General features: G+C 46.0%; 1 protein-coding gene across 6 annotated transcripts; it reads left to right on the plus strand.

The window, feature by feature from the left end:
* Positions 1-14,508: 14,508 nt before the first annotated feature.
* KIAA0232 (KIAA0232 ortholog) lies at positions 14,509-103,424 on the plus strand. 6 transcript variants are annotated; one of them, XM_068543470.1, is made up of 11 exons: positions 14,509-14,667; positions 47,760-48,258; positions 69,044-69,181; positions 80,851-80,917; positions 82,069-82,150; positions 84,225-87,507; positions 89,636-89,782; positions 93,943-94,051; positions 98,492-98,589; positions 100,689-100,809; positions 101,031-103,423. In XM_068543470.1, exons 2-11 carry the CDS (start codon positions 48,028-48,030, stop codon positions 101,093-101,095), a joined length of 4,341 nt encoding a protein of 1,446 aa, XP_068399571.1. In that variant the 5' UTR covers positions 14,509-14,667; positions 47,760-48,027; the 3' UTR covers positions 101,096-103,423. The 6 variants fall into 6 exon arrangements, 5 of the variants coding, with proteins under 5 accessions (XP_068399571.1, XP_068399573.1, XP_068399572.1 ...); XR_011073969.1 differs by lacking the exon at positions 98,492-98,589 and having other exon boundaries at positions 101,031-103,424; XM_068543472.1 differs by lacking the exon at positions 89,636-89,782 and having other exon boundaries at positions 101,031-103,421.
* The last annotated feature ends 18,472 nt before the right edge of the window (positions 103,425-121,896 follow it).

Below are 121,896 nucleotides of genomic sequence, written 5' to 3' on the forward strand. Positions count from 1 at the left end.
CCTTTTGTTCAAAAGAGATGGATGAAATAGGAATCTCCACATGATTCCTGAGTGGGTTTCGTTGTTGTTTTGTTTTTCAAAAGCTGGGTTGAAGGAACATCTACTTTGCAGGAACAGCTGGGTAACTTTCTGCCAACTAGATTGTCTGCAGAGACTTCTAGTGTTTTTCTCCATCTTCTTCCCCAGGGCAACCAGGACCGACCCCCTCGGTGGCTTACTTCCTGCCACCAGGAATGCTTGGGACAAGCCAGGGACTCAGCAGCAGGGTTGGGGGGGGTCATAGGAACGGTCACCAGGGAATCTGTGAACACACTGCCCCCAGCACCATGGATGGGAGAAGCCCAGTCACGTGGGAAAATACGTGACCGAGGGAGACCAGGCTTTGGAGCCACTGAGTCCCGTCCCAGCTCAGCCACTTCCCGGCTGTTCGACCGTGGGCAAGGTTGCTACTTCTCTCTGCTTCCGTAAAATGGGATAGCAACGGCACCTGCCTCGCAGGATTGTGCGGATTTGACGCGTCAACACATGTAAAGTCCAGAAGGGCACCCAGCACTCAGAGAGTACTCAGCAAATACCAGGCCTGCTTACGAGGCCTCCGTGGCTAGTTAAGCAAATGGCAGGGAAATTAATTCATCTAAAATATCAGGACAGGGACACCGTTTTGCAAATGAGGAATGAGGCTTAAAAAGAAATGCACCATGGCAGCACTATTCACAGTAGCCAAAAGGTGGAAGCAACCCAAGTGTCCATCGATAAACAAAGTGGATCCATACAATGGAATGCTATTGAGCCTTAAAAAGGAGGGAAATTCTGACACTTTCTACGTGGATGGACCTTGAGGACATTATGCTAAGTGAAATAATCCAGTCCCCCAAAGACAAACCCTGTATGATTTCACTTAACAAGGTCCCTAGAGTAATCAAAAACTCATAGAAACAGAAAGCGGAATGGTTGCCAAGGGCTGGGGGTGGGCAGCGGGCGTGGGGAATGGAAGGTATTGTTTAATGTGCACAGTTTCAGTTTTGCAAGATGAAGATTATGGAGATGGATGGTGGTGAAGGTTGCACAACACTGTGAATGTATTTAATACCACTGAACTGTACCACTGAACTGTACCGCTGAACTGTATACTTAGAAATGGTTAAGATAGTATATTTTATGTTACATTATTTTATGGCAATTAAAAATTTTTCAAAAGGAAAAAGAAATGACCCAACTTGCCCAGGTCCTTCTGCTGGGAAGCGTGAGAGGCAGGATTCAGACTCAGGACAAAGTGACACCCCTCCCAGCCAGTGGTTCCCCAACACAAACCTCCCTGCCATATGTCTGTTCAATGGGTACAATTCAGGGGAAGAGCGTGGCGCTCAGAAAGAGAGCTGAATACTTTACTGAGGGAAAACACGAAAGGTGACCCAGGAGAGAGGAGCAATCAGTGGGCAGGAAGTCAGGAGGATGGGGTGTCAGGCAACTTCTGCTGTGTGAGCTTGGGCACACCACTCACCCTCTCTGGCCTGCTATATGAGGGTTAGGTCAGGAGGACATCCAGATCCTTCCAGCTCTAAGGTCTAGGGAGGGCCGAGATGAGATGCCCAGATACATGCTGACAGCTCCAACAGGCCTGAGTGCCCTCTGCCACCTGAAGATCCTTGCTGGGTGCTGGGAACTGCCTTCTCACTTGGGTACCTACCGTGTACCAAGCTCTATTCTGGGCCAGGTCCCCGCCCTGGGGCTGATGTCCTACTGGGGAGGACAGGCAATAGACAAGAAAATAAACAGAAATAGAGCCTATGAAGAAAGAAACATGAATAATATGGTAGGGTTTTTTCATTGGCGGGGCCAATGTTCCCGGGGAGGGAAGGCAGCCCTCTGGTTGGGGCCCAGGAAGGCACCCTGGAGAAGGTGGCATTTGGGTCCCCGACCTTTGTCCCAGCCAACCAGAGGTACGAGAGGTAAAGAACTTGAGGGTCCAGTCTTGTGGGGAAGACAGACACGGCAACAAACACACCGCATATAACTACGGGACAGGGGAGAGCGGGGCGGCAGACCACCTCACAGGAGATTTTCCTGGACAGAAGGGCACACGAGCAGGACTTTGGAGGCTGAATATGTTAATCAGAGCTGAGAAGTGCACCCAGGCTTTGGGTCAGGACAGGCAGGGCAGGCGGACGTTCCTGCCACCGAGGTCTCCCAGTCTGAGCTGAAGGGGCTTTAGGGATCCGCCACCAGTCTCACTTTTCCATGTGGGAAACAGAGGCTCTGAGAAGTAAACCACCTGCCCCTGGCGGCTTGCTCTGTGGCACGCTCTGTGCCATGAGCTTTACCTGACGTGTCTTCTCGCCTAAGGTCACCTCTTCCTGGAAGATGTCAGCTTCCTGTTAAGGATACTTAAGCACTGTCATCAGACTGTGACGTAATTATGGCACATAAACACACATATAAAATCCATTTTAATAGGCATCCATTATATCTACTCCCCCCTGTAAGCACCACAGTATCATGAGCTGTTAGTAACAATCCTGTCTCTTAGGAATGATCCAAATCGGACTGTAAATCTTTGGCATTCTCTGATCTTTATTTATTCATTCAACCAGTATTTATTTTGAGCACCTGCTGTGTGTGAGGTCCTGCGCTAGGGGCTGGGAATGCAGCAGTGCTCAAAGTAGACAGAGCCCTAGGGACTTCCCTGGAGGTCCAGTGGTTAGGGCTCCGTGCTTCCACTGCAGGCGGCACTGGTTTGATCCCTGGTCAGGGAACTAAGATCCCCACAGGCCATGCGGTGCGGCCACAAAATTAAAAAAAAAAAAAAAAAAGGTAGACAGAGCCCTGCCTGCCCTCCTGAAGCTTACAGTTAGAGCAGAGAGAAGTGCCAGAGACAAATACATATGCAAGAAAGCACGTGATGATTAGTGCTGTGAAGAACAAAACCAGATAACACAGCTGGAAGGACAAGTGGTTGTGCTATTTTGTGACCATAGAAGATTTTTAGGGCCATAATGTAGTGGGTTGAATGGTGCACTCCCCCAAAAATATGTCCACCCAGAACCTGTAAATGTGACCGTATTTGGAAAAAGGGTTTTTGCCAGTGTAATTAAATTACAGGTCTCGAGATGGGTTCATCCTGGATTATCCCGGCGGGCCCTAAAGCTAATGACAAGTGTCCCTATGAGAAGAAGAGAAGACAGAGATACACAGAGAAGGTCACGTGAAGGCCCAATGTGACCACAGAGGCAGAGACTGGAATGATGTGGCCACAAGTCATGGAATGCCTGGAAACATCAGAAGCTGGAAGAGACAAGGGATTCTCCCTGAGAGCCCTGAGAGGGAGCATGGCCCTTGATGACACCTTGATTTTGGACTTCTGGCTTCTGGAACTGTGAGAAAATCGATTTCTGTTGTTTTAAGCCACCCAGTTGGCGGCCATCTGTTACAGCAGACACAGGAAACGCATACACATAATTTCTGACTGAAGCTTGAACACGGTGAGGAAGTAATCACGCAGGTGTGTGGGAGCAAAACATTACAGGTCAAGGGAATAGCAAGTGCAAAGGCGCTGAGGCTGACTGTGCAGAATTAGGGAATAGCAAAAAGCCAATATGGCTACAGCCGGGTGGGTGGGGGGATGTGAGAGCAGGTCAGAAGCAGCCTGGTAGGTGAGGACCTTGTGGGGAAAGAACTTTGACATTTACTCTGAATGATGTGGGAAACCACTGGGGGTGTTGGGATAGGAGGGTAACATGACCTGATGTGATTTATAATCAGACCACTCTGGCAGCTGAGATGAGAGTAGACTGAGGGGTGGGGGTGGAAGCCCACTTGACATGACCCCCGAGTCAAATCCAATTCCAAAAGCATCATTAAGGTCTCATGTTTTAGTGAAGGTTCGATGGGAAAATAGAAGGGTCAGTTGCATGGCACAGCACCCAGCAAATGCTACCCTCTGTTCCCTTTAAACATCTCAGTTCCCTTCTGAACGCATTTCCCATAGAAGCTACTGGTTCTCTCTGTCTCCAGGCAAAGTCTCTTATAGCCAAACAAAGCCTCCTGAAAACCTCGGGAAATGATTCCAGACTTTCCGATTATCATTGTCAATGTTATCTGCTTATGGTTCAGATTTGGTGCCAGACAGTGAGCAAGCATGTTACATAGATTATCTGTCTCCCTCTAAACTCACAACAACCTAGGAGATGGACACGATTATCCTCATACCCATTTTACAGATAAGAAAGCTAAGGCCCAGGAGGGGCAGGGACTGGGCCCAAGGCTATGCAACTGACAAGTGGAGGAGTCAGTCCCTTGAACTTGGGCGTTAAAGTCAATGTAACTTCAATTGGACTGAGGTTGGGGAAGTGTCAATATGTATTTGCATGGGTGTGAACTGGCAAAGGTATCCACCAGCCACCCTTTTCACTGGGTTTTCACAGTGGCCTTGGAAGTGACCAAGTGCAGCCAGGAGACTCAACAGTGGCCTATCTGGTACCAGGAGTTTCCAGGCCTCTGGGTATATCCCAGCTGATCGGGACTCAGGCCTCCAGACTCCAGCTGTAACCACCACCCTCCCTGCTTCCTCCTCAGGTTGTGGCTTAATAGATGCTCTCTTGGGACTTCCCTGGTGGTGCAGTGGTTAAGAATCTGCCTGCCAATGCAGGGGACACAGATTCGAGCCCTGGTCCAGGAAGATCCCACATGCCGCGGAGCAACTAAGCCCGTGAGCCACGACTACTGAGCCCATGTGCCACAACTACTGAACCCACGTGCCACAACTACTGAAGCCCATGAGCCTGGAGTCCATGCTCTGCAACAAGAGAAGCCACCGCAATGAGAAGCCTGCGCACCACAACAAAGAGCAGCCCCCGTTCGCCACAACTAGAGAAAGCCTGTGCATACCAACGAAGACCCAATGTAGCAAAAAAAAAATAAATAAATTTATATATATATAAAAAAACGCATTTGTGAAAAAAAAATTAAAATAGGTGCTCTCTTTAGCCAGCCTTCAATGCTATTGTCCCAAACTTGCAGGGTTGGAGAGGTCCTTGGAGCTCAGCCTGTCTAGACCGTAGTAAGTGCTTCAATATCTCTTGCAAGATCTCAGCTAAGTGATCAGGCCACACACACATACTCCATTTACAAGTTTCTCACCACTCCTGAGAAGGTCAGTCCCATCTTGGGACACCCATGGCTGTTTAAAGTGGACAGAGCACCAGAAGGGAGAGTTGGTTTCCAATGCTGGGTCCAGTCACCTGGACAAGTCACTTCAGCCCTCTGAGCCTCAGCGTCCTCACCTGTTAAATGGGGACTCGTGGGGCAGTGGATGAGGTTGAAAGGAAATAGTATAGGTGAGAGTTCTTTGCACAGAGTATGTACATAGTAGGTGCTCAGTAAAAGCATCCATTGCTCACAGTCCAAATATGTACAACCTTCCTGCAGGCAATTCCAGGTACAGGAAGAGTTCTGAATGCTCATTCCCTGCACCAGGTATGTTTTTTAAAAAATTATTTATTTATTTATTTGGCTGCGTCAGCTCTTAGCTGTGGCACGTGGGATCTTCGTTGCAGCGCGTGGGCTTCTCTCTAGTTGTGGCGTTCGGGCTCCAGAGCGTGTGGGCTTAGTTACACTGTGGCATGTGGGATCTTAGTTCCCTGACCAGGGATCGAACCCACGTCCCCTGCATTGGAAGGTGGATTCTTAACCACTGGACCACCAGGGAAGTCCCCCAGGTATGTATTATTAACCCTCTCTCACAGATAAGGAAACTGAGGCTCAGTGGTCACCCAAAGTCAGACAGCTTTGGCCACAGTCTGGCTCTTGGCACTATACAAACTTGCCACTTCCCATGAGTCTGAGATATGGTTAGAAGTCAAGGGCAGAGGGTCACCAAGAGGAACTTCCTTTTTCTCACTCCTTCGCAGGCGCACACATGGCACTGACAACTTTGCAAGGGAGGAAGCAGGAGCCCTAAGAAAGGACATAACTTGCCCAGGATCACCAGCAAGTGAGAGCCGAAGCCTGGCTCCTTCTTCCGGCACACGGCTCCTGAATGGTGGCCTTGCCTTGGGGACATTTTTGAACTGAGATTTGATCTGGCACCCGGGAGACCTGAGACTCCCCGCCCCATGCAAACACCTCCAGAACATGAAGCGTATCATAAGTGCTCAATCCAAATGTGTTGAATAGGTAAATGAATTATTCCATAGCACTCACCATAGATTCACGGCTCCCACCTACACTATGAATAAGTTCCAAACTCCTTGCCATAGCCTACAAGGCCAGGCTTGATCTGCACTCTGTTCACACACACACACACACACACACACACACACACACATCCCACCTCTCCAATGTCACCTGGAATCCTCCAGCCATGCCAAACTGCTTTCATTTTCTCAGTGCACTATGACCTCCCCTGCCTCAGGACCTTTGTATGTGCTATTCCTCTGCCTGGAATACTCCCTTCAACCCTTCAACCTACCTTCCGGTACTGATCACAAAGACCTGGGTCCTTTTCATTTTCCAAACCTCAAGCTGAATATCACTTCCTCAGAGAAGCCTCTTGCTGATAAAAGTCTAAGTAGATAATTAAGTAGATTCCCCCTGTTTGTTTCTTCTTAGAGCATTTAACAGGTTAGTAATGACATATTTCTATTTTTTTTATAGTTGGTTTCCATACTTAGATTGTAAGTTCCACGGAGCCATGTTCGCTTTACTTACCAATGTGTACCAGGAGTCTAGCACAGTGTCTGCCAAATTTGTTGAATCAATGGACAGAAAGATGGGAGGGAAGAAAACAGATTTGGGATTGACAGGGACCTGGCTGTTTCCCAGTCCTGAATCTGTGAACCAGCTGAACTGTAAACTTGTGAAAATTACTTCAATTCCCTGAGCCTCAGTTTCCCCCTCTGTAAAACAAAGATAATAATAGTCCCTCCCTTCTTGTGAGAATTAAATGAGATAGTGTGTGTAATACACAAGACCAAGAACATAGAAGGTGTTATGGGTTGAACTGTGTTCCCCCCAAAAGATATGTTGAAATCCTAATCCCCAGTACCTCAGTGACCTTATTTGGAAATAGTCTTTGCAGATGTAATTAGTAAAGATGAGGTCATATTGAGTAGGGTGGGCCCCTGCTCCAATATGATTGGCATCCTCATAAGAAGCGAGAGAGACAGAGGAAAGATGGCCATGTGACAACCAAAGCAGAGATTGGAGTAATGCATCTACAAGCCATGGAATGCCAAGGATGGCTGGAAAACAACAGAAGCTAGGGACTTCCCTGGTGGCGCAGTGGTTAAGAATCCACCTGCCAATGCAGGGCACACGGGTTTGAGCCCTGGTCTGGGGAGATCCCACATGCTGCGGAGCAACTAAGCCTGTGTGCCACAACTACTGATCCTGTGCTCTAGAGCCCACGAGCCACAACTACTGAGCCTGCATGCCACAACTACTGAAGCCCGCACGCCTAAGATAAGCCACTGCAATGAGAAGCCGGTGCACTGCAACGAAGAGTAGACCCCACTCACTGCAACTAGAGAAAGCCTGCGTGCAGCAGTGAAGACCCAACGCAGCCAAAACAAAACAAAACAAAACAAAAAACAGAATCTAGAAGAGACAAGAAAGAATTCTTCCCTAGAGCCTTCAGAGGGACATAGCCCTGCTGACGCCTTGATTTCAGACTTCCAGCTTCTATTGCTATGAGACAACAAATTTCTGTTGCACTTTTTACAGCAGCACTAGGAAATGGATACAGTAGGCACTGAACAAATGTCAGGTGAGTGTGCCTTCCTTCATTTTTGCTCTATCACGTTCTGTTATGTACATGTAGTCCCTGGGGAGACGGTGCAGTCCTCAAAGTGTCCACGTCTGATCCACATAGCACAGACCTGGTCTGAGAGTGCAGGAGGTGGGAGTCAAGCACATCAGTGCCCTCGTAAGGGCCCTGTGCCCTTAGCGCTTGGAAGACAAGGGCCGATTTCCTGTCGTCCTTGCCTGGCTGGGAACTGCCCCACGCTGTGCACTGACAAGAATGGTGCGAGAACTGGTCTGGCCCAAGATGTGGAGGTAAATGGAGAGGATCTCGGTCTGCCCAGGCTTCCCAGTGGTGGGACCTGCTTTCCTGAAAGGCATTCCCTCTTATGCCTTCCCGGCCCCTCCTCCTATGGCAGCAGGGGAGCCCCTTCTGATGGAGGAGAGGGGATGACTACCTTCCGGCTCACCTGCTCTGGGCTTTTAGATATCACCTGGATGGATCACCCTCTTGTATAGAAGGCCTGGTGTCTGACAAGCTGCCGGTAGGCTATGCTCACAGTTTAATACCTTGATTAAAAATCACCTCCAAGCCCTTTGCATGTCAGTCGCCCAGATGCAGGGTCCTCTTGGGCGTAGAAGGGCAAACCAGTGCAGAGGAAGCCTCTGTTACTAATAATAACAAACCATCAGTGCTGAGGCCAGGAGGTCGGGAGGTGTGGTCAATGTCTAGCCTTCAGGCTCCAGCAGAGGGACGTCAGCCTTGCTTCCCACCCAGACTCACAAGGGGGAGGCGGTTTCCCCAATCGCAGGAAGGGGCTTCATATCCTGGGCAATCAAGAGACTGGTGTTTGCTCCTGGAGGGTGCTCTGGTTGTTTCTATTTTCGAGGTTTGGAAGCCAGCTCAGAGAGAGGAAGTAACTTGCTCAAGGTTGCACAGCTGCCGAGCGGCAGCATTGGACTCCCACCCTGGTCGGCCGGACCTCAGAGCCCGAATGCAAGGTCATTTCTGGAGCAAATTTCATAGGGCAGAGCATGAGGGCTTTAGCTCAGCGGCTGGGGAGAGGGCACTGATTATTTGGGGAAGGCAATGAGTTAGCTGCGGACATGCTGCAGTGCGGGTCCCCACCAGCAAGGTGACAAGTGCAGGAGGCAAGTCTGGGGCCTCAGAGAAAGGTCAGGGTGAGGAGAGAGATATACGTGTCCCTCATCTCCATGTTAGTTCAAGCTGTGGAGCAGATGAAACTTCCCCAGGAGGCTGCTGAGTGATGGGGTGAAGCGGTGGAGTGAAGGGGGACAGAGGAAGAAGGGACCGGAGCTGGGGCTGGCGTTTACGGAGTGTTTCCTGTGCACCGGGCACTATTCTGACCCTCTACATGGATTCACGTATCCCCCTCACAACAACCCTCTCAGGTGGATACTATTATTATTATTTTTTAATTAATTAATTAATTAATTAATTAATTTTTATTTATTTATTTTGGCTGCACCGGGTCTTAGTTGCAGCGTGCGTGCGGGATCTAGTTCCCTGACCAGGGATCTAACCCAGGCCACCTGCATTGGGAGCTTGGAGTCTTATCCACTGGAACACCAGGGAAGTCCCAGGTGGATACTATTATTATTACAGCATTTTGCAGATGAGGAAACTGAGAGGCTAAATAGCTTACCCACGTCAGCAAGCTAATAAGTGGTGGAGCTCTGCTTCAACCCAGTGGGCTTAACCACCATACTTACCCGACCTCTAGATTGGCCCGTCGCTGGCGCCACTGTTGAGTTCTCCGTGGATTGGGGTGAAGGGGTAGGAATGAGGAAAAAGCCAGCAGCCATCGGAACAAATTTGGAAGAATAATGGCAAGACCGCGCCTCTGATTTTGTTTGGCCTTGAACACAGCTAACAGCCAAGCAGGGCAGGCCTATTACCCCTCCGTCTTCTCATGGAAATGGAAGCCCTGTGAAGGTCAGTGGGCTCCTCAAGGTCATACTGTGAGGCTGTGTCAGAGGCTTGACCTCAACTCTCCAGATGCTGGAAGGGTATCTGGCACCCCCAAGAGGAATGCAGCGCCGCTGAGAGGAGGGGTGGTCGGTCAGGAGGGGCTGTAGGTCCAGCTGGCCGCCTTGAGTGACAACGTTCAAGCTGAGGTGAACGTTAGAATCCTAAAGGAGGGGATGGGTCCCAAGGGGAGTCAATGGGGAGCTTCTCTGGTCGGGGGATCATTCACTGAAAAGCTGGCTCGGGATGGACTCTCAGGGCACCGCGGGGCACAGGGCTACAGTCAAATCCCGGTGCTTGCCACACAGTAGCAGCACGGCCTGGGCAGCCCACCTAACCCCTCCAGAGCCCTCGGCGTCTCTAACTGCCCATAAGGGTAACCTCCCCACTGCTGGCTGATGTGCGGGATCAGTATGGCGCGAGTAAAGCAGCGGGCACACAGCTGGGGGCTCAGTAAATGGGCTGCTATTGTCAGTGTTGGACACAACTGAGGTTTGTACACATTCTTTGATTTTTAAGATCAGGCTTTATTTTCTAGAGCAACTTAAGCTTCATAGCAAAATGGAGCAGAAAGGACAGAAATTTCCCATATGCCTCCTACCCCTCCCTCCCTAGCCTCCCACTTGTATTAAAGTGTAGCTTCATTGAAATTTTGTTTCCAACGTTCACAGGAAAAAGAAAAAAAACAAAAAGGAGACTTTTGAAACCTTCCTGCCTAAGTCCCTTGCTGCGTAGAAGGGGAAACTGAGGCCCAGAGAGGGAGATTACATACCCAAGGTCACAGAGCCAAGGAGGCCTGACCCCTGCTTTCTATCAGTCAGTGTGGGTTGCACAGCATCACCAAGCATCCTGGACTCAGCCTCGTCCTGCTGTTCACCACGCATACATGGGGTTACAAAACTACTGCCCCAGCTGGCATCCACCGAAATCCTTGCTGGAATCCAGAACATCAAAGTCAGAGGGCACTGGAAGTTGTCACATTCCCCCTCTCATTGCCTTGTCCTCGTGCAGGGGTTAAAGAGCCGAGACAGGTGGTTCTCAGACTGGAGAAATGAACGATCACAGACATACACAGAGGCCAAGATGGTTTCTCTTTACAAAATCCTGAAGTGGGGCTCCAGAGCGCAGGCTCAGTAGTTGTGGTGCACGGGCTTAGTTGCTCCGCGGCATGTGGGATCTTCCCGGACCAGGGCTCCAACCCGTGTCCCCTGCATTGGCAGGCGGATTCTCAACCACTGCGCCACCAGGGAAGTCTGAACCCACACTCTTTAGTGTACCACCCTGCCTTTGACATTCCTTAAAGTTTTGGAAGCCCGTGGCTCTCTCTGGAGCCCGTGAGCCGCAACTACTGAGCCCGCATGCCACAACTACTGAAGCCCTTGCACCTAGAGCCCGTGCTCCGCAACAAGAGAAGCCACCTCAGTGAGAAGCCCACGCACCACAACGAAGAGTAGCCCCTGCTCGCCGCAACTAGAGAAAGCCCGCGCGCAGCAATGAAGACCCAATGCAGCCAAAAATAAAGTATAAATAAATTAATTAATTAAAGAAAAAGAGTGTGGGTTCATGCTTGAGAACCCAGTTCCCGACGGCTCCCATGAACACAGGGTTGTTTTCTCACGTGTATCTACTTGGACTACATTACAGATGACCTTTCAGTCATTCATCTACAAACTCGCAGGCCCTGTGGTGGGTCGGTGAACACCATGGACAAGATGACTGCTCTCCTGGGATTCAGGTCCCCGGTGCAAGGGAGGCTGAGCTTAAAGAGTAAACAAACATACAACCAAGATAATTTCAGATACTGGTAAGAGCTATGGATAAAAACCAAAACTAAACGGGATGGGGGCATCATGACTGGGAAGGCTGGCTACTTTAAAGTGGGGATCACGGAAGGTGTCTCTTAGCAGGTGACGTTGTAGCTGAGCCTTGAACAAGGAGGAGCCAGCTACGCAAACATCTGGGGAGAGAAGGTTCTGTGAAGAGAAATCAGCAAGTGCAAAAGCCCTGAGGCTGGAGTCAGCCAAGCCTTCTAGGACTTTCATCAAAACAAATAATCTGGGAGTTTCCTGGTGTCGCAGTGGTTAAGAATCCACCTGCCAATGCAGGGGACACGGGTTCGAGCCCTGGTCCAGGAAGATCCCACATGCCGCGGAGCAACTAAGCCTGTGCGCCACAACTGCTGAGCCTGCGCTCTAGAGCCCGTGAGCCACGACTACTGAGCCCGTGCGCCGCAACTACTGAAGCCCGTGTGCCTAGAGCCCGTGCTCTGCAACAAGAGAAGCCAGCGCAATAAGAAACCCGCGCACCGCAGCCAGCGAAGAGTAGCCTCCGCTCAACGCAATTAGAGAAAGCCCACACGCAGCAACAAAGACCCAACGCAGCCATAAACAAATAAATAAATAAATAAATAAGTAAATGGGAAAAAACCAAAAAACCAAATAATCTGAAGGCAAAGGGGCTGGATTTTTTGTTTGTTTGCTTTTGTTTTGTTTTGGCCGCACCACAGGGATTGAACTTGGGCCCTCAGCAGTGAGAGCACAGAGTCCTAACCATTGGAGGGCCAGGGAATTCCCAAGGGGGCTGTTTTGTTAAGGAAACAAAGTAAACAAGATATTTTCATTTTCTAACCTGTAATCTTCCCCCACCACCTCAAAATCATACTAATACTAGTTAATTCCTACTCAGTTTAAATACTTCTTCCTCCAAGAAGCCTTCTGGTCCCACTAGTTCGTGGTTTATAAAAACTGGTCTGTGGCAAAATGAGAAAAATGTCAGAAAACCCGTGTGTGTGTGTGTGTGTGTGTGTGTGTGTGTGTGTGGCTAAAAAGTTGCCAACCGTGTTACCTTTCTCTGAGAATATCTGAGATATATTGTTACTACAATCATCCCTCCGTTCAGCCGGGATTGGTTTCAGGACCCTTTCGCTACCAAAATTGGAGGATACTCAAGTCCCTTACATAAAATGGCACAGTATTTGCATATAACCTATGCACATTCCCCTCCTTCATACTTTAAATCATCTCTAGATTATTTATAACACCTAATGCAATGTAAATAGTTATAAATACAATGTAAATGTTATGTAAATAGTTGTGGCGAAGTCAAAATTTGCTTTTTGGAACTTCCCAGAATTTTTTTCTCAAGTATTTTTGATCCATGGTTGTTTGAGTCCACAGATGCAGACCCATGGGTACAGAGGGCTGACTGTATTTTTATTTTTTACTGTTAATAAGTCCTTTTCACTAAATGATGAGTGTAGATGACGACAAAGTTAACGCGGCAAAAATTAAAAGTTGACCACTCTTTGCAAATCCCCTATATGGGGGGGGGGGGTTGGTCTGTGAATCCCAGGTCTGAGGGCACCTGGGAACTACACTCCGAAGCTCCATTACTTGCCCCTTCTTTGCACCCAGGTCACTCTGGATTTCCCACACCCTTTCATCCTCTCCCTCTTTTCAGAGTTTGATCTCCAAGAGGGCAGGGCCACCCCTGCCTGGCGTCCAGCAAGGCCCAGAACAGGTGCTCAGAAGACATTGATTGAATGCACTGTGATTCATGATGAGACACATTCAGCTGAGATGAACCTCACAGAGTAAAATTGGGAGCAAACTGATGAAGGCAGAGAGCTGTGTAAAGGAGAAGACCCCAGACCTCATAGCCAGGAGCCTGGGTTCAAATCCTGCAAGGGGCAGTGTGGTCTGGGGAAGTCAGAAGACCTCACCTCTTCCGGAGCAGGAAAGCTTAGGTGAAATTATTTACTTTCTCTGAGCCTCGGGTTTCTCTCCTGTGAGATGGGGGTGATAATGCCTTGACCCTGGATTCTTCTTAAGAACAAAACACAGGTGTACAGAAAAGCACTTTGTGGATAGTGTGCAAACAGTTCGTGGCCCATCCCTCCAGCACCCACCCAGGCCGTAGTGTCCAGTTTGCCCCTTCCCAGCCTGTACGTCAGCTTCTCCTGCGCCGGGGAGCTGGTGCGGGAACCTTGCTTCGCAAGTTCTGAAAGGAAAGCTCAGTGCCTGGCACGTAGTAGGTACTCAACAAATAAATCAATGAAGAATGACCCCCAGGCAGGTCACGCTCCCTCTTAAGTAAATAGGCAATCTCCAAGGCTCCTTTCTCTCTGGTGCCTGTGATACTTATTTGCCTTTTTAAGGACAGACCTACGAATCACATTTAGGAAAAGTGGGTGGGTGTGAAGAGACTTTGATTAAAAGGTTAGTGCACATTTTTGGTTCCCACTTCCGAATCTTCCAGAATTTATTTTTGCCTACTTAATAAAAAGAGCCATGTCACATTTCTTTAGCTTGTCTTCTGGGTTAAAACAAAAAATTTCTTTTAAGCCTGTATTTTAAACCGCCCACTCCAGCCATCCCAGGACGCGGCGAGGAGGGGGCCGCAGACAGGTGGAGCGTGTGCCGGGAAGGCGGGGACCGAGGCGGCCCGGAGGCGGGTAGGGGCGGCGGCGGAGTTCAGGAGCCCCACTCGCCCCTCCGCAAGGGGCGTCTCCGCTCCTACGCCCCGCACACAGGGTGGGCTCCCGCCTCTAGTCCTCCAACCTCCCGGCGACTCCCAGAACCCACCGACAGCGGCAGGCCACCTCCAGGCTCCACGCCCCTCCGCTCGCCCGCCCGCGTCGAGAAGCCCAGCGCCGGCCGTAGGGGCGGGGCCGGGGCGGGGCGGTGACGCTGATGTAATCCCGGCTCCTGGGCGGAAGGATATGGAGCGCGCCCGGTTGGCTGGGCGCTGAGGCCAGTTGCCGGGTAACGGAGCGGAGCGGCCGCGGTGCGCCGCCTCCTGCCCTCCGCCGAGTGGCGCCGGAGCCGCCGCCGCTTTACGTAAGGCGCAGGCCAGGGCTGCCCGGCACTCGGCAGCCGCTCGGAGCCCTCGGAGCGAGGAGGCGCCCCCGCCAGCCGCCGCGACGCCCGGCCGCTCGGCAGGTACCGCGGGTGGGCTGGGTGGGCTGGGCGGGCCGCGGCCCCTCGGGCGGCTGGGGCGGGCCGCCACCGCGGCCGAGGGTCTCCAGGACCGGGCTGAGGGAGGCCGGGCCGCCCCGCCGGGCCGCGGGCTCCGCGAGGACCCCGGCCGGGCCCCGGGCGTGCGGTGGGCTACCGGCCCGGGGACCCCGGGCCTGGGGAGCCGGGCGCCGGCGCACGGGGCGGACGATGAGTCCGCACAATGGGCGGGTGTCGCCGCGCTGGGAGCGGTTCTCTGGGGGGAGGCGCGGCGAGGCGGGGAGCGAACGTGCGGCCGGGGTGCGGCGCCCAGAGTGCGGCGGCCGCGGGACACCCGGAGCGGCCGGCCGGCCGGCGGGTGGGCGCTCGCGGCGCTGCCCTCGCCCAGCTGCGTTCCTCCGCCCCCTCCCCTCCTGCATTGTCCTTTAGGGGCCCGGGAAGGGAAGCCGCTGGCGGGGGAGGGGCGGGGGCGGGGCGGGGCGGCGCGGACGGACGGGCGCGCGGGCCTGTGGCGCTGCGCGCGCGGGGCGGGCCCTGCCGGCGGGGCGGGCCCTGAGGCGCAAGGTTCGGCGAAGGTTACGGCCGCCCGCGGGAGGGACGGGCCCGCAAAGTCACCCGCGGCCGCAGCGCTGGAGGGCCTCAGCCGGCTCGGGCCGGCTCCAAGCACACGCGTTCCCGGCAGCCCCTCGGAGCTCTCCGCCCCTCCGCGTCCGAGGAACTGCTGGTCGCGAGGGAAATGCCTGCAGCCCCAGGATTTAGCGGGCGGTGCGCAGTTGAACGGGCCTGCCCAGCTGCTGGTGGCGGATCCCCCCAAATCCTGGCAGAAGCGGTTTTGATTTCACTTTCGCCACCTTTCACTTTTTGCCCTCCATAGACAAGCAATGGAGACCTCACCTAGTACAAAGTGCAGGAGATTAAGCGGGTAGGGGGACATGTGGTTCTTTGGAATGGTTTAACTAAATGTGGTTTCTGCTAATAAATACCTGGGTTGGATTCTTGGATATCTAGGTCGGCTACTTCGGCCAGGTTCCTAAGATTGAGCTTTACATGTCTGGGTCTTTGCTTGTTTAAAAAAAACAGTGGTAGGAGATTGGTGAAGAGGTCGGGGCAAGCAGTTTTGATAATAGGTGATGCCGTGGATAAAACTAACTATACAATCAAATCCCTAATCCCTAAGGTAGGTTTCTCCTGTGCAGTAAGACTGGGGCCAGAGCACCTTGACCATTTCATAGACTTCGAATCCGACGTGGCGGTGGTCGGGGGAGTTGGGGGGGGGGGCAGATCTGTCACTTTGCAGCCTGAAGGTCAGATATTCTCTCATCGGTTATTTCGGATTGATCCACTCATAAATGGTTCCCAGGATCTTTATGACATTTCTTTGTGACAAAAATTTCTGAAATCGTGCCTTTGCATATCTGTAGGTAACCGTCTTGCAATGTTCTATATTCAGTTGCTGTACTTGATAAATAATGAATTTTTAATAATTCAAAAAATATTTACTGCTTCAGTTTGGGCACACATATTACGGTTTTTACATAAGCCTGTGTCATCAATGAAATGCCAGTCAGTTTGGCCACTGAAACATTGAAGGAAGGAGAGACTATGACTCTTAAATATTTAATTTTGTAGAAAGTAGAATTAGAGGTACAAATGTTTTGTTTTTAAAGAAAAGTACCAGTCTTTACCATGGCATCAATATAAGGCAAATCTGTAACTGTTTTAAGGGTCATTAGCTTATTTGTTACATGTTGCAAACATTTAAGAAAATTAAATGGAGTTTTAGCACTTCTTTAATGATACCATAGATCACTCTGTGCTTTATTTTATAGTAGCACTTTTCAAAAGCAGTAGGGTTGTTTTTATTTTGCATTGTGTGGAAAGTACTGAGCCTGGGTGGTTCTCCCTGTTTCAGCAGCGTTTGACTTGGAGCAGTTCATGGCCTCTGGGCCAGTTTTCTCGTCTCTAAAATGGGAAGAGTGATGGTAACTGTCTCGTGGGATGGTTGGAATGATCAAGTGAGGGGAGATGTGAAATTGTTACGCCAACATTCAGTCCCTTTGAAAATATTAGGTAGTGCTAGTGTGTCAAAGCTTCAGATTCCTCTCTTGGCTTAAAGCTTTTTTAGGCTCCTCCCCATCCCTTCCTATCTGCACTTTGCCTGGCTGTCAGGTCATCTTTCCTAATCCAGATTGGATCCTGTCAGTCTCTGGCTCAGAAGGCTTCTAAGGACTGACCGACCGCCTGTTGTTTGGAGGCCAGAATGCAGACTCAGCAGCATCACATTCAAGGCCCCTCACAGTCTGGCCCTGGTCATCTCTGAACTGTACCTGTCTTCTTGGTTCCCTTTCCACACTGTCCCGCCAAATGAGACTACTCTTGGTTCTCTGAACAGGCCAGGCTGCTTCATCCCTTCTTCCCTTATATCTTCTTCTCTGGCTGGAATACCCGATCTCACTTCCACCCACTCCACTTTTTAAAAGTCCACATCTGATTTTATGTCCTCTCTGGAGCCCTTTGGAAATCCTGTCAAAGTGAATTATTCATTTCTGCAGTCATAATCTTCTATTTTTACTTTCGTTATTGCCTATATCACGTGTTGTGTATGTAATACTCTGGCTGTGGTGACCATGTGATTATTTTATCCCCAACACCTTGCTCAAGGGTTTAACCATGAAAATGTTCAGATGTTTGCTAAATAAAGTCAAAGTCTGTAATCCACCTTACGGAGGACATTATTATTATTATAAACGGTTTTAATAACAGTACCAACCACAGCACTGGGAATGAGGTTTTATTATATTGAAGATGGGTAATACTTAGCATATTTCTTTTCAATTATTTTTAATCTCTCACAAAATACCAAGTGATATTTTTACACAAAATACAAACAACCACCTCTCCCATGTGTGTGGAAACTTTCAGGGTCCATGAACCAGCAATGCTGACTGAAGTCACTGCACCCTGTCTCTTGGGAGAGGGGATCAGAGCATACGTTTTAAAATATTCCTTACCTTTAAAATGTAATTGCACTCTCAGCAGATTACACGCTTTTTGTTTGAAACTTTTTTGGAGATTTATTATACTCAAAAAGTAAACTGCTTTTGAGGGCGCTTATTTTAAGTGCATTAGACCTGGATTCGAGAGACTCAGGTTTGTGTGTTGGCTCATCTCCTCACCCCTGGGTCACCATGGGCAAGTCGGTGAAATCTCTCTGGAACTTCAGATTCTTTATTTTGTGAAATGAGAACAGTCTTGTCTGTACTATTTTTGCTTTGCGGTGTCACTTAGAGTGGCTATTCTTTGTGTACTGCATGCCCTTGTTCAGATAAAGGTAATAAGATGATACTACTTCACAGCACATTCGTCTTCCTTGTCACTCAGGCTGGAAACTTTTTGAGGCTTCCTTTTCTTGACCAGATTTTTACCAGGTCTGCCTCCATGTGTCTTTTCAGTCAACCTTTTTGTTTTTCTCCACAGTTCCCCTGCCCCTGCCCTCCCTGGCTCTTGTCGGTTCTTATGGGGGTTGTTCCGGTAGGCCTGCTGACTGGCCTCCCTGTATCTAGTCTCTCTAGTCCTCCTGTGTTCTGTTCCCAGAATTATTCAATATGTAAATCAAATCGTATCATGCCCTGCCCCCCAGGTATGTACCAGCGGTTCTTGACATTTCCCCCTATTCCGTCATGCCTGGGGTTATGACCTAGTGCTGTCCGTAGGCTTACTCCTACAAAGATTCTCACCTCGGCGGCATCACCCCCTGGCCGGTTGAGAATTAGTGTTAAGGGGTTAGGAAATCATTCTAAGACCTGTGCCATCTGGCCTCATTCTGACTTTTAGCTTCATATTTTACTGCATCTCTCTTGTTACCTGGTATTTCAGCACTAGACCTCTGGCCACGTTCATGGTTGTTGGTCTGACTTCTTTACTCTTGAATGTCCTTTCTGCCTTTTTCTTCTTATCAAAATCCTTAATACTGAATGAAGGCTTGGCTTAAATGCTTCTACTTCTATGAAAGAAGCTTCCCCTGATTTTCAGAATTAACTCTTCATTATTCTCCTACACGGGGCTTGATGATACTTCCACTCAGCTATTTTTTCTTTTTGACTTTTTAGTTTATTCTTTACATGGATTACAGACTCGTTAAGGGAAGAGAGGAAAATCTTATCCATTGCTGATTCCCTCTAGTGTGTAATGTAGTCTTTCACGTAGTACTTGTTGATTTAAATCCTTGATTGAGTTAACTCAATCACTCTACATTCTCTGAATTTAGCAGAGGGGGAGTGGGGTTGGAATGGCTTTATGTGAGAGCTTCATGAATCCACACGACATACTCAGAACAGGGCCCAGTACGTAATAAGTGCCCAGTAAGTGGCAGCTTTTAGCTGTTAGTTGGAGCAGGTGTAGTGGTTGGGTATGTTGATTTTTTTTTTTTAAACATCTTTATGGAGTATAATTGCTTTACAATGGTGTGTTCGTTTCTGCTTTATAACAAAGTGAATCAGCTATACATACATTCTCATATTTCCTCCCTCTTGCGTTTCCCTCCCACCCTCCCTATCCCACCCCTCTAGGTGGTCACAAAGCATTGAGCTGATCTCCCTGTGCTATGCGGCTGCTTCCCACTAGCTATCTGTTTTACATTTGATAGTGTATATATGTCCATGCCACTCTCACTTCGTCCCAGCTTACCCTTCCCCCTCCCCATGTCCTCAAGTTCATTCTCTACATCTGCGTGTTTATTCCTGTCCTGCCCCTAGGTTCTTCAGAACCTTTTTTTTTTTTTTTTTAGATTCCATATATATGTGTTAGCAGGGTATGTTGATTGATTGTATATGCTGGTTACTGTAACAGTGTTCACAGATTTATTTCTGGCTTCTGTGTAAAGGAAAAAAAATCATCTGGTCTCTCCATCTTCACTCTTTCGTTAGTTTTGGGAATTAGCAGAAAAGGGAGTATTTGGTTGGAGGGAGCTTTTGCATAAGCAGATTCATGATGGTGGTCCTAAATTATTCTGAAGAAGGGAAACCTTTCTGTAAGTGAGCCAGGTTTTTTGCAGTGGCTTAAGAAAGTGGAAAATGGATTGTCAGTTGTTATACTATACGTTATTTTTCTGTAAAGCACATGCTTTCGTTTTAATCTTACATCTTGTAATTATATATTAAGCAGTAGAATCTTCTTATTTAGTGTTTGGAATGACTGTTGAAATTTTGTTTTTGAAGTCATCTCCAAAGCTTTTTCTTGCCACTAGGCTTTCTCCGTAGTTCTCTATCTTTTCCTTTGTCTGCTCAGCAGTCTTGCCCTATGGCTAGACAGGGAGAAGCTAGGGGAGGAAAACAGCTATCATTTTGAAACTTTTAATTAAATATTTAGGTACTGTTTTTAAGTTTATATGTGTTACTGATGGACAGGTTGTATCCAGGAACCTTAAAAAGTGGTATCTCTGGTTGTAACATAATATGGAATTCGCTACTTGCAGCAACATAAGAATATGTATTAATTGCTGTTTAACTTACGTTGACTATATTGATGATTATGAGCTTTTAAAAAATCATTGGAAATATTATATTCCTATTATTAGGAATTATTATATTCCTAATAAATCTCTCTTATAACCTGCCCCAAAGAATTGGGGATGATAGGCCTATCCCAGTGGATGAAATAGTATCAATTAGAAATAAAAGCAGTAGGACAGTTAGAAGATTAATGATTGCAAAATTGCTTGAGAATGTGTTGCTTTGTGTGTGTGTTCCTAGCTAGAGTGGTGAAGGAATGTGAGTTCTGTGAATGCAGGTTGTGTGTGTGTGTACACGTCTGTACATGTATGTGGTTCTCTGGTGACGGGAAGCGAGCCTAGGCACCGTGTGTCTATAGTCTTTATGGTGCCTGGCGCAGGGAGTGGTCACTCAGCACACACTGATGTCAAATGAGTCAGTCACACATGGAGATAAATAAGTGTAAAGAAATGGGCCTCAGCACGTTTTCAAATTTCTTTTTTGGTAATGTGGTTGTTACCTCAATAACAGGAGGAGGTAGAAAGTGGGGAGGGATTTATTTTCCCTTTCAGCCAGGAGTTTGTTTCTAGCTCAATTACGTTTTCCAGAGTACCTGTGGAATCTTAATAGCCAGTACATAACTATTTCAAAATTGTTTACCCAGTTTGGGGATTTATTCGAGCTCTTTACTTCTTTTCTTCAGTAACTAGCTTTTTCTTGGGTGTCTGATTAACATCTAGCTCCTTGTTAGCAGCTTCCCTGAAGATTTTATTGGTGAGAAAGTTGAAAAAAATTTTTTTATTAAAGTATAATTGACTTACAATATTATATGAGTTTTGCTACACAACATAGTGATTCAGTTATTTTTATGCATTACAAAATGATCACCACGAAAAAGCTGAAATTGAATAGACACATTTTTGGTCCTTTTTTTGGTTGTTGTTTTTGCCACTGCTTCCTTTGATTACCACCATAGATAATTATTACTGATTGTATTGTTAATAGTTTTTTGATGGTGCCATCGAAGCAGTTTCTTGTTTTTATAAGATGTAAAGCTTAATTTAAAACTATCAAAATATATTTTGTATGATTTACCAAAACATTGTTTTGAATATAAGTAACTTTTATAAAGTCTATTTATTTTTTAAAAAGTCCATGTTAAATCTAAAAAAGCAGTAAGTTATAAGATGAATATTAAGTCTTCTCTTTCACTCCCCTTCCCATCCTGTACTCATTTTGAAAAATCACTGATAAGCTTCTCGGATGTCATAGAAAAAAAATTATGCCTGTACTTCTAAAAAACGGAGTCATGGTAGAGAGTGTTCTTCGTTTAAACAAACACTAAACTTTGTATCTTGGAGCGCTTTCCATATCAGCATGTATAGACCTACCTCGTGTACAGATCTACTTCACTGTGTTTTTTTTTTAATTTGCCCAGTATTCTGTGGTATGAATGCACTAGAATTTATTTGATTAGTTGATGGAGTGGGTGTCCATGTTGTTATTGTAACAAAGTAAACATTTTTTTTAAAATTTTATTTATTTATTTATTTATGGCTGTGTTGGATCTTCGTTTCTGTGCGAGGGCCCTCTCCAGTTGTGGCAAGCGGGGGCCTCTCATTATCGCGGCCTCTCTTGTCGCGGAGCACAGGCTCCAGACGCGCAGGCTCAGTAATTGTGGCTCACGGGCCCAGTCGCTCCGCGGCATGTCGGATCCTCCCAGACCAGGGCTCGAACCCGTGTCCCCTGCATTGGCGGGCAGACTCTCAACCACTGCGCCACCAGGGAAGCCCAACATTTTTATACATAATGTTTTGGTGAACTTTTGTGAGAAACCTCCTTAACCTAGGCAGCCTAAAACAAAACAAAACAAAAACTGATGAACAGGTTTCTAACTTCTCTAAATTATCATCGATCATATGGAAAATTTTCTTGGCAGCTTTATTAGTTTTTATAATTTTAGACATTAGGCTGGGTATTTTCTTTTCTGAAGTAGTCCTGCGGGTATTTGGGGTTATTTGGGGCGTTATTTAGTTTAAAAGTGGTCAGTTTGTGGTGAAGGGGAAAGGTAAGGGGTTCTTAGAAGTAGCTATTAGAACACGGGTAACGAGGAGAAGGAGCTCACACTTGTTAAAGCACTTCCTACATGTGAGGCCTTTTGTTAGGGACCTTAGGTAAACTGTTTCCTTTAATCCTTCTGACAGCTCTTGAGAGAGGAGGTATTATCTCCATTTTACAGATGATGAAGCTGCAGCTCAGAGGTCTCAAGAAACTTCCCTAAGGTTACACGTAATACATGGCAGAGCAGGAGCCCCAACTTCTATCTTTGCAACTTCCACTGCCCGGCTCTTCCTGGAGATTCATTGGTTCACACGGCGCTTGTCTGCTCACAGTGTCCTATGCCTAGATGCCAAGATGGTTAGGCATGCCGGAGACTTACACGGGGAGGGAGGGAGCAGGAGTGCTGGGAAGAGCCATCGGCTTCCCTTCCGTGCAGGTGTGATCCTGTGGGAGGAGAGATGGGGGAGGGCAGGCCAGAGCAGCCTCAGGCCAGGGCAGTTTGGAGACAGTCTTGACCAGGCTGCCGGCTGCTCGGCAGGTCAGATCTATACCCCCTGCTGGTCAGCATTGCTGGGAGCACCCTGAGGGACACGTGGCCTGATGTCTTTGCCGTGGTGACCGTGTAGCAACTGGAGGCTCTCAGTCAGCTGGGCTCCCCACGGCAGGCTGTCTCGAGGGGCTGCCTGTGGCCACCACACCATTCAGTGCTGGGGCGGGTGGGGGGGAAGCAAGCAGATGGGTACACGGATCAAGTGCAAATGCGTGCTAAGAGGGAAAATGAAGTAGGCCAGAGGGATGTTGTGTGTTTAGGGTGGGCAGGAAAGGGCTCTCTGGTAAGACGATACTTGAGCTGAGACCTGAACGGAATAGGGAGAAAGGTGTGGGGCTGTCTGAGGAGCAGAGCATTATTCAGGGCGAGGGCAGAGCAAGTGGAAGACCCCGATCGTGCATCGTTATGAAGGTGGAACGGAGAGGATTCGCTGAAGGGTTGGATACGGAATGTGAGAGAAACAGGAGGAGTCAAGGATGGTGCCAGAGCTTTTGACTTGAGCAGTGGAAGCACAGAGTTGCCCTTGACTGACACTGGGAAGGTCATGGCAAGGATGGTGGTGGTAAGAATTTGTGGGTTTTCGTTTGTGTTTTTTAAGAGATGTTGTAAGTTGAGATGCCACTCAGACACCGTCTAGTAGCTTGATGGCTCTGTAAGTTTTGGGTTCATGAGAGAGAAACGGAGGTGAGAGAAAGTTTGGACTAATCTCTACGCAGATGTAGAGATTACAATCATGGGAGTGGAGATCAGCTAGGCCTGTGCTGTTAGGTAAGGTAGCCATGAGCCACGTGCGGCTTCTGAGCATGTGAGATGAGGCTAGTTTGACTCGAGATGTTCTGTAAGTGTCACATACACACCAGATTTCAAAGACTTAGTATGGGAAAAAAGAATGTAAAATAGCTCATTAATGATCTTTTACCTTGATTATATTTGGAGTGATAATATTTTGGGTCTATTGAGTTAAAGTATATTATGAAAATTAATTTCATCTGTTTTTCGTTTTTAACATGGCTGCTAGAAACTTTTAAATTACATTGGCGTGACTCAGGTTTTGCTATTGGATGGTTTCAAAGGAGGAAGTGAATGTAAACAGAGAAGTGTGAGGCCTGGGCGGAGAGCTGGGGAAGAGGAGGAGGGCCCCACAGAGGAAGGGCCGAGAGGGCGGCGCAGTGAGGGTGGTAACAGTTGTGGTCTCTAGAGCTTGAGCGAAAGAAAAGTACCAGAGAGCAACTAGGCCTGCCACCAGAGAGCAACTAGGCCTGCCACCGTGTGACCGACGGCCGTGGCTTTAGGAGTCAACAAGTCTTGGAGGTGGTCTGTAGAGTGGGATCTTTCCCTATACTGTTTTGTTTTTGTTTTTTAAGTGAGTCTCATCAGGACAAGAATGCAGCCTTTTCAACCAGAGTTATAATGTAGCCTCTCTGTGGATGCAGCCACACAGTAGGAAGAAGCACACATTTAGAAGATTGGACGCAGTTAATGCAGGCAAGTGGCTGTGACCTTCAAAGCCTCGCTCTCAGGGCTTTCTTTCATCTTGCAACCTTCCCTAGATGAAACGACTGTGAGAATTTCTTACCTTCCTTTTTCCCAGTTCTAAGCCGGGGAGTGGACCTAGCCACTGGAGTGGCCGTCCATTATCTAGACCTGTAATTGGGTTTTCTGGTTGACACGCAGCTTGTTCTGTTGTGGTAGTCACATGATTTGGCACGCGTCCCCTCCCTGCCCGCCCCCGGCCCCAGTCCACTTCTGGCCTGATCAGCGCACAGGGCTCCAGAGCTGAGGAACAGGCTTGGCCCTTCACTGGCAACAGGCCGTCTGAGGACCTTCCGGTGCCGCTCAGGGGCTTCTTTTTACTGTGTTGGTATGTGTGTCAGGCACATGTTTTTGCCCTTAGATCTTATACTTTTTCCCCCTGCATTTCATTCTCCTGTTTCCAAAAACACACTTGCACATCTAAGAACAGCGTTTCCAAGTTTTTTCACTAGCCATGCGATAGAAGCTGTCATGGAACCCGCAGCTCCTCTGAGTGGAACTTACTTGGGCCTTGCCAGGGCAGGCTGGCGATCACCTTGAAAAGGCTCAGGTAGTGCCCTGCAGTCTGCACTGGCTACGGTGGGGCAGGGCTGGTCTCCCTCTCTCTCTGGCTCGGGAGTCAGGTCTGTCAGCTTTTCAAGATGCCTCCGGGCCTGTGGGGACAGCGAGCAGTAATGGCCAAGCCAGGAGCTGATTAAAAGGATCTGCTAAGTGCAAAGCAAAAAGGCGTGGCTTTGATTCTGTACAATTATATGATGGCAAGGCTGCAGGTTAGATGAGGGGCGGATGGTGTGATGGAAAGGGCACCAGTTTCGGACCTTGGCCCACAGTGGCCCTGGGCTTGACTCACCTGGGACCCCGAATACATGTTTAAGTTTCTTAATCCGTAAGATGAGGAGGTTTGGTTTAGCTCAGTGTTTGTTCATGCTGTGAAAGCAGTGTCTGCACAAAGTAGGTGCTCAAAGATTTATTGAATGAACGGATGAATAAAAGAATTCTAGAGAGCCCACGTACTTAGGGCATGAGGCAGAGGGTGGGGCGACGGGGAGGCGTGTTTGGCCAGGCCCCCCCTCCCCTCCCCTGTGCCCCTTCAGCCTGTCTCAGATATGGTACTGGGTTCTGCTACTTTGAGAAATGTTTGCACAACACTAGATTAGCAGACCTGTCTCTGAACGTGAAGATGGCATGCTTCCGATGCGCTCCACTGTCACATCCCTATATACTTTTTACCAAGATAAAAGTTGTGGGAGAATAGGGCTTCCCTGGTGGCGCAGTGGTTGAGAGTCTGCCTGCCCATGCGGGGGACGTGGGTTCGGGCCCTGGTCTGGGAGGATCCCGCATGCTGCGGAGCGGCTGGGCCCGTGAGCCACAATTGCTGAGCCTGCATGTCCACCTGTGCTCCGCAACGGGAGGGGCCGGGATGGTGGGAGGCCTGCGCACCGCGATGAGGGGTGGCCCCCGCTCACCACAACTAGAGAGGGCCCTCGCACAGAAACGGGGACCCAACACAGCCATAAATAAAATAAATAAATAAATTTAAAAAAAAAAGTTGTGGGAGAATAAATGCAGTTTCAATCATAGGTAGGGTAGGAAGTGCTGCAGAGGTGCTGTATTGTTTCCTAGCGCAGCTGTAATAAAGTGCCACAAACTAGGTGGCTTAGAACAACAGACATTCTTTCTCAGTTCTGGAGGCTAGAAGTCTGCAGTCCAGATGTTGTCAGCAAGGTTGGTTCCTTCTGGAGGTTCTGAGGGGGGACCTGCTCTGTGTCCGTCTCCTAACTTCTGGTGGTTACTGGCGGTCTTTGGCATTTCTTGGTTTGTAGGCACAGCAGTCCAGTCTTTGCCTTTGTTTTCGTGTGACATTCTCTGTGTGTCTTTGTCCACATTTTCTTTTCATAACGACATCAGTCATTGGATTAGGGCCTGAACAGAGGTAGATTGAAAATGAATAGTGCTTGTAAGAGAGTGAAGAAGAGTTACTAATTGAAAGTGATTACGTTGCCTAGAGCTTTGATAAGCATATTCATGTTCTTAAACACAAAACATAGAGTTTCCATAGAGTGGAATGCTGGATTCTGGTTTTTCTGCAGAGCAAACGATGTGTGAGTATGATCATTTCGTGCATGTGCTGAAATCACATTCTCTTAGCTTTAAAATTACTAGACAACACGCCACCATTACCTTCCAGGTTAAGCTGCCTTGTGTCCCCCACTGTGTCTTGAACAAAGTAAACATACACCAAATGGTGGTTGTTTCTGATATTTAACTATGATTAAGGGGGTCGTGAATCTGATGGGGCAGTTGGTTCCTTTATGAGTTCTTTGGTAGGTGGGTTCTCTGAAAAGCAGCTGCAGACAGTTTAGCATGCAGAATGTTGATTAGGAAGTACCCCTGGGAGGGACTTCCCTGGTGGTCCAGTGGCTAAGGTTCTGTGCTGCCAACGCAGGGGGCCTGGGTTTGATCCCTGGTCAGGGAACTAGATCCCACATGCCGCAACTAAATGATCCCGCACGCCGCAACTAAAGAACCCAAATGCCGCAATGAAGGTCGAAGATCCCGTGTGCTGCAACTAAGACCCGGCGCAGCCAAATAAATAAGTAGATATTAAAAAAAGAAAAAAAAGAGAAGTACGCCTGGGGGCCACACCTGCAGAACCTGTAGAAGGAAGGGAGAAGCTGGGCTGCTTTGCAGGCCCAGTCACAGCCTTGGCGCCCCCCATGGGGAGCTGTGGAGGTAGAACAGCCCTTCAGAGTTGCTCCAGGTTGGACCTGTGTACTCTTGACAGTCAGTCATCAGATGTGGGGCAGTCCTGGGAAGGGTCAGGACGCTGGAAGGGACAGCTCCCTGCCGCTGAGGCAGTCCCTGAGGAGCTGGCACAGCACTCCCAGCAGCTGGCAACGTGTCCTTCAGTTGCGGGTCTGGCTGGTACGTCACAGTGTCTGCCACAGTTGGACAGTATTTTTCTTAGAAAATTTTTGATTGATTTGATTTGATTCATTGGTTAGGCTTCTGGAGAAATACGGGATAAGTCTGTGCCCTGTGTCTGTGACTCCCCTAACCCCCCCACTGTGTGTGTAATATGTATGTATGTGTGGCAGGGGTGGGCTCACGCGGTGAACGGGGTCACAGTGCACAGTAAGCTTTCCTGTCCCAGGTTAGACACACTGGTTTCCTTAAACTTACATTATTTCACGTGGTATCGATGCTAACCTGCTATTTTCTTGGTGTGGTTGAGACTTCCTTGGTTTTCTTTAGCCATCTGTCTGCCTGTTTTCAAGTATTTATCAGTGACATTGAGGTCCTCAGAGCAATAGCTCATTCTCAAAAATGTGAAACCTATTTAATGTGAATTTAAATTCTCATCTCATTTTATGCTACTGCTCTCTTTCCCCTGTTGATTTGTCCTGCTTTGATGATTTGAAGGACCCTTTACAGAATCCGTGGTCGTATTGGACTCCATTAGAGCAAAGTGTAATTCCTGGAAAGCCAGAGTTAGATGAGACCATTGCTGCTAAAGTCATCCCCTTTGGGGCCAGAAGGATCCTTCTGAGTTGTTGCTAGTTGTTATCAGATGGTCTGTGGTGGTGAAGAGCTTGACCCTGGCGTTAGCTCAGTCTGCTTTCAAATCCGAACTCTTCCTCTTTTCTTGCTGTTTGGGGAAATTAATTTCCTAAGTTTCAGTTTCATCATCTGTAAAAAGGGAACACGTAGATAGTAAGGATTCAGTAAACGTAAGCTGCTTCTGCTGTTGCTGGAAGAAAACCACGCTTATAAGGAAGAAAGTGTCTTTGTTCACTAATTCTAGATATAGGTGACTGAGCTGTATTTGTGATCTTAGCAAATGTCAAGTAGAAGGAAATGTTCTTAACTAATAAAGAATGTCTACAGAAAACTTAGAGAGACATCCGTCTTAGTGAGGAAGTGTGGAAACATTTCCTGTATAATCTCATAGAAGACAAAGGATGCCCCACTGATACTTCTTCTCTTCATCGTGCTCCTGAGCACCAGCCCACACACAGAGAGAACAGCGTTAATGGGATTGGAATGCTGGGAACACAAAGCTGTCGTCATAGGCAGACAGTGATTGTGTAGAACACCTAAGAGAATCTGTAACCTAGTATCTGGGAATAAATCTAATAGCCACGGTCTGCGTGTTGAAAATTAAAACTTATTTGAAGGACATAAAAGGAGATCCAGTTCAATGGAGAAATGGGCCTTGCTCAGTACTGTAAAGCAGTCAGTTCTCCTCAGATTGACCTGTATATGTAATGCATTTCCAATTAAAATCCCAGTAGGGTTTCTCATAGAATGTGATGGCTGATTCTAAAATTATAAGAAAGAGCGAAGGGCCAAGATTGGGAAGACACCTCTGGAGAAAAATCTCGCAACTTCATGGAAAGGTCTAGTGATGAAGACAGCATGGTGTTGGCGTGGGATGAGTATACTGAGCACAAGACCTGTGATTATGTGGAACTTTGATCCGGGAGAGAAGCGGTGCTGCAGATTGGGGTGGAGGGCTGATCCGTAAGTGATGCTGGGTAGTTGCTTTTCCTTGTAGAAAAAATGAAATTAGATGCCTTCTTCACAATTTCACTTCACTAATTCTAGATATAGGTAACTTGTGGATGGGTTAAGGACTTGAATATTCTATTAGATTTTACAAGGTTGTACTTTGATGACCAAAACCCCAAATCTCAGTGACTTAAACATCAAACATTTCTTCCTGGTTCACATCACATACTGGCTGCTGTGAATTGGCTGCTGTGGCTCTGTATTAGGTGTCTTCTCATTCTGGGGCCCATGCTGTTCTGTGATACCAGAAGAGGCCAGGCTGAATCCCATGATCACTTTTAAAGCATCTTTTTGGACCTGGTGTATGTTATGTCTGACCAGTCACAGGGAGCGGTGCAGGGGCATGTACTGAGGCTTCAGGGAGGTACTGCCGGTCTGTCCCGTGGTGACAGTAGAGACCTGCTGGGTAAAGGGATGGATAAGGGAAGGAAAAGGATAGTTGGGAACAATAGTATTGCAGTCTGCCACAAATGTGAGAAGAGAAACTTGAATACTTCAGAAGAAAATGCAGACAAGTATCTTTCCGATCTTGAGGTAAGGAAGGATATCTGAAGACAGTGTTTTTAAACTTTAAAGTATATGTGTTATCTGGGGGACGTGGTAAAATGCAGATTCTGATGCAGTGGATCTGGAGTGACGTCTTGGAGTCTGCATTTCTTTTTTTTAATCTTTTTCTTTCTTTATTTGGTTGCACCGGGTCTTAGTTGAGGCAGATGGGCTCCTTAGTCGTGGCAGGTGGGCTCCTTAGTCGTGGCATGTGAACTCTTAGTTGCGGCATGCACGTGGGATCTAGTTCCCTGACCAGGGATTGAACCCGGGCCCCCTGCATTGGGAGCGCAGTCCACTGCGCCATCAGGGAAGTCCCAGAGTCTGCATCTCTAACAAGCTCCCAGGGAATGCTGATGCAGCTGGTGCATGCACCACTCTTTGAGTAGCAAAGTCTTTAAGGCACGAACAGTGCCAGCCATAAAAAAGGGAAGGTTGATAAACTGAGCATATTAAAGTTAGAATTTTTTATCAAAGGATAGCGTAAAGGAAATGATGAGCCACACACTGGGAAAAATACTTCTGGCATATATAACTGGTGAGGGATTAGTGTCCATTATATGAAGAACTTCTAGAAGGCCACAAAAAAGGAACAGTTCAACAGAAAAATGAGTAAAAACTGTGCACAAGTAGTTCAGATAAGAGGAATCATAGCCAATAAGTATATGAAAAGCTGCTTGTCACTAATGATAAGGGAAATGCAAATTAAATCTCCATGAGGTATTTTTCTTTTTTTACATTCACTACAGTGACAAAAATTCATGTCTCTGAGTACCATGTATTAGAGAGGATGTAGATTAAGGGATAACTTACATACATTGCTGATTGGAGTGCAGTACTGGTATGACCTCTTTGGGAAATAATTTTACTTTATGTTGCAAAGTTCAGCATTTGTATATCCTGTAACTTGACAGTCCCACTTTTGGGTATATATCCTCAGGAAAATGTGTACCAAAAGCCGTATACCAGACTGTTCATAGCTGTTGTGTTTATAATAGCAATTGGAAACAACTCAAATGTTCATTGACAGGAGATTGAATGAAATATGGTATTTATACAATGGAGTATTATAAAATAGTAAAAGTGAATAAACTTCTGCATACAACATGAGTGAATTTTGGAAACATAATGCTGAGTAAAAAAAGGAAGTCCCAGGAGATTATATACATCGTAATACCATTTTTACAGAGCTCAAGAATAAATACAACTGAAATATATATTGTTTAAACAAATCTGCATTTGTGACAAGTTTTCTCTTTTAAAACAATCAAAGAAATGACACAGGTTAGTAGCCACTGTTGGATGGGGAGGCAGTGGGATGGGGTGGGACGGGGTGGGGAGGTGGACAAATAAATGGTAATGTGTTCTAGGCTGGGTGGTACTTACTACCTTTTTGTGTTTTATAACTGGAAAGCGTTATGTGCATAGATGTTTTACCTGTAATAAAAGCAAACGTTAATACCACTAGTAGGCTCCGTTCTAGAAGACAGATGAAAGAGACAGGCCTACTCTGTCTTAAGTGATTGTGTTAGTCAGGGTCCTCCAGAGAAGCAGAACCAACAGGATAGGGGTGGGGTGGAGGGTGGGGAGAGAAGAAACTGTTTCATGTGATTGTGGAGCCGGAGAAGTCCAGACCCCGGAGAGCTGATGGGGTACCTCCAGTTCAGTCTGAAGGCGGGAGAAGACCGGTATTCCAGTTCAAAGACGGGCAGAGAGAAAGAGAATTCTTTCTTACTCAGACTTCCCGTTCTACTCCGGCCTTCAGTGGACTGGGTGAGGCTCACCCACGTTGGGGAGGGCTGTTTTACTTATTCTACTGATTCAAATGCTAATCTCACCTAGAAAACACCCTCACAGACACAGCCCAGAAACACGTTTACCAAATATCTGGGCACCCATGGCCCAGTCAAGTTGACACCTAAAATTCACCGTCATAGTGACTGTCTCCCTTCCTAACCTCAGTTGCTCTTCTAGTAAAGATCACAGATCCCTGGGGAGGCATCCTTCTATTTCAGTTAACCCTTTCTCGGAGTTTCATGATTCTGAGCAACCATCATGCCAGAGCACTAGTTAGCTAGCTTTGTAGGAGGCCTGGGTGGTGTTGGCTCTGCTGTGCTTCCTCTTCATCCCTCCCCCAAGGACATAAGGACACAAAGGGGATTTTTCTGGAACATAATAGGATACACAGTGGTGATTCAGGTATAGAGCAAGGCGAAGTAGGTTGGTGATGTAGGAGGTGCAGAAGAATGAAATTAACAGATGTGAGATTATCTCAGGGAAAGAATGACAGAACATTGAAGGAAGGATAACAGTTAAACATGAGTGCATGGCGGTCCGGTGGTTAGGACTTGGCCTTCCAGTGCAGGGGATGCGGGTTCGATCCCTGGTCGGGGAGCTAAGATCCCACATGCCTCCTGGCCAAAAAGCAAAACATAAAACAGAAGCGATATTTTAACACATTCAATAAAGACTTAAAAAAAATGGTCCACATAAAAAAAAAAATCTTAAAAAAAAATATGAGTTGCATGTATGTGCAATTCTTGTACAAATTGAGGTCTAGCTAACTTACGTTCAAATGGAAATATCCTCTGGGTAGTTGGAAATATTAGACTGAGAGGTCAAAGTAGGAGAATTGATTTGTAGGTGGTGATATTTGCATAAGTTACACAGATCTTTAACATTGTCATCGAATAGTTGAAACATAAATGTTCATAGGGTCTATAACACAACTCTAGGTAAAAGTCACTCCAGTAGTTATAATTACTGGTAGTTAGGTAACACCTGAAAGATGCATTTGGATAAGATTACTCTAATTTATTAAATATTTCAAAGGATGATAATCTCTTTCTTTTTATTAGAGTTGTTTAATTTTATATTCATCTGAGTAGAATACTCATTACTAACCCCCAAATCAGCTAGTTCACATGACAGAAAACTTGACCAGAATCTATAAGAAAGGAATAATCAATTTCATATTTGACATGAGTTGTTTGAAAGTTGATGTTTTTGTTTAGTGTTTGGATAGTTAACTATTTTTCTTGCATCTTTGTTTATATGCCTTTCTGAAACATGCTGCGTAATATTTCTGCTAATTTTTTCCTTCCTTTACATTCACCTTTATAACGTAATACTTATGATTTGAACATATCTGTGAAGTTTTAAAGAGTTTTGACCTGTATTGGACTCTACAGATAGTCATTTTAGTCTGTTTTTTGAGGGGAAGAGTTTTAATTAGTGTAAAATTCCAATCTCAAATGTATCACCTTTGTTGAGTGTCATACTTTGCTGAGTACAGTATTTTAAATATATTTTTCAGGAATGTTGCATTGTTAACCTGTCTTTTTTTTTTTTTTTTTTTTTTAATTTACTGTTGGCTGCTTTGGTTCTTTGTTGTTGTGCGCGGCTTTCTCTAGTTGCGGCAACGGGGGGCTACTCTTTGTTGCGGTGCGCAGCTTCTCTTGTTGCAGAGCATGGGCTCTAGGCGCACGGGCTTCAGTAGTTGCAGCTCACAGGCTATAGTGCGCAGGCTCAGTAGTTGTGGCGCACGGGCTTAGTTGCTCCGCAGCATGTGGGATCTTCCCCAACCAGGGCTCAAACCCATGTCCCCTGCATTGGTAGGCGGATTCTTAACCACTGCGCCACCAGGGAAGCCCTAACCTGTCTTTAAAGTACTTACATTTTAGGTTCGGAGAGTATGTCTATTTCATTGATCTAGGGAGAATTCCATACATAAGTAGTCACTTGGGCTCCAAGTGTAGTAGGGCTTCTCAGCATGTTTCCGATTCAGGAATGCCTCAAAGTACACTTAAATTTGGTTGCATTTCTAAATTTTTTAGCAACTGTGCCTGACATCCAGCAAAAGTTTGTTAAATACAGGTATTTCACGTTTAGCTTGCGTCTCCACCAGCCCCAGGAGTGTGCCCTCTGAGCGCCATCCTCTTTCCTCCATTGTAGATCCACTGGTCAGTTGGATTCACTCTTGGTGGTGGCTCTGCTATGAACATCCTGTTGTCAGATGTCTGTCTTGATCCACTACAAAATAGCTTGGTTGTTCTGTGAAATAGGAACAACCCAAGACCATTTCAGTGGCTGTAGGCACCCGCATAATATTCGGGTGCCTCCCTTGCCTGCTGCGCATGTCCTGTAGGTAGGTAGGTCAAAGTGGACCCTGCCCTTGCAGTGCGGCAGAGAACGCATTGAGGAGTCAAGAGCCTCCAGGTGTATGTAATCAAAGATAATAAATGAGGATGAGGCATGCCCAGGGGAAAAGGGAGATGCTGGAAGTTTCTGATACTATTAAAAAATGGAGTACTGATTGATTTTACTGTATAGAACAGTACAATTTATGCAGATTATTTAAAGAAAAGGAGAAGGATGTACTTAATGATCTATAATTCCTAAAATTATATTTTCAGTTTAACTTTTCAACCCTGGGAAATTGAGACTGTAAGGACCCTAGGTGATCTATGTCTTGCTTATAATGTGGGCCTTAGAGAAAATGTTAATTCTTTCTGGTTAGAAGATTATGTTTACCAAAGCGTATTCTGAGGAACACAGAAAGGATCCTTAACAAGTGTGGAAAATGCTGTCTACTTTGTTTCCTTCAGGGAGGTTCCACAGGCACATTACCATATTAAAAGTTTCAAGATGTCCTAAAATAAACCTTTTGTTTCAGCTCTGGTATTTCCCGAATTTATGCAAAAAGAAGAAGTTCTATAACAAAAGTAATACATTTTTATATCACCTGGAGTACACCTTGGGGAAACTGTAGCAGGTTATCTTTTAAATGATGACACTGTTCATTTAAATAGCTTCCTAGGGGCTATGATATTGTTATGTTAAGAGTCACATCTAGTGGTGTATAAACACAATGAAATATTACTCAGCCATTAAAAAGAGTGAAATAATGCCATTTGCAGCAACATGGATGGACCTAGAGATTGTCATACTGAGTGAAGTAAGTCAGACAGAGAAGGAGAAATACGGTACGATAATGGGGAATCTAAAAAGAAATGTTACAAGTAGACCTATTTACAAAACAGACTCACAGACTTACAGAAGGAACTTAAGGTTGGGGGTGGGGGAGGATAGGGGAGGGATAGTCAGGGAGTTTGGGATCAACAGGTACGCGCTGCTGTATTTAAAATGGATAACCAGCGAGGACTTACTGTAGAGCACGGGGAACTCTGCTCAACTCTGCAGCCTGGAGGGGAGGGAAGTCTGGGGGAGAATGGATACGTGTATATGTGTGGCTGAGTCCCTTTGCTGTGCACCTGAAACTATCACAACATTGTTAATCGGCTATACTCCAATATAAAATAAAAAGTTAAAAAAAAAAAAGATCATTTTTAAAGCTAAAAAAAAGTCACATCTAAAAACTTGATTTAATCTTTGAAGCATGTATTGAATGAATAATGGATGTAAAATGAAAATATGTACTTTGAACATATTTTGAGTTCTCAAATATATATCTTTTTGCAAAATCAAAGAGAATTTTATTCTGATTCTTTAAAATTTATAACTAGTTGGATATGAGTCAGATAATCCATATAAAATTTTTATACTGAATTAGATATCTCTTATTAACAGATACTAAAACATCACCAATTGCTTATTACCTAAGTTCGTTTTAGAGAATTGCAATATGTATTACTTAGATTATGGCTTTTAATAGTAACTACAAAAAAGAATTGACCCATTGTCTTACCAGTGAGTTGTAGAATTTCAGGCCATTTTTTTCCCCCACTCATTGAAACTCAGAAGATAGATCACTTTGTAGTTTTGAGATGAGAAGTTGAAAGCTGTAAAATTTTTGTGCACAGACATTTTGACAAGCAACAGTATCAGTTTGAAAAATTATTTTAGTACACAATGATCTAGTATTTTACTTGATAAAATGTTTCATCCTTGATGAAATGGGTTTCATCATGTTAGAGCTTTTTGCATTTTCAACAATTCTAAAAATCTACTTGTTTTAATTTTTTGTTTCCAAATAAACTTGCTTTGGGCTTGTGAAAATTTGCATTTCTTAGAGTGAAGGTCAATTTAAGTTTCTCCTAATTGAAGTTTTTAGGTTTCTAAAATTTAGTTGTTCCATCACTTTTCCGACAATTTTTCTAAAAGCTTTCTAGAATTTCATAATAGTGAACTATGTTTTGATTTTGGGATTTTGTTTGGTAGCTGGTTTGTAATCTTTTACACTGTTTCTTTATTTCAGATGTAAGTGTATACGTTTCCCCCTCCCTTTTGACCCAAATGGCTTCATGCGTGTTTTTTAATCCTGTAAACTGCGTGACGTGAAGTCTTCCCCTTTTAGGGAAAAAGGGCATTTTTAAAAATCTCCATAGAACTTTTTTGAAGGCATAAAAACTATCGTTTTGTAGCCCTGCTAAAGAATTCTGACATCTAATAGATCTTGAACTAAACACCCCATTGGTTACTGTACTGTGATAACCTGCAAAGAAATTATAACCTTTGAAAAGCAGTTCAGCTTTTCAAACCAGAAATATTAACAGATGAGTATGAATCAGCAAATAACTGCCAGTCAAGTAAAAGTTAGAAATACAGCAACGTTACTTTACATAAGCAGTTCATCTCCTTAATATTCAGCCCAGTTAAAACTATAAGAACATAGAGGCTGATCTAAACTTTGATTTCTGTAAGCATTTGACAACAGCACGGTCAGTAGAGGGGAATTCATCCAAGCTGGATGGAAAGCTCTTCCCTTTTATTCATTCTCATTACACGCTTGATCTACATCTCATTTGTTTTGCTTTAATGGAAGTCTGTTTAGTACTTCTGATTCTTATGTAGAACTGAGTGCTTTCACCTATACTTTATCTTCATATAGTTGGTTCTTCCTTTTTTCTTCCTTATCTTTTAAACATAGATATTGACCCAGGTCTGTTACATGCCTGCAATTTATTAAGACACCTGCTAGTTCCTGTTACTATCAAGTAGTAGTCTTATCTATAAGAACAATCCCACATTTATGAAAAAAATTCATTTTATTTGTCACTGGGGAATATACACTTACCAGTTCATTTCTGATAACCTGTAGTGAAAATGGAATTTCTTAATCTGTTATTCAATTCTTCCTATTTGCACAGAAGGAACTCATGTCCCACACTAGATTTATTGATTACGTTATTTTAAAATGGAGCCTTATTCATTTCCTAGGACTTGACACACTTCTAGATGGGGAAGAGACTGTAGGTCTGATTGTCCATTTCCATATAGTTTTCCAGTTACGTGGCTAAACAGGTGTACATGACCAGCTTTTAGCCCTTGGTCCTGTCTTCAGTGATAGGGCTGTAGGTTAGGTTATAGATTCTCTGTGGATTTTCTCTTCTGGCCATAAATTGGCTCTGGAGCCAGGCCACCTACTTAAAGAGAAAAGCAATACCTTGTGTTCCAAATTGATGCACTGAGATCTGAAACTAACAGGCAAAGATTGTGTGTATAACTATCTCACTGTATGAGTGCACACTCTGGTTTGCTTGGCAAATATTATTTAGGAAATTTGTGAGAGTAGTAGAATATAAAAGCCAGAGTCTTACTATTTCAGACATCTATTTTCTTTTCTATGATCTTTTTTCTATTTCTATCTTATACCCTTTACCTTTCCCCTTCAAAGGCTTTTCTTTATGTGAAAATCCTGTGGACACCCAAATTGAAGAATTATGAAAAGATAGTTGCAGGTAATGTAGGCCTTTGATGAATACTGAGCATTTTAACCATTTTTTGATGAAATTTGTAGTGAAAAAGGGCCAGTTAAAAATAGAGTGAAGGCATAATTTGCAGAAGTACCATACCAGGTCAAAGGGAGGGCAGTGGGTTTCAGTGGGAAGTCCAAATTGGTTACCTAAGGATGAAGACCAAAGCCCACTAATTCAGGGTGGTGACACCGAAGGAAAAACCCCGAGGGTCGCCGTCTGTGTGTCACTAACACCGTGCACACTGCCTGGTACACAGTAAGCCTCCAGTAGGTGTGTGGGTGGTGAGAGAATGAGTGAGAGCGCTGGGTTAGAGGGTTACTCCCTTCCGGGGGGTTTAGAACTTGACTAGAGTTGAGTCCCTCCCCAACCCTCCCCGCCCTGTGCTGGTGTTATGAATATTGTTTTATTTCCCAAACTTTCTCCTTCAGAGTTCATTCCCCCCATTAGATTTGGAAAGTATTTGGCTAGACACAGTTTTGATCACCTGCCAGGGCCTAAGCATTCTGCTAAATAGTACCTGGAGTATGTCACAATTTGGCCCTGAAAGACCTTTCAGCCTCATTTGAGGGGACCCACACACAGGGAGGCAGTTGGAGAATCGTGTGAATGGAGGTCATTGGAAGGCGAGGGTGATGAGGACAGCAAGAGCCCTCAGTGTCGCAGGGAGAGAGCGGTGCGGCCTGGCCTTACGTAGAGAAGGCTTCTTAGAGGAGATGGGGCAGGACCCGACTCCACTGCCACTTAGGTGTTAATGTCTCAGCGGTGTTCATGCCTTCCGAAACCTTTCTGAGCGTGTTAGTCTAGTCTCTTTTGTATGGATTATTTTTCTTGTGCAGTGTTTTAGTTGATCTGTGCCTTTGAATATTCCATCTAAGTTTACCAGACGGCTGGTTTCAACAATGTTAGACTTTAGGGTTGTTTCCTATGAAGAGTCCCATATTTTTTGCCCCTTGAAGCAGTCATTAGGGCCACTGACACACCTGTTCCTGCTCTTCCCTCTCCTGCCCAGCCTGTGAGAGGAGTGCGTCTCCCCACCTTGTGTAAGTGAGGTGAGGCCATGAGACTCGGTTTGACTGATGAGGTGTGAGTGACTCACGTCCAGGAGGAAGCTTTCAGAGCGCTGGTACACACTTGGGTGCAGATCTTCTTTTTCTCTCATTCCTGGACTAGCAGGGTTCAAGACTGGCAGCCGTAGTCATCCTGTGTCCCAGGGTGATTCTGCCGAGTGACTGTGCCGAGTATCCCTGCCAGCCCGGGGTGGCCGCGTAGCATGAGCGGGATAGCAGACCTTTGTGTTCAGCTGCGGCGATTTGGGAGTTGTTTCTGCAGCACATCTACCCTCTTTGGACTAAATAACCTTTCCTCCCAATTTTGTCCGTTGGCCCTCTATTCTGTTTATTCTCAGTTTTCTTTTTGCTCTGTTGATAAGCTTCTCTCTTCTTGCCGTTCTGTATAGTCTGGCTTCATCATTAAACCTTCCATGATTGCGTTCTACCGTAACGAAATTTGACTTGTTGACATTTGAGGCCTCTCAAACATAAAGGTAAATCTTTTCCAGTTCCCTCGCACGATTCCTCTTGGGCACGGTGTTATCTCAAAATAGCTGGGGTTGGTACCCTACCTTCCGGGTATAAGGAAGAGTGTCTCGTACAGTCTATAGGCACATGAGGAGGGACGTGTGAACTCTTGAAAGGAGCTAACGGTTCTTGGTTTAGCCCAACATAATCATTGCCAGCATTGTCCAGTAGAACTGTGATGATGGAAATGTCCTGTACTTTATATTTGCACAGAAGCCACCAGCCATGTGTGGCTGTTGAGCACTTGAAATGTGGCTGCTGTGGCTGAGGAACTGATTTTTAATTTAAATTTAAGTAGCCACATGTGACTAGTGACTACTGTGTCTGACAATGTAGTAAGACCCTAGAACATCACTGGGATGATATAATGCTAGGTGAAAAATGCAGGATACAAAAGTATATATTCGTTTTTAACATGTTGAAATAATGAAAAATTTTAAGTTCTTTGCAAAGGAAAAAACACTGATAATCACACCAGAATACTAACAGAGAATTGTATTAGGGTAGAGAAATGTGTATGGGTGCCCTTCTGTTTTCATAGTTTAAAAATACTTAAAAAAAAAAAAACAACTTTAAAAACCTTTTATAATAAAAGTATATATGAGCAGAAAGAAAAAGTGCTCTGAGACTAAAAGAATGCTTCAGCAAGTGAATATATTGCTTGAACAGAGCTGCACAGGTATTTCTTCACAAGATCTACATTTTATTCAGTACATTTTGCCTGAAGAAGCCAGATTTACAACTGTTTACTGTCTGGTGCTCTTTATGATCAGTTGTGCTGTAACACAAGTAAATTGAGAAAGCAATCCATAAATAATATTGTATGTACCGTGTCAGAAAGACATTATGCTTTTTGAAATTATTTTTATGAGCTTTGAGCAAACCTAAAATTATGTACATTATATTACCAAAAATGAAGGAAAGTACCTTAATATGTCTGCCACATGTCTGCTCTACTTGAGCACTAAGGAAACTGAGCTATAGATTGAGTGTATGTCTCTTACAGCTGTTTAAAGGCACTCATGGGAGCTGTAACTTGAATTATTTTCAGTAACGTATGTGGTGTTACAAAGAGTATAAAAAGATGGCACTACATTTCTTAGCACATTGTTACATAGGGGATGAGATTTTGGAAGATCAATGAGCTGCTTCAAAACCACCCCTCAGGGGCTTCCCTGGTGGTGCAGTGGTTAAGAATCCGCCTGCCAATGCAGGGGACACGGGTTCAAGCCCTGTTCCGGGAGGATCCCACATGCCACGGAGCAGCTAAGCCCGTGTGCCACAACTACTGAGCCTGCGCTCTAGAGCCTGCGAGCCACAACTACTGAGCCCACGTGGTACAACTACTGAAGCCCGCACGCCTGGAGCCCCTCCTGCACAACAAGGGAAGCCACCGTGTTGGGAAGCCCGCGCACCACAACAAAGAGTAGCCCCTGCTCTCTGCAACTAGAGAAAGCCCATGCACAGCAACGAAGGCCCAATGCAGCCCAAAATAAATAAATTTATTAAAAAAAAAAAAAACCACCCCTCAGCACCCTGCCCCCACCCCCCCCAAAAAATCCCACTTCATTATTAAATTACTCATTTGAAGATTGTGGCATTACTATGTTTGTCTGGCTATTGTTGAAAAAGTACTTACGTAATAACCTCAGTGCCTAGATCTGTTTTTTCTCCTTAATAGACAAATCATTTGTGACTAATTATCACTCTGAAAATATGCGGACTAGATAAAGAATTAAATGCTTTCGGTTTTAGAATTCAGTTTGTTATTCTAGTTCCAGGTCTGATCATAAGCACCACAGGCCCCAGGGCCCTCACTCCTGGAGACTGAGTGTGACACAGGGTTTCTTGCGGGGGTGGAGGGGTGTGTGTGTGTGTGGAGGGGTGTCATGGGCGTGGACGGGGCTTGACGGATGTTCCCCCCCTCACTCCTCCACTTTCACTTCCAGGCTCACATTAATACTAGGCTTGGAGGCTTTCATCCATCCCCAAGTCTCTGGGGGGTGATTTTCATTCACCAGCAAGGCTATGTTTAATTCTAGAGTCCTTAAAATGTCTAGCAATTGCACACTAGGCCACAGAAGGAAAGCGGTGTGGGCTAAGCTTCTGAGTCTGTACTGTTTGGGGATAGTGTGGCTTAAATGCAGAGGTTGCCCTGCAGATGTGCACATTCCAAAAGACAGGAAACAGCAGGCATGGTATTTCTGTGTTCATCCTCTGCACTTCACCACCTGGAGTTCTTAGCAGCGTCGCACTGGAATTTGTAGTAGAGACCAAACTGTTACTTAAAAAGAGGAAAGGCTTTGGTATGACTAAAACTAGATTTTTATTGTAAATGAAGGTGATTTCATAGTTGTTTTTTTTTTTAAGGATAGCGAGGAAATTATTTTTTGTACTAGAAGCCTAATGTATTTTACATAATTACTGTTCTTCAGATAATTATATTAGTGAAGAACCCTGTTAGAGTAAGCAAGTATAAACAATTTGAGGGGGGTAGTTTGTAATAACACCACCTTCCATTGGTGTGACATTTTGTGAGATACAAAGGCCACAGATATCAATACTTGGATGCATTTCTCACTTGCTCATTGAAACAACCTTGTGAGAAGTTGAGAGGCAGGGAGAGCAAGTATTTATTATTCTCCTTTACAGATGAGTTATGGGCAGAAAACGCAGCTATTCAGTAGTGGAAGTGATACTGACTACAAAAACCTACATGTTATGGACCACTGGGCTGGTGCACTTTACACTCTTCCGTCCTGCCTTCCTGAATTACAGAAGACGCATGCTTCCATGGGCATTAATCAGCTATATATATTTTTTGGTATCCTTAATAGAAACCGTTTAAAATTTAAAGTAAAAAAGACAAGAGAAATTCTAAAGTAAGTGTATTATTGTTGGACCTTTAAAATTATCATTTATACAGCCCAGTCTTCAGGATGATTTGCGTTAATTTTACGTGGGAGAAAGATGCTCAAGACAATTTGAAGGTCCTTTTTTCTCAGCGTAAACCTTTGTAGAAGGAAAAGTTGAAAAAAACGAAACAAAACGAAGAACCTTTGAGTGTATATGGTGGTGCTTTTTCTTTAAAACTTTTAGAGAAGTTAAACTAAAATGCAGTTTAACTTCATACTGACTAAACTTCACATTTGGAATGAGTATGAAGGTGAATAGACAGAGTTTGACATTTGGGTGTTTGCCAGCCATGTTCTTGAACTTGCCAGGTGGATGTTAAGTGGGTTTTGCATGTGCTTGTGAGATCCGTCCATTGTTTTGGCCACGCGGTGGATCACACCTGAAGTAAGTTAAACAGATAATTTTCAGTTCAGAACTAGAAATAGAGTCTCTCATTTGGTCAGATGTTCCCTCTGCTACCAAAGGCTTGCAGCTTAGGGGAGGGGAAGCTTAGTTATGACCCAATATTTATACCTGGGCCATCTGTTAACAGTTTAGGTTCACAGTAAGGAGAATGGACACTCTTGAGCTCCAGGAACATTTAGACCTGTCATCACAGTACAGGAGGAAGCCAGCTTGGGGTGCTTCTGTCTCAGACCCTTGTTATTGGTGTCCAGTTTACAGGTGCTGCCCAGGTGACTACATAGGCTGACACTCCCAGACTTAACAGCCTTTCCTCTCTTTTCCTCAGTCCTCTTGAGTCTGTTCTATGTAGAGAGTAAAAACAAACTATAGTCACTAATGACTCTAGGCATATGGACAATTTAAAAATTATATGGCATCAGCTATTGAACTAGTCACAGCAGGAGTTCTGTTAGGGCTATGATGGAAGGGAAGGTCTTAACTGGCTTTGATGAGATCATGGGCATTCAATGTGTTTTGCTTTTTTTTTTGCATCTCACCTACTTCTTGAATCCTTTCACTTGTCTAAATCTCTTAATGACAACAGAGAGAATCCCATGGTTGGGTTGATACCATGTTTTAAAGTAAACATAGTAAACTGAAACAGTTTTTCTTTATCAGTCTTAACAGTGAACCAGGTCTGTCATATGTGAATTTTTAAGGCCTTTATGCATTTAAATAATGGAAAAAAACCTTATACTAAGTTGTTCACAGCGAAACTAATTTTTAGAAGTTCTCTGGCAAAGACAATTATATACATTTCATTAATGACATTCTTCTGATACCTCTGTACTCTCTGGATCTGATGTATATTGTTGATTCAATTCCCTAAAATTTTGTTTAGATTTTTTGCATCTGTGTTCGTGAGCCATATTGGTCTGTAGTTTTCTTATAATATCTTAGTCTGGTTTTTATGTTAGGATAATGCTGGCCTCTTAACATGATTTGGGAAATATTCCCTCCTCTTCAATTTTTGAGAAGAGTTTGTATAGAATTGGCATTATACTTTCCTTAAATATCCGGTAGAATTCACCTTTAAGCCAACTGGGCCTGGAAATTTCTTCGTGGGAAAGTTTTTGTTTGTTTGTTTATTTATTTATTTTGGCTGCGTTGGGTCTTCGTTTGCTGCATGCAGGTTTTCTCTAGCTGCGGCGAGTGGGGGCCACCCCTTGCTGCGGTGCACGGGCCTCTCACTGCGGTGGCTTCACTTGTTGCAGAGAACAGGCTCCAGGCGCACGGGCTTCAGTAGTTGCAGCACGCAGGCTTCAGTAGTTGTGGCTCGCGGGCTCTAGAGTGCAGGCTCAGTAGTTGCGGCACGTGGGCCTAGTCGCTCTGCGGCATGTGGAATCTTCCCAGACCAGGGCTCTAACCCGTGCCCCCTGCATTGGCAGGCAGATTCCCAACCATGGCACCACCAGGGAAGCCCCTGTGGGAACGTTTTAAACTGTAAACCCAATTCCTTTTATAGGAACAGGGCTATTAATTCTATTTATTCTTGAGTGAACTTTGGTAGTTTGTGTTTTCAAGGAATTTGTCCATTTCATCTAAGTTTATTTTATTGGTGTAAGTTTTTCTAATATCCCCTTATTGTCTTTTTTATATCTGTAGAATCTGTAGTGATCTCACCTCTTTCATTCTTGATATTGGTAATTTGTCTTCTCTCTTTCCTGAACAGTCTGACTAGAGGTCCATCTTGTTGTCTAAAAGAACCAGCTTTTGGTTTCATTGTTTTTCCATTTTCTATTTCATTGATTTCTGCTCTTATCTTTTATTTCCCTCTTCTGCTTAGCTTAGGTTTCATTTGCTTTTCTTTTTCTAGTTTCTTAAGATGAAAACTGAGGTCACTGATTTGAGACCTTTTCTAATATAGGCTCTCTTTGTGCTGTAAATTTTCCCCTAAATACTGCTTTAGTGACAACCTAAAAATATTGATACGTTGTGTTTTTATTTTCATTCAATTCAAAATACTTTCTAATTTCTCCTTTGATTTCTTCTTTGCCCTATTCGTTATGTAGAAATATGTTCTTTTTAACTTTTTTAAAAAAATTTTGGCTGCATTGGGTCTTTCTTACTGCGTGCGGGCTTTCTCTAGTTGTGGAGAACGGGGGCTACTCTTCGCTGTGATGCGTGGGCTTCTCATCGGGGTGGCTTCTCTTGTTGCAGAGCACGGGCTCTAGGCACTCGGGCTTCAATAGCTGTGGCATGCGGGCTCAGCAGTTGTGGGTCACGGGCTTAGCTGCTCCGCAGCGTGTGGGATCTTCCCGGACCAGGGCTCAAACCCGTGTCCCCTGCACTGGCAGGCGGATTCCTAACCGCTGGACCACAAGGGAAGTCCCATCCTTTTACTTTTAACCTATTTGTGAGTTTACATTTATTGTAGAATTTTTACTATATTGTAATTGGGACTTGTTGTTTTAAGACCCATCTCTGCCTTTTAATTGGTTGTTTAAGCCATTTAAATTTATTATGATTATTAACAGCTATCTTATCACAGTCTTCAAGAGTTATCATACCATTTCATGTGATGTATAAGAACCTTATAATAGTGTTCCAGTTTCCCACTCCTGGTCTTTATGCTGTTGTTGTCATACATTTTATTTATACATATGTTATAAACCTCACAATACGTTGTTGTTTTTGTTTCAACAATCAGTTATCTATGTTCTTTCTTTCTTTTTTTTTTTTTTTTTTTTTTAAATCTTTGGCCATGCAGCAAGGCATGTAGGATTTTAGTTCCCTGACCAGGGATAGAACCCACGTCCCCTGCATTGGAAGTGCGGAGTCCTAACCACTGGACTGCCAGGGAAGTCCCTCAGTTATCTTTTAAAGATACTTAAATAACAAGAAAATTTTAGTTAATGTTTCTGGTGCTCTTTGTTCCTTTGTGTGGGTAGGACATTTTGTCCTATCATTTTCCTTCTGCCTAAAGGACTTCCTTTGACATTTCATTTAGGGCAGGATTGCTGGTGATGAATTCTTTCAGCTTTTCCATGTCTGAAAAAGTGTTTGTTTCACCTTTGTTTTGAAATATACTTTTGATGAGTACAGGATTCTCAGTTGACAGTTTTTTTTTCTTTCAATACTTTAAAGTGTTTTTGCCCCATTATCTTCTCATTTGCATAGTTTCCATCAAGAAATCTGATGTCATCCATATCTTTGTTCTACCTAATGTTTCTTTTTTTCTCTGGTGACTTTATTACTGGTTTGAATAGTTTTATTATGTGTTGATTTCTACATGTTTCTTGTGCTTAGAGTTCATTGAACTTCTTGGATATGTGTGTTTTGGTTTTCATTAGTTTTGGAAAAATTTTGGCCATTATTCAAATATTTTTTTCTGTCCTTCTCTCTCTCTTCCAAATACATGTATGTTAGATTTTTTAAAGTTATCACCCAGCTCACTGAAGCGCTGTTAATTTTTTGAACTTCTCTTTCTCTCCATATTTCATTTTGTATAGTTTTGTGTATGTGTGTGGTTTAAGATTCAGTAATCTTTTCTTCTCAAATGTCTGATCTGCCATTAGTCCCGTCCTATATTTTTAATCTCAGACGTTGTAGTTTTCATCTTTAGATATTTGAATTTTATGTCTTTTCAAACATATGGAATATAGTCATAATAACTGTTTTAAAGGCTTTTTCTGCTAATTCTAACTTTTGTGTTGATTCTGGATTGGTTTCAGTTAATTTTTCTCCTCATTTGCATTCCCTTTGTGTCCCATTTCTTTGCATGCCTGCTAATTGTTTATTTATTTATTTATTTATTTAGGCTGCACCGTGGGTCTTGTGGCATCTTAGTTCCCCTACCAGGGATTGAACCCAGGCCCTCGACATTGAGATCGGAGTCCTAACCATTGGACCACTGGGGAATTCTCACATGCATGCTAATTTTTGATTGGATGCCAAACATTGTAAATTTTATCTTCTTGGGTGGTGGATATTTTGTATCCCTTGAGCTTTGTTCTGGGGCCACAGTGAAAATAGTTGGAAACAGTTTGGTCTTTTGGGTCTTTTAAGATTAGTTAGGCAGGTCCAGAACAGTGTTTAGTGTAGGGCTAATTATTCCCCATTACTAAGTCGAGACCCTTCTGAGCACTCTACCTAGTGTGCCCTGAATTATGAGGTTTTCCAGTCTGGCTGGTAGGAAACAGGCACCATCCCCAGCCACGCTGAGCCTTAGGGACTGTTTCCTCCTTGCCTTTATGATGACCCTTTCCTGTGCCGTGGCTGGGTCCTCACATGCATGCCCCGATTAACACTCTGTTGAAGGCTTAGGAGCAACCCTTTGCAGATATCTGGTGTTTTCCTCTGCACAGCTCTCTCCTCTCAGTACTTTTCCTGTGATCTCCAGCTGCCTTAGATTCTCTGACCTACTTCCTTCAGCCACCGCTTCATGTCTCCTCATTGTCTTGGTGCAACCTTCATTGAATGAGTACTGGCTATCCACTTGCTTCAGGTGATGTCCCCAGAAATGAATGTATTGTTTAATTGATGATCTGTCTGGCATCCTGAGATCCACACGTATTAAACAATTTATGGAAAATGTTTTAATTTTGAGAGTCAGCTGGAAAATTTCAGCAAGTAAACATTATAGAAAATCTTTGCTTTAATTTATCTAGTTTTTATAATTCAGAAAAGAATTATAGAGAAGATCTTAGAAAGTAGCAGAATACATATTAGCGATACATTAATCTAGTAACTTCATCCTGTGGTGGATTTAAACATCTTTTCTTTATATTTAATGTTTGTAACATTTAGTGTGTAGTTCTAGATGAAGTGCAAGAAACTGAGCATTAAATCTTTGGTGAAGAGTGTCTGTCTTTCTGACTTGATGCTCTTACTAAAAATAATTATTAATACTTTTTAAAAAGTCATTTTTGTAACCCTCTTATTATCTGCTAAAATTCATGCAAAAGCTGATCCAATGAGATTTACCTATCACTATGTTAGTTTTCATTTTCTAGTGGCATAAATTAATCAGAACTCTAGCATAAAGAATATTATGACTTAATAAAGCCATTGTTAGATTAGTATGACGTATTGAAAGTATGTTAATTTAGTGGAAAAGAGTGGCGTCTATCACAAGTAATCAGAAAGTCAACCTAGGTATATAAGAAGAAAAGTTAAAATAGATATAACAGTATAGCCTGGCAGGGCTATAAGACAAATGTGTGTTTCATCTTAATTTTTATGAAATAAGTGATGAGCAGTCCAAAGTTTTTAGCCATACAAAAATTGATTACCTATGTGAAACTTAAATTTATGGGACTAATTTTTTTTACCAGTGTTTCAATGAAATTACCGTTCAACTGCTTGTTTCTGTTTTACTTTAAAATGAGCTAGTGATTTGTTACGAGATAAGTTCTTTCAGCATAGCAAAATTTTACAAGTCCAGTCTCTTGAGACATAGCAAAATAAACATGAGTATAATTGAGCATGAGTACAAAAATACAAATTTCTGAGTTTTCCTTACTTTTAAATGATATGAAGCTTTTAAAAGTTTAAAATGTCACTTAGTTTAAAATGTCAACGATTACAGTAAAAAAAAAAAAATAATGTTCCAAGATACCGAAGGTATTTTAATAAAGAGGAATGGTTCATTTGGATTTTTTTCAAAAGATCAGTAATGTAATTTATATCTATACATAACACATACCTTTTTTCTCTCTTATTTTTGTAGGTTCTGCTGGAGACTTACATTTGGCCTCAATGTGAAATTAAAGTAGAAAATCACATCTACATGTATGTTGCTATTAGGATGTTGATTCACTGGTCATGCCTGAAGAGGGAAATTCAGTTCTAGATGGCTGACTGCCAGCAAAAATAAATGCTTACCCTAGATGTCAAGCATCTCTCCTTTTTACTGGAGTGAAAATCCCCTCCAGATACCAACAGAACATCACTGCAGAAAATGCTCCGCATTTTAAGGATGTCAGCAACCTAAATTCATGCGCCCTATCTGTACAGTTGTTGTGGATGGTTTACCATCTGAAAGCTCCTCAAGCTCTTATCCAGGCCCTGTATCTGTCTCTGAAATGTCTCTGCTTCATGCTTTGGGTCCAGTGCAGACCTGGCTGGGACAAGAGCTAGAGAAATGTGGCATTGATGCCATGATTTATACTCGATACGTCCTCAGTCTTCTGCTGCATGACAGCTATGACTACGACCTGCAGGAACAGGTATTTACATGTTGTAAATGTCTTGTGAAAATTTATGATTGTGTCTACATTTTCCTTCAAAGAGCACTTCCGTATTCTAGCACAAGTTAGACGGCTGGGGTCTACAAACTTTTAAGCTGTCAGTGAATATAGATGAGCCGCGTTACCAAACACACTGTTTGGTTCAGTCATTTTCTCTGAGATTTTCTTGATGTTGATTGCATTCTGGCACTGACTCTGGATCTTGTCACAGATGGTAATAGTTTGATGACCCGCTGCCTTTGAGTTAGCACTGCTCCAGAGTGTTGGTTTCTACTATTTAGGAAAATCACACATTGTGATTAGACGTTTTAATCGTTGGGTCTGTTATACTTCTTAACATTCCAAAGTTTAATATCTCATTTTATCTCCAAGAATGATGATAAGCTGCTTATTAATCAAAGTGTGTGTTTTGAATCAGTAGACTTAAAATTTTGGTAAAGCATATAACCTTAAAGTGGCCAATATACATTTTACTTGACTTAGGTGCTTAAAGTGAAGAAAGCAACCAAATCTATGTTCTTGAAAAAAATCTCAACTTCAGTCTCACTCTCCAAGAGAAGCTCCGGAATGTGAGGCTTGCTGAAAGGGAAGCAGAGTCATCAGCACTGAACGAATGAGCTCGGGGTGACTTCTGGGTACAAATTTCATGTAAAAGGGAGTGTTTTGGGAATTCCCTGGCGGTCTAGTGGTTAGCACTCCGCACTTCCATTGCACAGGTTCGATCCCTGGTTGGGGAACTAAGGTCCCACATGCCTTGTGTCACGGCTAAAAGATAAAAACTTTTTAAAAAGGGGAGTGTTTTGTGGGCAGTATTTGTTGTTGTTGTTTTAAACCGTTGTTACTAACACTGAAAGCAGGGACAAACTTTCATTGATGGAAGAATCTGGCTTTGACCTTCCAAACCACAGAGCAGTTTCAGAGTCCTGTACATACAGGGGGTTTCACAGCATGCCTAACATTCTGTCACATGTCAGTTGTGCAGAGTATTTTCCACTGCTGGTGTTCCCCATCCTTTCTAGCTGGACACAACTACATTTCCCCTGCTTCCAGGTTGCTTACTGCCCTGGCTGGTGATTATTAGGTCAAGTAAGGCTTTGAGGGGGTTGACTTAAAACCTAATAATCAGAAAATGTGTTATTTTGGTGGTCAGTATTTTGTATAATTTTCTTACCAAAGCTCTATTATTTTCCATCATCTTTCCAGTAAATGTACTTTAAGGGCAAGTAAAATGTTAAATCTACCAACATAGAAGAATTTTTATTTCCAGAAATGAGGCAGATATTTCTCTTAACTCAAAAATCAGGTACTTCAGTGGTAAATATGTACTCATAGGAAACAAATCGTTTTTTAGTAGGAGTTTAATAAGACTTCTCACTTCTTAAAATTGTGTATTAACAGTATCAACACCAATAAATTTATTAGCACAAAGTATTTATGTGTTAGGTGCTATAGTACATGGAAAAAGGGGTAAAACATAGGTCTGCTATTAAGATTATAATGAACACTTCCGTGATGAGACCTGTTTGTGAATCCCTCTGGTCTCTGTGTTCGCTGTAGGGCGTGGGGGGGTGGTGGTGCTTGGCAGCTGTCAGCGTCCTACTGTGTTGATCCTCCCTGTTCTGGTTCATTTTTAGGACACAGGACAGATAAAGGTTAGTGAAAACAGAGCATGTCTGGAATTACAAGGAGAATCCACAGGGAACTAAAAGGGCCCTAAAATCCTTTTCTGCTCAGCCCTGGCTAGCACAGTGCCAAGTCCCATGCTGATGGGGAAGGTCAAATTGAAAATGACCTTTCATAGGAGATGACCCGTAACTTTTCCGTGACTCAAGGAGGAGGATATGCTCACTGAGTATCCCCCCAGAGAGAGTCAGGGCATAGAGCCGAGGGAAGGGCCTGAGCTGACCTTCTGTGATTCAGACTCCAGCTAATGGGCATGCTCACCAGCCTGCTGTGGGTGAGCAAGCATGCCACTCTCCTGATCCCTGGGTCACACTGAGGGTGGGCTCACCCCTCATTTGGAGGCCAAGTGACTCCACTTTGGGGTGTTTGTTTCCTTGCATCTTTTCTCACTGCTCAGTCCTTGAATTAGTCTAACCTTGACTTGAAAATGGCTAGTTTTAAGGCCATTGCTTCAACTACTGGCCTTATTTGTCATGTTGAATTCATGGCTTTTCACAGTTTTGGCTAAAAGAAACACACAAAGAGCTCTTGAGTTCTGAGAAACAGATTTTGTACTTGTCTCAGCAGCCCCTGGTGATTGGGTAGGAAGTACAGCTGATCAGGCCCTGGTCTTGGTTGAGGCTGACTAACAAACAGAGTTACATGTAAACCTCTGATTTGGGCAGGTTTGTAAATACAGTTGTGGCATCAGCTGTGTACTGCATAGCTCTGGAGAACAACTGCCTTCTAATACGTAGATATTATAGGTGGGTCATAGTAATTTTATTTACACAAATTCTTTTTTTTTTTCTTTTTGTCAGGATTACCATATTCTGATAAATGTATGCTTAGATAAATCAGGAATTCACTCTACATCATTTTTAGATGTAAATATAAACTACTTTTCTAACCCATCGTTCAAGGTCCAGGTCACCTTTCTCTGTGAATCCACTTCTGATAATTCCTGATGAAAACAATGTCTTCTTCTTCCAAACTTGACCATATTTCTACCATAGAACTCTTAATTATAGTTATTAGAATGTATTATCTTTCCTGGTAGTTTATAAGATGCTAAATGGCAGAAATCATATATTCATCGTAAAAATTTTTTTAAACTTACTTTTTGAAATAATTTCAAACATCAGAAGGAATGGAAGTGTACGACAAAGAACTTCAGTCAGCCCCAGTTGCTAACATTTTCCCACTTTTGCTTTATTTCTCTCTTCCTTTTTATGCCTGTTTAGCCTACATAAATCAGCATATTATTTTATTTATTTATTTATTTATATATTTTTGAGTTTTTGAATTTTATTTATCTTTTTATACAGCAGGTTCTTATTAGTTATCCATTTTATACATATTAGTGTGTATATGTCAATCCCAATCTCCCAATTCATCCCACCACCACCCCCCACCCACCACTTTCCCCCCTTGGTGTCCATATGTTTGTTCTCTACATCTGTGTCTCAATTTCTGCCCTGCAAACCGCTTCATCTGTACCATTTTTCTAGGTTCCACATATATGCGTTAATATACGATATTTGTTTTTCTGACTTACTTAACTCTCTGTGACAGTCTCTAGATCCATCCATGTCTCTACAGATAACCCAATTTCGTTCCTTTTTATGGCTGAGTAATATTCCATTGTATATATGTACCACATCTTCTTTATCCATTCGTCTGTCGATGGGCATTTAGGTTGCTTCCATGACCTGGCTATTGTAAATAGTGCTGCAGTGAACATTGGGACGTGTGTGTCTTTTTGAATTATGGTTTTCTCTGGGTATATGCCCAGTAGTGGGATTGCTGGGTCATATGGTAATTCTATTTTTAGTTTTTTAAGGAACCTCCATACTGTTCTCCATAGTGGCTGTATCAATTTACATTCCCACCAACAGTGCAAGAGGGTTCCCTTTTCTCCACACCCTCTCCAGCATTTGTTGTTTGTAGATTTTCTGATAATGCCCATTCTAACTGGTGTGAGGTGATACCTCATTGTAGTTTTGATTTGCATTTCTCTAATAATTAGTCATGTTGAGCAGCTTTTCATGTGCTTCTTGGCCATCTGTATGTCTTCTTTGGAGAAATGTCTATTTAGGCCTTCTGCCCATTTTTCCATTGGGTTGTTTGTTTTTTTAATATTGAGCTGCATGAGCTGTTTATATATTTTGGAGATTAATCCTTTGTCCGTTGATTCGTTTGCAAATATTTTCTCCCATTCTGAGGGTTGTCTTTTCGTTTTGTTTGTAGTTTCCTTTGCTTTGCAAAAGCTTTTAAGTTTCATTAGGTCCCATTTGTTTATTTTTGTTTTTATTTCCATTACTCTAGGAGGTGGATCAAAAAAGATCTTGCTGTGGTTTATGTCAGAATGTTCTTCCTATGTTTTCCTCTGAGAGTTTTATAGTGTCCGGTCTTACCTTTAGGTCTCTAATCCATTTTGAGTTTATTTTTGTGTATGGTGTTAGGGAGTGTTCTAATTTCATTCTTTTACATGTAGCTGTCTAGTTTTCCCAGCACCGGTTATTGAAGAGACTGTCTTTTCTCCATTGTATATCCTTGCTTCCTTTGTCATAGATTAGTTGACCATAGGTGCGTGGGTTTATCTCTGGGCTTTCTAACCTGTTCCATTGATCTATATTTCTGTTTTTGTGCCAGTACCATACTGTCTTGGTTACTGTAGCTTTGTAGTATAGTCTGAAGTCAGGGAGCCTAATTCCTCCAGCTCCGTTTTTTTTCCCTCAAGACTGCTTTGGCTATTTGGGGTCTTTTCTGTCTCCATACAAATTTTAAGATTTTTTGTTCTATTTCTGTAAAAAATGCCATTGGTAATTTGATAGGGATTGCATTGAATCTGTAGATTGCCTTGGGTCGTATAGTCATTTTCACAATATTGATTCTTCCAATCCAAGAACATGGTATATCTCTCCATCTGTTTGTATCGTCTTTAATTTCTTTCATCCGTGTGTTATAGTTTTCTGCATACAGGTCTTTTGTCTCCCTAGGTAGGTTTATTCCTAAGTATTTTACTCTTTTTGTTGCAGTGGTAAATGGGAGTGTTTCCTTAATTTCTCTTTCAGATTTTTCATCATTAGTATATAGGAATGCAAGAGATTCCTGTGCATTCATTTTGTATCCTGCAGCTTTACCAAATTCATTGATTAGCTCTAGTAGTTTTCTGGTGGAATCTTTAGGATTCTCTATGTATAGCATCATGTCATCTGCAAACAGTGACAGTTTTACTTCTTCTTTTCCCATTTGTATTCCTTTTATTTCTTTTTCTTCTCTGATTGCCATGGCTAGGACTTCCAAAACTATTTTGAATAATAGAGGTGAGAGTGGACATCCTTGTCTCGTTCCTGATCTTAGAGGAAATGCTTTCAGTTTTTCACCATTGAGAATGATGTTTGCTATGGGTTTGTCATATATGGCCTTTATTATGTTGAGGTAGGTTCCCTCTGTGCCCACTTTCTGGAGAGTTTTTATCATAAGTGGCTGTTGAATTTTGTCAAAAGCTTTCTCTGCATCTATTGAGATGATCATATGGTTTTTATTCTTCAGTTTGTTAATATGGTGTATCACATTGATTGATTTGCGTATATTGAAGAATCCTTGCATCCCTGGGATAAATCCCACTTGATCGTAGTGTATGATTCTTTTAATGTGTTGTTGGATTCTGTTTGCTAGTATTTTGTTGAGGATTTTTGCATCTATATTCATCAGTGATATTGGTCTGTAATTTTCTTTTTTTGTAGTATGTTTGTCTGGTTTTGGTATCAGGGTGATATTGACCTCATAGAATGAGTTTGGGAGTGTTCCTTCCTCTGCAATTTTTTGGAAGAGTTTGAGAAGGATGGGTGTTAGCTCTTCTCTAAATGTTGGATGGAATTCACCTGTGAAGCCATCTGGTCCTGGACTTTTGTTTGTTGGAAGAATTTTAATCACAGTTTCAATTTCATTACTTGTGATTGGTCTGTTCATATTTTCTATTTCTTCCTGGGTCAGTCTTGGAAGGTTATACCTTTCACTGAGTTTGTCCATTTCTTCCAGGTTGTCCAATTTATTGGCATAAAGTTTCTTGTAGTAGTCTCTTAGGATGCTTTGTATTTCTGCGGTGTCTGTTGTAACTTCTTTTTCATTTCTGATTTTATTGATTTGAGTCCTCTCCCTCTTTTTCTTGATGAGTCTGGCTAATGGCTTATCAATTTTGTTTATCTTCTCAAAGAACCAACTTTTAGTTTTATTGATCTTTGCTATTGTTTTCTTTGTTTCTATTTCATTTATTTCTGCTCTCATCTTTATGATTTCTTTCCTTCTACTAGCTTTGGGTTTTGTTTGTTCTTCTTTCTCTAGTTCCCTTAGGTATAAGGTTAGATTGTTTATTTGAGATTTTTCTTGTTTCTTGAGGTAGGCTTGTATTGCTATAAACTTCCCTCTTAGAACTGCTTTTGCTGCATCCCATAGGTTTTGGATCATCGTGTTTTCATTGTCATTTGTCTCCAGGTATTTTTTGATTTCCTCTTTGATTTCTTCAGTGATCTCTTGGTTATTTAGTAATGTACTATTTAGCCTCCATGTGTTTGTGTTTTTTACTTTTTTTACCCTGTAATTGATTTCTAATCTCATAGCGTTGTGGTCAGAAAAGATGCTTGATATGATTTCAGTTTTCTCAAATTTACTGAGGCTTGATTTGTGACCCAAGATGTAATCTGTCCTGGAGAATGTTACGTGTGCACTTGAGAAGAAAGTGTAATCTGCTGGTTTTGGGTGGAATGTCCTATAAATATCAATTAAATCTATCTGGTCTATTGTGTCATTTAAAGCTTGTGTTTCCTTATTAATTTTCTGTCTGGATGATCTGTCCATTGGTGTAAGTGAGGGGTTAAAGTCCCCCGCTATTATTGTGTTACTGTCAATTTCCTCATTTATAGCTGTTAGCAGTTGCCTTATGTATTGAGGTGCTCCTGTGCTTCAGATGGTGGCCGCCAGGTTTCTGCACCGTAAAGCTGAACACTTCTCTGTGTAGTTTTCGGGTCACCTGTCCAGAGGAGACTTTGAGTTTGTCGTCCATAGATGACTCCCACCTGAATTAATTATTACTGTGATGGTCGCTAAATGATGATCTTTTTTCTAACTCGGTTATCCCTTGTACATTTAGTCATTGGCGTTGTGCTGCAGTGCCTTCATCTTTTTAAAATTAGTCTCCTTGTTGTGTAGAGAACACTACCGTAGGCCAAGTGCAGTGCCGCCATTTCCTGCCACATCTTGAAGCTAAGTGGTATTTTCCCTGCTTTTACTCACCTGGAAATATATGTTCGGAGGGGTTAGGTGACATGCCTAAGGCCAGGTGGTTAGTAATGAGTCAGGATTTAAACTCATGTCTGGCAGCCAAATCCCGTGCCCATTTGTTATGTCAGAGTTTTGTTTTTGTTGGCTTTCGTATGTAACAAATAATTGTTGAATGAATAACATTAAAACACTCTACGGTAAAGGCAAGTTTTAGAAACTATGTGGAATTGGTTTACTGTTTTTTTTATGCACTGTGGGCTTTAGAGGTGGGGAAAGATTGGTTTGTCTTCTCAGCTCACAGTTGAACTATGAGTTGAGTGCCCATGGAGCAGAAGTGAGCGGCAGACAGCGGTGTGCATTGCTAGGAGGCTCAGAGCATTAGCCTGGCTCCTGCAACTCTTAAAACAGACTGTGTTACCTTGTTCCAAAATATTTCATAGTCTTATTAAAAATGGCTGAAAGGAAAGCTATAGTAAAACTGTAATTTAAAGGTGGGAGGTAGCTTTTTTTGTCTTGAGGATCATGGTCAACAGCAAGTTCCCCATAACCTGTCATGAGTACGAAGAATTATTTTAGGAAGATGGAACTGCCTTTCACTACATCATTCTTATACAACCCCAGGCAGTCTTAGTTTTCCTATATAGCCAATTACATTAAAACCACCATCCAAGAGTTTATTAAAACATTTCTTATGTCTTTATATTTTAGTGTTCTCAGCGTCATGAAAGCTTTGTTTGTCTGGAGTCCGTGATTATGACAGAAAACCCAGCTTGATCTGTCTTAAACAGAAGTAATGGTAAAAAACAAGCCCATGTGCATCACGTACTGCATGTGAGCCTCAAGCTGGAGCACTCACTTCCAACACACGGCAACTCATTTAACCCTGACAGCCACCCTGCTGTCCCCATTTCATAGGTGGTGGTACTTAGACACGGTGGCTAAGTAACTTGCCCAGCATCACACAGCTAGTAAACATTGGAGCATTTATTGGTTTTAAAACTTGAAATGTCCATGGGGTAGGGCTGGCCTCAGCGGCAGCTTGAGAGACCTTCAAAGAATCAGTGCCTCATCTTGAAGTTTGCCTTCTCTGTTGCTGTTATTCTCGAGCTTCCCTGCTCCCCTCCTCACTGTAAGCCCAGACTCCCACCTTCATCCGTGCGTGACCTGACCCAGCTGCTAGGATGAGGGGACTTTGGTGCCAGGGCTGCAAGCACTTGGAACCATGAGGACTAAGAATTGGAGAGGGTGGGCTCCCAAGGAAATCTGGAATGATGAGGGTGCTGACCCATGAACAAGAAGCGCTCTCTAAATGCCTGTGTACAAAGTCACGCTTTCTTATTATAAATTTAAATTTTAGGAAATATTCCCTGATTGTACTACATTCTAAGATTTGGGCCTCAAACCACTTGCTAATGTTATCCACTCTCTTCATGATTTTGTTCTCTCTGCTACTTCTAGGAGTTTTATCTTTGCAGACCTCCTCTGAAATTGTCCTTTCATGATAGACCCTCAACCTGTGTGATTGCTTTAGATGTTCTTACGATGCTAGATTTTTTTTTTTAGGTCCCAAGACTCCCAAGAACTTCATTAACTGTTGCAGATATGGAGCAACTCTGGATTCTGTACAAGAATTAAACTTTTAATTGAGGTATAAAATGCATACAGAAAGGGTACAAATTAGTGAATTTTCACAAAGCTTGTATCTATGTAATTACTCCCAGAAAAATAAATAGAACATTCCATTGACACAGAAGCTGCCGCCACCCGCTCCCCACACGGTTTTAGAATTCCTCACGTGTCCGGAGGGGAATCCAGCAAACTGTGGCTTCTGTTTTCCACTCCTTCCTTTTTCTGGGATTCTGATGCCTACATCTCTAGTTTGTTCTCTCCAGCTCTGAGAGACCACCCCCAGCTCCACTGGTTTATTGCCTCTTAAAGGCTACCTTTTTCTCAGCCTTTTGTCCTGGGCCTGGAATGGGTACATTTCCCAAAGGAGAAAGCAGCCTTAGCTGTCCCTCCCTGGAACGGTTGTCCTTCCTGCTTTTCTCAAGGCCTGGGTGCCTCAATAGGTCACTAATGACTTAGCACGGGTGTTGGATGTTTGGTTTGGTTTGGTATGTTATCTGGCTTTTCTGGTTAGTCTGGGCAGGAGAGTTGATCTGCTGCCAGTTTTTTGGTTTTTTTGTTTGTTTTTTTTAAGGCAGTTTTTTTAGAGCACTTTTAGATTCATAGTACAGTTGAGAGGAAAGTATAGAGATCCGATATCGCCCGTGCCTCCACATATGCACAGCTTCTCGCACCATCAGCGTCCCTCGCCAGAGTGGTACCTTTGTCACAATCAACAGACCTGCATCGACATCGTTGTTACCTAAAGTCCATAGTTTCCGTGAGGGTTCACTCTTGCTGTTGTACATTCCGTGGGTTTGGACAGGTGTGTCATGACATGTATCCACCATTATAGGATCAGACGGAGTAGCTGCACAGCCCTAGAAATCCCTTTGCTCCGCCTCGTCATCCCTCCCTCTCCACTAACCCCCGGTGACTGCTGATCTTTTTACTGTCTCCATAGTTTTATCTTTTCCAGAATGTCATATCATCAGGATCATACAGAACGCAGCTTTTTCAGATTGGCTTCTTTCACTTAGTGATATGCGTTTAAGGTTCCTCCATGGCTTTCAGCGCCTGGCTGGCTCATCTCATTTTAGTGCTGAGTGACAGTCACTGTCTGGATGGACCACAGTTTATTTATCCCTTCACCTACTGAAGGACATACTGGTTGCTTCCAAGTTTTGGCAATTCTGAATAAAGCTGCTATAAGCATACGTGTGCAGGTTTTTGTGTGGACGTAAGTTTTCAGCTCCTTTGGGTGAATACCAAGGAAGCCTGATTGCTGGATGGAATGGTAAGAGTAAGTTTAGTTTTGTAAGAGACTGCCAAACTGCCTTCCAATGTGGCTGCACCGTTTTGCCTGCCCACCAGCAGCAGCGAGAGTTACTGTTGCTCCACGTTCTCGCTGGCATTTGGTGTTGTCAGTGTTCTAGTTTTTGGCCATTCTAAAGGTGTGTAGTGGTATCTCACTGTTGTTTAATTTGCATTTGCCTGATGACATTATGTGGAGCATGTTTTCATCTGCTTACTTGCTATCTGTATATCTCCTCTGATGAGGTGTCAGTTGAGGTCTTTGGCCTATCTTTTAATCAGGTTGTTTGTTTTCTTATTATTGAGTTTTAAGAGTTTTTTGTGAATTTGTGTAGCAGTCCTTTATCAGGTGTGTCTTTTGCAAGCATTTCTTCCTGTCTGTGGCTTGTCTTCTAATTCTCTTGGCATTGTTTTTCACAGAGCAGTTTATATTTTAATGAAGTCCAACTTACCCATTTTCTCTTTCATGGATTGTCCACCAGTTACTTTTTAAAAGAGGGTATTCATTTGTTTTCTTGTTTAGTTTGGTGTTTATTTTGCTTATCTTGTCCTCAGTCTTTCTTTGACCACCATATTTAAAAAGAAACCTTCCATTCTCAGTCCTCTTTTCTACTTAATTTTTCTTCATAACACTTGTTGCTACCTGGAATTGTATGATTATTTGTGATATTTTATGTTTATTATGTCTCCTCTGCTGGAATATACAACTCATGAAGTTAGGGACCTTGTCTGCCATGTTTTCTGCTGTATTCCCAGCCCTTAAAGCAATTCATGGGATGTAGAAGATGCTCAGAGATTTATTAAAGAAATGAATAGATGTGTGCTTCTTTCTCAGGTGTATGACTTGTTTGTGGAGGGGGAAACATGATGGATGTGAGTGCAGGTGTCATAGGTACACACTGGGGCCTGCCTGCCCTTCAGATAAGTTACTGTAGCTTCTTCCCTCATCACCACCACCACCTTTCCCATTTTTAAGTGTACAGTTCAGTGGTATTAAATGCATTCATAATGTGCAGCCATCACCACCATCCATCTCCAGAACTCTTTTCATTTGTAAAATGAAAACTTAATAATTCCCGTCTCCCCACAGCCCCTGGCAACCACCACTATACTTTTTTTTTTTTTAAATAAATTTATTTATTTATTTTTATTTTTGGCTGTGTTAGGTCTTTGTTGCTGTGCACGGGCTTTTCTCTAGTTGCGGCGAGCGGGGGCTACTCTTCGTTGCGGTGTGCGGGTTTCTCATTGGGTGGCTTCTCTTGTTGTGGAGCACGGGCTCTAGGCGCACGGGCTTCAGTAGTTGTGGCTCACGGGCTCTAGAGTGCAGGCTCAGTAGTTGGGGTGCACGGGCTTAGTTGCCTCGCGGCATGTGGGATCTTCCCTGAGCAGGGCTTGAACCCGTGTCCCCTGCATTGGCAAGCGGATTCTTAACCACTGCACCACCAGGGAAGCCCTACTTTTTTTTAAAAAATAAATTTATTTATTTAATTTATTTACTTTTGGCTGCTTTGGTTCTTTGTTGTTGTGCGTGGCTTTCTCTAGTTGTGGCCAGCGGGGGCTACTCTTCATTGCAGTGCACGGGCTTCTCATTGCGGTGTCTTCTCTTGTTGTGGAGCACGGGCTCTAGGCATGCGGGCCTCAGTAGTTGTGGCACACGGGCTCTAGAGCACAGGCTCAGTAGTTGTGGCGCACGGGCTTAGTTGCTCCGCCACATGTGGGGTCTTCCTGGACCAGGGCTCAAACCCGTGTCTGCTGCATTGGCAGGCGGATTCTTAACCATTGTGCCACCAGGGAAGCCCTATACTTTTCGTCTGTATGATTTTGACTGCTCTTAAGTACCTCGTATCAGTGGAATCATAGTGTTTGTCCTTTTGTGACTGGCTTATTTCACTGAGCATAATGTCTTCAGGGTTCATCCATGTTGTAGCAGGTGTCAGAATTTCCTTCCTTTTTAAGGCTGAATAATATTCCATCATATGGATATGCCACATTTTGCCTATCCATCCATCTATCAGTGGACACTCGGGTTTCTTTCACGTTTTAGCTACTGTGAACAATGCTGCTATGAACATGAGTGTACAAATATCTCATCGAGACCCTGATTTCAGCTTTGGGGGGTATATATCCAGAAGTGGAATCGCTGGATCATGCGATAATTCTGTTTTTAATCTTTTGAGGAAGTGACACTAGCTCCACCGTTTTACATTCCCACCAATAGTGCACAGGGTTCCATTTCTACATATCCTCACCAACATTTGTTATTTCCTGTTTTTTTTTTTTTTTTTTTACATAGTAGCCATTCTAATTGGTATGAGGGGTACCTCACTGTAGTTTTGATTTACATTTTCTCTGATGGTTAATGACGTTGAGCATCTTTTCTTGTGTTTATTGTCTGTTTGCATATATTCTTTGGAGACTTTCAAGTCCTTTTCCCATTTTTGATCTGGTTGTTTTGTTGTTGTTGAGTTTAGAAGTTCTCTATAGGTTCTGGATATTAACCCCTTATCAGATACATGATTTGCAAATATTTCCTCCCCTTCTGTGGGGTTTACCTTTTCACTCTGTTCATAGTTCTTTCAGTGCACGAAATTTAAAAATTTTCGCGGAGCCCAGTTTGTCTATTTTTTCTTTTGTTACCTGTGTCTTTGGTGTCACATCCAAGAAATCTTTGCCAAATCCAATGCTGAGAAGCTTTGCCCTATCTTTCTTCCAAGGGTTTTATAGTTTTAGCTTTTACATATAGGTCTTTGATCCATTTTGAGTTAACTTTTATATTTGGTATGTGGTAAGACTCAAATTCCATTCTTCTGCATGTGGGTGTCTAGTTTTCCCAGCACCATTTGTTGAAGAGACTGTCCTTTCCTCATTGAATGCTCTTGACACACTTGTTGAAAATAATTTGAGCATATATGCGAGGGTCTGTTACTGGGCTGTCTGTTCTAGTCGTTTGTCTATATGCCTATCTTTATGCCAGTACCTCACTGTCTTGACTTTTGTAGCTTTGTTGCAGTTTCTTTTAAATCCCTAATTAATTGTATCTTCTACCTCAGAGTCCATCATTCTAGAAATGTAGCTGGGTTATGGCACTTTCTGGTTTACCCACAGGTTAGATAAGAATAATCCTCGTACTGATTGCTAGTTGAGTTGGATCATTTCTGTATTCAACAAAACTTGTTTGTTCTTTCAGCCCACTTGTAACCTACTTTACAGTATATCCCCATTAGTGTAGCATTTCACTGCTTGGAAAAGCTGGCATTTGCAGTGTTTTCCTTTACAGATTACTATAATCTTTAACAATAACAGTGTACCCATCCTGGGTTCCTCAGGTGTCTTGCTGCATATACTATATTTCAACAATCATTCACTCAATAGACATTAATTTAAATTAACTTTACACATAAGGAGTATGAAAAAAAATTTAGAGTAGGAGTTAGTACTAATGGTGGGTGCACAAATTCATGTCCACAGACTCAGATACATAGTGAAAGGGGTGGGGGTTTTTTTTGGTAAAATCTTTTCATGGAATTGAGAAGATGTTTTGAATATCAGCACTGCATTTAATGCCTGGGTTTTTACTCACCACACGAATGGCCATGACGTGCTAGACACCGGTGGGCACCAGGACTGCAGAGATGATTGGGGGGGGGGCTCTGGGAGACGGCCATCAGGTTAGGGTCTGTGATGTGCTCTGGTTGTGCACAGTCCGGGACGTGTGCCTGGGTGGCAGCGGCGGCGGGAACCACAGGAAAGATCACGGTTGAACAGCCTTGAAGGAAGAAGAAAAGGCGGGTGCATACGAGGTCACAGGAGCAGGAAGGGGCCTGATACTGGGAGGCCAGAGGAGGATAGGGAGGGAGTGGGAGGAGATTAGACCGAGAGAGGCTAGCAGGAAGCTGATTTCAAAGAACCTGATGTGCTCTGCTGGAGGATTTATATTTTAGTCCTGGAGACAAAAAGAACCATTGCTATATTTAGTCAGCAGTACCAAATGGCAAGCATGGTAATGGGTGATCGGGTTGGGCAACTGAAAACAGGGAGACCAATGAGGAACTTGTTGGCTGAAGACCTAGCAGGGAAAAAAAAGGATGTACTTAACCTGAAGTTATCCTCATATAATTGGTGCTACTCATTTTTTAGAGGCAGTTTACAGTTCCTTTGAGCAGTGAGAAGTGAATTTATTACTGAGGCCTTTCCTCAGATTCTAGCTATATCTTTCATTCACAAGCAACCAAAAATTTGGCGTAAATCGCCTTAATTGGAAAAAAGAAAGTCTCGTACAGCTGCAAGTCCAGAATGAGGACTGGCCCTGCCTGGCTCAGCTCAGAGCTCACAGTGTCATTAGGGTGTCCGCCCGCCTCCCAGCACCAGCTTGGTTTTGCAGCCACTGCCGGGGACTGGAGGGCAAATGACAGTGAGCACGTTTCCAGCGTCCTGCCATCCTGCTCTCACACTGTGCGGAGGGTGTGTGTTCCCTGCGCTCCCAGCAGGAATCTTGTGTGGAGGGCCCATTTTCTAGTGCTCATTTCTGATTGGTCACATGCCTCTCTCTGAGCCAGTCTTTGTGGCCAGAGGGATGAAGGCCCACAGATGGGAGTGGCATTAGTCCCATTCAGACACTTGGTGGTTTGGTTTCTCAGGACTCTTGTTAACAGGAAGCTGTGGGAGGTGGGTGCCGCGCAGCGAACAGCAGACATCGTTGATCCCAGCTGCATTTCACAATGCCGTGGTCTTTTCCTTCCTCCAGTTCTCAGTTTCCTTTTTGATAGAAGACGGCAAGACAAAGTCAATCAAAACTCTAGCCTTATGTTACCTCACAGTAGTGTCTGGAAAAGCGCCTGACAATAGATTCTCGGCCTGAGAAGTCCTTTAGCCACATCTTCTTTTGGTGCTTGATAATTGTGTTCTGTCTTTAAGATTATGACTTTGAAGAATCATAGTTGATTTGCTGAGTTTACCTAGTAAATATTTGACACATGCGTAATATTCTATGTTTATGTCTAAGTGGACTTTTAAATAGTATAGTACAGAAAATATAGCAAGTAAAATAGAAATATCTTGAGCTTTTTTATACTGTGTTCTTTTAAGGTCTAATTATTAGTTCAGTGCTAATGGGAAATGAATAAGTCATAATACATTCACACAGTACATGAAGGCAGAAAAAAATAGAATAAGGGAGCTCTCAAATACAGTAAGTGGCAAGAGCAGGATGCATAAAAATATATCTAGTATACTAGTGTTGGTATAGCTTTTGCTATAGACTTGATGGTGTTTCTTAATGAATTCAGCCTAAAATTGCAAGGCAAAGCAGCACGTATAAGCAAAATTTGTAATGTGGTAAAGTCATTCTAACAGCTAACGTTGTTTGAATCACAAATAATGTCAAGTTGCTTTATGCATTTTCATTATGTCAAAAGTTAAAACAAGAAACAAAATCTCCATTCCCACACAAATTTGCACTGGATATGTTGTCCAAGGTCAAACTGCAGTTCTAGCAGCATTTTTCACACCTTGACACAGTGCAGAGGAAACGTCTGTATCTCAGAATCTATTTAACTTCAGTGAGAAGCTCCCACCTAACTTTCACTTGGGAGTGATTGATTGCAATATGATGACATGCTAAAAGGCACGTATCAAGGGAAGAAGCTAACAGAATTTTATAAATTCCTTCTAAGCAATTCATCTGCTCCATTGAACCCATGCCTGTGGATTAATATCAGTAAAGACATTTTCAAAGATGAAATTCATAAAATCTTAAAAATCAGCTTTAACAGGGTAGTTAGGTAAGAACCAAAAAAGACATCTAGATTGGAAAGGAAGAACGGAAACAATCTCTATTGACATATGACATGGTGTTGTGTATAGAAAATCCTAAGGAATGAAATTAAGAAAAGTCCATTTACAATAGTATGAAAAAGAATAAAATATGTAGGAATAAATTTAACAAAAGAAGTGTAAGACTTGCACACTAAAAATTATAAAACATCATTGACAGAAATCAAAGAGACCTAATAAATGGAAAAACATTCCATGTTCATGATCAGAAGACTTAATATTGTTAACATAGCAATGCTCCCCAAACTGATCTACAGATTCAAGGCAATCCCTATCAGAATCCCAGCTGCCTTTGTTGCAGAAATTGGCAAGCTGATCCTAAAATTCATACGGAAATGCAAGGGACCAAGAATAGCCAAAACAATTTGAAAAAGCAGAACAAAGTTGGAGGACTAACACTTGCCAGTTTTAAAACTTACTGCAAGGCTCCTGTAAGCAAGATGGTTTGATCCTGGCATATATATGGCTGGCCGTATGTAATGGAACTGAGAATTCAGAAATAAACCTTTGTAGTTTCCAACAAGACCATTCAATGGGGGAAAGAATAGTCTTCAACAAAAGGTGCTGGGACAACGGGATAACCACGTGTAAAAGAATGAAGTTGGACTCCTATCTCATACCACATACAAATATTAACTCAAGATGGATTATAGACCTAAATGTAAGAGCTAAAAGTATAAAACTTAGGAGAAAACATAAGAGTAAATCGAGTAAATCTTCATGACTTGGATTAGGCAATGGTTTCTTAGATACCAAAGCACAAGCAGCCAAAGAAGATATCAATGTATTAACTTCATCACAGTGAAAAACTTTTATACTTCAAAGGACATCATCAAGAAAGTGAAAAGACAACCCATAGAATTAGATAAAATAGGGACTTCCCTGGTGGTCCAGTGGTAAGAAATCCGCCTTCCATTGCAGGGGACTCGGGTTTGATCCCTGGTCATAGAACTAAGATCCCACATGCTGCGGGGCAACTAAGCCTGCGCGCCTCAACTAGAGAGCCTGCGTGCCACAACTAGAGAGAGAAAACCCGCACGCCACAACTAGAAAGAAGCCCACGCCGCAACAAAAGATCCTGCATGCCTCAGCGAAGATCCCGTGTACCACAACTAAGACCCAACGCAGCCAAAAAAATAATAATAATAAAGAAAATAAATATTTAAAAAATGAATTAGATAAAATATGTGCAAATCATTTATATCTGATAAGGGATGTGTATTCGAATAGATAATTTAAAAATGGGCAAAAGATTTGAATAGACATCTGTCCAAAGAAGATACACAAATGGCCAATAAGCACATTAAAAGGTGCTTAACGTCATTGGTCATTAGGGAAAATGATGAGATACCACTTCATCCTCACTAGGATGGCTAAAATAAAAAACACAGACGATAACAAATGTTGGTGAGGATGTAGAGAAATTAGAATCCTCATATACTTCTGGTGTGATTGTAAAATGGTATAGCTGCTTTGAAGAATAGTCTGGCAGCTCTTCAAAAGGTTGAATATAGAGTTACCATGTGACTCAGCAATTCCACTCCTAGGTATATCCCCAACAAGATTGAAAATACGTGTGCATACAAAAACTTGTATATGAATGTTCATAGCAGTATTATTCACAGTAGCCGAAAGGTGAGAACAATCCAGATGTCCATCAGTGGATGAATGGATAAACAAAATGTGGTATATCCATGCAGTGAAATATTATTTAGTCATAAAAGGGAATGAAGTACTGATACATGCCACAACATGAATGAGCCTTTAAAACGTTACACTAAACAAAAGAAGCCAGGCAGGAAAGGATGTGGATGGTATAATTCCATTTATATGAAATGTCTAGCATAGGAAAATCTATAGAGACAACAGATTAGTAGTTACCAGTGACTTGGGAGAGAGAGGAATGGGAAGTAACTGCTAGTGGGTACAGGGCTTATTTTTGGGGTGATGGAAAATGTTTCAAAATAAGGTAATGGCGGGACTTCCCTGGTGGCGCAGTGGTTAAGAATCCGCCTGCCAGTGCAGGGGACATGGGTTCGATCCCTAGTCCAGGAAGATCCCACATGCCGCAGAGCAACTAAGCCTGTGCGCCACAACTATTGAGCCTGTGCTCTAGAGCCCGCAAGCCACAACTACTGAGGCCCGCGCGCCTAGCGCCCGAACTCTGAAACAAGAGAAGCCACCGCAATGAGAAGCCCACACACAGCAACAAAGAGTAGCCCCCGCTCGCCGCAACTAGAGAAAGTCTGCGTGTGGCAACAAAGACCCAATGCAGCCAAAAATAAATTTAAAAAAAATAAGGTAATGGTGATTGTTGCACAACCCTGTGAATTATACTAAAAACCACTGAATTGTATATTTAAAAAGCAAATTCTATGGTATGTGACAAATAAAGCGAGTGCCAGACACGTGTTCTAGGTGAAGAGCTACAGGAACTCTTCTCATTTCTCTATTCTTGACTTACGAGTATTCCATTTAAAAAACGAAAAACTAAAAACAACTTTCCACTGTTAAAGGAGTATGACCTAGTTACAAGAAAAGTTATAGATTCCTATTCCTGCTCACCAAGAGACAAGCTTCTTGGTGGCCTCTTAGTACATTTCTCTCAGACATTTTAATGCACATTAATAGGTGTGCATGTGTATTTTAACCAAAAATGAGATCATACTGTTGTATAAACTACTTCTCTTATATATATTGTGAGTAGCTTCCCATGTCAGTAAATACACTTCATAATCTCTTTAATGGCTGTAATATCTAATTGCCTGGATGAATTATAACTTATTAACCAAGTCCTCCTGATTTGACATTTAGGTTGTTTCTACACGTTTGCTGTTATTGACAGCTATATGATGAACATCACTGTAGCTAAATCTATGCACACTTTGGTGATTTTTTTTCCTTAGGCTAAATTCCTGGAAGTAGAATTATTGATCAAAAATACATATGCATGTTTAAGATATTTGATATGTATTGTCAAACTGCCCTCCAGAAGGAGTGTGTGTCCATGTGAATTTTGAAAGTCCCTTCTGTCTGTATAATAAAACTTTATTTGGACCTTTGAATGTGTTATTAACCCTGCTGAGCTTTAATATAGCTCCAGTAGTGGACTTCCACCACTGGACCACCAGTGGACTTCCCTGGTGGTCCAGTGGGTAGGACTCCATGCTCCCAACGTGGGGGGCCGGGGTTCAATCCCTGGTTGGGGAACTAGATCCTGCATGCTGCAACTAAAAGATCTCGCATGCCGTAACTAAGACCTGGCGCAGCCAAAATATAAATAAATAAATAAATAAATAAATAAATAAATATTTTAAAAAATATATATATATATATGTAGTTTCAGTAGAGAAACATGTTTATAATGCTGAGTAAAGAGAAAGCCAGTCTCAGCAACTCAAACAGAAAGGAGTCCTGTTTTCAGTAATTACACAGAACTTTTCTACCTTCTTTGTTTTATACGCTGTGAACAATAGAGGAAAATTATAACATTTTCCTCTGTCTTCAGAAGCTTCAAATCTACGTTGTTATGGTTCTGTTTCTGCTCCTGTGAAAGGACAAGCTCTGTCTCCAGAAGATATCGCTGATAAGGAATGTCAGGTTTCAGGTGTGGTCCAGCCAAACACATTAGATAAATGGAAATATACTGAGAGTTCTTACTTGGCCATCAAGCACATTTTCCCTTGGCAAATGGAATTGACACCACTCAGCCAGCAAATATGTTTTTCGGGTTCACGAGATCTGCAAACATGCCCAAGAAATTAAATAAAATGTATGTTAATTATGATGAGTATAGAGGGGAGGGGTCCTCCCACTCTTATCTGGTGGCATGAAAGTAATTTTATGTATTTGATCAAAGTAAAGATTGCCTACACAGTTTATGGTATATGATTTGATCCAAGAGATCTTTTGAATTTATTATTATTGTGCTTTTCCTTTCTTCCATCTCATTCATTAATTCATATCTATTTCCTGAGGCCCCACTGTAGGCCAAATATTCTTCTAAGGAGTTTTCTTAATTTTGCCTTTGTCTTTCTTTCTAATCTTTCCCCCCCTACCCCCCCCCCCCCCCGGCCTTGTCTGTCCACTGGTTTTAATAATAATTTACCAAATGAAGGGCAAAATGAAGTGGCAAAGCAATTAAAAATACTCAAGTCCCAGTTTAGGGAGGTAAAGTAAACCTACATCTTGGAATATTGTATAACCAAAGAATTTGTAGTAACATGGGGGTAATGTTTACAATATAAGTTAAGTACAAAATTGTACAAATAGTGTGAATTCAATCGTGTTTTTTTTAAAGCATGTGAAAAAGACCAAATGAAGCAGACCAAATTGTTATAATTTTCTCTGGGTGGTAGGATCGTGGATGATTTGCTTTCTTCCTGCTTTTCCAATTTTCCTTAGTTTTTATAACGGGCATATATAATCAAGGGGAAAATAAGCTTAAAATACATAAAATATTTTATATCTGTTGTTTTTTAGACTGCAAGATATAGGAATGAACCATTCACCTGTTAAATGTTATGATCTGCTAGTAAGGGACTTCCCTGGCAGTCCAGTGGTTAGGACTTTGCCCTTCAACCGCAGGGGGCATGGGTTCAATTCCTGGTCTGGGAGCTAGGATCCTGTATGCCGTGTGGCGCGGCCGGGAAAAAAAAAAATCTGCTGGTAACATGAACAGTCATTATTGACGAGTGGGAAGTACAGAAAAGAGGACATTTAATTGTGTGTATAGTTTAGAATTTATACTGAAATTTAAATGATAACACTTGAATTTACATGTGAATGAGTTTATTAACATTTTCTATAAATATAAATGGGTCAGATTTATTGAGATCATAAATCCTAAATAATAATTACTTCAGGAACAGATATCAAAACAATGGATTATTCTGAAGTGTTCTGATTGACAATGTCCTGTGGTCTCTTAATTTATTAGTGTGTACCAATTTGTGAATGAAAATAATTTGGTAGGGGAATATATGTGTAAGTATGTGGGAAATAATAAGTGTTTGAAACTTGTGATTCAGCGTTGATCATTGAAACTCGTCCAATCTTATTTTAGGAGAATGACATCTTCCTGGGCTGGGAAAAAGGAGCTTATAAGAAATGGGGAAAGAGTAAGAAAAAGTGCTCAGATCTAACTCTAGAAGAAATGAAAAAACAGGCTGCTGTCCAGTGTCTTCGATCTGCTTCTGATGAAGTAAGTTTACATTTGATTTCTAATACTTAGGGGAGGAAAAAAGGAGGCGGTGTTTCTTAAAAGTTTACCGATAATACATCTTGACCAAAAAAAACTTAGAAAAGTAAAGTACTCATTATCTCACCAGTGTTACGTAAACATTGTCATTTTTTCCTTTATAGCATTTTTCTATATATATTGAGTTTTATATAATATATTCTTTTTTATGTACTATTGTAATTGGAGAATACATAAAATTTTATATATTTTTTCCCCATTTAACATATATTTCATTTTGTTATTATTGATACATTATCTTTATTCTTTTTAGTGGCTAAGTTATATTTCATCAAATAATATTCTAATAGCCACCTAATATATTCTTTATTACTGGATATTTAGATTGCTCTTGATTTTTTGTTATGCTGTCTAGAATATATTCATGCGTGGCTTTTCCCATGGTATATCTATATATTTTGGATATATTGCTGGAAGTGGGAAAGCAGTTCTAACATTTAAGAACACTATGTTTGCTTGATTCATAATTTTTTGTTTGTTTTTAAGGAAAATATTATAAGATTGTTTTAGTGACCTTTTAACGTTTCATGTAAAATATTTCTTATGTCCTTCAGCATCCTGAAATAACAACATAGTTTTAGAACATAATCGCCTATTTAAATTAATACTCTGATTCTTTGTTACTCACTATACGATATAATCTCTGAGATCATAACTACTTAGAAAATTATTTTGCTTTTACCATGCTATTTGAGATAGTGTGCTTTAAGCACCTTTACAATTCAAAGTTAAATTGAGAAGATTCATACCAGGTGTGTAGAGAAGCTTCCGACCTGCAGAAACTTCCTTCCTAAATTAAGTTATCAGGCGGTCTGATGTTGGGGGTAACCAGCTTTGCTCCATTTGATAATCTGCAGAAGTTCTGTTTTGTCTCCCACGTACCACACATGCCCTTGACAGCTTGTTCAGTGCTTCCCAGCTGTGTGTTCTCATCCTGCTCAGAGTTGTCTGTGGGAGCCCGACTCCCTGGCCTGTGCCCATGGTACCTGGTGCATACCCTCACATCCTAAATGCAGTTGTGCATTTCTGTCTTCCCTTCACGACTGTGCTCCTTGGACGCCAGGACTGTGAGTTCCCCATCTTTGCATCTCCTGGTGCCTAGCGGAGTGAGTGCCTGTCGTGTAGAAGGTCCTGCATTTCTCTTGAATTGAGTTGAACCTCAGTTTCCAAAGAGTCTTCCACTTTAATCCAGTCCTTCTTTTTCCCCTTCCCACTGTTTTCCTCTCCCTCACCGCTTGGATTTTTTTTTAACTTCTGATTTCTTGAAGCTGCTGCCTCATAGACTGTGGGATAGGAATTTGGAAGTTACCACTCATGTGGTTATCTTAGGTACCTTTTTGTTACAAAGAGAAGGAACATAATTAACCTAGTTTAAGAAAAAATGGAAATATACATAAAGGTTACAGGGATATCTCACTGAAACCCAGTACTGGAAATGCAGCAGCCTGGGGAGTGACCTGAACTGGGAACCAAATGATTGGCAGCCAAAGTCATTTTCTCTAATGACCCACAGTCTCTCATTTGCTTCTCTCTGTGTTTCTGGGTCATTCCCTCTCTACCTGAAGTCTGGCTTTCTCTGCTTCGGCACACGCATGGTGAAAAAATGACCATTCTAGCCCCAGCCCAGCATGACTGCTGAAGTCTGGTACCCAACCCCATTCAGTTGAGGGAGAATCTGATTTGCTAGGCTTGGGCCAGTTGTCCACCTGTGCTTTGATAAGCTGTGGCGAGGGGACAGAGTCGCCTGCAGGTCCACTCCTTCAGCAGGGGCTGAGTGATGGGCAGTCCTCAGAGAAACGGGGGTGGTTGGACAGGTACCCAAAAGGTGTTTTCTGTGTGACACTGAAGGGGCTAATAGATTGGTAAAGGAATTCAGAGCTTTTAAAGGAATTGAAAATGGAGATGGTTTTTAAAAGTGAGAGGTTAGTTCAGGTAAATTCTTTGAGCAAAATCCAAAAAAGCTACTGCTGAGTCATGGTTGGGAGGAAAATATGAGTAGGGAGTTTCAATGTGGGAAAGGATCTTATTTCTGCTTTGGACCAAAGTTGCTGAGAAATGACTCTAGCCTTCGACTCATGGTGAAGTGGACTGAAAAACAAGGACAGCTGAAATCAACTGTGGGCGAAGGGGGAGCACAGGCACCTTGTTGTGTGCAGTGCAAGACCCTGCTCCTCCGACAGCTTTTGGAGTGTGTGTAATTCATCCTAGCTGAGCATGATGTGTGCCAACAAAGAACTTGGTGTCAGGTAGAAACAGTGCAGGGGAGGAGAGTGGCTTGCACAGATCTTTGATTCTTTAAGTTGTTGTTTTAGAAAATGCTTTCCTTTGCCTGGCAAAGGCAGGATTTTTGTTTTCAAACCCAATGAAGCATATTTGTCCTAACTCTTTCTTTCTCATTTCATTAAAAATTATTGCGTTCTTTTTCCTAATAAGGATTGTTTTTTTAATCTTACCAAATTAAAGTCGGCTGAGGAAGTGAATGTGCCAGTCATACACCAGGAGCTCAGCCGAGTGCCTGGGGACAGAGTGAAAAGGAAGTAGGAAGTCCTCAAGACCCCGAGCCGCCTGCTGTGTGTGCATCAGCGCACAGCCCCCTTAAGACAGCTCACCTGGCTCTTGGGAGCCAATGGAAAGAAGTTGAAAAGAACCCTCTCTAACTATGGCCTGTAACCATGGAAAGGATTCACTGTGGTCACTTATGAAACTGTAGGGTGGTTTTTTTTTTCTAGAATCTGCCTGGTGGCTTCAGTGAAAAGAAGAGAGCAAAGAAGGCCCTATGTAGGAAATTATAATGCAGAGTTCTATTTTATCTTATATTTTTGCCACAGTGAATGTTTGCACATGGGTGTGTTGTTCATTCCCTAAATACTGAGGATGGTAACGTTCGCGATTCTGTGCTTTGCTTTCCCACCCAGTTCTAATGCCAACTTAGACCCCTTCTTCGTGCAGCTCTGTGTAGTCACTACTAACTGATCAGAGTCAAAAGCCACTAACAGGTTTACAGTCTAATTGCTTAAAATGTTAATGACATAATCACAAGACAATAACATAGGTGATGCTATCACTGTATTAGGTAGGTAGGTAGAGGTGATGTTTTGCGTTACATGTGAGATGAATTCTTGTTACTTTCGTGTGTGCATGTGTGACTGTTACAGCTACAATATTAGCTGTTATCAGACTCTTCGCTGCGCCATGGTTTAAATAGAATGGTTGACTTCTCTGACTGTAGTTCTACATCCCTGTGGTGTGATGCTGTGCCTCCACTTAATCCTTGCATCAAGTTGTACCCACATTTCAGCACGTCTCTGAACTCGCTCAGCCCAATATTTATCTGAGAAACGTCACCAAAACCAGAAGGAAACTCAGTTATGTCCGAATTTAATTTTATACATTGATGATAGTTTGGCAACACCCGTGAACATCTGTGAGCCATTGTTTATTCCTGTTGGGGACCATGACCTTTAATGGGCTTTGTTGTTTGTTAAGTCCCAGCTGAAACTGCCTTTGCTAATACTCTTCGTTTAAACGTGCAAATAACATGGAATTCTCTGGTACTCATTTTTTGCTATAACATTTTGCATTTGCTTTGAGTGCAGTTAGTAATGGGGTCTGTAAATAAGAACGGTGCTGTGACTCAGCGATAGGTCACTCAGACCTCCCCCAGGTGGGCATTTTATAGTTACGTGATGTTATCCTAAGTTGTTCTGTTTCTGTTACCAGTGGACATGGCACATGCCTGATGTGGTTACATATATCCACACCTCCCTTTCTCCCTTTTAAAAACATAAAAAGTGGAACTGTGCCAACTGTTGTGTTTTGAATCCTCAAGTTTACTTGGTTCTGTTTTCTCTTTCCCCAGAGTTGGAGCTTTTCATATTGCTTTGTTTTTGTTTTTAATAATTAGTTATATTTCTGTTTTATTTTTATTGAGCTCCTTAAAACTGAATCAGAGCTAGTATTTCATCTCCCATTTTGGGAATGGCTAGAATATTAGAAACTCAACAAGGCCCTGTTTGGGGAATAAAGTTAGGAGGCAATGATAACTTATTTCAATTAAGTTAGTCTTGAAAGTAACAGCACTGCAACTTACCCTGGGTAACTGACTTGATCTGTGGTTATTTAAAGAGTCTTGTAGAGGATTTATGTCCTCGGTACAGTGAAGTCTTATTGCAACTGCTCATATTTTCACATTCAGCTAAATAAGTTCACCAGTAAAATTCTTTTTGCCAGTAAAAGTACATAGTACATCTCAATATTTTGCGTATGTATTGTTTATATGCTGTACAGGGTTGTGTATAAAAAAACGTGTAAAGTCATTTATGGCAATTTACTTTCAAGGTTAATTTTGACCATATACATTGTTTCTTTGCATGCTGACATTTGAACTTATCCATTCTGGATAATGAGCGTCAAGACAGTGATAACTAATATTTACTGAGCCCTTAAATGTGTGCAGTACCCGTCTGGGTGCGCTGTCTACGTTGTAAGAGGTGATGCTGTGCTCCCTCTACAGGCCAGACCCCTGAGAAGCCAGTGGTTATTAAAGCCAAGAATGCTCACAATTGCTGTGTTGTCACAGCCAACCCTGCCTGAGGAAGCCTAGGCCTTATCTCCTTGGGCATAGATAGAGCTGGGCATTCAAGGAAGCCTGTAGGCCGTTATGAGGGCTTTGGCTTTTCCTCTGAGAAGCCTTGAAAGTTGGAGAGTTTGGAGCAGAGGGCCGATGTAACTTGACTTAAATGCTGATAAGGTGCTGCTGGCTGCTGCCTTCAAGAGTAGATGGGGGACTTCCCTGGTGGTGCAGCGGTTAAGAATCCGCCTGCCAATGCAGGGGGCACGGGTTTGAGCCCTGGTCTGGGAAGATCCCACATGCCGCGGAGCAGCTAGGCCCGTGCGCCACAACTACTGAGCCTGCGCTCTAGAGCTCGCGAGCCACAACTACTGAGCCCACGTGCCACAACTACTGAAGCCCGCGCGCCTAGAGCCCGTGCTCCGCAACAAGAGAAGCCACAGAAATGAGAAGCCTGCGCACCGCAACGAAGAGTAGCCCCTGCTCGCCGCAAATAGAGAAAGCCTGTGTGCAGCCATGAAGACCAAACACAGACAAAAAAAATAAATAAATTAAAAAAAAAAAAAGAGTAGATGGGTTGGGGCGAGGCAGGGTAGATGGAGGGGCAGAGGCAGATGCAGAGAAAGCAGGTAAGGAGCTATTACCTTATTAGTGCAGCTGTTACCTTAGTATTAGTCCAGAAGGCCGATGAGGGTGAGACCTTGTTAGTTTCTGAATGTATTTTGAAGGTAGAGCTGACAAGATTGGATGTAGGGTGGAGGAAGAGGGCAGAGTCAGAGAAGATAGCCAAGGTTTTTGGGCTGAGCAGCTGCAAGAAAGGAATCTTCATTTACTGAGGAAAAGGAAATTGGGGAAGAAACACTAATTTGTGGGTGGATGGGTATGAGTTAGGATTTGAACGTGAGATGCCTGTGAGAGAGAGCAGGTGGAGGTTTTGAAAACGCAGTTGGATATGCGTGTCTGGGGTTGATGGGCTGGGTGGTTTGGGGGAGGAGATTGAACAATAGACCACTTGCTTGTTTGGCCAGAGCTTGCCGTCTGGCGTGTCTCCAGGGGCTGAGTAGGACGCTAAATGAATGAGGCGATGGGGAGTGGGTTGGCCTGTGGGAAACACCGTCCCGGTGGTGCCAGGTCTTCTCTCTTTTTAGAAAAGGTAGAAAGTTGGGATTTTTATCGGAAATTTCCTACAGTATTAAATGCTGAAAGTGAGGGTGTGGAAAAGGAAACGAGTGGGAGGGGCTGCTCTAAAAATCTGAGGATGAGGTGAGCAAAAGGACATAAAAAGAGGCATACGTGGGGGTTATGGAGTGGGGTGTGACAGACCGAGTGCGTGAGGGCGGGAAGGCAGACGCAGGGAGGGACAGAGACCAGAACAGTGCGCACCTGTGCACGTGGCTTGAGAAACACATAATTATGCAAACAGCTTGAGCCCCGCAAGTGCCCTTTCCTCGTGGCACTTCTCTCCATCTCTCTCCGAGGTTACCAGCGCTCTTGAACTTGGTTTTCCTCTCTCCCGTGCACATCTTTACACTTTTACTAAATGTTGTTCGAGGGGATACACAAATGTGTGACTATTTTGCATGTTAGCTTTATATGAATGGTATCATACTCTATGTATTTTGTAACTTGCTTCTTTTAGTTAACATTTTGAAAGATTTATCTATGTTACTAGTATGATCTTATAATTTCTCTTCACCGCTAAATGTCCATTGTAACACTGTAAAGCTATTTATTCTTCTGGTAATGGACCTTTCAGTTGTTTCCCAGTTTTTAATTGTTATAAAGAACACAGCAAGGACCGTTCTTGTGCTCCCACCCTTGTGCATATGTACAGTGCCTTTTCTAGAGTATATACTTAGGCATCAGACTGCTACATTAAAGTCAGTTGTTTTTTTCACCATTTTAGCATCACAGGCTTGCGTATCTGATGAAAGCTATGGACCTAACCAGAAAGATTATCTTTTCTAATATGCCTCCTTGGCCTATAGTAGGTGTGCAGTAATATTTATCCATTACATACTTCCCTCCTCCTCTATACCACATTCTTGAGAGGGAATATAAATAAGAGCTGGAGGCAAGCCATTGGGTAGATTTTTGTAGATCCTCCTGTGTTTAACGATGGGAATCACAGCCCTCATGCAGGTGCCTTGGCAGAGACAGCCTTTTGTTTGTTTGGATTTTTTGTTTAAAAATTATCCTTAAATGGCTGTAGGCCATGGATGTTTATTCCATCCACGTAGCCACGTGCCCCACTGCTTCCTATTGCATTATACCTGGGTGTCACATGTTTGTATTACTTCCCTGGCCACTGAAGACATGATTTTATGAACCCTGGTATATATTCTCAGTTGTCTTACTGGTGCTCTTTTGTTTATTGACTTAACAAGTCTGTGGGTTGGGTAGGGCTCAGCTGGGAGGTTCTTTTGCTGGTCTGGTTTTTTTTTTTTTAACTATTGATATATATATATTTTAATATTTATTTATTTGGCTGTGCTGGGTCTTAGTTGGCGCGTGCGGGATCTTCATTGCTGCACGTGGGATCTTTTAGTTGCGGCATGCAGGCTCTTAGTTGTGGCGTGTGGGATCTAGTTCCCTGACCAGGGATCGAACCCAGCCCCCCTGCATTGGGAGCACGGAGTCTTAGCGACTGGACCTCTAGGGAAGTCCCCCTGGTCTTGTTTGTTTGTTTTTTAAATAAATTTATTTATTTGTTTTTATTTTTGGCTGTGTTGGGTCTTCGTTGCTGTGCGCGGGCTTTCTCTAGCTGCAGCTAGCGGGGCCGCTGTTCGTTGCGGTGCGCGGGCTTCTCATTGTCATGACTTCTCTTGTTGCAGAGCACAGGCTCTAGGCACGTGGGCTTCAGTAGTGGTGCAGGCTCAGTAGTTGTGGTGCACGGGCTTATTTGCTCCGTGGCATGTGGGGTCTTCCTGGGCCAGGGATCGAACCCGTGTCCCCTGCATTGGCAGGCGGATTCTTAACCACTGCGCCGCCAGGGAAGCCCCCGCTGGTCTTGTTTGAGGTCTCGTACCGTTGCAGTCGTTGGCAGCTGGGACCGGAACATCCAAGATTGCTCTCTTAGCTTGTCTGGCACCTCAGGAGGGATAGCTAGGAGCTGTGACCTTCTCCGCGTGGCTAGCTTAGGCTTCTGTCTAGGGCAGATGGAGCCCGGGAGTTAGCATTCCGAGAGGGCATGCGTCACAATTGCTAGTGTCTCACTGAGGAGTCCTAGCACATTTGGGGGAGGGGCCTACACTAGGGGTGAGTGCCAGGAGTCGTGGCTCACTGAGGGTACCAGGCTTTCCCCGTCCTGACAGGTACTTTCGTGACAGATGGAAACCAGACAGGCTTGGGACACCAGGCACCTCTGAGGGAAAGCATGAGATACCATAATGAAAACTGGGGACTAAATGAAAGTTGGCAAATTGTTGAATCCCCATCCCTTTCTTCTCCCTGTCTGCCAGAACTCTGAAGATTGGGGAATTTCTCTCTGAGGAAAAGGTTGCTGCAAAGAAGAAACAATCCAAGGGACAAGATGATCTCTTGAAAATTCTAAACATGATAATAGGAATGAAAGAACTCAACAGAAGGGTTGGAAGGTATAGCTGAGGAAATCTCCCAGGAAGTAAAACCAAAAAACGAAGAAATGGTAAATAGGAAAGAAAAAAAAAATTAGGGGACCAATACAAGAAGTTCAAAACCCAGCTATTTGGAAGTGTCATTGGTATGCTCCCATTTTCCAGCTGTGAAAAGTAAGGCTTTGCTAGGTGACTGGCTTAAGGGGGGTTATGTGGCTAACCCTGAGGTGAAGTTCAAACCCACGTCTCTTTGACTCCCAGCGGCACGGACCAGGCGGTTGAGTGCCCCTGAGTACCACATTGGTTAACGATCACAGGGTTGGTGTGGAGCTGCCTGTCACGCATTTAGGCAATATCCAGTCCCGAAGGGTTCTCCATAAAAGATTAACCTTTGAGATGATTAACATAGCTACAGAAGCCTTTGACTCCGGAGAGGAGAGAGAATGAGGCAGAATGAGTCAGATTGCCTTTGTTTCCTTGATGCTGATGATTAAGGTCAGTAGTTGAGAAGGATGGGAAGCACAGAGAGGGGGGAGAAGCATTGGAAACGCTGTGGTATGGGAAATGATAGAAGTTTATCAGGGAACAAATAAAAAATCTTTCCCAGAAGCAGTGGGGCAGTAGCTGCAGTGTTTGACCTGGGCCGCATCATCACGAAAGTGTCTGGCTCCACGCTGTAGCCTAGGAGAGGGAAGGCAGCAGTGCCGGCACCGTGGAGTCCCGGCAGAATCCAGAGGACTTTGCGGTATCTGGATCGGGTTAGTTACCCTTCCTACTCCTCCACCCTCAAACTCAAATCAGAGCAAAAACTCAAGGCATTTTAAAAGCAGTGAATCCAAAAATGAGACTCTGGGAAGTGAGAAACGTATCGACAGTCTAGAGGGGGCACCAGTATTTAGGTGACTCATGTGACAGGCACTCTGAGAGGTGCCTCACATGCACATCACCTTAGTTTACCCTCGGGAATCTTGAGAGGGAGGTGTTCAGGGACCAGGAGCGGTGCTGCACCCCACTGCCCAGTGAGTATGGGCAAGGCAGGAGTGCGGGCCCAGATACATTGCCCCCGGCCATCTCCCAACTGTGAGAAGTGACAGTTACTCGAGAGTAAACTCCCTGAGGGTAGGGAGCTCATCTCTGCGGGTGTCCTGCCTGGCCGTCGGGGGCCCTGCCCATTTGCTGAGTGAGTGAGTGAGAAGTACACAAGTGAATGGTCGTGTGTCTGGAGGACCGCTTATTGAACGTCTCCTGAAAAGTGCCCGGCTCCGTGTGTGCGCCCCCCGGTGTTCAGATTTGGATACCATAACTTGAATTTTAGAGTGCTCCTGTGGTTTGCAGAGCAGCTTCTCATGTTGGTTTGGTATTGGGAGGTAAGTGGGTATTACCCATCTTACAGCTGAGAAAAGCAGTTCATGAGTTAAGCGGTAGAATGTCAGTGTTTTTTCACCTACGGCATTGTTTCCCCTTAGGTTGTCACTAAAATATGAGTATAATGTACTGCAGGCTCTCAGTATTCTTGAATGCCCTTGTGGATATGGTATACTGTTAAAATATGATTAATAAAATTATCTAGTACTTAATATCATAGTTGGGAAAATGGATAAAATTTCTCATTAACAGCACCAAATTGACACTTCAGAATGCCTGCCAGGAGATGACAGGGTCCAGTGCTGCTTCTGACACCCCTTTTTGTTGCTCAGTTTACTATTATGATAACCCAGTGTGGTCTAATGATTTTTTTGAAAAAATACAATTATGATGCTGCAGGAATCAAGGAAGGAAGACAGAAGCGGGGTCGGTAGAGCTTGCTCTTGTGTGCAGGGTTAAGGACTAAGCGTGTTGTCTATTTTCCATTTATATATGAGAGCAAATGTATATACTTCTAAGCTGCATTACTATCCGGAACAGCTAAATTTTACAGTTGCTTGGAAGTGATTTCCAAGACAAAGCGTAAAAAGTAACATCTGCTGACTATTGTAATGAGCGCTCTGTGGAGAATGGTAGGTGGCCCGCCGTTGCAGAGGATCGAGCAGAGTCGAATAAGCAATCCCTAGGGCTTGGTGTTCTGCCCTGGAGACTGGCACCGGCTTTAGAAACACAGTGACACAGGCTTGCTGTACAGACCAGCGTGCAGCCGCGAGTCAGCTGACACCGGTGTTAGGTTCATGGTCTGGAGGAAGTGGAATAAAACGGCCATACTCATCACACCTTGAACATTATGGTAAGCAGAGTCTTTCCGATGGAATTGTGTAGTCAGAGTTGTGCTTATGACTAATATCTGCCATGGTTTTTAGGAGTTTTTAAGGAAAGGACAGCTCTCCTCTGGCCCATTTCCCTTTCTTCTTTTGTCCTGTCTCCTGTTAAAAGCTGTGATATGATGTGGATAGACTGTAACTATCAATGTTTACAATTAGCTGTTTTCATTGTAATCTTTCTTGCTGCTCAAACTGTGTAACTGCGGTTTCTTGTTGAGGATATCTGTAATACTTTGCTGAGTCATTTTGGGTGAAGTGAATGGGGTAGCGTCTATTTTTAGCCCCTCAAGGCCCTGTGAGGAGGACAGGAGGCAGAGTCCTGTGCGTCTGTTTGGGTTGTGACCACCTAGAGAGACTCGATTCCAATTTAAATAGGGCTTTCAGCCACTGAATAAGTAAAAAGTTCCTAGGAAATAACACGGTCACTTTTTTTGTACCTTATAAAAGATTTTTCTTTCCTCCTGTGAGAAATAGAGAATTTTAAAAGTTTAAAAGTCTACGTAGTAAAAGATTTGCTTATGCCTGTTTCCATCATTCGTTTTTCTTTAGAGTTTGGCTCTTATTCTTTTTCTCCCAATTTCAGACTCTTCCATGCACTCTCCTTAAATTTTACCCCAGTTCTGTACAGAGGCTAATACCCTATTCATGACCCTTAAAGTAAAGCTTTCACATTTGCTTGCAGTAATGACATATGTTTTCCACCTGCTCTGTTTGTTCCAGTCATGAGTGTTCACTTTAAGAGAAAAAAAAAGTCACCTGTTTTCTTTAGACCATGTACTCCCAGAGGATCACGAGGAGATTTTTGTGATTTTAATTTGTATTGAGTCTCGTACAAGCCCTTGCTCGTACAGATATTGAATAATGGTTTTGGTAGTGACTGACTTTTAACCGTAAGATGGGCATTTAGGTCCTTAGGCTCCCCCGTGAGCAAGATGCTGTATCCCTGGGAAGACAGAAGCCTCTCTGGGAGGTACATTAGTATTTTCACATTTTATCAGTAAGTGCTGGTGAATATACTTTATTAGTAAAATATGTATACTAAATTGAATCTAGAAACCTAAAGTTTTTAAACTCTTGTGTTCATTTAAATATTGATAATGTGTTTCTTTTGAAACATGGAAGATTTGTAAAGCTTTTATATTAAGACAAAAGTATACAAATACCTGACTCTTACATACCTGGCAGTAAACTATGTGCATTTCTGTTCCCACGCAGAGCTCTGGTATCGAGACTTTAGTGGAGGAGCTCTGCTCCAGGCTGAAGGACCTGCAGAGCCAGCAAGGTGAGAGTGCCGCCTCCAAGGGCTATCCACGCACAGGGGGGTGGAGTCACCAGATCTTAGAATTGATCAGAAAGGAAAGGCAACAGGAGCAATGTCTTTGTATTCAGTGTGTCACCAGGCCAGTGTCACGCTCTTTGTCTTTAGCTGTGAGTGGCTTCTGGGTCATTCCATAGCCATCACTGGTCGATAGATCCCTGCCCTCAAAGGGATGACTTAATCCACAAGTGCCCTCGTGGAAAGGAGACGTTTCATTGTGTTTGTCTTCAAACTGAAGCTCAGGGATCTGGAGCAATAATCTCTTATCTTTCCCATCCTTCTCCTCCCCCCCACCCCCCAAGTTAATATTTGCCTGTTGACATCAAGGCCTGCAAAGGTGTCAACTAATTATTTTAGGTTTGGAAGGAACTTTTGCCTTGACTCTTGAAGTTCTTGGAAAGGCAGGCTTGACAAGCTCATTAAGTCATTTTGATTCGTGAACCCTCAGAGCTTCTTTTCTCAACTTTCCTGCAAGCCCATAGAATAAGAGTGACCTATTAAAGTTAAGGATCTTTATTTTACATGTCCTCTTCATGGTCATTTTGCTGCCCACCAAGCCTTGAGCCTTCTTTTTAATAAGGGCACAATTTATTTGTTCTAATCTGAGGGCAGTATCATGAGCTAAGCTAAGAGTAGAGCCCTCTGCTTCTATTTTAGTTGAAACCCAGCCCTCACCTAGATGTTAAGTAACAGAGAGCTAACTGTAATAACTTTCTTTACAGATTAGTGTTAGTCAAGATGAGGCAGTATGAAGTCGGTGAGTGCAGAGTTTTGTGAGAAAATATTTTTGGAATCTAAACAGGTGTTCTCTCCTTCTGGTGTAATTAGTAAGTACCCAGGGAATTTCAGTCTCTTAATTAAGTGCCTCTAGAGCCTCTGTCAGTGATGAGGTGAACCTCTCTCCGTTCTCAGCCCAACGTTAATGTGGTTTAGCCAGAGAGTTTCCTCTGGCACACTGAAGAAATAGATTTTTATTAAAAAGATAAACTGGTGTAGCATTCTTTTAAAGCCACAAAAGCCTATGTAATTTCTGATTAAATTTACTTAAGAAAAAAACAGGAGCATTTATTAACTAAATATAAGACAAATCTTTCTGAATTTTTGTTTCATAACAGAAGAGAAGATTCACAAAAAGTTAGAGGGGTCTCCCTCTCCAGAGGCAGAATTATCCCCTACAGCAAAGGATCAAGTGGAAATGTATGTAAGATTGTATTCAGTAATAAAGCGTGCATTTGTTAAAATCAGACTAATAACTGCTACATGGTTTACAGTTTTTTGTTTGTCATATTCTATTTAGTTTGATATTTTATAACTCAGGAATTTATTGAGCACTTACTGTGTGCTTGACGCTGAGAATTCAAAGGTGAATAAGAGGTCTTATCTTCTTCACGCATATTGAATCAATATTTGTGAAATTCACGAATGACGCAAACAAGGCCATTTATGGTCCATTCATATAGGACTTTTGAAATTCACGCCAGTCCTTTGAGACAGCTGTAAGCAATTAGGCTTGTCCTTGTTTTATACACAAGGAAGCCAAGTTCCCATTGCTGATTACAGAGGGAACTGGGCAAGTCATTGACCTTGTTGGACTTGTTTCCTAAAGATGCTTTTCTGTCTTTCTTTGTAGATGGTTTGTATTTAAATTGACTGCATTGTAAGGAGACTTCCTTATTATACATTTTATTTGAATCTTCTCAACTTCTAAATCTGAAGGGAAAAAGAGTACTTAGTTGGTTGTGTTGCTGTGCTGTCCAGCACGGTAGCCGTAGCCGTGTGCGGCTGTTGGCCGTTTGCGACATGGCTGTTTCAGGTTGAGAGGTGCCGTGTGTGTCGTACCCATCAACGTTCAAAGACTTCATTTAAAAAGAATGTAAAACACTATATTGATAGTTTTTACTGTTGATTACATGTGAAATGATAATGTGGATATATTTGGTTATGTAAAATATATTATTGGAATTAATTTCACTTTCTTCTTTCGCATTTAATGGGATTCCTAGAACATTAAAAAGTACTTCTGAAGCTCATAATATATTTCTGTTGGACAGCTCTGGTCTAGACTGAAAAGGAGAGTCAAGTATAGGCCCTTTGAACACCCGGCCTTTTATCACTTCATGTGTGACCTTGACTTGCCTCCAGAATGACAGTCCCCACTTTGGTAGCCATCCTGACTCTCGAGTCTTCCTTTGTCAGTCTGTCTTGCTGTGAAATCTTCAGTGGCTACCAGTTTCCTAGCAAACTGAAAACCCTTCTTTCCTGTTTTCAAGCCCTCTGAAGCCAGCCTCCCTGGTTTTCCGGCCCTGGGTTCCCAATGGTTGCTGGTCTAATGAGGCACCGCATCTTCGTGTCCTCACACAGGTTCCCACGCCTCACAGTTATACTCACCAGACCGCTGCGCATCTGGCACGTCAAGGCTCAGCTGTGGTCCGCTTTGTCTGATTGTTCTAGGCCTCACCAGCATCCCCTTTTCTGAACACTTGAATTCCAAGAAACCTGCCATTTCTGAGGGTCTGCTTAATGCTGGGCATTGCACTTGCCTCCTGAGAAAAGATTCGATAACAACAGTCACTGAAGGTGTCGTTCTGACTCATTTCGCATGTTAATTCCTTTACTCCTCACAACTCTGTGAGATAGATACTATAATTACTCCGTTTTCTAGGCCACAGAGAGGTTAAGGATCGTGCCTAAGGTCACACAGCTAGGAAATAGCAGAGTGAGGATTCAGACTCAGGGAGTGCGGCTCAGAGCTCATGCTCTCGACTGCTTTGCTCTCCAGCTTTTCACCTACATCTGTTTCCAGTGCTCATAGCAGCCTTGTGAGGTAAGTCATAGTATCACCATCTTACAGGTGAGGAAAGGGACCAAGACATTACATGATTAGCTTAAAGTCACAAGCATAGTAAATGACTGAGCTGAGATTCAAATTCAGATATTTCGTATCAAAATATTACATTCTTTCCCCTGTATTAATTTGTAACTAGTGACTTACGAAAATCCAAATTTTAAAGATCAAAGTCAACTTAACGTATTTTCTAAATATTCCTATAGTGCTTTTCTCACTGCTGAACGTAAGGGTGCTTGATCCATAGAACTAAATATAAAGTATATTTTACGGTATTATTAATTTTTAAAAAGTTACTCATTCACGGGTGACGTAAACACTGACTCTATTGAAATGAAATATCCCATTTCTCCGATTGGTGATGTTGTTTTTACTATACCTGATACGTCTGAGCGCCCACTTTTGAATTCTCTACTTGCTTTTCAGGTACTATGAAGCATTTCCACCACTTTCTGAGAAACCAGTTTGCCTGCAAGAAATCCTGACTGTATGGAACAAGTCTGCAGTCTGTTCTTACCCTAGCTCTTCTTCATCGTCCACAGCCCCACCAGCTAGCACAGACACGTCCTCCCCGAAGGACTGCAACAGCGAAGGTGAGCTCATCAAGGAGAGAAGCAGCGACATGCCCACCACCGTGCACGAGAAAACCCAGAGCAAGAGTCAAAACGAGAAGGAGAACAAATTTAGGAATGGCACAGGTGAAGAAAGGCCGGCTTTGTACAAAAAGCAAATCCGACATAAGCCTGAAGGAAAGATGCGCCCTCGCTCCTGGTCTTCCGGCTCCAGCGAAGGAGGCTCGAGCTCAAGTGGTAATCAGGGAGAGTTAAAAGCATCCATGAAGTGTGTGAAAGTGAGACACAAGGCACGAGAAATCCGAAACAGAAAAGGGCGGAATGGGCAGAGCAGGCTTTCACTGAAGCATGGCGAAAAGGCGGAAAGAAGCATGCATGCTGGAAGCAGCAGCAGCAGCAGTGGTTCCATCAAACAGCTGTGCAAGCGGGGTAAAAGGCCGCTGAAGGAGATGGGCAGGAAAGACGCCGGGAGCACTGAAGGAAGAGACCTGCACCTGGAGAGCAGAACCGACAGAGAGTACAAAGAGGAGCCGTTGTGGTATACCGAACCGATTGCTGAGTATTTTGTTCCTTTGAGCAGAAAAAGTAAACTAGAGACCACATACCGAAACAGGCAAGATACAAGCGATCTGACCTCAGAAGCAGTAGAAGAATTGTCTGAATCAGTGCATGGTCTTTGTATCAGCAACAATAATATTCATAAAACATACCTCGCAGCAGGTACTTTCATTGATGGTCATTTTGTAGAAATGCCTGCAGTTATAAATGAGGACATTGACCTCACTGGGACCTCATTCTGTTCTCTGCCGGAGGACAACAAATACTTGGATGATATTCATCTATCAGAATTAACGCACTTCTATGAAGTGGATATTGACCAATCCATGTTGGATCCTGGTGCCTCAGAAACAATGCAAGGAGAAAGTCGGATTTTGAATATGATTCGACAAAAAAGCAAAGAGAAAACAGATTTTGAGGCAGAATGTTGCATAGTGTTAGATGGAATGGAGTTGCAAGGGGAACGTGCAATATGGACAGATTCTACTAGCTCTGTGGGCGCTGAGGGTTTATTCCTGCAAGACCTTGGCAGTCTGGCTCAGTTCTGGGAGTGCTGTTCATCCAGCTCTGGCGATGCCGACGGAGAGAGTTTTGGAGGAGATTCTCCAATTAGACTCTCCCCGATCTTAGACAGCACAGTGCTCAATCCGCATTTGCTTGCTGGCAATCAAGAGCTCTTCTCAGATATTAATGAAGGATCTGGTATAAACTCTTGTTTTTCAGTGTTTGAAGTGCAATGCAGTAATTCTGTTTTACCATTTTCTTTTGAAACACTCAACTTGGGAAATGAAAATACAGATTCTAGTGCTAATGTGCTTGGAAAAACACAGTCTAGATTACTAATATGGACCAAAAATAGTGCCTTTGAAGAAAATGAACACTGTTCTAATCTTTCAACAAGAACTTGTAGTCCATGGTCCCATTCAGAAGAAACACGTTCAGACAATGAGACATTAAACATTCAGTTTGAAGAATCCACACAGTTTAATGCAGACGATATGAATTATGTAGTTCCTAGAGTCTCGTCAAATTATGTAGATGAAGAACTTCTAGATTTTTTGCAAGATGAAACTTGCCAGCAAAACAGTAGAACTTTAGGAGAAATTCCGACATTAGTTTTCCAAAAAAAATCTAAACTAGAATCTGTCTGTGGTATTCAGCTAGAACAAAAAACAGAAAACAAAACCTTTGAAACTACGCAAGTATGTAGTGAAAGCAGCCCACGTGGAGATGGCTACAGCTCAGGGGTTATTAAAGACATTTGGACAAAGATGGCAGATAGAAATTCTGTAGCTGTGGTGGAAGTAGAAAGGATTGATGATGAGTTGTTTTCGACAGATGTAAATAACTGCTGCTGCTGTTTGGACGCTGAAGCTAAAATGGAGCCCCTCCAGGAGCCTAATAAGGCTGTGCAGAGATCCGAATATCGTCTGTGGGAGGGACAGAAAGAGAACCCAGAGAAAAGAGCTTTTGTTTCTGGTGAGCTATCAAAGGTGGATGGTGGTGATTACACTACCCCCTCTAAACCTTGGGATGTGGCCCAAGATAAAGAGAACTCATTCATTCTCGGAGGAGTTTATGGAGAGCTCAAAACCTTTAATAGCGATGGGGAATGGGCAGTAGTACCACCCGGTCACACAAAAGGAAGTTTGTTACAGTGTGCAGCTTCTGACGTGGTGACAATAGCTGGTACAGATGTCTTTATGACCCCAGGAAACAGTTTTGCTCCTGGTCACAGGCAGTTATGGAAACCCTTCGTGTCATTTGAACAGAATGACCAGCCGAAGAGTGGGGAAAATGGATTGAATAAGGGGTTTTCTTTTATCTTCCATGAAGACTTATTAGGAGCTTGTGGTAACTTTCAAGTTGAAGATCCTGGACTTGAATATTCATTCTCTTCCTTTGACTTAAGCAATCCATTTTCACAAGTTCTTCATGTAGAATGTTCATTTGAACCCGAAGGGATTGCATCTTTCAGTCCTAGTTTTAAACCGAAATCAATCCTCTGCTCTGATTCAGACAGTGAAGTTCTCCACCCCAGGATATGTGGCGTTGACAGAACACAATACAGGGCTATTCGGATCTCTCCTAGGACTCACTTTCGCCCTATTTCTGCATCTGAACTGTCCCCAGGAGGAGGAAGTGAGTCAGAATTTGAATCTGAAAAAGATGAAGCAAATATCCCCATTCCTTCTCAAGTTGAGGCATTTGAAGATCCACAGGCAGATCTCAAACCACTGGAAGAAGATGCAGAGAAGGAAGGCCATTACTATGGAAAATCAGAGCTTGAGTCTGGAAAATTCCTTCCCAGGTTAAAAAAATCTGGAATGGAAAAGAGTGCTCAAACATCACTGGATTCCCAGGAGGAATCAGCTGGGATTCTGCCAGTAGGAAAGCAGAATCAGTGTTTGGAATGTAGCCTGAATGAGTCTCTGGAAATCGATTTAGAAAGCTCAGAAGCAAATTGTAAAATAATGGCACAATGTGAAGAAGAAATTAATAATTTTTGCAGTTGCAAAGCAGGTTGTCAGTTCCCTGCTTACGAAGATAATCCAGTTTCTTCAGGACAGCTGGAAGAGGTATGTGTCAGTGTGTATTGGTATTTGGTAAAAGCATTTGATCAGACTTTCATTCTAAAGAACAGTCATTTCAGACAGTGAAAGATAGGGTTAAATTATTGGAAATTTAGTTTAAATGTCTTAAAACTTAACATTCTGATGATTTTTACAGAAGGACTTAACGTGGATTTGATATTCATAAATTTGAACTAGACAGTAGACATTCTCTGCAAAGATATTTTTAAATAAATCAGGATATGAGATGTTTCTGTGTTGTCTTAATGTGCACGTACTGTGCTTAAAGCAAAGCCTGGCATGTAAGTGCTCCAGCTTTCAAAAATTGATGAATCCAGAAGTCGCTGTTTACTCTTCAAAAGGTCCTTTGCTCTTCAGAAGTGGCAGCAAAGGGTTTCTTTACATAGGAAGCCTGTCTAATTGTCTCTGAAACACTGATTAGCTTATTGAAACTTATGTTTTACATGTAAAATAAATTACATCTCTATAGAATTCTCTAAAATTTATCGTGGTACATGTAAAAATTAAGCCACAATCCAAATGCAACAAAATAGCTTCTACAGAACCCATACAGGTGGACTTTGCTTTATACGAAGTACGTATTCCTGAGGTTACATGAATGATATGGGGCAACCTATCAAATGAGGTTAACAGTAATAGCTTTGTTAATGGGCGTCATTGTACCATTTGACTATTCCTAAACTGAGTGAGTATACAAGAGATAACACTTAAGGCAATAACCTGTTTCACAAAAAAAGCACAGTGCTCTGCCCATTTGCAGCCATTATTTGATACAGCAGTGCCTGGCCTTTTTCCAGGGGCAGCTTTTAAGAAGACAGTTGGAGGTGTTTAGAAGTCAGGCCACCTGTGGCTGGAGAGCAGCTGTGTCGCCCTTCCTCCCATCTGTCCCCCCGCACACTCTGACCACCCTTCACATGGCTCAGTCTCACTGGTACCATGAGGCTCCCTCAAGCTCCCATGTCCCCCACTGATGCATCCCTCATTCCTCTTCTCTCCCCTGCTGCATCCCCACCTGCATCAGAAATCATTTCTCCCTTCTTTTAATTTTCATGTGCTCTATGCCTCTTCTTTTAATTGCATTTGCCCTTTTTCATGAGTCATTGATGTACTTTCTTCATTAGATTATAAGCTCCTTATGGATACAGGTCATGCCTTACTCATTTGTCGGCTAGGTGCTGAGGTGTGGACCTGAGTGCATGTGATGGTCGGAAGCCCCAGAGGCAACTCGAGAATCAGTGCTCCCATGAGCTGGCCTGGGGATGTTTAGACATGAGTTGAACCCCACTGAAACGCTGAAATCTGAACTGCTCAGAACAACAACAAAAAATAATGTTGTTAAGCTTTATCTGTTTGTTTATTGCCCCACTTTTCTTCCTTAAAAATTCCTTTATGTACTTTGTATTTCACCTGGTTCCAGATTGGGAAGAAAGAAAAAGAGGAAAGGAGCGAGATTCTGCATCATACCATTACCATATTCCTTAGCTTTCTAGCATGTTGATGTATTTATGTGTTACCAGAATTCTGCGTTGTCCTGAAAGGTCTTGGCTGCCAGTAAAGTCCTCAGAGGACACGGGGGTTGTCCGATGTCCTAGCTGTCATCGGTCCTCACAGCCCCGCTCTCTCAGCAGCATCGCTTACAGTTCAGAGCCGGGGGGGAGCTCACTTCAGAGCTCACATCTGAGGTACAGAAAGGTTGAGCGTGGCCTGAAAGGACAGGCTGGGGCCAGATCTGTGCCTTTTCACTCTCTCACACTGCCTGTCAGTCTTGGGGAGCTCCTGCCAGGGTCTTCTTCCCCTCCTTTCCTGAGGGAGGGCAGTCTTTACAGAGGGCAAAGCTCTGTTTTAAAAGTCACTAGCTGCCAATCTGTTTCAGAGCAAGTGGTCTAGAAGGTAGGATTCCTAATAGAATTGGTACCCAGGAACATGAATTATGATCCTTTTCAAAAATTTAGTTGAGTTCAATTCAGCAAACATTTATTAAACATTTACATGTTCTGTGCCCATCGCTAAGGTAAGTGACCTGGATGAACAAGACACTGTCCTTGCCCTGGGAGAGTTCAGTCTAGTCCTGAAGACCAGTTGGCAAACAGATCACTTCTTTTCCTTGACGTAGGTAATTCACTCCGGGGTTCCAATTCAGGAGTTACAGGAGGGTATGTACACAGTGCATGGGTCCCTCCCCAGCGGCAGCCGTGAGTGTGAGGCCCGCTGCGTATCCTCCGAGGAGACTGTGTGCTTGGAGAAGCAAATACCTGTTCACGTATGTTTCCTCCTACTTTTTTATTTATTTATTTATTTTGGCTGTGTTGGGCCTTCGTTTCTGTGCGAGGGCTTTCTCTAGTTGCGGCAAGCGGGGGCCACTCTTCATCACGATGCGTGGGCCTCTCACTGTCGCGGCCTCTCTTGTTGTGGAGCACAGGCTCCAGACGCGCAGGCTCAGTAATTGTGGCTCACGGGCCTAGTTGCTCCGCGGCATGTGGGATCTTCCCAGACCAGGGCTCGAACCTGTGTCCCCGGCATTGGCAGGCAGATTCTCAACCACTGCGCCACCAGGGAAGCCCTACTTTTTTTTTTTTTTAACTGAGATGACACTTTATTATAATCACCCTTCCTTTTTCATTTTCTGCGTATTATTGCATTGTATGGATGTACCAAAATTTCCTAGCCAGGTCCTTATCTTTTAGGCTGTTTGGGTGGCTTGGGGAGGGTGAGCATAGGGTGCCGTGGGGTCCCGGAGGAGAACCGACCCGGCCCGTGAGAGTTGAGGAGGGCTTTTGCACGCACCTGAGCATCCAGGGCAGAAAGGAGGAGGCAGGACGCTCCAGACAGAAGCAACAGCGCGCACAAAGGTAGAGAGGCTTGAAGTTTCTCACGTGTGCAGGGGAGCTGCCAACATTTAGGTAGTGGCTGCTGAAGTAGGAGCGAAAAGGTGAGGAGCAGAGTGTGCCAGGGTGCCCATTATTTGTGCATGAGTTGGTGGCAAGAGCGTTGTCTGTGTCACTTGCTTGATTGCTGCCTCCATGTCGTGCACTTTAAGGCACAGAGAAGCAGTAGAAGGCCCCGCCCTGTCTCTGGGAATTCCTAGTCCAGGCCCGGAGAGGAGGCCTCCCGCCAGGAGTGTGCCAGGGGAGTCGGAATGCTCGGATGAGCGGAGGGTGCTCTGGCCCAGCCCCCCTGTGCTGGCTCTGTGCCCACAGCTGTGCCACCATTACCCTACTGAATGCCCGTAGTGACTTGCCGCCGTGGGCGTATTCCCCCCGTGGCGGCTGCGGACACGTAGGCCCAGAGGGTGGGATGCCTGCCCCAGACCCCAGTGTAAGGGCAGAGCCCAAGTTCCTTCCAGAACGGGGCGCTTCCCGTCAGTAAAGGAAAACTTAGGACAGCAGCGTCCCTTGCTGGTCTCTGTTGCACAGGGTATCTCTTCATTTACATTTCCTCTCTCCTCTTCCAAAGAACAAGGCTTACTACAGGAGGCTTTCTTTTCCTTCTGTGATGCAAATAACTGAGAGCTGACTGTGTCAGAGGGCACTATTCAGTGCTCTATTCCCAGAGCAGAACTCCGCTTTCTCTTCACCAGAACTAGGACTATCTAGTGAGAATTTAAAGCAGTGAGCCTTAACCTAACTTTCACCTTCTAAAAAATTACTGAGTATTACATCTGTGGCTAAAGACGTTTCTGATAAGCCTTTCTGGATCAAGTTCATGTTCTTCTCTCTCTTTTTTTTTTTTTTTTTTTTTTACTGTTTCATTCATACATTAAATATTTATTAAGAGCCTACTATGTCTGGGCGCTATTCTAGGTGCTAGGTATAAAGGAATAGACAAAGACCCCTGCGTTTGTGGAGGTATATTCAATCAACAATATGAAGTTACACAGTATGTTAGAATCCCAATGCTGTGGAAAAGAAGAGCCGGATAAGGGATGTGGTGGGATGGGAGTGCTTGGAGGAGTTTGCCATGATAAATGCGGAGTCAGGGCAGGCTTCCTTGCCAAGGTACAAGTGAAGAAAGGCTTCCAGGTGGCACGTGAGCCAAGAAGCTACCCGGAGGGAGCGGGAGAGCACTGCTAAGGCAGAGGTGTGCCTGGATCATCCAAGCTTGCGTTCTGTTCCGTTTTCCATTTCTTCCATTCTTTCTTCATTCTTTTCGTTCTCAACCAAGTCAGAAGTTGAATTAATACATTAAACAGACATTATTTAAGCAAAGCCTGGTTATCTTTTGCAGCCTAGAAGTTGGAAATAGCTAAGTGGAAAGATGTCATAACGCATATTCATTGACCAACCATGTATTCGGTGTAACATGAAACAGGAAAAATAGTCCTTGCTGTTGGAATTGACATTCAAATGGAGAATGCAGAAAATATCCTAAAACTGTGCCAGAAACGGCATGATCTAACAGTGATTTCAGCAGGGGAGGGAGAGAGAAAGTGGTGTGCTAGATAATCAGGGACTTTGGCCAGGGGGAACCTTTTCTTGAGGCCAGCAGACATGGAGTATCTACTTTGTGCCAGGCCCTGTTCCTGGAGGTGTGAAGATCAGTAAGATGGGCTTGCTGCCCTTGCGCTCACCGTCTGGTTCTGCCTGTATCTCACCTCCTCCTGTTCATGCTGACCCAGCCCCCCGGCTACACCTTGGCCCCTCCAGCCTGCCTTCCCCCACCGCATCCTGTCTGTCCCAGTGAATTCTCTCCCCTTTCTTACTCTTTACCTCACTCACACAATCTCAAGAAAGGATTAAAGATAAGCAGTCTGACTGCACTCACATGAATAAAACACTGATCCTTCCACAGCCTGCCCCAGACACTTTCTTTCTCAAAAAGGAACTTGTTACCTTCAAATCCATCTCTCTTTGATAGTGCCTTGGGGATGATAGGGAGACTTCTGTCCAGGGAGCCATCCTTGCTCCTCCTGGATAGCACCAAGTAATCTGTTTGCAGATAGGTATGCCTTGGAGAGAAGGCAGAGCCTTTCCAGAAGGGTCTTATAGTGCTGTGAATTATGTGCCAGATGCAGGAATCAACCTTGCATTAACTGCAGACCTGACATGTTGCTGGCTTCATTTGCGTTAACCCTGGCCTTGTTGTCGCTGTTGCCCTTGGTATCTGTTTATCTAATAGGTTTACTAATTTTTATCATTAGAATACTCTGCACGAGAAAACGGTGAAGGTTAACTGACCGCTCTGGATAGACAGCAGAAATTCTTCAGTTTCTAATTGAGGGGTATTTCTGAAAAGTTAAATGAAAATCAGAATTTGAAATACATTTCCCATTTAGTAAGTAATAAAAATCACACATTACTGAATCAAAAAGTTTTTGATAAAGTAAAATAATTTACTTTGTTTAGGAGAGTAACAAAATCCTATTAGAGAATTGAAGATCATCAGTTGCTAAAACAGTTCAGGTTTTAAACTTGAACATGTAATGAAATGTCTTCTAAAACAAAGGTGTATGCAGTGTTTACAGGTCGTATGCATCGGGCAGGCACTTGTTGAGACTGGGATGGGTGATGGGAGTTACAGAGATGCCCAAAGCAGGCCTTACTTACCCTGGGAGGGCCTGTTGTCAGGCACAGTGAGGAAGCAGCAGGGAAGACCCCCAGCACACCAGGATGTCCCCGGGATGGCTGCCCCGGCCACGCCTCCTGACGACCGCTCACGAGGACGCTCCTTGATCACGCATGACAGCCACACTGCATCTAGTCCTTGCTGCCCAGGCAGGTGGGCGCGTCCAGCTGGGACGTGAGCGCTCCACCAGCGGAGGGTGGGCGTGGGCGCCTTCCCCTCTGCCAGGGCCGTGGGTGTGCACAGAGTACGGGGTCACTCCTGGTCTCAGGAGTCCTGCCCTCCTCTCATTTCGATGTCTGTTTCCTGTTTTGAATTTGAATTACTATCAGTTTTATTACTTGGTTTTAGTCTCAACTTCCTTCTGGTTCTCATCGAAGCAGATAATTGTTATAAAGACATTAGGTTGGTAACTTTGCCTATAAAACTTCCTCTGTCCCATTTCTTCTTTGACGCCCTCCTGCCTGAGTGTGTGAAGGAGAAGAGGGTCCTCCTTACTTTCTCTCGAGCACCTCACACGAGCCACCCTGTTATCTCTGTACTTCCAGAATCTAAAAATTTGCCTTATTTGAGGCTGTTTCCTTATGTTTTTGCCTTGTCAGAGTTTTGTTGTGTTTTTTAAAAAGACTTTTTATTCCATTTCCAATATAAGTGCTTTTTAAGAAAAACTTCCTTTATATGCTATGAACACGTTGGCTTTTTGTATTCACTTTGTCGAGAACGGTAAAAACAAAAAACCAAAAAAACCCTCACCAGTTAAAAAATCCTGGGTTTGTAGTCCCCAGTTAATAACGCTTGAATTTTTTCCCCTTTATTTTGGAAGTTTGTGAACTTTGTCTATATTTGGTTTAATCTAAACAGTTTCCTGTATTGAACACTGATGTACAAGGAATAAATAGAAGTCAAGAAAAACAGACCTGGTGGGAAAAAGCCTTGTACTCTCCTCTTTTTCCTGCCTCAGAATGTGAAGGTAAGAAGACCTGCATTAGGTCATTCATTCATCCACTCAGACTTCTAATTCATTAAGAGCAGTAAATTCTTTTGCTGTAAAAATCAGTCCAAAAACATTCTGTGTGGCCAGCGTTTGTCAGGCACTGGGGGCGCAGAGATGCACGAGGACTGGACCCTGCTCTAACGCCCATCACAGCCTGGCGGGGCGGGGCGTGGAAATGCACAGGGGCAGCACCGGCCCTGACGGCTCCGTGCCTGCTCCCCGTGCGAGGTGGAGCGGGGAGTCCTCGGCTGGGGGGGGGCTGCAGGAAGGGCCCCGGTGGGAGGGCTGGGGAGAGGTAGTCCCCGTGACAGGAGCGGCCTGAGCCAAGCCCGAGGGTCTGCAGCAAGTCGGGCCGGGGGACAGGGACCCACTGGGCCCAGCTGGGTCGTAGCTGAGGCTGGAGAGAGGCGGGGGGCGGGGATGGGGCGGTGAGTTGGCGCGGAGGTTCGGGAGCTCCGCTGAGTTAGGCGGAGTTGAACAGGCAGGAGGAGAGGGCCACTTAAAGGAGTTCACGTTGGAGGGTATCAGGTCAGGTGTGTTTTTTAAAACAGTTCTAGCAGCAGAACGGAGTGGGGAAGGAATTGAAAAACTGAAGAGCCCCTGCTGGGGTTCTTAGGCTCTTGCAGTGATCTGGGTGTGACAGGATAAAGGCCTGGACTGAGGCACTCGTGGGGGCATAGAGAACAGCATCGAGAGGTTTTGTGGAGGATGCCGGAGTTTGCTGAGTGACTTTCTGTGAGTAGTGAACAGCAGGAGGGAGTTAGGGGAGACCGGGTAGAGAGGGACATCGGAGCAGTAGCAGATTTGGTGAAGATGATTTTAGTCTGTGAGCCTCCCAGGTGGACATACTCAGAAGCTATAAAAAGATCCTGATCTGAAATGTTGGGAGAAGTGAGAACTAAGGAGGCAGACCGAGTGGTCAGCTCAAGACTCTGAGCTTGTGCAGACCGCCGTGGTCCCCTGGGCTGTCAGCTGCAGCACTTCATCAACGGTCTCTCCGGTCAGAGCCCTGGGGGCAGGTCAGTCTCCTTAGTATTTGCATGTTCGCGTGTGTGTCGTCTCCCCAGCTCATGTGTAGTTAACCTGGAGCAGTGACGTTCCTGACTGCCCGCGGGGCCTTGCACACGCTGGGGGCTCCAGACGCCTGCGCTGGCCTGCCCTCGCAGCCTGGCCTCAGCCGACTGGGGGGAAGGCTGGGATTGTTTGCTTCTCTCTGTTCTGTGGGCACAAGAAACGGCTTCCCCAGCCCTGCCTTCCTCCTTCCCAAAGGGTCATAAGGGGAGCGTAGGGCAGAGTCTTTATTTTCAGCATCTTTTTTATATAACAGCATTTATTAAAGGCCTGTTCCTCCATCATTAGCTAGTATTTGGGTTGCTCTTCATGATTTACGAGGTGCTTTCAGTCTTTTATACAAACCCCGTGAAAGCCTGGTTTTCAGATGAGGAAGCTAAGTCTCCGGTTGAATGCCCAGAATCAGGCACTAGTCATGCAGCTCAGGCTTGAATCCAGAAGCTTGCTGTCCACAGCAGCTGTCTGCACTTGGTGCCCCGGAGACACCAGGGTGATAGGAGTGCAAACCGGACCTTGACCTCAGTCCAGTCCGGTGCACTGGCTGAGTGAGTCCCAACTGCAGTTAATGGGAGTGCAGGTGGGGAGGGCCGGGGACCCTGGAGCAGTGCAACAAGAGGACACCCACACGCAGGAAGGACCCAGAGGGAAGGAGGGACGCGGTGGCAGAGCAGGCAGGGCCGGGGTGGGGGACGGCTTGGGGTGACTTCCGAGCACACTGAGTTGGTGCTCCGTCACTGTGTCGCGGGCTGTCTCCGCAGCCTCCGTCCGGTTTTCTGTTGTTAGTGAGGAATGCGCTTCAGCTCTCAGCTCCAGGTCCGTGGTTATCTGTACAGTGCCTTGTAGGTGCTGTATGTGGTCATCAGTCCATTCAGCTTTTTATAAATTGTGGAGTGGCGTGCAGGGAAACTCTCAGTGGATAAGTGTGGTGACCAGGTTTTCGAATGACCTTGAACTCAACGACCGTGAGTTAAATCCTTGCACGGTTGCCGTCATGAAGTGTGGTGCTTTCAGCCTGTGGGGTGGGGGCATAGTCTCAGGAGAAGCTTAGCCGGGAAGCAGGCGGCCTTCTCACCCACTCAGCAGCCGTGACTGCCGACGCTCGTCCCCGCTCCTGAAGCCTCTGACGTCGCTGATGATTACTGAGAAGCCTGTGCAGCTCTGAGTCTGACCTGGGAGCTCCAGCCTCCCTGGGAAGGAGGGCAAGGAGGATTGTCCCTTTTTCCTGTGAGTCAGGAGATGGAGGCCCCAAAGGAGGAGGAGGCAGTGTGGCCCCGGAGCAGGGGCAGCGAGGGGCCCGTCGGCACGAAGGCCCAGCCCCCGCCCTGCTGTGTGCCCACACACACACCCACTCCGCACATATTTCGTGCACGCTTGCCTCATGCCAGGCACTGTTCTAGGGGCTGGGGACGCAGAGCCGTCGTCCATGCCCTCCTCATCAGCTCACCTCTGAGCAGGACCTGAGGGAATCAGGACACAAGCGCCTGACGGCTGGGGCAAGGTCCAGGCAGGAGCAGGAGTGCACGCGCTGTGGCCCCTGTGTGCCTGGCACGTGGGGCTGGCGGGGGAGGGGCAGGTCAGGTGGGCAGCAGGGAGTCCGACCACAAGGGCCTTGCAGACTGTGTGCCACAGTCTGTCCCACACGTCTGTCCCACGCGTCCATCTCCAGAGGTCATACACTGGATTCAGAACATTTGGAAAGCTCACTTAGAAAAGTGTTTGTGTTATTTGAGTCTTAAAGCGAGAGCCCTGCAGGGAAACAGTATAGGTAATAGTGGGGGGGATCCGCTCCATCTGTGGGCATATCCGAGCCAAGGAAATGGTTACCTTCCCCACCTCGTACGAGTGGTGACCAAACGCGGTGGGGCGCGGGGATGATGAGAGCTTGGTAGGCGAGCTGAGAAAAAGATGACGGCCCAGAATGGGTGAGGGTGAGGGGTCCCCTGCCTCATGGGAGAGCAGGGCGTCCTCCCCAGCTGTCCTGCGGCGGGCCGGCCCCAAGCCCAGGGCTTTCGTTAGTAGCGGCTGTGGAAGGTGTTAGTGTGCCAGCCCGAACTTGAGGCTGCACACAGGTGATCTCTGAACTTGCACAGAAATCTGTGAGGGCCAATGGTGATCCTGTTTTAGAGATGAGAGAACTGGGGCTCCAAGAGGTTCAATAATTTGCTCCAAGTTACATCACAAGTAAGTAGCATCATGAGGAATCAACTGACGTCTGTCTAATCCCAGAGCCTGGGTTTTTTCATGAACCTACACTAGTAAGTGTGAGGGCCTGAGGCTGTCAGAACTAAAGGTCACGGAGAGTACAGCCTTTTGTGGGAGGCCAAGCAGGGCCCAGGCCTGCCCGCCCGCGATGATGGCAGGAGGGCCCATGGTCATCGAGCTGGCCCTGCCGCTGCTGTGATGCGTGGGGTGGCGTGCCAGCTCATCAAGCACCTCGCAGTAACTGCTGGAATGCTGACACCCTTTCCATGGAGTTAAGGTGATTGGGGGGCCGGTCTAGGTTAAGGCCGGTGGGCGTCGGCCCTGGCTGTGCTCCAGACTCACCTGGGAGCTTCTCAGAAAGTGCTCATACCCAGACCAAGTCAGTCAGAATCTCAGGTGCGGGCCTGGGCTTCCAGACTTTTCTTAAAGCTCCCCAGGTGGTTTGAATGCGAAGGCAGGGCTGAGGAGCATCAGACTAAGTGATCTACCTGCTTCCTTCCAATTCCAGCTCACAGTCCTGTCCCCTCCCGAGAGCCGCGTACCCAGTCGGAACGCTAGCCCCCTTCCTCCGCCCTGTTCCACAGGTGGCTTAGTTTGCTGCTGAGCTGAGGAAGAACAGAGGATGTTGCCCTGCTTTGTCTTCTCCGTTGCGCCCCCTCTTGTCTGAGATCCCTTTGCTCACTCGTTCTGTGAACATACGCGTGGTGCATCATCTGTCCCCCTCCACGCCACGTACGCGCTTGAGAGCTCGGACCTGGCTGGTCTTTTTATCCTGTGTTCCCAGGGCCTGTCGCTTAGAGGTGTGAGTACGTATTTGTTGAATGAGTGTCTCGTGGTGGGATAACAAGAATGTATGATTATGCTGGCCTGTGTTTTTGTTTTTTGTTTTTTTGTTTTAACTCTATGAACAATTTGTTAGAAGAGTTTTTAAATTGGCCTAACATTTTCCTCGTACACACCTATCCGGCTGATGCTGAACATGTCTGCTTTTAGTGACTTCTTAAAATCTCCAAAGGGCTGTAGACCTAATTGATCTGACTTTTCATTGAAAAATGAAACAAGAATGTATGTTCCGTTTAACTGTGTCCTAATGAAATTTCCCCCCCTTTCCCTCTTTTCCCTTCTCCATTCAAAATGATTAAGAATGTTATACAAATGCCAAGGGAGAGAATGGTATAGAAGAATATCCAGATGTTAAAGAAATGCCCAGTAATGAAGAGCGTCTGTTAGATTTTAATAGGGTAAGTGGACTGTCCTCCTCCTTATTATTAACTTACAAATGGCCACCACAACCCCCAAAGTCTGGGAGCCCTGTGACTGCCTTTCCCCGTCACCAAGCTCTGTGGATGTGGCCTTTCTCGTCTGTGGCCCTTTGGTCTGCATCACCTCCCACTTACTGCCAAGGCTTCCCTCTCTCCGTACAGTCTGTCCGTCACACTGCCGCCAGAGGGAGTTTCTCCATGCAGATCTGACCCTGTCACTCCCCTTAAACTCCTTGGGTGGGCGCCCTTTTCCCCATCAAAGTGTTCACCACAAGGGAGCCCTTCCGGTGCTCATTCCTGCCCCTCAGCCGACTGCACTTTCTGCTCGCCCGCCCCGCAACCGGCCTGTGAGCTCCCGGGGGCAGGGACAGGGCCTGTGCCTCGCCCGGGGAGGCAGGCAGGTGAATGAGTCGAAGGGAGCTTCTGTGGCTTCTCAGTGTGATTGTCATTGTCAGTTGAAGTCTCGTGAGAAATTGCTCCCAAAGCGCCCTGTGGTCTTGGTGTCCGTGGACCTGTCAGACCGAACCCATCAAGGCAGACGTTTGGGGGCGTCCCCCAGCGTCTCTCCATCTCCGTGGATGTTCCACCCCCCCAGCGTCAGTCCCCAGACCCAGAACTCGTTCTTCGTTCCTCTTTCTCTCACCTACACACGCAGTCTGTGTGCCCGTCCTGACCACCCACCTCTCAGCCGGCTCCATCATTCACGCTTCCTCCGCATCACCACCCCCTGCGGACCGCTGCCGTGGGGTTTGCCGTGGGCTTCGCCGTGGGCTTCGCCTTGGCCTTCCTGCTTCCACCTTTCCCTCCCCAGTCTTCTCCCCACACCGTGAGGCAGGACAGCCTCGCGAGGGTTACTTCGTTTAGTCTCACAGCCGCCCCGGGAGGTAGGTGCTGTTATTTTGCGGAAGAGAAAACTAAAGGCCCGTAAAGATTCAGAACGTGTATCTGCACAGCCACAGCCTAAGTGCATACCTGAGCCATGACCCTCAGCCCTGAGTCTGACTCCCGCTGCCGAGCGCCATGGCCTCTCGCCCTCGCGCACTCCCTGCCAGGCCGTGTGTGTTTGCCCTCGCCTGCCTCTCTGATCCCGCGTCCTCTGCCCCACCCCCCGCAGGAGTGTGGTGGTCTTTCTGTCCTCCTTCCTCCGGGGCTCTCAAGCAGGGACAGTACTGCCATCTGGAAATGGTGGGGGGGGGGTGGGGGCGGCTGCTTGGGGGATTTACTGTTATTCACTGTGGGGATTCACTTGGGGGATTTACTGTTATTTACTGTTATTCACTGTGGGTGACTAGGGAGGCGTTGCTCGTCACTTTGGGGAGGGGGAAGAATTCCTGGTCACTGCTGCGGGGAGGGTGACGTTGCTAATTACTGTGCAGGGAAGCACCACCAGGTATTATGACTGGGGAGGGACTGCCACTTGCACTTGGTGTCCTGAGGGCCAGAGATGCTAACCATCTTGTGGGTGGGGGAGAGTCCCACACAGCCAGAAGTATCCCCAAAAGGTACCATATGCCTATGGACCCCCAATTCAGAAGCACAGCCCCGAAGTCCCAAGCCAGCTCCGGCTGTTTCTGTGGCGCAGCTTGCTTCTTGGCCTTTGGGCGAGGATGCCCCTCCTCAGAAGAACCACCCCGCCCCCCCCCCCGCCCCGCTCCTACCTGGAGAGCCCCGTCGGCCGCATCCCCAGCTGGTCAGCGCAGCAGGAAGCCAGGAAGCTGTGCTGGTCGGGCTGCTTGCTGCCCTCTCCCCTGGAACGTGAGCCCCAGCAGGGCGAGGCCGTGCCGTCCTCCCGGTGGAGCCCCCGCTCAAAGACTCGTTTCCACCCAGCCCTGACGTCGGCAGCGTTTTGTCCAAGGGGCTGAACATGGAGAATTAGGGTTTGAGATCGTGTATAGATCAGGGAGGAAAGCTTGTTTGTTTTGCTTTCAAACAGGAAAACTCTTTAGATTTTTGTAACTCTCCACTGGAAAACATCAACAATTTGTTTCTTAATCTCTGCATACATAGAGTGTCTCACATAGCCCTTTTGAAAAAATATCTGGCTTTTGACCTGTTGAAAATTGTTCCTTTCATCTTAGGTGTCTTCTGTTTATGAAGCAAGGTGCACAGGAGAGAGAAATTCTGGAGCAAAATCAAACGGCTTCCGCAGAAAGATGTACTCCAGTGCCAGCTCCGCCTCGGAGGACACGGGCTCGGAAGGTGGAGGCGCGTGGGTGGAGCCCAGGGAGGAGGAGCTCTTTTCTCGAACTCATCTCTAAACCTGCAGAGTAGTACAAATTATTTTTAAAAATTGATATGTGAGCGAAAAGTACCCTTTTGTGAGGCCTGTTCATCTAAAACAACAACTTAGGTTTCTAAGGTTTCTTCTTCAATTAACTGGTTCAGATCAGTAATTATCTTTCTCTTCTTGCTTATTTTAGAGTTGAGGACAGCTATCCTGTTGAAGATTTTTTTTTTTCAAGCTGTTAAATTCTTGGCTATTTGAAATAGACTAGATGTGTTGTCCTACCAAGAATGGGTGTGCATGTGCTCGTCTTAGAAGCATCACTGCCTGTTGCACCTTCACTGCAGCGCCTTCCTCCCAGCTGCAGTCACATCACTGTCACCTTACTAGCGTCGCAGTGTCAGCAACCACCTCCGCTATCCAGAGACTTTAGCTTTGGAACATTTAGGCTTTGTCCTCTAAGAACTGGGATATGAATACTTACCCTGCGGTGGATCAGTGCCTTTCTGAAGGCAAGAGGGCAGCACGGGTGACTCATCCCCGGTCTTCATTCAGTAAAATCTCATGTACATTTAAAGTAGGAACCACAAGGGTGTGCTTTTAGAGACTTACAAAATACTGTGTTTTCTCTCTTAGGATTTTCCCCCTAGAGTATCACGGACAATACCATGGTTTGTGACTTTCTTGCCACCTGAGGCAGCCAAGGCTTTGAGGTACGGGGTAGCGTTTGAGGCCAAGCGGGGTGAGAGCGCACCCCCGACCTGCTCTTAACGCTGCAGTTACATTTCCCCCAGGCACCGCTCAGGGTTATTTGCGGTGAGTCTTACAGTACTCGATGAGGACCTTAGTTGCAGATGAGATTTTTCTGGTGACCGATACTGAATCGAAGCCCCCAGAACTTGAGACTGTAAACGTTTGGCACGCAATAAAGGCCATCCCAGCACCCCAAAGAGACCTTGGCTGCTACAGCTGGCTGCTGTTGTGGCTGTGACTTAGTATAGCTTAGATCTCATTTTGTGTTTGAGAGAATGTTCTGGGCAAGTTCTGTGTGTGGCGGGTCGGAGGGTAGAGTACTGATTTCTCCCATACCTGTGTGATTGCTTCATGGGACCCGCTTTCCCGTGTCACTTGGGAACCCAGGGGTCAGTCCCTCTCATCCAGTCCCGTCCATTCGTGACGGTCGCTTCCTTGAGCTTTCACACTGCCATGCAACAGGTTGAAGTTAGAAGGAGCAACATTTGCAAAACCTAAACGTTTAAAATAGTTTTTCTTTTTTAACCAACTCATTGTTTGTTTGTTTTTTTTTTAAAAAAAACAATGTGTGACATCAATTTAGCATGTCTAACATCAGGAAGTCTAATATGGGTGAGACACCTTCACCACTATTTTGGCAGGCAGTAAACACATAATTTACTAGCTGGGAGCTGAACTGGCTGAGAAATACATGATTTGCTTCGAGCATTGGGTTTTGTTGCCTTTTTCTTAATTGATGACACAGACAACTCCATCCAGGGCTGTGGAGTCATCCCCGGCGCTGTCTGTCCTCACTGTGGGAAACCTGATGGGCCGTTGGGTTTGGTCTCACCACATGTCAGGGTTTGTTTTTATACAGCACATCTTTGACACTTTAAAGTGGGTTTGTGTGTGTGTGCGTGTGTGCGCGTGTAAGGTTTTATGTTGCTGTTATTTATTTACAGACTTTATAAGGTTATATGTATTTTTCTTTCTTCCAGAGCTTCCTAAAAATTGATTAGCATCTGCACTGAAATATAATTTAACATCAAAGGCAAAAAAGAATTGGAAGTTGTAAATTCCTAAAATCACTACAGTGACGATCATCCTAGAGATCGTTGCTTATGTAGCCGAGACCAAATAAATATATTTCAGACACAACCTTTAGCTCAGTTGATTTTGGACAGCTGCTTTTTATCACGAAAGGGCTCCAGGTGGTCAAGGTGTAGACTTCCTTACACGCTAGTGGGAAGACATTGCACCTTCCACGGGGGAATGGGAATGGATTATAAGCGGGCAAGGGGATTAACAGATTATGTATTTATTTGTTTTCATAGCTAACTGGCTGAAGCCCAGAGGCTTTCAGCGACAGAGCTGAAACTGTGGTTTTCAGTTTTGTAAATGGATGATCACAAAGAAAAAGCATTTTTTAAAAAGTTGGCAAAACGCTGAAACGCACTGTGGTATGAAGCGCATTGCATATCCATAGCACTGAAGTATCAGTTTTCCATTCCTGGGCTATTTTTTTCCCCGTGGTTGTATTGTTCTGATTTCGCGTACACCAGAGTAACTGGTTTTTTGTTTTCTTGTGGAGTTAACACCAAATAAAAGATCTAAAAAAAAGTTGGTTGTCTTTATTTATCGTAGCAAAGATTCTTTTATAAAGAACCCCAGCCTCCTCTTAATTATGTGTGCCCAGGTCACATCATCCCAGAAGAAGGTTATTTAGCTCTTCCTATACGCGTTGCAGAAAGTGCTGGCGTCTGCTTTGCTGGAGAAGAAAATGGGTGGGGCCTGCTGAGAGAAGAGTCCACACCCCCCCATCCCCACCCCTAGGAACTACTGCCTGAACCTTGCAAAGAACACACCATTTTTGTCTTGTGGTGGTAGACAAAGCTTAATCTTTCTGTTCTGAAAAAAAAAAAAAAAATTCAATGTATGTATATTAACATGATCACTGTACATTGTAAGAAAGAAATCAATGTATTATTAAAGAAGTATAAAGGAAAATTCATCTGTACCTCCATCACCCTGAGAGGGTAGCTTTCTAACATTTGTGCAAAACACCATTCTAGACAGCTGAGTGTATATATGGATATATAGAGAGAGAAGTTTACATTGAAGGGTTGTACTATATTTGCCCTTCTGTAACTTCAGAAATAGGTTTTTTTCTCAGACATCTTTTCATGTCAGTAATGATAGATCTGCGTCATTTTTATAGCTGTATGATTCTGTTATATGAATTTAACAGGTTCCTTGTGGATCAACTTTTTTTTTTGGCTGCGCTGGGTCTTCGTTGCTGCGCGGGGGCTTTTCTCTAGTTGTGGTGAGCGGGGGCTACTCTTTGTTGCAGTGCGCGGGCTTCTTGTTGCGGTGGCTTCTCGTTGTGGAGCACGGGCTCTAGGCATGTGGGCTTCAGTAGTTGAGGCACGCGGCCCCTAGAGCACGTGGGCTTCAGTAGTTGTGGCTCGTGGGCTCTAGGGCACAGGCTCAGTAGTTGTGGCGCACGGGCTTAGTTGCTACGCGGCATGTGGGATCTTCCCGGACCGGGGATCGAACCCGTGTCCCCTGCATTGGCAGGTGGATTATTAACCACTGCGCCACCAGGGAAGTCCGTGGATCAACATTTAGAATGTTCCTTTCGTGTTCAGTATTCTAAATAGCATTTCTGTGGACGTCCTTAAACATGGGTCTCCTTGGACGATGGCTGCGGAAGGGCAGTTCCAGCCCGTGGGATGCCTGCTGCCGGTGCGGTGGTGTCGCCCACGTCACACCGACACAAGGTCCTTGAGACCTGTGCATGAGCTTAGACATCCTTTTTTTTTTTTTTTTTTTTTTGACTTTTAAAAATAGTTTATTTCAAAATAATTACGGATTCACAGGAAATTTCAAAGATACTACAGAGAGGGCTCATGAACCCTTCACTGTTTGCCCCATGTCTACATCTTCCATAACTACTGTACAATATCAAACTCAGGAAATACGTGTTGATAAAATATGTACGTATAATTCTGTGCCATTTTATCACATGTATAGATTCATGTACAGCCGCCGCCCACCCTTACCATGGTTTTACTTTCCAGGGTTTCAGTTACCCGCGGTCAACCTCAGAAAGCTTAGACATCCTTTTTCTCAACCATCCGTAAGCTGAGTACTTGCCTTTTCGTCAGCACGGAGGAGAGGTGGGTTTCTACAGGAGGATTCGAATTGTGTCCTCCCCATCTGTTTCTTTCTGGTTGCTGGGATGTGTAGGCACGTTTTTAAATGCCTTCTCCATCTTAAGAGTAAAAAAAATATTCTCCCGCGTTAGGTAGAGCAGATCTCTGGAGCATGCGTCTTGCAGACAAAGACCAAAGCTGAAGGAGTCAGCTTCACTTTTCCCAGCTAGCTGAGCGGCCGCCTCGACACCGTCCCGTCGTCTGTGAAATCCTTCCCCAACCCGACTGGAGGTGACATCTGTAAAGGGAACCCCAGGGCTGAGCACTTAAAGCAGCGCCTCGCGCCCAGCAAGCCCCCCGAGCCTTCGCTCGTGGCTGAGCAGCGGGTGGGCGTCATCCCGGGATGCGTCTGCATCCTCGCTGGCTGAACTGGCCGAACTCCGTCTTCCTTGGTCTGGCCGCGGCGCCCCGCTGGGCGGTGTGGTGGCAGCCGGCCGCCCTACCGGAGGCACTCAGGCAGGACCGGAGGCTGGCGGGGCGGCCCCGCGTGCGGGCGCGACAGGAGACGTCACAGGAGTGTGCCCTCCGCTGCCGCGTCCCGGACCTCTCCCGTCCGTCAGCTCCTTGCACGGGTGTGCGCCTCGTGGCCACGCCGACCATTGGCCCCACCTGTCGTCGTGGCTCTTTGAAGACCTGCGAGCGTAGCTGCCTCACAAGTGCCCTCACCCGCAGAAGCAGGGTGGGGTGTCGAGCTGGACTGAAACGGGGCTGCCCTGTGCACAGCGGCTGGAGGCGGGGCCCTGGCCTGTTACTGTCCCCAGGAACTGTGGCGTCACAGCCGAGTGAACAGCGAAGGGCCGTGAAGGCCCCTGCTTAGGTGTCCCTAAGGTGCCGGGCTTGCCCCTTCTGCCACTGCAGACGCCGTCCCGGCGGCCCTGGGCCCGTGGGTGAAGTGGCTGTGAGCAGGCCTGGGAGGCTGGCGGCTGCACAGCGGCCGAGGAGGAGGAGGAGGAGGAGGAGGAGGGCCCCGCCCCGGCTTCTCTCAGGAGCAGCTGGTGGACGGCCTCCCAGGCTGGGCTCTTGCCAGCACGGAGACCAGCACCCGAGCCTCTGCTTCGGAGCCCGCCGCTGGCCTTTCGTCGCTGGCGAGTAGTTAACAGCATTTCTCAGGGACAGTTCCCTCCGTGAGCTGACAGCAGCTCCTGGCACGCGAGCGGGGTCGGCGTCACCAGGACCAGCTGAGCACGTGCCGGGCGTTCTCGCAGACGGTCTTCGGTGTTCATTCTCAACGCCGTGGGCTAGGTACGACTGCCCCACTTTACGAGTGAGAAAGCATACACGGGGGGGAAGTTAACCACCCGCATAGGTCTCACGCCTCGTGAACGGTGGAGCCCATCCCAAAGCCTCCATCTGGCCAAAATGCCACTATGAAAAGTGTGCTGGGGGTGGGGGGGGCGGGGGGAGATGTTGAGCAGCTGCCTCTGCCCCGCCGTCTCTTTCTAGTCCTCGTGAGTTACGTAATCGTAAGGGCGTCATCTCCAGGAGTCCAGACTGAGTCAGGATGCCGGGGGTGGGAGGGGGGGAGTCCTGGCTCTGCCACCCGCTGGCCGTGCGCTCCTGGGCTAGTGTCCACGCCCCGGTGTCCTCGGCTGTCAGTGGAGATCATGACAGGACCTCTCATCAGGGCTGGCTGTGAAGATGAAACAGCGCAGCCGCACGGGCTAGAGTGAGCGTCAGGACTCCTCCCGGAAGCTGCCGTGCCCAGCCCTGTGACTCAGGAAGATCACAGCTTCTGCAGGCTGCCCCTCGCTTCCTCCCCTCCCCTCCCTTCAGCCAGTGGCAGCAAAGCCCTGGGCTCAGGGTCAGGCCCTGCAGAGGCCTGTGCCCCTGGGCGCTCACCACGGTCACGTGGCCATCAGGTGGCCTGCTCAGTCCTACCTTGTCACCCTCACGAGATCATGCTGTCCCTCCTGGCGGGAGCTGGGGCAGCAGCAGAACCAAGTGTGCCCATCGGAGCGGAGCCAGGGTGGCAGGAGGGCCCTGACCTTCTGGCAAAGTGGCAGCTGGGACCCGGCCAACACTTGTCTCCCTGGGGGACAGGCACGTGGCCGGCTGCAGCTCACACTGGGCTGGCCACTTCATGTCACAGTCCTGGGGACCCAGAGCTGGGGAGGCCTGTGTGGGAGGGACAGAGGAGGCCCCACCCTCTGGCCTGCCATCCCAACAGGCTCTGGCTCCCCTGAACCCCAGCCTCGGTCGCAGAGGGGGACTGGGGAGGGGGCAGAGGACGGCACGCTGACCGCTGGGCCTCTCGAAGGAAGAGGCCGGCCTACCTGAGCAGGGCCCCTTCCTCCCCGCTTCTTGTTGCCCAGCTGAGAAGCTGCGAAGTGACCTCGGCCAGCCGTGTGGCCCTGAGCTGGTCCCTCTCTCCGCCGACTGGTGGCGGGCAGGTGTAGCTGCCTCCCCTCCCCTCCCCTGGCACGCATGCGCTTCTCTCTGTCTCCAAGCCAGCGCGCGGGGTCTGGGACGCGCCCGGGTCTGGGACGGGTGGAGGAGACCAGGCCCGCCCGCGCCAGGACCTCCTGCTCTGACCCGCCACCGTGGCCAGAGCAGACCTGCCACGTGCCCGGCCCCTCCGGCCCCTCGCTCGGGAAGTCCGGGGGCCCGGCCAGGAGCACCGCCAGCCGGGGTGAGCAGGCCTGGGCTGACTGCAGCACCGTGGGCTGGGGTCCCCTCGAGGGCACACGGAGGCCTGGGGGCCGCAGGCCGCAGGCCGCGAGCCCCAGGGCGACAGCACAGGGTGTTGGGCTGGCTCAGCCGGGAGGCCAGCTTCGGGGCGCTTCCTCCCTTTACCGAAGAGGGGCCCTGGACTCTGTGCCAAAAACCCCAGGCTCACCGAGGGCCTCGAGCACGTCCTGGCCCCTCTGGGCCTGGCTCTCAGCTCTTCTCATCCCAGCCCCGGGGGCACCTCCTGTGGCCCTAATCAGGGCCCAGTTCCTGCCGGTCACAGACGTCAGGTGTGACCACGGCGTCCTCCCACACACCGGAAGCTGCGAGCCAGCGATAGGGAGCAGCCCCCTCAGCGGCTCCCCCTCTGGGCTCGCGTGCGCCCCCGGCGCCACTGCAGCCTGCAGCGATCGCTCGCAGACCCCAGGACTACTCAGAGAGGTTGGGGACCCTTCAGGAGGCACACTCGCAGTGGCCGGCCCTGGCTCTTAGCAGCGGCGCTGCCCTGCACTGGTCACCACCCCTCACACTCACCTGGGCCTGTCTCCATGCCCCAGCCTTGGGAGCCTAAAATTGCCTGGCACTCAGTCCCGCTGGCAGCCCCACCTCCCCCCAGTAAGGCCCTACCGGGGGTGCTGGGTGAGCCTGGCCTCTCTGCCAGCAGGTGTTGGTAGGGTCTCAGGTGGTCTCCTTCTGGGCTCCTCACTTCCCCAGGCCCACTCCCCCACCGGGCCTCCCCTTCCTGAGCTTGGGAGGAAGTGGGGAGACCTGAGCCTCTGGGTCACGTCCTCATGCTGAACTCGGGTCCCCCGCTCAGAAACGCTTCTCCCAGGCTTGGCGGCATCGCGCTGGGAGGGTGTTTTGTTACCTGGACGAGGTTGGCGAGCAGTGGAACCTTGGAGTCTACGCCTTGACCTTACTGAGCCGTCACGTGGAAGTAGGGACAGCAGTTTGGGGCCTTTTGGGGGCCAGCGTGTCTTCATGTTGGCATTAAGCTACTAATTAGGAAGAAAAGGAGGTCTCTGGGCCTTGGTTGCAAAAATAGGGTTTGGAAACATTCATTCATTCAACAAACACATGTTCAGAGCCTACTAATGTGCCAGGCCCTCAACCTGATGCTGGTATGAATTTTTTTTTTTTTAACATCTTTATTGGAGTATAATTGCTTTACAGTGGTGTGTTAGTTTCTGCTTTATAACAATGGTATGAATTTTATTTTTCTAAGCCAGTAAGCCTCCCTCAGCCCTAGCTGTCTGGTGATAAAGATACCACAATTTCCTCTTTCATCTCTCCTCGATAAACTTCGGAGGGTCTCTGCAGCCTGCCTGAGCTCTGGCCATCTGAAGTTTTCAGCAGTTTGAAGGAAAGCGGTGAAGCCCCCCTAGCCCAGGCAGCCCCCTTCCTTAGAAGGCTGGCTCTTCCTTATCTTGCCCCCAGATTTCCCTGCCTGGAGGCCCCCTAGCCCCACCCCACGCAGGGGCCTCGGAAGTCAGCAGGCTAGGGGTGCAGGGTGAAGCATGCAGGGCCCAGCTCTGCCCTGAACAGCTGGGTGGCCTTGGCAAGGCCATGTGATGTCCCTGGGCAGGGCAGAGGGAGGAAGGCGGTGCAGTCGTCAATTTCACACACTCCAGGGGCGTGCATGCGGCCCTTCCTGTGGAATGAGTTACGCGGTTCATCTGGAAGAAACATACTGGGGTCCATTTCCACCCCGTCACTCTGCAGATTGGCCGTGAACAGCGTGGTTTCCTTCCTGGCAGTGACCGCTCTCCAGTGCGCTGCAGATGACAGAAAGCACAGGAGACCAAGGCCCGGCACAGGGAGCTCCGACGGCGTGTGGAGTGGAGGTCTCCGCCACACCTTCTGGGGCCCACATTTTCCCAGCCCTGGGGAGGTGGCTGCCTGGGGCCACCTGGAAGAAGCCCGGGCTGAGGCCAGCCTGCCCGGCTCCTCATGAGCTCCGGCCCCCTTTGGCAAGCCGGTCACCCCCTCCAAGCCTCGGTTTTCTCATGTGAAAGCTGGAAAGGTGAAACCCACTCCCCAGTGTTAAAAGCAATAACGTGCCTGCACACATGGGTGCTGGACAGGGGTTAACCCCCTCCTTAGTGCCCACTGAGATCAGCTGGTCAAGCCGTAGCAGAAGTCTCCTGTTAGTGTATCAGAATCCGAGTTCGGTGTCCCAGTTGGGTTTGGCTGGGGTGGGGACGGTGATGTGGGAAAAGATGGGAAGAGAGACGTAGGAGGGGCTTGAGAGGGTTTGGGTCTCATCCTAGAGGCGGCAGGAGGCCTGAAGGGGTGTGAGCCGGGCCACCATTTGTGGGTGAGCGGAGGGCTCTGAGGTTGGAGAGGGATGCTAGACACAGCTGATGCACGGCAGAGAACCCTTCAGAACTTTCGTAGCTTTTAAAAGAAGATCACAGGGCCTTTCCTGCCTTCCCTGCAGCTGCATGAGCTCAGCATACTCCAGTGAACGGAGCTCTGGGTGGCGGCCCTGCCCAGGCCTGGCCTGCTGCTCCTATTGAGCTGTGGGGTCTTGTGCCCTTTCCCTTCTCTGATCTCAGCCTCCTTGTCTGGAGAAAATTATCAGAAGTTTATCGATAAGTGGGGAGACTGGGATTGACTTAGACACACTACTATGTATAAAATAGATAACTAATAAGAACCTACTGTATCGGGCTTCCCTGGTGGCGCAGTGGTTAAGAATCTGCCTGCCAATGCAGGGGACGTGGGTTCGAGCCCTGGTCCGGGAAGATCGCACATGCCGCGGAGCAGCTAAGCCCGTGCGCCACAGCTACTGAGCCTGCGCTCTAGAGCCCACGAGCCACAACTACTGAAGCCCACATTCCACAACTACTGAAGCCCACGTGCCTAGAGCCCGTGCTCTGCAACAAGAGAAGCCACCGCAGTGAGAAGCCTGCGCACCGCAACCAAGAGTAGCCCCCGCTCGCCGCAACTAGAGAAAGCCCACGAGCAGCAACGAAGACCCAACGCAGCCAAAAAAAAAAAAAATTAATTAATTTTTTAAAAAAAGAACCTACTGTGTAGCACAGGGAACTCTAGTTAATACTCTGTAATGACCTATATGGGAAAAGAATCTAAACAAGAGTGGATATATGTATAAGTATAACTGATTCACTTTGCTGTACAGCAGAAATTAACACAACACTGTACATTAACTATACTCCAATAAAAATTAATTTAAAAAAAAGAGGAAGATTATCGGACCTGCCCCCAGCATAGCTGTGAGTTTGGTTGTTCGGTCCTGGATGGGAAAGCCCTTTGTAAACGGTATGTGAGAAAGTATTAAAGTCATAATTGCATTACACTAAAAAAAAAAATAGGTCTCACCATCCCGCAACCCAAATGGTTGATCTAGACCATGATTACAAATGGCTGCGGAATCATCAGGTGATGTGCTGACAGCACCGGGACCCCCCAGTCCAAGGCGATGTTGCTAAGAGTGGGATGCGCTGTCCACTCCTGATGGGACATGTAGGAAGTACACATGCGTGGATGCTGGGAGTGACCCCTAGATGCAGACCGCTCTACTGGTCCCGCTCCCATCCCCAGCGCAGTGCCTCCTAAGGGACTCTCTTCAGAGGATACTGCAAAATGTTCCTTGGGGGCAAAATTGAGGACCACTGCTTGGGATGAAACTGAGTTTATAGGAAATACTGGGGCTAGAGGGGCTTGTTCAACACCACCACAAATGTACAGTCCTCTAAATCCATAATTCAGAAAGTTCTACGAGACAACGCAATGTCATCAACAAATATATCGCGTAGGAAAAACAAACCAAGGGAGAACTATTTCAGACTAAAAGAGACGTAATGACCCATCTACCAAGTGCAGTGTGTTGCTTTTGGAACCTGATTTGGAATCTTAGTTCCCCGACCAGGGATCGAACCCGTGTCCCCTGCGGTGGAAGTGCAGAGTTCTAACCACTGGACCGCCAGGGAATTTCCCAGAACCTGATTTGAACAAACTATTAGAAGACATTTTTAGAGGTAATTGGGGAATTATAAAACATTGAGGAGTTATTGTTAAGTTTATAGGTATCTGACGGTATTGTGATTATGCCTCCAAAAAAAAAAAAAAAACCTTACTACTAAAGATGTGCATGGAACAAGCTGAAGTATTTTCATGGGTTCTGATATATCTGAGATACACTCGAAGTGAATCCAGGAAAAATAAAAATAACAAGAATATGGGGAGGGGACAGGAAGAGCAGCATATAACCAGTGTTGAGATGGGTACATAGGGGATCACTATACGGTTCACTGTGTATAAGTTTGAAATTTTCCACAATAAAAATGGCTCTCAAGATTAAAACAAATAAGTTAGAAGTGGACCGAGAGAACAGCAGTCAGCAGTGGAGCCTAATTCTGAAGAGTCCAGCTGGTTCTCAGCCCCCGCACGCAGGGCACGCCCCCTCCCAGAGGCAAACGCACAGCTCGCCCAGCCTCGCCCTGTCTGGCCCGGGGAGGGTTCCCCATCAGCACTCTAAACAGAAGTCCTGCTGCTTGAGAATGGAGTGTAAAATCAGTGTCCAGCCCCTCCCTGGGCTGCCCCAAGCCTTGCTGGGCGGCAGATGTGGTGGAGAAGAGGGAGCCTTCCTTCCACCCTTTCAGACCCTGGGCCGCCCCCCAGCCACCTGGGCGCCAGGGGAGCAGCGCTTGCGGGCTCCACGGGTCTGCGCAGACCTCTTCTTGCCGCTGGACTCTTGTTTGCCTCTGCCTGCCTGCATCCCTGGAGGGGTGGCTTAACTTCATAGATGGCTTCCTCCTGGCCTTTCTTTTTAAATATTTTATTTATTTATTTATTTTTATTTTTATTTTTATTTTTGGCTATGTTGAGTCTTCGTTTCTGTGCCAGGGCTTTAGTTGCGGCAAGCGGGGGCCACTCTTCATCGCGGTGCGCGGGCCTCTGCACTATCGCGGCCTCTCTTGTTGCGGAGCACAGGCTCCAGACGCGCAGGCTCAGTAGTTGTGGCTCACGGGCCTAGTTGCTCTGCGGCATGTGGGATCTTCCCAGACCAGAGCTCCAACCCGTGTCCCCTGCATTAGCAAGCAGATTCTCAACCACTGTGCCACCAGGGAAGCCCCCCTCCTGGCCTTTCGAAGCTGTACTTTCAAGGTACCCAGACGTCCTTTGGCACTGCAGACAGTGTGCGATCTTTGCAAACTGCAAAGCTGACCTCACCGCTCACATTTACCCCCTCTTCAGCCCCAGCCGTGCTGGTGGACCCTCCCCACGGTTGCTCCCGCCACCACCACAGGACCTTTGCACATGCTGTCCCTATGCTGGGCACTCTTTCCCCACCTTCCCCGACTAACTCCCACCGGCCTTCAGGTCTCAGCCTCCTGGACCAGGCCAACCCCCTTCCCCCAAGCCCAGTACATGTTTTGGTGACGCGTGTCACAGTTTCCGTATCTCTACTTTGTGTGACTATTTGATCCACGTCTCCCCCCTAAAACCACAGGCTTCACGAATACTGGGACTGTGCCTGCCTCTGCTCCCCAAGAGCCCCTCACACTCATGATGGGCGCTCCCGGAGGATGTGTGAACCGGGGCAGTGGGGGGTAGTGTAACCTCCCTGCAGACCTGTCACTCTCTCCCTTGCACCACCTTATTTTAGTAAAGATTTAAAAACTCTGATTATGAAGATAAAATAAGGGACTTCCCTGGTGGTCCAGTGGCTAAGACTCCACGCTCCCAATGCAGGGGGCCCGGGTTCGATCCCTGGTCAGAGAGCTAGATCCCACGTGCTGCAACTAAGACCCTGCATGCTGCAACTTAAAAAAAATAAAATAAAAAGAAAGAAAAAGATAAAATAAGACTGTAGAGATTTTGAAAGTTAACAAATTATAAAGTGTATGTGGTAAAACCCCACCACAGGCTAATTTCTATAGGCATGTTTCACAGTCAACATCATTCCATAGGTTTGATTTTACACCCAGCGCTTTCCGTGGAAGTTCACAAAGCATCGTCTCACACCAGGAAGATGTTCTAAAACCTCCGTCAGAGAAGCAGCCCCGCCTCCCTAGGCTCTCCCCATTGGGGCTCGAGAACCACTGTCATTTATGCAAAAGCAATGCTTCGCCAGCTATCTCAGACCAACAGGCAGGCTTCGTGGAGAAGCAGGCGCCTTCGAGAAACTTCACTTTTTACTGCAGGGGCCACAGCCCAGAAGGGGTCGGATTAGACGTTCTAAGGCCGTGCCCGGCCGTGGTGGGTCCCAGGCAGGAGAGGAAAAGGCTGGGTTCTCATCTTGGCTCCTGTAACCCTCTCCTCCCTGGGCCTCGGTTTCTGCATCCGGAGAGCAAGAGGTTGGGCTGTGACGTCGGCTGGCGATAAAGAGAAATTAATAGCCTCCAGATGCTCTGCTCATCGATACACAGCAGCCGCTGTCTTCCAAGCACCTGCCGCCCCGCCGGCTACACCGCTTCACGTTCACTGCCGCACTCGACTTCACACTGTCCCACGGGGGAGGGAACGCTTTTTAAGCTCTGTTTCAGAGATGAGGAAGGTGCAGCTCACAGAGGCGGCTTGCACCGAGTAAGCAGCAGAGAAGGACCGCATCGGGGCTGTCTGACTGTTACAGAGGGTAGTCCACAGGAAGAGAAGACAAAGGGGACGTCTGAGTGGCTCACCTGCCAGTGGTTCTCTCTGGAAGGGAGGGTGGCAGGCGCCGTGTATTTTCTTCTGGGGACTCATCTGCATTCACCAAATTTTCCACGGTGGGTATTCCTCTCACATGGAGCTAAAGTAAAAGTTTGAAATAAATAAAATATCGTTTTACACATGTCTCCTCTATAAACTGAGAAGAGATTGTTCCTGAATCATTTCTTGGTCCTAAGCTTTTACCACATGACCTGGCACGCACGAGATAATTTGGTAAATATTTTAGCAATGATAAAAGATCCTTGTTTTTTAACCTGTAAAAAGTACCTAGGGCAAAAATCACACCACCAGCCAGTTAACGAGCAGGAACCCAAACTACCTGGGCCCTCACCCCTTCAAGGGCCACTCAGGGTCTCCGTGAAGATGCTTTATATCTTCTGCAAACGGAAGGCCAGCCTTTCCCTCTAATATCTTTTTTTTTTTTTTTTTTTTTTCTGGCAGCACTGCATGGCATGCAGGATCTTAGTTCAACAACCAGGGATCGAACGATCGAACCTGCGCCCCCTGCAGCAGAAGCTCGGAGTCTTAACCACTGGACCGCCAGGAAGTCCCTTCCTCTAATATGGAAACACGTAAAAATGCAAGTGCTTATCCCTGTACTTCTAAGATCATCCTTGTGAAATTCTAGCTTGTCTCACTCCACACACACATTAGAGCTCCGTCTGTGCCACACACTCCGTGCCTCGGGTAAACCGCACACCTCCTGATGTGCCCGTTTCACAGATGAGGAGACTGAAGTTCAGGCATGTTAAAGACGCCACCCCATCGTTACACTGGGATGGGGTGCTGACCCCAGTCTCCTGGCTCTTAGCCTGGGCCTCTTTCCTGACCCCACGTGGTCTCCCTGCATAGGCCTCTGGAGGGGCTCAGGGCGGCTTCTCGGGCCCCTCCTACGTCTCCAATGTAGATGTCTGCCGGGAGCCTCGATGGGGCGCTGAGGGAGGCTCTGTGTCCCCCAGAATGTGGGCCCGGCTCAGGGCTCCCTGGCACACCCCCGCTCACCTCCTCTAGGTTATGCTGCGCCTGCCCCTTCCACATGCACAACCCCACCTGCCACTCCAGCCCCGCCTCTCCCCAGGGATGCACCACCCCACAGGCTCCCAAGAGCCCAGGGAGGTGGCAACGGTCATCCGCATTTTACAGATGAGGAAACCGAGGCTCAGAGAGGGGCAAAGTCAAGACAAGCCAGTGCCAGACGGGTGTCTCCAGCCGCCACCATGTGCTGGGGGAGCAGAGGCGGGCAGAGCAGGGCGGCCCGGCCCTGCATGTCAAGGGCAGTGAGAGGGTGCGAGGCAGTGTGGATCCGAGTGTGTGGACCGCTCTTTCTGGAAGCTCAGCTGGGCAGGTTTGGCAAGAGGTAGGGGCAGCTGGGAGCAGGCCTCGGAAGAGGTTTGTCTCCTTCTGGGACAGGAGGCAGCTGAGCCTTGCATGGGCCCAGGGGAGGAGCTGGAGTTGGGGAGAGGAAAATGGGGACTGGCCCTGGGTGCGAGGAGGCCCCCAGGAAAGGCGCCCGGGGCCTGGTGGACCCTGAGGGAGTCCAAGTGACCAGCTTTTTCTTTCTCGCCCCTGGAGCCCAAACCCAGCTCTGCTCAGCGCCCCCGGGCAGCCCCAGGCCCATCTTTTCTGGACGTCCCACCCAGGGAGTGGTTGTGCTTGTTGGGTGAAGCCTGGATCTCCCTGGAGGGCTAGGCCCACTGGGACTGGGGATGCCTGGAGGGGGGACCCTGATGCCTGGAACAGCCATCCTCAAACCGGCCTGAGCACTTCCTGTGTGCCAGGGTTAGGCTCACAGCCTAACGGGGAGGCAGGTGGACAGACAATTCTAGAGGCCACTGACCGGGACTTGAGGCTCTGTCAAGAGGGCCCAGAGAGGGCTCTCCGGGAGAAAACCAGAGGCCAGCGTGCTCGGCCTGGTCCGCCTGCGGCTGCAGACAGCGCACTTCACGTGTGGCTCTTGGCCCATTTTAGAGTTTAGGGGCAGCTCCTCCCACCCGCAAGCCCAGCCCCACCCCCGCAGGGCAGGAGGAGGACGGGACCATCGGCGGGTGTTGACGACGGAGCGCGCCCCAGGCCAGGCTGCGTGGGGTTGGGAGACCCCTACTCCTGCGGCTGCCACCCCCTCGGAGAATCTGGTTCACGCGCCACTTGTCCAGCACGGAGGGCCACGGGGATGAGCAAGGGGCTCCCGGGCCTCTCAGGAGGGCGTGGCCAGCTCTGCCGGGTGTGGGAGCTGGAGGTGGCACGTGGCCAAGGGGACCAGGGTTGTGATGGCTGGAGAAGGCAGGAGGGGGTCCAGGCAGAAGGAAAAGGACAAGCAAAGGCGGGCTCTGTGCAGCCAGGATTGTGACGTGTCTGGAAAACGCCAGTCTGGATGGGAAGGGGGCGGCGAGGCTGCAAGGTTCGGCTGGGGCTGGATTTGGGAGGGGGTCCTGGAGAGATCGGGGCCGGTGGCTGTAGGGGGGGTGGGTGGAAGTGAAGAGGCAGCAGTTTGGAGGTGGATCTGCCCCCCTGTCTCCTGTGTCTCCCTGGCCGCTACCGCTACACTGCTCCTCTCGGCCCACGCACCCTCACCTTCACCTCTGCAGGCCTGTCCTTGGGAAGTCCCCCCGCCCAGATTCAAACAAGAACAAAAGCCTCGCAGCCAACTGTCTCCCAGCCATGAGCTCACCCTCCGTAGGAGGGAGTGGGCAGCCAGTGCTCAGAGAATCAGCGCGACTGGCAGAATCTCAAGGCTTTTCCTGGAGACTTCTGCGACCTTGAAGGGCAGAGGTGGACCTCGTTCAGGCGCTCACCGGGCATCAGCTGGGCATCAGAACCTGGTGCAGAGAGGGTGCCTGCAGTATCTGGGGGTTGGGGGTGGACTGGCTGCGGGAGGGGAGGTCTCCTGATGGGTGACACTCAGTGGTGGGGGGGAGGAAGGTCAGCCGACCTGGGGCTTGTGCGAGGCCCCTCAGCGCAGAGACCCGGGGCGGGGAGGCTGAGGCCTGCTCCCTCCCCAGAGAGGAGGGGCGGTCGCTCTGGAGGGGAAACGGCAAGGAGCCGCCAGGGGGGGTTTTTGTGAGGGCCAGGAGCATCCTCCACTCCAGGTGCAGGACGGAGGAAGGACAGGGGCTGGACTCGGTGCTGGGACATTTAGGAAGCCAACTTCTGCAGCCAGGAGGGAGCTGGGCCCAACTCTGTGTGTGTGTGTGTGTGTGTGTGTGTGTGTGTGCGCGCACGCGCGCACGCGTGCGGTCTCAGGAGCTGTTGGTTGGTGGGTGGATGAGTTAGGAGAAAATAGGGGCTGAGGTTTGGCAAGAAGAGGAACATGGGGTGCATCCAAGAAGGTTCCTCTAAGGCGGGCAATATCTAAGGTTGTCTTAGGATGGAGGAGCAAAGGGAGAGGTTGAAGTCGCTAGGTCAGGGTGGGTAGATGCGCCAGGAAGAAAGACGACACATATTAAACCCCTCCCCCACCTGAGGTATGTGGGCCACCCCTTCCTCTGAAAGAGGAAACCAAGGTTCAGAGAGGTTAAGTAACTTGCCCAAAGTCACACAGTAAACACCAGAGCTGGGATTCCAGCCCAGATCTGCCTGACCTGAAAGCTCATGTTCTCTCCTATCATCAACTGCTTCTCAGGGGCTGGAAAAAAATGGGGTCTCTTGTGGAGGGCCAGTGGGGAAGGAGGGGTGGGGAGAGTGTGGCGTAGGCAGGGCCTCACCCCAGGTGTCCCGTCTGTCACCACCAAACAAGCACCACACTGTATGTTACCTGGAGCCAGACGGCCTGGTTGCCAATCCTGCCTGTGTCCTTAGCAGCTATGGGGCCTTGGGCACAGAACGTTCCCCCGCGTGAGCCTCAGTTCTTCTCGGCGACATGGGCGACTGTGAGGACGAAGAGGGTAGATACACACTGCGCAGGGCTCAGGCAGGCTACGCTCTTACCGCCTCCTCCGTGTGGGCCCTGGCTACCCGCTGGGGACCTGGGGACTGCACAGAGACCAGACAAGGCGATAAGGCATCTGGGAGGTGGCCCAGGGGCTGCTGGAGCCTTGCACGGCCTCTGGTGGGAGTTGGGTTAGAGTCGGGGATGCTGTTCTGAGGGTCAGAGCACCTGGGGTACCATTCTGAGCCACACACCAGAGGAGACTAGGAAGTAGAGGAGAAGGGAATCTCAGGAGGTCCAGGCGGAGGGCAGAGCAGGTGCAAAGGGGAGGACTTGAGAGAGTTCGAGGTGCTTCCGGGGAGCCTCACGCGTGGAAGGGGGGGGAGAGTTTCCCACGGCGGATGATCGGGCGTGAGAAGCATCTGCATCCCCTGCCACCTCTGCCCTCTGCACCCATCTCACGTGGCTCCCACGTGAGACCTGATCCTGCAGCTTCTAAATCGGGTTTCGCTTTCTGAGGGTGGCGGCAGCAGAAGGCAACGGGGCGATGCTTTTAAAAAACAAGGCTATTTGGAAAATTCCACTGTGGTGTGCTGTAACGCAGAGCCCCACCCCCATGTGCTTTCTGTGGTTTCTTAGTACCTAGAGCCTTAAGGCCTCCAGCCCTGGGCTCTTCTTAAGCATCAGTGAGCCACAAGCCACAGGGGGTCCCCTGTACCACATCTCCCACCCCCCCCCCATCGCCAGGTTGTGCATTCCATACTTTGCAGGGTCTGTTGGTTTCGTTATAACTTACTTCCTCCAAGCAATTACTTGGGATGCTCTGAGAATTAGTGACCTTTGAGTTGGGCACCAGACCCCACTGGTTCAAGTGTCCCCAGTAAAATGGGGCAACAATACAGCATCATGGGGCTGCTAGGGCAGCTAGAGACGCTGTTACAGACGGTAGAACACACAGACCGTAGTCACGGGGCTCTGTGGTCAGCACTCCCATCACAGCAAGTGTGTTTGGCTGTGCATTGATTACCTAACCCCCTGGAGCACGAGTGTTCCCACTGACAAAATGGTGACAGGACTTGTCTTGCTTTGGTGAGAAGGGCCAGGGTGCAGAGCCCTCATCCGATGGCCTCAGGTTACTGTGCTCCTTAAATCCTGTCGGTTACCTATCAGTCAGCATCTTAACACATCTCATTATAAATAGAGCACACAGGGAATTCCCTGGCGGCCAGTGGCTAGGACTCTGCACTTCCACTGCAGGGGGCGTGGGTTCGATCCCTGGTCAGGGAACTAAGATTCCACAAGCCACGTGGCGTGGCCAAAAAAAAAAAAAAAAAAAAAACCACTATAAATAGAGCATTCGTTTTTTGCAGGGAAATCTAAAAGTTTCAAAATACACAATCAGAAGGTAATCATGTGTGTTCTGATATCATTTGAGTGTTTCTTCCTGTTTGTTTCTGTGGATGACATTCCATATTCTATGATTATATTTTATTTAAAATTCAGCATCACTCTTACAACTTATGCATTTCCTCTTTGCTATAATAAACTACTTGAAGATTTTTTAATTTAATTTTATTTTAATTAATTAATTAATTAATTAATTAATTTTTGGCTGCATTGGGTCTTTGTTGCTGCGTGGGGGCTTCCTCTAGTTGCGGCGAGTGGGGGCTACTCTTCCTTGCGCTGTGCGGGCTTCTCATTGTGGTGGCTTCTCTTGTTGTTGAGCACCGGCCCTAGGCGCATGGGTGTCAGTAGTTGTGGCTCGCGGGCTCTAGAGCGCGGGCTCAGTAGTTGTGGCGCACGGCCTTCGTTGCTCCGCGGCATGTGGGATCGTCCCGGACCGGGGTTCGAACCCGTGTTCCCTGCATTGGCAGGCGGATTCTTAACCACTGCGCCACCAGGGAAGCCCTGAAGATTTTTTTTAAATGGCTGCATAGAAGTCTCTCCAGTTAGTTAAGCTTCCCCCACGGTTGGACATCCACATCATATCCATTTCACTGTTGTAAGTAACACTTCAGTGAGCATATTTTTACAACAGTCTTCGCCTGAATTTGGGGGTATTTTTTTTTATAAGGACAGCTCCCTTCAAGTGCACTATTAGATGAAAAGGATTCAGTGTGTTATAATTTTCTCTTTTGCTGGAGCCACGCCTTCTCCCTTTTATAAATGTGCTATAATACTTCTAGGAGTTCCACCTCCCTGAATTCACTGATTTTAACCTCTGCAGGTAAGAAACAGGTAACTGCCCTTGTTAAAACTGAGTAAAATCCTAGTTGATGGTCTGGTTGTGAGGGTCTGATGCTGCTTCTTTGCAGCAAACTGCAGAGGTTTGTGGTGACGACTCTGGTTGTTATGACACTTTTCCGTCTCTGTGTCTCTGGCCATCTTCTCCGGGCCTGAGGTTGCTGGAAGGCTTACCTCCAGCTACCTGGGCTACTCTTGACTTTGTTTTTTTTCCTCATCTTGATCAATTTTCAGAAGCAACAAGGCAAACCCAAGTTCCAGGCGTTGTGTCCTAAAAACGAGAACTTCCATCTCCACAGTGAATTCTTTTATTCCAAGGAATGAAGACAGAAAAGATAGGCTTTCCTGGATTTCTGAAAGCCCTTGGGCCAGAGGAAAGCTCTTTTGAAATAAACGATGGTTGCACAATCTGCCTCTGCCTGGTGGGGACGGCCTGCTGAGACTCCCAAGTGAAGTGTGACTGCCGCTGGTACTTTCATTCACATCCTGGGCCCCCGGTGGCCCTGAACAGAAGCTGGGGGCAAGGAGGGTGGGAGGGAGGATGGCGAATGGGCAGGAGCTTTTGGACAGTGGGGGGCAAGCTGTGAGAGCCAAGCTGCGTGGCCTCACCTCACTGCGCCTGTTTCCCCACCTGTAAAGCGGGAGTCAACGTGCCAGTAGGTGTGGTAATGGGGTGAAACAGCCAGCACAGCATGGGGCACCTGGGAAGGCTCACGTAAGTGCAGGTATGACAAAGGTTTATTCACGCATTCAACAAATATTTAAGGAGCTCACATTCCTGGGGCTGGGGAAGAGTCGGGGGCAAAATATGCCTTTGGGAGACTAGATCCCCACATCGCCCGAGAAGAGGTGCACAGGGGGTTTGGCAGGGCAGAGGCTACTGGCCAGGGTCCTGTACCCACCCCCTTCCCCACCTGACCTTGGGCCCCTCCCCATGTCTGTCTCTGGGCCTCACTTTCCCCACTGAATAATGAGAGGGGTGGGCTTGAGGACTCGTAAGGGTCCCGCCAGCTCTGACACCCTGCTGGTGACCCTTCTGGGGTCTGCCCCTGGTCAGTTACTATTTTCCTGGTGAGGGGATGTGAGTGCATTTGCGAGGTGCCACGTCTGTCTGCCCCTCGAGGGGCTCCATGGGCGCAGGAACTGTGGGCTGTCAGTCACTCTGGTGTTCCCGGAGCCCAGGGCGCCGGCAGAGTGGGCTCAGGGCTGGCTTCCGCGGGAATCAGTCACCCTGGGAAGGGCTTCCCACTCCTGCTTGGCGAGCTTGGGGAGGCTCAGAGGTCAGGCTTGAAGAAATCCCTCCGAGGGATCCCTGGAGAATCTTAGCATCTCTCCTCACCTTGGCGGGTTGACTAACACACTTTCTCTACATTATATTGCTCGGAAGAGCTCCCTCAGATATGCCAGAAACTGACAAAACCAGACAGCTGGGTTTTTTCTTTTCTTTTTTGGTCCTGCCGTGTGGCTTGTGGGATCTTAGTTCCCCGACCAGGGATTGAACCCGGGCCCTCGGCAGTGAAAGCACGGAGTCCTAACCACTGGACCACCAGGGAAATCCCCGGACAGTTGTTTTACATTTAATCCTCACACAGTTCGGGAGGCGGAGATGCTCAGAGCCTTGTTGAGGTGGGGAAAGTTGGGGAAGGGAAGGGAGG

The sequence above is a fragment of the Eschrichtius robustus genome, chromosome 4, assembly GCF_028021215.1.
Source record: "Eschrichtius robustus isolate mEscRob2 chromosome 4, mEscRob2.pri, whole genome shotgun sequence".
Classification (NCBI taxonomy): Eukaryota; Metazoa; Chordata; class Mammalia; order Artiodactyla; family Eschrichtiidae; genus Eschrichtius; species Eschrichtius robustus.

What these genes read in the sequence shown, in the direction of transcription:
- KIAA0232 (XM_068543470.1), top strand. Translation starts at nt 48,028, where the DNA reads ATGCGCCCTATCTGTACAGTTGTTGTGGATGGTTTACCATCTGAAAGC. An exon ending in GCAAAGGATCAAGTGGAAAT is followed by an intron (nt 82,151 to 84,224) that starts GTATGTAAGATT and finishes CTTGCTTTTCAG; the next exon opens with GTACTATGAAGCATTTCCAC. An exon ending in GTCTGTTAGATTTTAATAGG is followed by an intron (nt 98,590 to 100,688) that starts GTAAGTGGACTG and finishes CTTTCATCTTAG; the next exon opens with GTGTCTTCTGTTTATGAAGC.